This window comes from Cydia splendana, chromosome 1 (assembly GCF_910591565.1).
Source record: "Cydia splendana chromosome 1, ilCydSple1.2, whole genome shotgun sequence".
NCBI classification, from domain to species: Eukaryota; Metazoa; Arthropoda; class Insecta; order Lepidoptera; family Tortricidae; genus Cydia; species Cydia splendana.
The window spans coordinates 19,108,136-19,210,495 of NC_085960.1; the positions used below are offsets into that span (position 1 = coordinate 19,108,136).

At 37.3% G+C, this 102,360-nt stretch overlaps 4 protein-coding genes, 2 long non-coding RNA genes and 1 other non-coding gene across 8 annotated transcripts in view; all 7 read right to left on the reverse strand.

The window, feature by feature from the left end:
• The window catches only part of LOC134791862 (uncharacterized), a 16,176-nt gene extending 14,501 nt beyond the window's left edge, over positions 1–1,675 (reverse strand). The window contains exon 1 of the mRNA XM_063762992.1: positions 931–1,675. Coding sequence (XP_063619062.1) covers positions 931–1,464 — 534 coding nt within the window. The 5' untranslated portion in view covers positions 1,465–1,675. The remainder of the gene's footprint in view (positions 1–930) is intronic.
• LOC134806690 (uncharacterized) lies at positions 1,549–6,168 on the reverse strand. The gene is made up of 5 exons (XM_063780040.1): positions 6,000–6,168; positions 4,991–5,144; positions 4,310–4,504; positions 3,535–3,682; positions 1,549–1,653 (listed from the first exon to the last, which is right to left on the reverse strand). Exons 1-5 carry the CDS (start codon positions 6,166–6,168, stop codon positions 1,549–1,551), a joined length of 771 nt encoding a protein of 256 aa, XP_063636110.1.
• A 16,871-nt stretch (positions 6,169–23,039) lies between these two features.
• Positions 23,040–23,111, reverse strand: Trnas-cga (transfer RNA serine (anticodon CGA)). Its single transcript has one exon. It is a non-coding gene; the product is annotated as a tRNA-Ser (tRNA).
• A 202-nt stretch (positions 23,112–23,313) lies between these two features.
• LOC134799563 (uncharacterized) lies at positions 23,314–24,789 on the reverse strand. Its single transcript, XR_010145432.1, has 2 exons — positions 24,445–24,789; positions 23,314–24,404 (listed from the first exon to the last, which is right to left on the reverse strand). It is a non-coding gene; the product is annotated as an uncharacterized LOC134799563 (long non-coding RNA).
• Positions 24,790–29,053: 4,264 nt separating this feature from the next.
• Positions 29,054–76,158, reverse strand: LOC134799688 (START domain-containing protein 10-like). Of its 2 annotated transcripts, XM_063772151.1 has the most exons (6): positions 75,876–76,158; positions 70,046–70,193; positions 56,094–56,226; positions 42,395–42,514; positions 32,642–32,792; positions 29,054–29,688 (listed from the first exon to the last, which is right to left on the reverse strand). In XM_063772151.1, exons 1-6 carry the CDS (start codon positions 76,044–76,046, stop codon positions 29,332–29,334), a joined length of 1,080 nt encoding a protein of 359 aa, XP_063628221.1. In that variant the 5' UTR covers positions 76,047–76,158; the 3' UTR covers positions 29,054–29,331. The 2 variants fall into 2 exon arrangements, with proteins under 2 accessions (XP_063628221.1, XP_063628254.1); XM_063772184.1 differs by lacking the exons at positions 70,046–70,193; positions 75,876–76,158 and adding an exon at positions 69,165–69,281.
• LOC134799629 (uncharacterized) lies at positions 67,050–68,266 on the reverse strand. Its single transcript, XR_010145438.1, has 2 exons — positions 67,826–68,266; positions 67,050–67,672 (listed from the first exon to the last, which is right to left on the reverse strand). It is a non-coding gene; the product is annotated as an uncharacterized LOC134799629 (long non-coding RNA).
• A 3,544-nt stretch (positions 76,159–79,702) lies between the features above and the next one.
• Positions 79,703–81,063, reverse strand: LOC134791972 (lysozyme-like). Its single transcript, XM_063763070.1, has 3 exons — positions 80,897–81,063; positions 80,336–80,494; positions 79,703–79,891 (listed from the first exon to the last, which is right to left on the reverse strand). Exons 1-3 carry the CDS (start codon positions 81,024–81,026, stop codon positions 79,758–79,760), a joined length of 423 nt encoding a protein of 140 aa, XP_063619140.1. The 5' UTR covers positions 81,027–81,063; the 3' UTR covers positions 79,703–79,757.
• Between the last annotated feature and the right edge of the window lie 21,297 nt (positions 81,064–102,360).

Consider the following 102,360-nt stretch of genomic DNA (forward strand, 5'->3'; position numbering starts at 1 on the left):
ACAGACCTTGCAATAAATCCACGCGATTTTTGATCCAATGCCGCCTATAGTGCGACATAAAATAGTAGAAATTAAATAAAACGGAATTCAAAAATGTCTATACAAAATTGTTGCCATGTGTAAGCATTTTACGCCAAAAATGTGACAGTTACGTAGAAAGTGGCGCCCTCATTTATTAACCGACTTCCAAATCTCAAAAGGAGGAGGTTATCAATTCGATTGTGTGTTTTAGGGTTCCGTGCCTCAAAAGGAAAAAAACAGAACCCGTATAGGATCACACAATTTTAATCATGGAGGCCATAATTTTAAAATAAATAGTTTAGAAGTTATTTAAGAACATAGCCAAAAAATTACCATTCCCCCAATTTTTGCCAAACCGCGAGTTCTCAGTTCGGGGCGAATTACTAGTATATATGTAAAATAAATGTTTGATTTCTAATTGGCAATTTCAGGTCAACTGTGAAGGTAAGGAGGGAAAACTTATGTGTTACGTGTGAGTAAGGTCAACAGTGTAACACAATGACCTGACATCATAGCACCACTATAAAGTGCAATATTTACTTAGAAATTTCACAAATCCTCATTCAATATATATTGTATGTAAATTCTCATTTATGTTGTCGCTCCCAGACTTTGTCGTTTGCTAAATCGAAAAGTTAGCTTTAGATGGTCACTATCATGAATACTTTGACGTTACCTACGTTAAACCGCTGATCATAATACGAGTAAGTACTACAATTAAATCGATGTTACAGATCATACTGCCTGCATTGCAGACACGAAATTCTACGTATCATAACGAATATGTATTTTGTCCAACGATCATCACAGACCAATCTGCTTAATGTTACAATGTAGTCATTTATGAATTGAATAGAGATAGATAGAGTTATGGACAGTATCAGATGAGATTGTATTTGCGATACCAACCGTTCTAAACATGGTGGGAACATCAAAATAATCCTGTGGCGTGTCCACGGCCACCGCGAACGGCGCCGCGCAAATGTTGCGCAGCGAGCGCAGCGCCGCCAGCGACAGCGTCGCCGCTGCCGTCGTCGACAGCAGCGTCTTCGCGCTGTCTCCCGTGCACTCGTTCAGCAGGTTCCACGCCCCCCGCCACGCCCCGACACATGCCACCCCGGCCAGGCAAGTATACAGTCTCGACAACACATAATACGTCAACCTGCCCCGGTCCGGGCACAGGTACCTGCTCAACTGGTTCTGCGTCAAGCAAAACAACAAGTCACAGCAAAATCCGAAGGCGGTGCACACCGCCGCGGAGCCGACACTGTTCTCCGGTAAAACGTACAAGTCCATGAGCGTCCATGTCGCCTTCCAGTAGGCGACCACGGCGGGAGCGACGACGATGCTCGCGAAGAGCGCATCGGCGAGCTCTAGTAGGACGGCATGTGCGCGGGACCCACTGGCGAGAGTGTCCGCGAGGCCGGCGGTGCTGCCCCGCATGTCTGCGGCTCTCTAGGTTCTGAACGCGACTGTATTTCAACTAGTAATTCTATTATCACCGCGTCCCGCCGTGACGCACTACAACTAACTTGTTTGCTGCGACGCGCCGCGCGGTTCGACGCGATAACGACTCGATCCTAGTGAGCTGTCGGTACACCTCGGAGATAAAGGTTCGACGGCTGGTTGCAACTGCACAAGACGGGATATCGGCAATTAAATTGTTTTCTTCGAGTTTGTTTCAATTGGATGGCCTTTATCTCAGTCTTATGAATTACTTAATAAGATGACCGTCATGAACGGATTAGGGCGCGTTTTGTGCAGTCGTCTTACAAATCAGACGATGCAATGGGTAGGTACTTTTTTATTCCCAGCTTTTTGTTCAATACTTTCCAGCTGCTTGCAGTTCTGGCGTTTCCTATTCGGTAACATTCATGCGGTTTGCGTTAAATAATATTTAAGTTTTCCCGCCAGGAATTTAATACATACCGCAGCAAAGGAATTACAGTGAAACCTGGATAAGTGAGAGTTCAAGGGACGAGCAGATTTGTCTCACTTAAAGAGGTATTTCACTTACCCAGGCTCTCAGTTAGCCAGGTACAAATACATTTCTGTCTCATTTACAGAGGGTCCCATTAATAGAGGTGAGAATAGAGGATATATCTCAGTTATAGAGGTGGTTAATAAGGTATTTTGTAATTATCTTTAAATGTTTAGGTAAAATAATCCTTGTCCCTAAATATTTTTTAAGTCTGTTTAAATATTTCTTTGAATTTATTTTGAATGATTTTCCAAAGAATAGATTTTCCAATTAAATTTGATACGGAATTCATTGGGTCTTAGAAATTTATTAAATGAAAATTTGTTTATTCGTGTTGCTTATCAAGATTTCAGCTTTCGTTTCGATAGTTTTAACTACATAAAGTAACTAAATGAAACTTGAAGTCGTTTAAACACAATTAAGCAAATGCGGAATTTGTGGATAGACTAAGAGTTAGTAAGTATACGGAAATAGATCAATAAAGTCCAAGTTAGAGAGGTCATAGATTGACGTTATCTCAGATACAGAGGTAATTCGTATAAAATTCTAAAAAAACAATTAGGAAAATGTAATCTTATAAATATAGTCTCAGTAAAAGAGGTAAAATACACTCTCTGTCTCAATTATAGAGGTAAATGTAACTATAAAATCACAACAACTAATCCCAGTTATAGAGGTTCGTTTTATCTCACTAACAGAGGTAATTCAGTGCTAAAGTGTCGGGACCGCACCATGAGTTCCAGCTATAGAGGTTTCTCACTTATCCAGGTCCCACTTAACCAGGTTTCACTGTAATCGAATATAATTCTATACATAAATATATGCGGCATAACAATATAGTCGTTAGCGGAACGTTGATAGAGAGCGAGAGGTAGGTAAAGCTAGTGACCCTCAGACTAATCGAGGTAATAGCAAATCGGGACTAGGGAACGACAACTAACTGCTTCCTAACCGCTGGCTTCAAGTGGACATCATTAGGACCTTGACCTTACTGTCATGCCTAATATACAGCCAATTATATAGTTATCGTGATTAAGTGCACGTAAAGTGGATAATGTTGGATTACGTAGATATATTGCAAGGAAAGCACTGTATTACCTGTGTAGCAGTCATACTTGACATTGCTCGGCTCTGAATTCGTTAGGACAATAATTTAACCCCTGGAATAGATTCTTTACAACTATTCCTCTATGGAATTCAGCGTCGTAATCATTAAAGGTACATTGCCGTGTCAAAATGAAGACAGCACTTAAAAAACGTTCAATCAATATACATATCTATAGATGGCCCTCGGCTTCCTAGCCTAGTTAGTAGTGACCCTGCCTCCGAAGCAGTTCAAATCCTGGTAAGGGCATTTATTCAACCCGCATCTCATATAAACAATGACCCACTTTCAGAGCATGAGACATGAAAAAATGTTTATTATTTATTAGCTTTAGCCTCTAACTCGTTTCGCAGAGGAGTTAGGTACCTATAGCAGGTGTGTTTTCAAATTTTTCAGCCTAGAGTGGCGCATACCGTTATCAACTTACTGTGGTCTTGAAACGCGTGGTAAAGATGTATGTGGGTTCCTTGCCGTCCGTGACTAGAAAGTACGGGGACGCCAGTATATTCTTTGAGGCCCGCAATGCCAACGCGCATATGTAGAATAACAGCGTTAAAGCGGCGATCACGAAGGGCCTGAAACAATTTGTAGGTGCATTGAAAACTTTTTGTTAGTTCTCCATTACAATTTTACATTTTATTTTATTCTCATAAGGTAAACGTACTGGTGCTCGACGCGGTCCCAGTACATGTCATATTGAAACTTAAGTAATTGTCAATAGAGTGACAGCAAGGTGTCACCTCTTGGGCATTAGCATGTCGAGCACTAGTACTTATATTATTTTACAGTAGGTACATATGGGGCTAATTTACCGCCCTAGTATACGTGCGTTTGTCGAAAATTTAAAGGGCCATATGTACTGTAAAACGTTGTACAATACACGTGCGGAAAGGTAATTCGCAACGAGTGGCGATTAAAAACACTCCCTTCAGTCATTTTTTAATTTATCGCCACTCGTTTCCTACTTTTTGCACTTGTACCGTAATGTATAAACTACAAATTGTTAAAACAGTGACTTACTACGGACTACATTACGTACTATTGCAGTGCACTAATGTAAGGCCCAGTTACACCAACCACATTTAACAGACTGATTAACAACAAACAGCTGTGAATGATTTCCCATACGAATAAATTTAGCGAACGTTTTAACGGTGACAGACGGTTTGGTGCAACCGACCCTTAGACTGTCAATTAAGTACCTGGTTTTATCGTCTTCTGAAGGTACCATGAGCGCCACAGCGCCATCAAACAGCCCCCAGCCGCCGCGCCAGTGCATAACGTTGGCCAATATGAAGACGTAGGAGTACAGCCGAGATAGAGCGCGCTCTCTCAGCCACCGCCCCGCGCGTTTCTCTTCGCCCCAGGCTCCAACTGATCGGTCTAGCAGGTACGATCTAGTGACAGAATAGAATGTTTGTTAATTTCCTTAAATTCACATCGTGCAGGTCTGATTTTTTTCGGCCGACGCAGCGTCTGAAGCAAAATCTCAGCAGCGGATGTAGAAACAGTGAAGTCGTGATTTGACAACGAGAACTTTAAAGAGATAGGTGATAACGCTACCAGCCGGGCTAGCACATGATTGGCGCGAGAGTATCTCGCGGCGAGATAGACTACCGTCTTTTTCTAAGTATGTTAATTAAAGAGGGACGGGTAGTCTATCTCGCCGCTTGCCGCGAGATACTGTCGCGCCAATCATGTATACCCGGCTGAACAGACTCCTGACCTGAGTAACGCGAAGCACACGTGCACCGTGATGGCGACTACGTAGGTCAAAACGTAGCGCGTAGGGGAAGCAGTTTGGCGCTGGGTCCATCAAGCCCCACGTCCCGTGCCACACACCCACGACCAGCGAAACTACTACAAGAACACTGTTTCCTAACCTCAGTAACGCAAAGCACACGTGCACCATGATGGAGAGCACGTAGGTCTGCGCGTAGGGGAAGTAGTCCGGCGCCAGCTCCATCAGGCCCCACGTGCCACGCCACACACTCACAACCAGCGGCCCCACCACGAAACACGTAAACACCGCGTCTCCTGAAACACAAGAAGTTATACAGAGAATAATAATTCAGACACGCTCAGGGCTCATTCGGGGGTTCAGACACGCTTACGTTGGGCCTTCGGTACCGCCCCTATAACGGCAACCCTAGAGCCAGTAGGTCTGTCCACGGCGGATGGTAGGTAAAATGCCTGAGGGCCTAGCCAAGATGCTAATCGTTTGCGCCGTAGCGAACGAAACGGTAATCACTCTCTATATAGAATTATATTGTAGGAATAAAAACGGTTTTATAACGATTTATTGAGTTTTATAGGTACTTACTTGTATTGTTATTTACTTCAATATTCACAAAACGAGCATGACAGTTAAGTAAGTGAATGCAGAAATCATCTAAAATTGCTAAATTAATGAGTTCAGTTTAAATTTCAATGCTTTTTAATTCATCATACAAACAAAACGTCTGTAAAAAAAACTTTGTGTTGGACCTAAGTAACGGCATATACCTACCCCATGATTTAACATTCAGTTGATATCTTATAATCAGTTATATCACCCCATTACAAACAATTTACCTGCGTTCGTATCTAATAGATAAAATACATAACATTAAATACTTATTATAGGACGATTTTACACAGATCGACCTAGTCCCACACACAGTAAGCTCAGAGGTCTTTAATAATAATAAAAGTTAAGAAGTAAATAAAAAAATAAAAAATAATAATAATCAAATTTTATCTCAACATTAATTGTATAATTGTAAAATGTATAATTTAAATTTAATTGTATTGTATATATTATAATGTATTATTAAAGAAATAAAAGGCTTAAATAAATATAAATAAATAAAATAATACGATTTACAGTACAAGTGATGGATGGATGTTTACCTGCTCCCAATTCCATCTCTCTGCAGGTGCATTCTGTGACCCCAATGTCCTTGCAAGACTCTGTAGAGGCAGCCTTTTCTAAATCCGCGGCTGGTGGAGGACTCCTCGCCTGTTGCACTTGAGGAGGTTTCTGCTGTGGCAGCAAGGTGTCCGTAGCATTCGGAGACATCTGACAAGTAAATAAATGTTACTCCAAATTGCATCAACAATCCATGTACCTACTTATGTATAGTCGTGCATTATCGGTGAATGAAAAAAAAAACTAAATGTAAATACTTTCAAAATTGCTTCTTTGGGGTTAGATATGAGGATATTAGTTATATTTTGAGGTATATTATCTAAAAAAATTTGAACGGTATCGTATCTGGAGAAGTCCAAACTTGGTATGTTTTGAAAATTATTATTTTTCTAATAAATAAAAATAATGAAATGTAATGTTGTTCCTAATATATTTTTAGAATCGGCTCAAAAAGTCCTTTCATTTAATACCACACACGATAGGTTACTCAAAAAAATCCACAGATCTCGTGCCTCTCACGACCTTCGGGTACATTGAAAATGAATTAAAATAAATCAGTTTTTCACATTTATATTTCTTAATAATTTTTAAAAATTAAAATTATACGATACTCGAAAAGAGAAATAGTAAAGAAGTAACTACCACGCATGCGCTCCTAAATGACACAAGAAAAATAGTAAAGAAATATACTTTGCATTATAAGTGTACAAATTATTTTAGATAGTAGATTGTATAGATATAATTAAAAAATTACAAAAAAAACAGAGCCACACAGATGAAACAAAACTACCACATGACACACTTAAACTTAGTTATATTTTTATTCGAAATCATTTTTTTATATAAGTGAAAATACTTTAACAATTAAAATTATACGATACTCAAAAAAAGGAAAGAAATATACCATGCACTATAAGTGTACAAATTATTTGAGTTTAAACAATACATAGTTATTTGTACAACAAGAGATCTGTGAGTCTGATATTTCTTCGAGTGCTTATTTTGAGTCCCGCGCAAGTGATAGATTCTATAGTGCAATTTAGAATCTTGAGCGTAGGAAGGGACTCAAAAGCACACGATAACTAACTAAACGATGTAAATGACTTTGATCTCGTGTTGTACACACAAATTTTCACTTCAGAAGGGAGAACGTAAATATTAGACATTTAGGTAATCCTTCTTCATCACACAGTAGAACACGAGATCAAAGTTATTTACATCTCGTGCGCTTTTGAGTGCCTTACTACGCTCAAGATTCTGTAATAGATTCACGAGCGTAGCGAGTATTTTGCTTGCACGAGACTCAAAATAAGCACTCGAAGAAATATTTATTTATTTATTTAAACTTTATTGCACAAAAAAAAACTTATGTTACAAAGGGCGGACTTAATGCCAAAAGCATTCTCTACCAGTCCATATCAAACTTTGCTCTCTTGTTCTACAAATAACTATTTCACATTTTTATTGTGAGTGCAAAATTAATTACGGACCACGTACTGGTCCCTAGGACGCCACACGGGTTAAATCGAATAGGTATCGGTTTTTTTCATTAATGAAAGAAAAGATAGTTGTATTAGAAAGGCATATCTTTCAATTATACAATGATCTTTTCTTTCATTAATCCTGTAAAAATTAAATCTGCAGGAATTGTTTATACTGAGTTTCACAGAGTAAAGTAACGCAAGTCTTACCGTTTGTTTACATTTGGGAATATTTTGTTGTTATAGTCGGGCAAGAATTCTTATCACTGGGGTTTCAAATTGCAGCTATCAATGACTGTTGTTGTATTTCGAGGTAACTTTAAGTGCTTCATTCGTCCACTTATAAGGGTATGGGCGGTGTGAATATGAAAAGTAATAACGCGAGTAATTTTTGATTTTGGCTGAATAAGGTTGAATGTTGAATGACTTTAGATTTGAAACAAATTTTACCGGATTATATCGCGTATAGTATTTAGGTTGTCCACGTATGAATTCTGAGCTGTTGCAATTATTATTAAATTTAGCGCATTACCGATGCTCGTTTTATGTTGACGCAAATTGCAATGCACACCACTAACGCATTTTGAGAGTGCATTGGAATCTAAGAATTTGTGACGGTCCTTTTTTTGAGCGATCTTTCGAAGTGATTCAACGTAGTATGGTCAAGTGGTTATTGCTTGCACGTGTAGGGGCGCTCGGTCTGCGCTTTAATTTTTCTCTTGCCTGCCCGACAACAAAAAATCAGTGTTCCTGTGTGTTGTACTTACAAACAATGCTGAGTCAAATAAACTTACAACTTAATTACAAAAGCTATCGTAGATTCGTAGATAATTGTTGTTAGTTATCTTTGATTTCGAACATCACTACATTTTACTACTTCCATCAATTGCGAACGTGAATGTTCCTTCCTTCTTTTCCAAGGCGAACCCTCTTGACGTCTGACGTCTATCCGAATTTTCTCGACGTATGTACTATGTACCTATAAACTAAATTGTTCTAGATTGTTCCACTAAACAGATCTCACACAGAATCGAATCACTCTCCAACACCACTAATCACTGATCACCAACACAGTAAACAAATGTTGAAATCACACTTACCTATAACAAACAATGTCAGTAATTATCTGCACTCACGAGCACACTTAGATATTAAATCATCTAAATAATTTTGGAAAGAAATAAAAATTTTGGAAATTAAAAAAAAAACAAATTTATCTTCTTCTTCTTCTTCTTCTTCCTCGCATTATCCCGGCATTTTACCACGGCTCATGGGAGCCTGGGGTCCGCTTCACAACTAATCCCATGATTTGACGTAGGCACTAGCTTTTACGAAAGCGACTGCCATCTGACCTTCCAACCCAGAGGGTATATAAACTAGGCCTTATTGGGATTAGTCCGGTTTCCTCACGATGTTTTCCTTCACCGAAAAGCGACAGATAAATATGAAATGATATTTCGTACATAAGTTCCGAAAAACTCATTGGTACGAGCCAGGGTTTGAACCCGTGACCTCCAGATTGCAAGTCGCACGCTCTTACCGCTAGTCCACCAGCGCTTCACAAAAAAAAACACCACTTATATTTATTTCAATAACATATCAAGCTTTAACTATACAATAATCTACAAAATTTAATCATACTACTTGTATAGGTATCCCGCGCCGCGCACGCCTCCTGCGGTGTCCTGACATTTCGCTACATAAAGGAGAAGCCACAGCCTAGGCCGTAAGAGATAGAGAGGTCCGGTTTATTTTCAAAATGTAGCCTAACTCAATATACCTAGGGCTTTTTTTCATTTTTTCGATATCGCTTTTCTTTTTCGATAAATTGTCGATTTAGTGCGACAAGACACCGAACAAATGCGTCATTTTTCTACATTTTTGAGATTTCCGAAAGGAGTTTTTGACTTTTTCAAAATATTTTCACCATAATGTAGCCCTTGTTAAGACGAATCTTTTGAGATCTGGACCATTCACGTAGCCCTAAAACTCACGAGACAAGGGCGATGTCTCATCTCTGGCTGAAATTGGAGGGCTATACTAATGCGATCGAAAAAACATTTTCAATGTTAAAAAAAAATCCCAACCAAAAAATAGATGACATCATAACTCCTCTCATTTTTTTTTGTTTTACGGGTCAAATTGATTCAAATAGCCTAAAGATCAATAGTACTGATTTTAATACTTTTAACACCATTTTCAGCATTTTTTCTGAATTTCGGGCCTACCGCTATCGCTAGGCCTAGTACCTACAACTGTTATAGTTACATCATTATCGGGTACTTCCACTATAACATTCGATTAGGCTTTTAGAACCACTTAGCAAGCTGCCCCACCGCCAATGATTCAGATTAGCGTCTAGCGGTGAGAGTCTTTTGTTAATAGCTTAAAAAAAATCTATCTATTATAGAATCTTGAGCGTAGTAAGGCACTCAAAAGCGCACGAGATGTAAATAACTTTGATCTCGTGTTCTACTGTGTGATGAAGAAGGATTACCTAAATTTTACAGGTTCAGGATGTCTAATATTTACGTTCTCCCTTCTGAAGTGAAAATTTGTGTGTACAACACGAGATCAAAGTCTTTACATCGTTTAGTTAGTTATCGTGTGATTTTGAGTCCCTTCCTACGCTCAAGATTCTAAATTGCACTATAGAATCTATCACTTGCGCGGGACTCAAAATAAGCACTCGAAGAAATATCAGACTCACAGATCTCTTGTTGTACAAATAACTATGTATTGTTTAAACTCAAATAATTTGTACACTTATAGTGCATGGTATATTTCTTTCCTTTTTTTGAGTATCGTATAATTTTAATTGTTAAAGATTTTTCACTTATATAAAAAAGTGATTTCGAATAAAAATATAACTAAGTTTAAGTGTGTCATGTGGTAGTTTTGTTTCATCTGTGTGGCTCTGTTTTTTTTTGTAATTTTTTAATTATATCTATACAATCTACTATCTAAAATAATTTGTACACTTATAATGCAAAGTATATTTCTTTACTATTTTTCTTGTGGCATTTAGGAGCGCATGCGTGGTAGTTACTTCTTTACTATTTCTCTTTTCGAGTATCGTATAAGTTTAATTTTTAAGAAATAGAAATGTGAAAAACTGATTTATTTTAATTCATTTTCAATGTACCCGAAGGTCGTGAGAGGCACGAGATCTGTGGATTTTTTTTTAGTAACCTATCGTGTGTGGTATTAAATGAAAGGACTTTTTGAGCCGATTCTAAAAATATATTAGGAACAACATTACATTTCATTATTCTTATTTATTAGAAAAATAATAATTTTCAAAACATACCAAGTTTGGACTTCTCCAGATACGATACCGTTCAAATTTTTTTAGATAATATATCTCAATAGGGTATTAGTTGACAAATTTTTATTAATGGTATCAGTCGATCAGGGTTTGTTTTAAGAGTCAAATGTCTGTATGGGACCCATTGTCTTAGCAATACAAAAGTCACAAATGAAAGTCAAAAGTCTGGCAATCGCACTTTACTAACGAAACGCTTTTAATAAAATGGCAATACATACAATCACAATAGTGACGTCACGATGTAACGTAAACGTCGCTAAAATTGCTTATAGTAGGGGAGCCCACGATTCTAAATCGGGATTTACTCGAGCGTCATACAGACCTATTGCAATCGAAATATTAGGTGATAAGAAGAAAAACAAGTTATATAAAGTTTTTTTTCCAGTGAGCCGGAAAGCGTCTACAATTTTTTTTTAAATTTCGGGTGGTTGGTGGAGGGTTAAAAAAATCGTTAAGTAGTTTGTGGGTTTGGTCGTTTTTGTCCACGTTAATGCTATATTTTTTTTATAACTTAATATAACACTTATTTTTAGGCATTTTCTTAATCTGACGAACACAAGTTTGACGCCTAATTTTTACATTGTAACCGTTAGATTAAGGAAATGCGTGCAAATAATTATCAGATTTAGTAATAGCACAATTATAGCGTTAATTTGGACTAATATGACCAAATCCACAATCTGCTTAGCAATTTCTTGAACCCCCCACCAACACCCCACCAACCAAGGGCTCAACATAGATGGCTAAAAGTGGTAAAGGTAGACTACACGGGGTAGCAACATATCATTCATAACTTAATCTGACGCGCTCGATTAAACACAAAAATCCCCTCTTGGGCTCCCCTAGCATTAGAAGCCGTTTCGATGTATGGAAAACAAGGAAATTGCAATTTTATCGGTGAAATATTGCGTTTATGTATATTGTTGCCACGCAATATTTTGTTTAATAAAATGTAAGGAAGCGAATGGTACCATTTTTTCCTTTTTGGAAGTTTAAATAAAACATACATTTTGAGAGGTCTTGTATTTTTTTAATATTCCCATATATGTATATTTTTTAATTTTTCAATTTCTTGTGTGCTCATTTTCTATCTATTCAGTTATAAATTTCAACATTGTCAACAACCCTATAAAAAAACTTAATTAAACAACCTAAGCGGTTTACTAAGTACCTACCTACCCTATAAATCCTAGAGAAAAATAAAATTGTTCCAATCTATCCTATGGACACACTTAAAGTTGAGGTCTGTAAAACCTAATTTTCTGCGTGAAGCCTTATTCGGTAAAAAGTTTTGTTTACATGAGTGTTTACTTTTTTTTACATATTATGGTCTAATCGAACAAGCGAGCGATGCGAACGAAGTTCTTGACATTCGACACGCGGCTGGCTAGGGGCACGTCCCGGCATTTCGATGTTTTTAAGCTGAACTATCAGAGGATAGTTTGATACTCAAGAACTTAAGTAAATTTGTTCTAATTTAAATGAAATTGATTAAACGTATAGTTGAGGGCATTAATTTTAGTCATTAAATTATGAGCAGGCTCAATCAAGGGGTTATTGAGCTTGAAGAGCTTAGAAGGCTAAAAAGCCATTTGTGAGGGGTCTTGCTATTCTGGTCATCTTTTAGCAAGAAAGTATGGTCGAGTTTGGTATCAAATGAAAGTGCTCGGCTTGCACTTTTATAATATCGTTTTTAAATTTACCATTTTGAAATAATTAGCAAGATAAAAATAAACATAATATAGGTATTTGACATTTGACAGGAAATATTTCGGCTTACCACAGATACAGTATCAGTTAAGGGCTCCACAGACCTTGTAATATATCCAAGCGATTTTTGATCCATTGCCGCCTTTAGTGGGACTTAAAATAGTAGAAATTAAATAAAATGGAACTCTAAAATTTCCATACTATCCGTCAACACGTCAAACAAGTTTTTCAGTAGAAAAAGGCGCGATATTCAAATTTTCTATGGGACGATAACCCTTCGCGCCTACATTTTTAGCCGCTTTTTTTCTACTGACGGAAATGGCTTGACAGACTATTAATTGTTGCCATGTGTAAGCATGTCACGTCAAAAACGTGACATAGTTGTCGTAGAAAGTGGCGCCCTCATTTATTAACCGACTTCCAAATCTCAAAAGGAGGAGATTCGTTTGTGATTTTTTTTTATGTTTGTTACTCCATATCTCCGTCATTACTGGGCCTATTTTGAAAATTATTTTTTTGATTGTATGCATACAGATTGGTCCCGTTTTTGTCAAAACCCAGTTCTGATGATGGGATCCATTAGGAATCGAGGGAACTCCACAAATCTTAAAGGCATACATATAGTGATTTATGTGTTTTATCAACAAATCAAGCATATACATTCAAAAAAGTGACATTTGATGAAGTGGAACTCTTCAACGAAGCATAGTTGACGTTTGGCGATTTGTCCTCTTCGTTTTGTTTGTTAAGCAAGTTAAGTTTTTAAGCCACATTTTTGTCAAGCTCGAGTTCTGATGATGGGATCCACGAGGAATCGAGGGAACTCCTCAAATCTTAAAGGCATGCGTATAGAGATTTTTGTATTTTCATCAGAAAATCAAGCATTTTCATTTTCATTAAAAACTGCCGCATTTGATGAAGTGGAACTGCTGATGATGATCAGAACGGAACTCTTCAACGACGCATAGTTCACGTTTGGCGATTTGTCCTCTTCGTTATGTTTGTTAAGCAAGTTAAGTTTTTAAGCCACATTTTTGTCAATCTCGAGGTCTGATGATGGTATCCACGAGGAATCGAGGGAACTCCTCAAATCTTAAAGGCATGCGTAGAGATTTGTGTATTTTCATCAGAAAATCAAGAATTTACATTAAAAACTGTCGCATTTGATGAAGTGGAACTGCTGATGATGATCAGAACAGAACTCTTCAATGACTACAAGTTTGGCGATTTCGAATTTCAATTTTGACGGAGCTGGCCCTGGAGCCAGACCTGATCCGGATCCGGGCTCTTATCTGGACCTGAACCCGGACCTGGACCCGGACTTGCACCTGGACTTGGACCTGAACCAAGGCCTAGACCTGGACCTCGACCTGGACCTGGTACTGGACCCGGAACTAGACCCGGACCCGGGCTCGGACCTTGACCCGGAAAACCAATGATACCAAAGCTAAATAAACCACTATGATTACCTACCATAAAATGTAGGTATAAAGTATAATGATGCCAAACTTACTAGCCCCTTCCGCTCAAACTCCCGTACACCGCACCGCACGCGCCGTTAAGTGGGTTAGGTTATAGTCCGGTGGCCGGCTGCATGAAACAAACCTCATCAAAAAATAGAATATACCTACCCTGTAGAGGTACCTGACATTTAGTAGCTTCCAACGCACTTGGTCGGCCGAGGCTTAACCTGGCAGATTTTGTACAAATGGCAAAAACGTTGGACAAAAATTCATCAAAAAAAACCTCATCGAAAAATAGAATGAAACTTGTATGGTAGGATACCTGACCTTGAGGACAGTAAAAAAAAATTGGTCGGCCTCACAGTAGCCTGGCAGTTTTTGCAGTCCGACCAGATTTATTGGGTCACGTGAGAGCTACAATTTACCTCATCGAAAAATAGAATGAAACAAACGGATTATAATAGCTAAAATAAGCCTGTTGACGTATGTCTTGGTCGGCCTCACCTTAACCTGGCAGTTTTTGCAGTCCGACCAAATTTATAAAAAAATCATCAAATTTTTTTTATCGAAAAATCGTATGAAACTGGTATGGTACGATGGCTGCCTTTGAGGACAGTAAAAAAAAAGTGGTCGGCCAAATCCTGTGTTGGCAGGTTCCGTGTCCGACCAATTTTGTGGTACCACGTGAGAGCTACAATTTTACCTCATCGAAAAATAGAATGAAACAAACGGATTATAATAGCTGAAATAAGCCTGTTGACGTATGTCTTGGTCGGCCTCACATTAACCTGGCAGTTTTTGCAGTCCGACCAAATTTATAAAAAAAACATCAAAAATTTTTTATCGAAAAATCGTATGAAACTTGTTTGGTACGATAGCTGCCTTTGAGGACAGTAAAAAAAAAGTGGTTGGCCAAATCCTGTGTTGGCAGGTTCCTGTGTCCGACCAATTTTGTGGTACCACGTGAGAGCTACAATTTACCTCATCGAAAAACAGAATGAAACAAACGGATTATAATAGCTAAAATAAGCCTGTTGAGGTATGTCTTGGTCGGCCTCACCTTAACCTGGCAGTTTTTGCAGTCCGACCAAATTTATACAAAAAACATCAATTTTTTTTTATCGCAAAATCGTATGAAACTTGTATGGTACAATAGCTGCCTTTGAGGACAGTAAAAAAAAAGTGGTCGGCCAAATCCTGTGTTGGCAGGTTCCTGTGTCCGACCAATTTTGTGGTACCACGTGAGAGCTACAATTTACCTCATCGAAAAATAGAATGAAACAAACGGATTATAATAGCTAAAATAAGCCTGTTGACGTATGTCTTGGTCGGCCTCACCTTAGCCAGGCAGTTTTTGCAGTCCAACCACATTTATAAAGAATAATAATTTCTATATTGAAAATATGGTTTCTTCGCAGCTTGAACGTAACTTAATAATGCTAACTGAAAGAAGTCATAAGTAAATGAGTCCATGGAGGTCTTAGAGGGCTTTAAAAAAAAAGAAAACATTCAGTTCAAATTTTATTCATAAATCTATCTAATATCTAAATAACGTTTTCTAACTACTGACGTGGTTTCAAAGTAACACTTACGTTGAGATGATGTCTCACAGATGTCAAAAATAAAAAGGTTTTCATCGATTTTTGACAAGTTTTGAATCGTATATCCTACTTTTCCACTACAGATAGAATGAGGAGGCATAACTGACATTTTATCACGCCAGGTGGCACCTCCATAGTGGAATTGCTGTCACTGTCAAATCACATACATTGTTTCCAATAAATTGTAAACATTCTCCTTTTTTAACCGACTTCCAAATCCCAAAGGAGGAGGTTATCAATTCGATTGTATGTTTTTTTTTCTCCACAATACTGCAATAGTGTGCGAGAAATTGTGGAAATATACCTATAGGATGTCCCTTTTTTCCCAAAGACCCGATATGCATAAATCGGTGAGAAAAAGCTTTGAGTACCAAAAACTAAGGCAAATGATAAAGACCGTTTGTGTAGGCTGCATTTTAAGGAAGATAAATATTTTGGAAAGAGTAAATACACAGGTAAGCTAAGTTTTAACGAAGTAGTACATAATTTAGGGCATAATGGCTTGGCCACACATGCTGTATTCCATACGCATCATGACTTTGTGTACCTATCTGATGGGCGGGCGTATATGAAACGCCTTCTTGTACATGCAGGTGATCCAGGTATACACCAAAGCTTAGTTTTCAATCGAACACTTGTAATATAAGAGGAAAAACTGCACGTGAGCCTTCCAAAATTTTAATAAACGGTAAAATACACAAGATAACCTCACATATATTAAGTGATTATCTTTGCATCAAATCAGCCTTTTTTCCATCAACTGTAGCATTTCTCCTTCGAAGCTCGGTTTGTAGAAAAGAAATTCCCACCTTTTACCAGTGGTAACTACTGGGAATAAAAATTCCCAGTAGGTACCACCAAACCGAGTTGGTGGTAACTACTAGGAATTTTTTTTCCCAGTAGTTACCAGTGGTAAAAGGTGGGAAAATAATTCCCAGTAGTTACCACTGATAAGAACTTGGTGGTAACTAGTGGGAATAACCCTTTTATTGTTAATAATTACTGTTAATCATAATCATCTTCGGAGTCGAAGTCTGACGAACTTTCCCCAGACTCCGACTTATCTATTGTTATTTCTTCGACTCGCAAAGGCGTTATGTGTCCTTCAAACCATTTGATCTTATACATTTCATCTCTTAATGTCCAGCCACAATGTGTTGCATCAAATTTGATGCAAGTGGATTCTGCCGCACACTGCCACATTGAATTTATGAAAGCCGTCCGTAACAAGCCATACGTCAACAGGTTTATTTTAGCTATTATAATCCGTTTTTTTTTCATCCTATTTTCGATGAGGTAAATTGTAGCTCTCACGTGGTACCACAAATTTGGTCGGACTGCCAAAACTGCCAGGCTACGGTGAGGCCGACCAAGCCATACGTCAACAGGTTTATTTTAGGTATTATAATCCGTTTGTTACATTCTATTTTTGATGAGGTAAATTGTAGCTCTCACGTGGTACCACAAAATTGGTCGGACACAGGAACCTGCCAACACAGGATTTGGCCAACCACTTTTTTTTTTACTGTCCTCAAAGGCAGCTATCGTACCATACAAGTTTCATACGATTTTTCCATAAAAAAATTTTTGATGATTTTTTTATAAATTTGGTCGGACTGCAAAAAGTGCCTGGCTAAGGTGAGGCCGACCAAGACATACGTCAACAGGCTTATTTTAGCTATTATAATCCGTTTGTTTCATTCTATTTTTCGATGAGGTAAATTGTAGCTCTCACGTGGTACCACAAAATTGGACGGACACAGGAACCTGCCAACACAGGATTTGGCCGACCACTTTTTTTTTACTGTCCTCAAAGGCAGCTATCGTACCATACAAGTTTCATACGATTTTTCTGTAAAAAATTTTGATGATTTTTTTATAAATTTGGTCGGACTGCAAAAACTGCCAGGTTAAGGTGAGGCCGAACAAGACATACGTCAACAGGCTTATTTTAGCTATTATAATCCGTTTGTTTCATTCTATTTTTCGATGAGGTAAATTGTAGCTCTCACGTGGTACCACAAAATTGGTCGGACACAGGAACCTGCCAACACAGGATTTGGCCAACCACTTTTTTTTTACTGTCCTCAAAGGCAGCTATCGTACCATACAAGTTTCATACGATTTTTCGATAAAAAAAATTTGATGTCTTTTTTATAAATGTGGTCGGACTGCAAAAACTGCCAGGTTAAGGTGAGGCCGACCAAGACATACGTCAACAGGCTTATTTTAGCTATTATAATCCGTTTGTTTCATTCTATTTTTCCATGAGGTAAAATTGTAGCTCTCACGTGGTACCACAAAATTGGTCGGACACAGGAACCTGCCAACACAGGATTTGGCCGACCACTTTTTTTTTACTGTCCTCAAAGGCAGCCATCGTACCATACCAGTTTCATACGATTTTTCGATAAAAAAATTTTGATGATTTGTTATAAATTTGGTCGGACTGCAAAAACTGCCAGGTTAAGGTGAGGCCGACCAAGACATACGTCAACAGGCTTATTTTAGCTATTATAATCCGTTTGTTTCATTCTATTTTTCGATGAGGTAAATTGTAGCTCTCACGTGACCCAATAAATCTGGTTGGACTGCAAAAACTGCCAGGCTAAGGTGAGGCCGACCAATTTTTTTTTACTGTCCTCAAGGTCAGGTATCCTACCATACAAGTTTCATTCTATTTTTCGATGAGGTTTTTTTTGATGAATTTTTGTCCAACGTTTTTGCCATTTGTACAAAATCTGCCAGGTTAAGCCTAGGCCGACCAAGTGCGTTGGAAGCTACTAAATGTCAGGTACCTCTACAGGGTAGGTATATTCTATTTTTTGATGAGGTTTGTTTCATGCAGCCGGCCACCGGACTATTAGGTTTGAACTGCGATCCTCACAGAACCGAAAAAAGTGAGTTAGGTTAGGTTAGAACTGCGAGCCTTACAGAAACGAAATCCCTACTAGAAAAGTGGTTTTGGTTAGGTTCGAACTGCAATCCTCACAGAACCGAACTGCTATCAGAGAAGTGGGTTCGTGAGGTAAAACTGCGACCCTTACAGAAACGAAATGCTACCTACTAGAAAAGTTTTACCTCCTTTTCTACATAGTGCACCATCTATGTACAATAATCTTTCACCGGCCCCCATAATAGTCGGTTTTTTTTTCTTAAAAAATATTTTCTACTATTTTATGTCGAACTATACGAGTAAGTAGGTGCAACAAAGTCAATCGCTCTATATAATTTTTGGCAAACCGCGAGTTCTCAGTTCGGGGCGAACTACTAGTATTTTTAAATTACACTATCCTCGTCTAGTTTTAGATTTACACTATTCTAAGTTTTCTGTATTTACGCCACCGTTACCACACTTACCACGAACACCTTTAGTTTGTCCTCTGTCAGCGTCGCCCAACGGCGCCCACCCCCACTGGTGAATCGAATTCAAATGAAAATCAATATGTCTAGGTACATAAGTACCTACCTTTATACCTCACGTTAAGCGAGTTATACGGTAGATAAGTACATTTTTTGTTCAAAGTGAAGGCCTTAATAATACTTTGGACAAATTAATGGATATTAAAAGGTATAGGTAATAGAAATATAAGTAAGTATTAAGGTATTTGATGATAAGGTTAGTGGAGTGGAGTAGACGATTAGTAGAGCCGTAATGCAATATATGCTTTCAGAACGTAACCAGGAAGTAATGTTATTCTCAAGGCCCCAACGTTGTTTGAATTAAATACTCAAGCCGCAGCTATTTTGGTGGTGGGCAAGTTGTGTATATGTGCGTATAAATGTGTATGCGTGGGTTTTCAGCATGTTTTTAGGGATGTGGACTTGTCGATTTTAATCACTACACCTTATAAAACAAAGTCCCCGCCGCGTCTGTCTGTTTGTGTGTTTGTATGTTCGCGATAAACTCAAAAACTACTGAACGGATTTTCATGCGTTTTTCACCTATCAATAGAGTGATTCTTGAGGAAGGATTAGGTGTATTATTTGTTTGTTTGTACCCGTGCGAAGCCGGAGCGGGTCGCTAGTCATGATATACATATATATCGATAATCTCTACACAACGGAATGGAATAGCGATTAATTGAAGTTTATTGAAGCTTCGATATCTTCACTAAAAATAAACATCATAGAAATGCGAATGGATAATGAATAGTCTATAATCTTCTTCCTCGCGTTATCCCGCATTTTGCCACGGCTTATGGGAGCCTGTTTTTACGAAAGCGACTGGCTTCTGACCTTCCAACCCAGAGAGCAAACTAGGCCTTATTGGGATTAGTCCGGTTGCCTCACGATGTTTTCCTTCACCGAAAAGCGACTGGTAAATATCAAATAATATTTCGTACATAAGTTCCGAAAAACTCATTGGTACGAGCCGGGGTTTGAACCCGCGACCTCCGGATTGCAAGTCGCACGCTCTTACCGCTAGGCCACCAGCGCTTCTAACTATTAATACTCGTACTTTATAATATAACTACTACTACTATCACTTTATGCTACTTTGCTTACTACTACTTTATGCTTCTGATACTTTATAATATAATAAAATAACTCAATGATTGCGGAAAACATATTTTAGTTGGTGTTAATGTAACTTTTATATATGTGGCGGTCCATGCCTCCTTTAGGCATATGCTCGATATTGATTTAAATATGGATCCCTAGTCTACGTTATATACCTACCTGATACACAAAAAAACATGACTTAAGTACCATACTTTCTTTAAAAAATCATTAAACATACACTTTTGACAAAAACTTAAAAGAAGTTTGAAACACATTTTAACTAAGTAGGTACCATGTTACCGTTACATAGATGATGATTGATTATGTATCTTGATCTTGAGGTATTTTTCTTTAAAATAATACACTAATTTACTTTCATTTTAGGTACCTACTTTAAATCCTTTCAAGTGAAATGAATATTGTAAAAAATGCCGATAGTTTATCGATATGACTCTATCGACATGGTCACAACGTCAGTTCTTCATGATTGTTAATCGTACATACCCGTAAAATATGGCTGTGTGTGTGAGTGAGGCTACGTTGACAGCTGGCTTTGACTTCATCTTTTGGAATCTCATGAAATTTGCCCACTTTGGCAGTCACTAACTACATATTTATTCTAACGATGGGGAATTGATAAAAGAGCTATTCTGTTTTACCAACCGTTGGCTACCGTTGGACAAACCGAGCACGGGATAGAGTCTGTTCGGAAAGAGTAGAGTCGTGGAATGTATGGGGCCCAATACATCGTCTTCGCTTTCCGCACAGACTGTACTAGGGGCAACACTGCCAGAAGAAATGATATTAAAAAAAAAAAATTGCTTTCCGTCACAATTGCTCGAAAAAGATCTTATTTCATGCAGGTGCACTAAAAGGACAAAGGCCTATATTGTTCCTGCGGGAGTTATGGAATGTGAAAATAAAAGCTATTTAGCTAACTCCCTGGGAGTTATAGTTTTTTTTTTAATTATGTCTCTAATTCATACGTACCAAGTAGGTATAAATGAGTTTTACTTTTAAATACTAACGTTTATAATTTAAAATGTTTACAAGTATTTAATTTGATTAATTTGATGGCCGGTAAAAATATTTTTACACAAGTTTCAATCGTGGCTAAATGCGGACGAATGTTTGAAATATCACCGTATTTAAGAATTATTTCGCTTAAATATTTAATTTTATTTTCGAAAGTGTGATAAAAACATTGTGTGTAAATCCAGGGGTAAGAAGCAAACTCGAGACTTTAATTATTATTTAATAATTATTATAATTAACACCCTCGTCTCCAATATTTCACATACCCCCCTCGTTGCACAATGTTCTCAAACAAAAAAAAACGCAAAGTGCGTGTCTGACCATAATCTAGCTAGGGTTCCATACCTTTGTAACATAACTAGAGACAAAAAAAACGTAACTTCACGGTATAAGTGTTGCATTTTATGGACTTCCGCAGCGATTATTGGTAAAATTTTAACCTATCCATTGCTGGTTTATCTTATCACAAATCTTTTCAGAAAAACGCAATTAAACTGGCCCAATTTAGAAACGCTAAAAAATTTGACTATAAAACGCTAAAAAGACTTACAAATAGTAGTCTACTCACCTCGTTTGAATTTAAACTATTTTTTTCTGTGTTTTCACACCAAAATATTCGTTGGAAGTAGTTGTTTATCACCCACACATTGTCACACTTGTCCAAATAGAAGAATGCCACACTAATTTTGCGTTAATTATGTCCGCATTGCCGTACAGTTATGAATTACTTAAGAATTTATAATAATGAGTTAATGCCGCAAAACAATGTTGAATGGAATAAAATTTTACATCACATTAACGTTATTCTAGCGCCTGCACGCCTGAGAACTGAAAAGGCTGCAAGCTCGCACATAGGCTTAAATACCTTACCTGCGGCAAGTCGAACTCAATCCTAATTTATCGCTTCAACGACCACCATTACGTATCTAAAATAAACAACCTACCATAATTTTATGAATTTTAAGAACACACGTCATGGGATGGTGGATGGTTTTTTAAACAAGGTCAAAGTTCAGTTGAAATATACACAATACTGCAAAATAATGAATAAACCCGCAATGTGCGGTGCAAATGTTACTTGAATGATCGTTTCGTTTCGACTTATTTCAGAATGTCGTTTTAAAATCACATTAAACTTCGCTCGAAACCACAAATTTAGCTTTACTAAATGCAGATTGAATATTAAATATATAGTTTTAGTCCGACGGCAAGGTCAGTAAGGCTTATGTTGTGGCCGTTGTGGGTACTAGACGAGGATATATATCTATAGTTATATACAGGGTGACCTTAGCCATTGGACAAACCCTGAAATCCGACGTAGGGTTACTTCTCAGAAATGCTCTAACGGTAATATTTTTTTAATTAGAACAAAAGATAAAAAATATAATTATCAAACAAAAGTTATTTCCAATAATTGACAACAAAAAGAAACATACTGTATTAATCATTGGCAGTGCATTTGACAATTTGTTTGAAAATGTGCGGCAATGATGACATTTGTCATTTGTCACAGTCAGAATCTTATTAATGTCATAAATAAAAAAGATAATCAAATCGGTCGAATAAGGTTTTATACTATTTATTACCTCAGGAGCTACTAACACATACAGGTTGCTCCAAAGTAAAAAAATCGTAATTTGTTAATTTCTTCGTAACCGCTACAATACTGATTCTAAATACCCTAATGCATATGTACATTTCGGCTTTGTCCAATGGCTAGGGACACCCTGTATAAATACTTATAAGTATACATAGAAAACATCCATAACTCACAGGAACAAAAATTTATGATAAACAAATGAATGCCCTTACCAGGATTCGAACTCGGGACCTCCTAGAATAAAAATAAGACCGAAATAAATGTCATATACTAAGAAAAAGTGACCAAGGCCTCTAGTGCCCCAGGCTGGAATCGAACCAGCGTCCTCTGCTATCGCGGCAGATGCCTAAACCACTCGGCCACCGGGTCACAGTTTGAACAAATTAAATTATCACTTGGCCTTGGTCACTTTATCTTAGTATATGACATTTATTTCAGTTTATAATTTATATAGTAGTGTTTCTACTTGATAAAAAACAAAATAAAATATTTTTCAGAAATAATTTAATTTGTTCAAATACTTTAGTAAAAATACGACCTCCTAGAATAGGGATTAAATGAAATTCACAAATCTCAATATAACAGCATATAATATATTTACAATACAAATTTAGCATTACAACTAGTGTCAACAAAGCCTGTAAATAAACCTTATTAACCAGGTCAAGTGTTGTCACACCTAATTTCTTCAACAAACAGAGCATATAGATATAAACATTTATGATTATGTTGATAATTGTTGCACATAAGTAACATGATTTACCTCTTTATTAATAAGGCATGGAAGAAATTTTACAATATTAGAGTACTTACTATATCACAAAGACGACACATAGGCGGTTTACAAAAAAAATCAACAGTATGCAATGTTTCCACCGGCGATATCTCATTCGCCCATAACCGCTATAATTTTTTAAGTTGGAATCATAATATAATCTGGTACCTTAACTACAGGGCACCCATCTATACTAAAAATAAATTCTGACGAATTAAAATCCTCCCCTTTTTTGAAGTCGGTTACAAATAAATTCTGCTAAGTAAGTATATTATGCAAACAGCAGTCCGTTTCGTCTTGTGAATTAAACTGTTGGCACATACATATTCTATAAATTATAAGATGTATATTATATGATCTCGGAAAATCAATAGAAAATATCACTCAAGTAAGTTATGTAGGTAATCATTTACGAATAAACCGAAATAGTAGTGTGTCTACTTGAAATAACACAAATTAAAATATTTTCATAGAAAGTAATTTAAATTGTTCTTAGGGTAGATACTTACGGATTTAAAAAACGGTCCGCTCAGGTAGAAATTATATTATCAATTTTTCAAATGCTGACTAAGTTTCTAATAGACATTTATATGTATGGTTTTCAAAAATTCTTTGAGGAGGTTATACAAAAATCGACGCCAACAAAATTTATCTAGAGTGCTGGACGCGTATTCAGCTTTTAAAAATATGTCCATCTCGCTGGCACCAAATTTAATATCATGTCAATATCATATTTAAATAAATCTAAATACGCCTCCAGTAGGTATTTCTTATCAGTGCATATAATACACAACGCGTGATATTTTACATAAATCCCTCCAGAATACTACTGAAAATTGAGCCTTTACAATAATAGAACTTAGGTGCATGACGCATTTAGTACTTTTCTGTAGGTATGCGAAGTAAGCAAATATATTTTGTATGTACTGTACTCGTATATACCTAATTTAAAGTAATATAAAACTATTTAAAATAGGATATAGCATAAGTAGGTACCTACATCAAAACGTGTAGGTACTATGTAGTTGTCAATAAGACTAACACTAACTAACAAAGAATAGAGTTTGTCTTTTCAGGATTACACACTTCACTCTTCTCTCAGGTTACGCTTTTATTCTTAAAACTGGTTAGTTTGCTCAAACTAGTTATTAGTAAAATAGAAACAAAAATACAAACACCGTGGGCCATTTAAACCAGACAGATTTTACCTACGCATTCCTGAAGTCATAAAAGTAGCTGAAAATGTTATAAGTATAGAGTTCTGGCCATACTTTTTTTTTGTTTTTACACGTTATTTTTTTAAATCTTGACGAAAAAAAATTTACAACGAATAAGTTTTTTTTATTTAGAAATAAAATTTAAAACTTTAATGTCTCTCAGCAGGTATATAGGTATGTCTAAACACTCTAAAAGTCTAAACCATCAAGTCACATAGTGGCAGCGTCACAGCTAAAAAGGCGTTTTTCAGTAAGTTATTGCAGAAACAAATTCTCACAAAAAAGTACAGTAAGTATCTCTAAAACAAGATCGATTTCAGGAAACTTTGTATGACATTTTAGTTTCAAAATGCAGTCAAGAATAAGCCTTTAAAATCTGTCAGGTTTAATAGGCCCACGGTGTAGGTATAGTCGGTTAGTCGCAGTAGACAAACTTTAATTTTCAATGTTGATTACGTAGAAAAAATCGATTAGGTTCATTTTGATCGATTTTCTCAATGAGTTAGTAGTGTAACGAAATGTTAACTCAAGAAGAAAGAAAAGTGATTTCTTTAAGATTTTCTGTTTAACCAACTTTTATCGGTTTAATTCAATAAAAGCGAATTATATTATATCTTGATAATTACCTACTATAGTAATGTATGATTAAAGTGAATACTACAACATGGAACAATCTATTAGATACTTAAACGTTAAGACAGTAAATAGAGAAAGGCACACATTTGATAAAATACAGACGTATAACAAAACGGAAAATGGGACTTTAATTCTGTACCACTGATTTTGAGGCTGTCAATAAAGCACGCAACATTTTAACTTTTATTTATGTATTCAGAAGGGCTTTGCGTGGTTTTACCTGACTGCGTGACACAAAGATGGATAATAATGACGATTTTTTAATAACCTCTCAACGTCTTATCAATATTTGTTTAGGTATAAAAAATAAAAATCCCACATTTCGTACGAAATAGCTTCACTGATTGGCAATAAAATTGTTTATAGTAAGTATGTATTTTAAAAACAATATATAGGTATATAAGTAAGATTCAGTGAAAAGGTGCGAATAGCCTAAGTTATTATTAACGCTAAATTTTCTCCGGCCAAATAAAATAATGATCTTGTGAACGATTCAAATAGTCTGTCACGTCTCAATGGCATAGTTGGAATAATGATTGACCTTGAACTTGGATTTATAACGACAAACCACAATACTATCACAGATAAAAACGGTTATTGCTATCATTACAGCGTGAGCCACTGGAATGCAGAGCCGCTCTGTTACTGGTGACTGATGATTACAACATGAACTCTTAATCATGATATTTTAATAATAAAAAAAATTGAAATAACGCAGTTTACTTAATAAGTGAAGAAAAAATTCTTAGTATTTACCTCTACCAGGACTTGTTGTTAGCTTATGTATTTCGGCCGCATTGCTCTCCAGTGGACCGTCTGTTTTATGTAGGTAAGTTTCACAGAATTCTCTCGACGACATAGGAAAAAAATCTATTGTTAACACACAAACCTACTTAAACCTTTTTACATGAGCACGATTATTTTTTTGTACTTACCAGTTTATCCAGCAAATAAACCTTTTTGTACGATATATACTCGAATTGTACACGTTCTTTTGTTAAAAAATTTGGTAATTTCACCAAATAAATGTTGTTTATATGCCAGAAAAGACATAAAGGGACCCATCTATAATATAATAGTATTTTAACTAACTTATTTTTTTGAATTCCAATCATAAATAGAAATTAGTGATTGTATAAAATTTAGAAATGTTATTACAATGATAAATTAGTAATAATGTAGATTGGAGACTTCTACTACTAAAACGTAAAATCATCGAATTTAAACTGTTGTGAGACATACTATTAACATTGAATAATTTTACGGTTTAGACTCAGTTGTTTTTAGTCACTCGCGCAACAAGTGAGTCTAAACCGTAAAATTATTCAATGCAAAATCATGTCATGACTCGGGAGGTCATATTTCCTTGGGCTCCCTCAATATCTCCTTGTAATAACTATCATTTTGTTTACAATGATAGTACCTACAAGGCGGCTTTTTAGAACGCTTCTCCATCCCGGGAACAATACATTAATCCTAAATCAATAAAACCAATATCAGTAGATTTTCTTTACAAATGGGTCCCTTGTACATATACACAGTATGTATGCCTTAACAACATTCTTAATCTTTTTAATGTTAATAGTACCTACGTTGAAATCTAAGAAACCTAACGTTCTACATATAAGGAAGACCGTCCAAGTTATTTTTTTACCTGCGTAGAATTAATGGAATAAAACGTAAAAATGTAAACATCAATCCTGTTTGTAAATCATTGTTTAATAATTTACATTTGCCTAACCTAAGTGTCCTATTTTCTGTAAATATTCTCTTTAGGGTATTGATATTTTTATTTGACTAATATTTAACGTCCTACAAAAATGATATTTAATCATGGCGATATGGCTCTTGCCCTCAATTTTAGGTTTAAAAAAGTTATTGTTTTAGTTAATTATTAGTTTAAAAAAGTTATTGTTTTTGTTATGATTAGTTTAAGCGAAGACAATTGTAAAACATGGAATGTGGGAAACAACAGGTATAACTATTTATCCCATAAATATAGTTCTGATTTCGGTACACCTACTTATTATAAAACGCGGACTTACTTACTTAGAAAGTAGTAAAATTATCTATTTATTTAGAACATCACTAGCTATCTCAACATGTAATCAACAAAGTCGCTTTAACATCGACAGACATAAAAACTGGCATCTTATCAAAATTACTGAATAAGCTCTGAATCTTAAATTTTTGCATTGTGTACATATCCAAAACGTAGGTACATTTCCGACATATTAACATTGATGATAGCGTACACACGTGAAATTAAACCAAGAACAATACAATCAAAAGAAACGACGGATTTTAATTTTATTTTGTTAATATAATATGATTTTATAATAAGCAACATTGTTAACTTTTTACAGTTTACATTTCATGGAGTATGTCATGTATTCTGTTTATCATGAATAATTTATCTACAATAAAATAAATTCATAAAATAAATTAGCAACAAACCAGAAAACGTTGTCACGATAGTAACAACCTGATTTTAATACAAATATTTTAAAAATGCACTGGATCATAGTTCCCATTTAGCTGAATATTTATTAAACACTAACCTGGCTTGAGCCTTGAGGAGAACAGTTCCATCAACCCGCCGCTAAAAAGCCGCTCGAAGTTTTACGCTCTTATTTCAAGGACAAGCTCAAATTTCTTGAAACTTGGCTTGAACATAGAGAAATAGAGCTAGTAGAAGTTATGTATGTAAAACTTCTACTAGCTCTAAATTACTTTGTATTACAATTTGTAGCATCGAAAACTGGTACCGGTCATAGATACCTATACAAGTATGCTACCTGTGTGGCCATCACCAGCTTGGCACTGACATAAACGCTATCGAGAACGTAACTTATTTTCTATGCATCTCGCTCATACTCGCATATTACTCGTAGTGCGGAGGAGATGTATAGAATAACGTAGACGTTAGCGTATATGTCAGTTTTGACACTGCCAGGGACTCATGGTACGGGTACTGAATGTTCATGTCAAATTTCATGTTATTTCAGAATGTCGTTTTAAAATGAGAGCGTATTAACCTCGATATTATTTATTATTTATGACTCTTAAATCTTGAAATGTGCTCTATATACACGTTTCGTCTCGGTGATTTTAGAAACATGTAAAAGGCATCATATCAATACTTTAAGTTTATAAAATCAGGCCTAAATTAAAAACCTAAGTCTAATACGGTAATATTTTTTTGTAAGGAGAACAACTTTAGTTAAAAATAAGTGTTCCGTGAACAACGTTTTGTATGGAACTAGTGATCCAAAAGGCTCGAACCCTGTGAGCCTTTTTTTAGGGCTCGCCTCATCTCTTGACGCCTAAAAGGCTAAAAGCCTTTTTTATTTCATTAGTAAAATAGGCTTTTAGCCTTTTAGGCGTCAAGAGATGAGGCGAGCCCTAAAAAAGGCTCACAGGGCTCGAGTCTTTTGGATCACTATATGGAACACTAACTAGACGATACCAGTATTTATCGTCATTTTTAGTAAATGTACCTATGAAATACTTAAGTGCAAAACTATTTGAGCATTGAAGATATCTGATAAGGTCAAACTGAATTGTTTCTTTTATGACGTGTACATTGTATGCTAGAAATAGGTGAGTAGGTACCTAATCATATATTTAACCAGATCTCCTGATTACAATTACTATAAGTACAAAAGAATTGAAGGTCATGAAACCCGTGAGTAAAACGTTGATTATGTTATTTAAGTATTTATTAATATCGGTATAGCGATAGGTAATTATTTATAGTACCATATTCATTTCCAGTAACGTTGGCGACACTTGTACTTACCTTTATAATTATACATACGTATAATCGTATTTAACCGTATTTTTATTAACGGCTACATCTAGCCTTTTGACTGAAATTTAAAACGTTGTTCTGTTTAAAATCTAGTCGTACCTACACTGCCGTTCTGTAACCAGAATTCACAACACAACTCGAATAAGCTCAATCCTCCCGTCCTCTGCTAATACTAAACCTACGATGGAACTTGAACCCTTTTTTCTTTTCCTTTTCTTCGGGTTTACCTTCCAGAATATTATCAGCACTTTTAGCGACTTGGACACTCTTTCTTCTATTTTTCATAGACTTCACGAGTTTGTAAAACTTCCCTTTCTTTTTAGTCGGGTCTTGGTTCAAGTCTGCCGGCTCTTCTTCCACCTCGACGCTGAATTCTGATGATATGTCTCCCAAGTCTTCGATACTCTGACTTTCTATCTGTTTCTGTGGCACCTCTAGTTTGGCTTTTGAAGTCTCTGGTTTAGGCTCCTGAGCAGGTGGCACCGGTGCGTCAGGATCGACACACTGAAATATAAACAATAATACTTACTTTATGTATGGATCTTCGCAATTACAGTTATGGAAAGTGAGAAAATAATACAAATAAATCTCATTAGGTCACAATGGTAACATTTAGAATGTTTTTATCAAAAACTATAGTACATTGTAGGAGAGGACGGAAAACCGCTAAAAGATGGACGAGTGCGTTTGAGGGCCGACACGTTAGTGGAGGCCATCAAATAATACGAGTCCATCTTTAGCGTTTCCGGCCGAGGCATAACATAGTGCTTTTCACGCCTACTGCGAGGAAATAAGAAAACATTTGCAGAACTATAAGTACTAGCCCGCGATTTCTCTGGTAGCAAATTACTAGCCACACTGCCAGTGCTATCTCTTGAATTTCGGTAGGCGTCATCGAAAGAATATCATTTTCTTCACTAGAAGAACTCATTTTTATAGCGAGCGTAGATACGTGTTTCTTGTATTTTTTAGTCAAACACAATTTACACCTATGATCTTTTATATGAAGATGTGTTATACACGTTCCAAAATTGAAGCACTCACCTCGTGTCATGTGTACGAGTTTGTCTCAGTCTGCCTGACGCAAGCGCGAAGTGTACACCGGTTAATACTTTTCCACAAATAACGTGTATTAAGCAACAAAATGCCGACCTGCGTTATGTTGAAATGCTCAAATTATCCACGGAAGCGCAAAAAAATTTACGGCGTCACATATCATTCGTAAGTAAAAGCTGAAATAATTCGTTTTTCTTCGGTTTAATCTTGAAAGAAATAAAGCTGGCCGCCATTTTCGCCGGCTGACAGAAAGAGATAAGTTTATCTTCTTATCAGCGAGAATGACAAGGACGCGCCAACTGCGTACATAGATTATCATAGCAGAGGCGTCATGGTAAGTTGCATTCATTGTTTGGTGCTTGTCGTACAAATAAGAGAAATAAATTTCAACTTTAATATTAAAGTTTTTAACTTGCACGTATTTTTTCTTGTAATTAATTACAACAATTGAAAAATTAAAGATTACTATTGTCCGGGTCGCGTCAATTAAGTAAATAGGTATATTGCTGTTTATACAAAGATTACTACAAAATTAGTATTTTTTTTAGGCATTTCATTTTCTCACACAATAACAATTAAGTATTATAACATAAAATTGTTAGTAAAATAAAAGGTTTTGTTGTTATTGAATTTGCTTTTTTTTAACTCGGTTTCGTGGAAAGGAATATAGTTTATTTACATAGTTATATATTTTTACCGCTTTATTTACATTTGCGTATGAACTGTGCTAGTACCAGTATATATCACTTGATCAAAGGGAAGGTGAATGTTATTAATAGTATTCACGAAATAGGTAGAATCCAGTACATATAAAATATAAAAATACGGGGTGAAATTTTAACCACCATACATACATACTCTGCGTACTGAACCAGCCAAATTTTTTTTGTTACAAAAGTAACAATGATAAGTAAAATATAATATCTTTTATTTGCATAACTAAATGTAAAAACTTTTTACTTCGGTAGCGAGTACATTACTGCATAGAACTGCACTAAAATGATTTGCACCCTCTGTCAAACATCTTATTCTTTGATATTTTTTTTCTTAATAAGTTTTACGGTTCGCGCCATCTCCACTATTTGCCGTCGTGTTATGGTGGTATCACTGATTTACCAAATTCACGCGCAAGTGACAAACACTAGCCGTCTCTTTTTTACTTAGGTATTCTTTTAATTGTGCCGTCTCTTTTACGCATTTGCGTATGAAGTTGTAAACAAATTGTAACTGATGCTGCCGTGACGTTGGCAGCATTGATTGGCATCATTTTTTTCGCTTGATATGTTAGTGTATGGCATATCTACATATAAAAGATCATAGATTTACACTATCTAATTCAGTAAGTATTTTTAGATCCCGCCTTTTTTATCACTTTTAAAAGGCGTTTTTCTGTTATTTGCTTCAAACCGACTCTTAAACTTCTTATAAAAGCGTTATTGCTAAAAAAAACACAAACAGCTACAAAAGTAAGAAACGCGTTAAGCGTGAACTGAATGGATAATTGTTAAAAAAAAAATAACTGAATGGTTTTGACATTTCTTTTTTTTAAACAAGAAATTGCATGGTCCTATAAATAACCTAATTTTATTTTTGAAGGAAAAAGTTGCGCCAATAAAGACCTTTTATTGATTTTTATGTTTTAAATGATACTCATTGCTGTAGCGAACCGTCACCAATGACAGATGATGATAACAATGAAACATTGTTGTAGTGGTGGTTCAGGTGCTACAGCTATTGCCTACTTTCCAGCTTGGTTTTAGACCATCTATTGCCACATTTCCGAACAGTGGCGTGAAAAAGAAGTTAGGGGTCATCCATTAATTACGTCACACGTTTAGGGGGAGGGAGGGGGTCAAGAAAATGTGACATATTGTGACATGGGGGAGGGGGGAGACACAAACTTTGTGACGTCACTTTAACTTCATCAGTAACCGAAGTTTTTTTTAAATTATTTTATTCGCTGTACATTTAAATAACAAGTTTTTAAAACGATAATCGTTTTTATTCTTTTAATTTTCTTTCCTAAGCAGTTTTGGGTTATAAAATTACTTAATATTTATATCGTCAAAAATATTTTGATAAAATATTAATAATACTTAGGTACTTACTTAATTCGATTTGGCGATTTCGTAGAAAAAATGTGACGTCACACTAGGGGGGAGGGGTTTGCCAAATGTGACCAAATGTGACAAGGGGGGGGAGGGGTCAAAAAACCTAGAAATTCGTGTGACGTAATTAATGGATGACCCCTTAGTTGCAACTAAAGCTAGCCTGTAGGCGGGTACCTAGTCGATGATCGCCTTCCAGCTATGGTACCTACCGCTTGCGTTGACTAAACCAACCGATGCGCCAACTCTGTAGTATGTACTCTGTAGGTATGTAGTCTATTGTGGACACTCACGTCTTCCAGCTTAATCCTGTAGGCAGGGACCTGCTCCGGGTGGCGCCAGGGCTTGTGGTGAGGGTAGTCGGTGAGTGCCTTCCAGCCGGGGTAGCGCCGTGCCGCCGCGTGCAACTGCTGTACCAACCGAGGCGCGAGCTGAGCCGTCACCCTGTACGACCACAATTTACGATAAAATAGGCGGTCCCATAGGTGATACAAACAACGTGCACTGTATGCACATCTCAATGGGTCTATATTAATTCGCATAACTTAATACTCCTAATTCAAATTGGCATAACGTATATTACGCATAACTTCTAAATCGCATAACATTATTCCGCATAACTGCGTACGCATAATGTTAATGCGCATAACGTAAATTGTCATAACGATGACTTGGGATAAATATAATAAGCATAAAGTTACTTTGCATAGGTAATTATTAAATTGTATAAATATAAAAGGCAAATTAATAAAAATGTAGACAGAGCGGCTCGAATTAAAGTTCAGTAGGTTCAGAGAACGAAGTTTTAAGTAAAAGTAGCGCTTTTTTAGATCACAAATATCACAATACGGTTGCCAAAAAATTAATTACCATTTGGCCTTTCTCTAGGGACTTCAGCCATTTGAATCCTGAGTTTTTGACATTTGCTCGATAAAAAAAAACAATAAAATAGGTCTAAAATGCACATAAACAAAATTTGCACAAAAAAATCAAAATATGAAAATGATTTCTAAAACCTAAAATTATTAAAAAAAAATAAGAACACGAACTTACTACGCCTTAATAATGTTTTACAGCAAAAAGATTATTATTTGTTACAAAAAGCTTCCCTTCGTTTCGCTCGATCCTGCTTTAGCCTTGTGAACCTGACCTAACCGAGTTGGTTCTGCCCTGATCCATCTAATTCTCTTGGTTTATTAAATTATGCTAATTCATTGAGTGCCAAATAAAGTTATAGTTAATAATGTTATGCATATTTAAATTATACGGATTCATTATTATGCGCAATAAGTGTTATGCTTTTTTAATATTATGCCTGTTCAATGTTATGCACAATTATGTTATGCCAAATCTGTTATGCGAATTCATATTATGACAATAAATGTTAGGCGTATTAAGTGGCACCCCATCTCAATAGTGTAACCGAAGGGCAGGGTACCTACGTATGAATTTACTAGTAAGTGCAATTTTAACATCACCAATATTTACAAAAATATATTACTTATGTCATCACATCTGCGAGGAAGTATAGTTAGTATAAAAAAAATTACCCTCCCATAGAACATGGACCAGCCAAAATTTATGAAACAGCCAAATTTTTTATCGCGTTTCGGGGTTGGTCCCATACTAAAAGTCCCTGGCAACGGGAATGCTGTTATTTTTAGCCACCCTGTATTGGTTATATCGTTATATGTTATAGATTAGGTACCTTACCTACCTATCTTATACTTATTATACGTGTAGATTTAAATGTACCTAGTAACAAATGTAATGGTTGCTTTATACTATAAGACACATGTTAAGGCTCCTCACTTACGACCGTAACTCACTCTAAAATTTTAATTCATAACGGGATTTTTTACGATTTAGATTTATTACTGTAACAACTATAATTTAACAATACCAGACTGGCTAGCATGAGTTGCGTTCTCGTGCGCGACTCTATACATCTAGCCCGACTTCAAGTATGAACTCGCGCGCGAGAACGCAACTCATGCTAGACCGCCAGGGGGCTGTCACTGCGCAGTTTAGGTACATTTGGCCGGCGCGCCCCCGGGCCGGCGTATGGCAGTGGGCTGCCGCTCGGCTCGCACGATAGTCTTGTCACGTGGCGCTCGCGCAAAATTGAAAATACACAATGGGGTCGAAATTTAAATCTCGATCTAATCCGTATAAAAGATATTGTTCTGTTTACGGATGTCTGAATAAACGGAAGAGCAAGGAATCAGAAATAACATTTTTTAATATTCCGCACGATATTGAAAGGTGAATTTAAACTTTAAAACATAACATAAATACTAAAGACTGTATCGTTAATTCTAGGGACAACTTTACTTAACCGTTTTTTTTTTGTATTATATTTTTATTTCAAAATTACACATGTGTTTAATTAGTGCTTTAAAAAGGAACACATTTCGTCCTGGGACCTCGACGTAAAGCATATGGTTTGGACAAAATTTACCCAATCCTCTCGAGTAACAATTACGACTGCTGACAAATACTACCAGAAAATTTGCGGTTTGCGAACAAGACAATATCACACAAAAAAAATCGTACTATGTAAACAGCAATTACACATGATTCGTATAGCGAAACATCTGGACATAGACTAAGCATTTCTTTTAGTAAAAAAAAAGTTTAGGATCTGTGCATGGTGGCCTTTTAGAGAATATGGCATGCTACTTACGACAACTATGACTTTGACATCTAATATAACTATCATGGAGTGTTTCTATCGACCCGCTCTAGCGATGGATCAACGCCATGAATGTCCGTTAGGCTTTGGTTTTAAGCTTATTCTTCTAGCTGTCTCCGTCATTACGCTTGCATCAGAAATTGAAGGGATTCCAAAACGTGGGGTGAAAAATCGTTTTTATGTAAAAATAAAAATTCACCACATTCATTCCGCAGCTGCTCAATTGAACAGTCAATAGAACAGTTTTGGCAGCCTATTAACCTGTTGTTACTTTAAATCGTACCAAAGAGTCGGTGAAATAGTCTCAAATTCAGCTCAATAGGCTTGTCCGGACTGTATTTGCTATACGGTACCTATTAAAAGCATCATAAAGTCCCTAAAATAAAAAAAAATGTCAAACCTTCTTAAATCAGATATAGCTTAAAAATACCCTCAGATCAAACTCTTAGAACATAGTAATACAAAATAATACACATGCCAACAGTTAGACCAGGTTTAATCTGTCCCTATACTTAACAATACGGTCTTTAAGTACTTAATCAAATTCGATGACTTATTGATCCGTTTTGTTTGCATAAAACTAAAGCGCTTTAGACCAATTTAATATGATTACTGGTTGCCCAGAAACAATATTAGGAACTGACCGACATATTTTCAAATGAATACGGCTGTGGCATACCTACTGCCGTGAGAATCAGACATACTATCTCTGGATAAAAAAAATATGTTTACAGAATCAACGTTTGTAATTCCTCCATATTTATTCTTATGAGAATAAATGTCTTAAACCATATTAGTAGTGTGTTTATGCCGCTCCGGGGCCAGAACTTTTCCGCCAGAGGGCGCCACTGTGTATGCGCAACGTTAGTTCACCCTACTCCCCGCTAGATGGCGCCACTGTGTATGCGCAACGTTAGTTCCAAAGGTCTCCGCTAGACGGCGCCACTGGTTAGTTCACTCTACTCCCCGCTAGAGGCGCCACTGTGTATGCGTAACGTTAGTTCCAAAAATATCCGCCAGCCCCGCCGGAGGGCGACAGTATGTATGCGCAACGTTAGTTCCAAAAATCCCCCGCCAGAGGGCGACAGTATGTATGCGCAACGTTAGTTCCAAAAATATCCGCCAGCCCGGCCAGAGGGCGACAGTATGTATGCGTAACGTTAGTTCCAAAAATACCCGCCAGCCCCGCCTGAGGGCGACAGTATGTATGCGCAACGTTAGTTCCAAAACCATCCGCTATGAAATGTTTAGATGTCTCCACTTTGTATGTGAGTTGTTGAATCGCTTAAATGAATAGATATCGCTAGTGGCGCCTTCGTCGGTGGACACCGCTAGTTAGTTCCAAAACCATCCGCCAGCCCCGCCAGAGGGCGACAGTATGTATGCGCAACGTTAGTTCTAAAAATCCCCCGCCAGAGGGCGACAGTATGTATGCGCAGTGTTAGTTCCAAAAATCCCCGCCAGTGAGCGACAGTATGTATGCGCAACGTTAGTTCTAAAAATCCCCGCTAGAGGGCAACAGTATGTATGCGCAACGTTAGTTCCAAAAATCCCCGCTAGTTGGCGACACTTTGTAAGTTGTTGATTCCCTGAAATGTATAGATGTCTCTGGTGCAGTCGCCTCGTCAGTGGACACCGCTAGTTAGTTCCTAAAACATCCGCTCCCCGCCAGAGGGCGACAGTATGTATGCGCAACGTTAGTTCCAAAAATCCCCGCTAGTGGACACCGCTAGTTAGTTCCAAAACCATCCGCTATGAAATGAATAGATGTCTCCACTTTGTATGTGAGTTGTTGATTTGCTTAAATGAATAGATGTAGCTAGTGGCGCCTTCGTCGGTGGACACCGCTAGTTAGTTCCAAAACCATCCGCTATGAAATGAATAGATGTCTCCACTTTGTATGTGAGTTGTTGATTCGCTTAAAGGTATAGATGTCGCTAGTGGCGCCTCGTCAGTGTACGTCGCTATTAAGTTCCAAAATCATCCGCTCCTCGCTAGATGACGACACTTTGTATGTGAGTTGTTGATTCCCTGAAATGAATAGATGTCGCTAGTGGCGTCTCGTCAGTGGACACCGCTAGTTAGTTCCAAAACCATCCGCTATGAAATGAATAGATGTCGCTACTAGGGGCCTTTGATAAAGGCAAAAGGAAAATAAGAGGTTTTGAGTAGAAACGATGTTAGACTAATAATGGACTGATGGATTTAGGCTGTTAGTAGTAGTCCTTTTTCCCTGCTTTTGGTATGAAGTTTACTTTGACCCGAGTCCATTTATCTGGTACGATTCCCCACGCAAAACTTGCTCTGAATATTATGGCCAGATGCAGATTGCTGTAAAAGCGCCGCCGTTTTAAATTGGTTTACATTTTTCCAATACCCATTTGATTTTGTTTGGTCTACAGATGTTTGTTGCTATATTCCAATCGATATTGCGTGCCCTGCGGATTCGAGGATTCCTATGGACGCAAAGCTGTGTGTATTACTGGTTGAGTACGAACCGGGGAAGTGGGTGTCTCTGAGCAAGTTCCTCTTCCGTGTTCATAAATGTGCCATCTGGTATTTAAGGAGACCGAGATAGTTGGTTGGTGTCTTGGAGAGTATTATGTAAGTTCTCGCTCCTTTATGAGTTTGGGCAATATCTTCACAGAACCACAGTGTAAAAAGTAACAGTGAACCGACGCCTTTGATGTTTGCGTAAATGCAGACACCGCACAAGAACGCAGTAGGGTTGTCACAGACTTTTACACAACTGCCCGTAATACAAATAACATTTCAAATAAGACCCGCTAGCCCTGTAAGTAGTACCGAGCTACTAACAATGGCGACATCTATTCATTTCATAGCGGATGGTTTTGGAACTAACTAGCGGTGTCCACTGACGAGACGCCACTAGCGACATCTATTCATTTCAGGGAATCAACAACTCACATACAAAGTGTCGTCATCTAGCGAGGAGCGGATGATTTTGGAACTTAATAGCGACGTACACTGACGAGGCGCCACTAGCGACATGTATACCTTTAAGCGAATCAACAACTCACATACAAAGTGGAGACATCTATTCATTTCATAGCGGATGGTTTTGGAACTAACTAGCGGTGTCCACCGACGAAGGCGCCACTAGCTACATCTATTCATTTAAGCAAATCAACAACTCACATACAAAGTGGAGACATCTATTCATTTCATAGCGGATGGTTTTAGAACTAACTAGCGGTGTCCACTGACGAAGGCGCCACTAGCGGGGATTTTTGGAACTAACGTTGCGCATACATACTGTCGCCCTCTGGCGGGGAGCGGATGTTTTAGGAACTAACTAGCGGTGTCCACTGACGAGGCGACTGCACCAGAGACATCTATACATTTCAGGGAATCAACAACTCACATACAAAGTGTCGCCAACTAGCGGGGATTTTTGGAACTAACGTTGCGCATACATACTGTCGCCCTCTAGCGGGGATTTTTAGAACTAACGTTGCGCATACATACTGTCGCCCACTGGTGGGGATTTTTGGAACTAACATTGCGCATACATACTGTCGCCCTCTGGCGGGGGATTTTTAGAACTAACGTTGCGCATACATACTGTCGCCCTCCGGCGGGGCTGGCGGATATTTTTGGAACTAACGTTACGCATACATACTGTCGCCCTCTGGCCGGGCTGGCGGATATTTTTGGAACTAACGTTGCGCATACATACTGTCGCCCTCTGGCGGGGAGTAGGGTGAACTAAATTGTCCCTGCCTTGCGCATACACAGTGGCGCCCTCTGGCGGAAAAGTTCTGGCCCCGGAGCGGCATAAACACACTACTCATATTTATCTTAAAAATAATAAATCGGTAGGTATAGGTACAAAAACTTGTCAAGTGATAACCCCGTGCCGACACTCACAGCTCGGTCATAAAACTGCGGCGCGAAAAGAAGATTCACGGTTCGTGCGCGGTTACGTATATAAGTTTCAATTTTGCGTGCAGGCGGCGAGTAGGTATAGGTATAATTTTATACCTAAATGTGACTTTTGTGAAGGAGTGAATTTTCTGTACGGTAGTACTATTAGTTATTCTGTGACAATACGACATGCGGACATGGCTCGGCACCTAGCTATAAACTTTGAGCAATGAGTTTTTGTTCAAACAAGTGGTGGCTGTGGGTGTAGAACAAACTTCAGGCGCGAAACATTTACGTTCGAGGTTCTGGTTTTGCTTGCGCAAACACAATATCTCTTTGTCGCACGGTTTATATTATCTCAGTTCCATTCTGAATAAATCGGGAAAACGGTTTAGCTGTCTTCATCTCCGTTAGCCTTATGTACATAACTAGGTACTTACCCATGTACCTACCAATTAGATTTTTTTTGTACCGCGGTGTATTTACATACTTATTGCTAGATAATAATTATGTAAGGCTACAAATATAATGACCACCAAAAAATACTTTGGTACCCTAAAAATAAATAAAACATGCTTACCAAAAAAAATTACTGAACACCAAAAAAATAAGGCCAAAAAATACAAAAGTACCACCGTTTTAATTACGACTGCCCTTCAAATTGTATTCAAATACCAAATATATTGAATGACCACCAAAAATCATTAATGATCACCAAATCTTGAAGACCAAATTAATGCGATATTTTCACCTAAATAAACCACTATGATTACCAAAAAATGTATACATATTACCAAATAAAGTAAACTGATGCCAAAATTACTAGCCCCTCCCGCTCAACCCCCCGTACCCCGCACCGCATTTCGTTATGCTACTAGAAAAGTAAGTTAAACTGCTATCAGTTAAGTGGGTTAGGTTAGGTTAGCACTGCGACCCTTACAGAAACGAAATGGTACTATGAAAGTAGGTTAGGTTAGGTTTGAACTGCGACCTTTACAGAAACGAAATGCTACTATAAAAGTGGGTTAGGTTAGGTTAGAACTGCGATCCTCACAGAACCGAAATGCTACTAGAAAAGTGGGTTAGGTTAGGTTTCAACTGCGACCCATACAGAAACGAAATGCTACTAGAAAAGTGCGTTAGGTTAGGTTTAGAAAAGTGGGTTAGGTTAGGTTTGAACTGCGACCCTTACAGAACCAAACTGCTATCAGAAAAGTGGGTTAGGTTAGGTTTGAATTGCGACCCTTACAGAAACGAAATGCTACTAGAAAAGTGGGTTAGGTTAGGTTTGAACTGCGACCCTTGCAGAAAAGAAATGCTACTAGAAAAGTGGGTTAGATTAGGTTTGAACTGCGACCCTTACAGAAACGGAATGCTACTAGAAAAGTGGGTTAGGTTAGGTTAGAACTGCGACTGTTACAGAAATAAAATGCTACTAGAATAAGGTGACGAAGTGGATTAATTAATTTAATAGTATTATAGCAAATATTTGCACATTTTTAATAAAGATGTGGTTACAATTTTGTGGTCATAAACTATTTTTGGGTTTACAATGATTATTTTGGAGTAATTTGCTTTAATAGGATAGCAAGATTTAAAAATTTGGTTATAATTTTACATTAAAATGGAGTTCTAATTTTGGTGGTCATTTACTATTTTTGGGTTTACAATGATTATTTTTGTGTCATTTTCTTTAATAGGATAGCAAGATGTAAAAATTTGGTTATCATTTCACATTAAAATGGGGTTTGAAATTTGGTAATCATTTACAATTTCTGGGTTAATAATGATTAGTTTGGTGTCATTTCCTTTAAAAGGATAGTAAAATGTAATAAAATTGGTAATCATTTCACATTTAAATGGTGTTATAATTTTGGTGATCATTCATTATTTTAGGGTGGTAAAATATATTTTTTTGGTATTAAATTTTACTAAATCTGGTGATCGGTTAAATAGCAGCCATTATGTAATATCTTAATACGAAAGTTTAGACGCTTAAAGTTAAAGCGCGTTTTCAACTAAATCAAGTTTTAACCAAAGTATTCAGGAAAACTATGTTTGACTAAGTAACGCACATTTAATTTAAAATGAGGTTTTACGATATCATAAACATTCTAAATGAGTAAATCAGAGAAAATATTTTTCCATGTGCCTACCGCGGATACCTTTTTTCTCGCGTCTTTGATTCGTTAGCTGAAGGATGGCTGTAGATATCTCACTTTTATTTATTGACAAATTATTATTATCTATTTATTTTATGCTGAAAATCATATTTTGCAAGTGTAAATATGCGTAATAAATTAATTAAAAATAATCAAAAGTATTTAAAATAATGCCCAGTATCACGTGACTGTAAACGCCAATCGGAGCGCGTGACGTCATGACATGAGAAACACCACAGACAAGTCGTCAAACTTGACCGTAATCCATACGACACCACCAAAGAGTTTGGATGTTCAAAAACTGTAATGTATTTATTATTTCGACAATAGACATTTATTACGTACAAAAAATATTATTACATGATATAAAGTATATATTTATTTGTTAGTAAATAAATAAAATGTTATATAATACGATATTTCACCAAAATCTTTTTAATAATTTGGCTGAATGGAACTATCATTGCCACGTTGGCTGTCGGAAACAAAAAAAAAAATTAAAAAGTTATGTCGTCGCCCGCTATATTTCCACTCAAAATTTTAGTTGTATCATAATAATTCATCTTAAATTGTAACTGTAAGTGTTTTTGTCTGAAATCAATTATTGTCATTCATTTTTGAAATGTTTTTATCATGTTTTTATCATCGCTGAACGTAATGTGTATACATATAGTGCGCAATTAACAATACCATTCAAGTAAAAATTCGTAACTGCAACGTAAGTATCATGTAACAAATATTTGTTTTATACTCTAGGGTCTTGATTGTTGTTCTTTTACACATAGGCACTGCATAAGACATGTAAAACTTGTTATTCATTATTTTAGCTTATATATTTACGTAATACTTATCTTTTAGAAAGAGAGATAAATTAAATACTACAGCTTTTGATCTACGCTAGGACTGAAATTTTGGCAGCAGTTTGTATATTTATCTGTTCGTGACGTCACGTGACAGCTTGGAGCGTTTAGGCTCAAACTTTAAACACTAAACTAATTAAGCTCTATTTTGTTTGTGTTTAAAATTAATGAATAAAAATTATAAATATTTTTTTTTTGTAATAATTACGTGTCTATCTATAAAATGAATACAGTTCTAAAAAATTGTCAACATGCCTATTATATAACCACAGATCTGATGTGAAGAGACAAGGCCTTTAGGCCAATTCGAACCAACATTTTAACACCAAAATGACTAAATGACATGATATCATTAAGATATCAAAATGTACGTTCAAATTGGCCTCCTTGGTAATAATTTACTGACCCTCCAATAGCCATGTTTGGCCAAACTTTACTTGCCTGTTGACAAGCCAGGCGGGCAGCGCTCCGCGTGGGTCGGAGCGCGACACGTAGCCCAGCCAGCTGCCGCCGGTGCCGGGCCGACTTCGCACCACGAACCCGGTGAGGAGAGACAGGGCCCTGGAAACAAAAACAACCTAGTATTGGCCTACTATTGCAAAAGCGAGATAGACGAACATCCAAATTTTCATATATGTTTCATAGCGCGATAAATAAGCGCAAGCGAAATGCAAGGGGAGTACAAGTAGGTAAGGTACATATTATCATAGCTATATCAAATCACATACCTACATAATAGAATGACATTGTCCGAGTTTGTCTATAGGTAACTGATGCGAAAAAGATATACCTACCTACATACCTTTCTATACGACTAAATGTACGTTAGTATTGTACCTAATTATGAAGATATTTAAGACAATAATTAACTAATAGTTCGCCCCGAACTGAGAACTCGCAGTTAACCAAAAATTATTATAGAGCGATTGACTTTGTTGCACCTACTTAGGTATCGTATAGTGCGTCATGAAATAGTAGAAAATAAATGAGAGCACCACTTTCTACGTAACTGTCACATTTTTGACGTAAAATGCTTACACATGGCAACAATTTAGTATGGACATTTTTGAGTTCCATTTTATTCAATTTCTACTATTTCATGTCGCACTATAGGCTGCAATGGATCAAAAATCGCCTGGATTTACTGCAAGATCTGTGGAGCCCTTGACTGATAGATTTAAGCAAAGAGTAGTATGTATAATATATAGGACAAAGAGAGCTCTCTCGTGGAACTTTGCATCCATTTTGAAGTGCCATCTGTAATTCTTAACCAGAAATATCAACGTCAATATCAGGGGGGAGAGGCATAAATAGCGTCTAAGTATGTTGCGAACGTAAAAAACTTTGACTTTGAAGAAAGGCTTCAGGATATTTATGAATACACGAAAACAGATTAGATACTTTTAACTTGACTGTTGATGTAAATAAATTACTATCATACACGGCTGGAGTAACACACAATTGACCACGAAACACAATTACACGCAGCAGGTTGTGAATCTACCCGCCATAATTTTTCTAAATTTTTTGGTAATAAAGTTCTCAGCAACTGTGATGGCGTAACTTTGTTTCTTTTAACATTTTAAAACTGAAAGTATTTTTATTTATCTGAATTATGTCGTAGTACAGACAATAAATGGGGTGTTTTAATAACAAAACTTCCGTGAGTGACCCGTATTAATATATTTAATAAATGGGGTGTTATAATATTTTGAGTTTTATTTGACAAAGTTGTTTTTTGTGACAATCGCCTCCATGGCAATGAGGTCCATAAAATCTGTTCTAACAGATGTTTTTTCGTTTGATCCATTCCTTAGATACAAGACTTTTAAGACGCGTTCTGACGAATTAAGTGAAGCCATATTAAAAAAAAGTTGAGCGTTAAGTAATATAGATGTCGCTATTTTTTCGAATAAAGTGCTTTATATACGACTGTCCCTCCCCTGGATTTAAGTCATCATAGAAATCATAGAGATTAAAATAAACTGTATCTGTGCTAAGCCGAAAAATTTCCTGTAAAATGTCAAATACCTATATTATGTTTATATTATTTTATTTTTATCTTGCTAATTATTTCAAAAAGGACAATTTAAAAACGATATTATAAAAGTGCAAACCGAGCACTTTCATTTGATACTAAATTCGACCACGTTTTTTGCAAATAAAATTACCAGAATAGCTAGGCCTCTCACAAACAGCTTTTTGGCCTTCTAAGCTCTTCAACCTCAATAATCCCTTGATCGAGCCTGCTCTTAATTTAATCACTAAAATATAATGCCCTCAACTACACGTTTACCCAATTTCATTTGAATTAGAACAAATTTACTTAAGTTCTTGAGTATCAAACTATCTTCTGACAGTTCAGCTTAAAAACATCGAAATGCCGGGACGTGCCGCTAGCCAGCCGCGTGATCCAAGTCGAATGTAAGAACTTCGCTTCGCTTCGCTTCGCTTCGCTTCGCTCGCTCGTTCGATTATACACCACAATTAATTATTGTCTTCAATTGTTACGGTCAAAGTTTAAGTGACGGTGATGGTACCTACAAGTATGTAGGTATAATATCAATGTACACTCACCATGAAAACCAATATTGAGTTTGTATAGAGATCTCTATATGTAACCCATTTTCATTGCTCTTGAGTATAAATTTTAAACATTTTTCACGTCAAAACCTACGCAGTCTCAGAAGCCTTTGAGATTTAGCAGCCTCAATTCAATCAAGTCGGTAGCAACAGTACCTACCTAGCAAGACTCACTTAACGTAGATGAAATCCTTCAAAGGCACACCCGTGGGACTGGCATGTAATATTCGCATAATACATCGATCTAGGCACAAGTTTGTTTTTTTTCACCACACCAGCTCGGAGGATCTTAAAAAACAGCGAGAATTTTTTTTATCCTCATGAGTGCAAATTATGGTTAAAATTCTGACATGACTGACATTGGTTTACAGAGATCGGATTCTTGGCATCAACTCGCAGTAGGTAATATGTACGGTCGATGCCCCAACTTAAGAACTCTCGTCGCTATACTAATTGTACAGAAAAGTGGGTAGGTACTTATCTTAAGGGCATGACATGACTCCAAAATTAACAATCAATTAATTTCATACTACTAAGCACGCGTACATAAATAAATAACACATATTGACGTTACCTACGTACCTGAGCTAAAAGCATAATAGTAATATTTCTAAATAGAAATATAAAAACAAGTATTTTTTAAGTCAGAACTGAAGTTTGAATCTAAAGTATCTTATGTCTGAAATTGTGCTATTTCATCTCGAGCTTTCCAGATGCGGAATTACTTATCGCACGACGTAGGCGTCCAATCAACGCGCCAAAAGCCTTGGATACGTCTAAATTGCAAGTTACATTTTGTTCAAGAAGGGCACATTCTACGTATCCTTACATCGTATCTATAAAAACTGAGATTGAACGTTATAAATGCTAAAAACACTTTAAACTATCTGAACACTATTTAATACCTTTGTGGATATCGAAAGAATATCTAAAACTATTACTCTCCCATATAAACAGGCTAATATTAGAATGAAAAGATTGTCTAAAACGTGAACGAGTTTCTTTTATATTAAATTAATTAAAAACACAGCGAGCTGGCAACAACAAAGGATATCTGATTGTTTTCAGTATATATGTTCCTACAAATCTAATTAAATCTTATTCGAAAACGAAAATTCACTCGTTTTAGGGTTCCGTACCTCAAAAGGAAAAAACGGAACCCTTATAGGATCACTCGTGCGTCTGTCTGTCTGTCTGTCCGTCTGTCACAGCCGATTTTCTCCGGAACTACTGGACCAATCAAGTTGAAATTTGGTACACATATGTAAGTTTGTGACCCGAATACGGACATGTAACGTAAACAAATGAATTTTAAACATGGGGGCCACTTTTGGGGGGTAAATGAAAAAATGAAAAAAAAATTTTTTCAAACTATATCATGTTACATATCAAATGAAAGAGCTTATTGTAAGGATTTCAAATATATTTTTTTTATAATTTTCGAATCAACAGTTTAGAAGTTATTCAAGAAAATAGGCAAAAAATGACCATTCCCCCCTCCCCCCCCCCCCTTATCTCCGAAACTACTACGTCTAAAATTTTGAAAAAAATACATAAAATAGGTCTATACCTATAGATGACAGGAAAACCTATTAGAAATGTACAGTCAAGCGTGAGTCGGACTTAATTACAGTTTTTAATCCGACCCCTACGGATTTTTTAAAGAGATTTCACTCACGTTTCACATAAAAAATACATTGTTAACAGTGCCGGATTACTTAGAGTAGTAGTTTTCTTAGAGTAATTGGTGATCATTTTCTGATAAGATAATCATTTTAAATATTTAACGGTCTTACCTACTTACGAGTAATTGTAAGGTCAAATTAAAAATAATGTTTAAAAAAAATGTTAAATTGAGAGCTAGCTTAAAGTTTTTTGTACTCGTCGACTTTAATGGTTGAATTAATAAAGACTTTGTAACCAATAAGCAAAACAAGCACGTGCTTACGGCACCACGTTCAGGGAGGGCACCAAAATGCCAGGTTGAAAAAGGTGAACAAATTTTAAAATTAGGGACAGACACATCGTTTTTACCACACGATTTTTTTAGCTGTCCAAAAGCTAATTTGCAAAAATAATGGCGCGTAATTCTTTGGGAAACAATCGGTAGCAGTAGAAGAGTCGTGATTACATGCATAGATTCGATTTCAACCCACTCTTTTGCGGTTCGGCGTTAGGTCTTATGCGAGGCCTTCTGCCTTACGGCAAAGTTGATCTTCTGCCTTAATTACACTTGGGCGTGGATCCAAATCCAAGCTTTCCTCTTTCGCAGCTGGGCCTACTGCCTTTCTCACACTTCGCCAATTCAATTCCAAGCTCTCTGCTTTCTTGCATATTTTATGCATGAAAAGAACCTCGCTGAGACCCTTAAATATCGAGCCCTATGCGAAGCTAGGCTGATAGAAAACTGTCCCATCCCTTCTCTGTATGAAATCCTGGATTCGCGCCTGGTTGGGACTAAAACTAAAATTGCGTTTTTATATCGAAAAATTTTCGCGCTCGCTTCGCTCGCGTTTTCAATTACTTTATAAGGTATGATAAAGGTGACATTCGGGTGGCGACTGCAGCAACATTACTCTGTTGCAACGTTACTGCTGCAGTACTGTCAACTTCCGTGATAAAATGATGTGACTGATTTCCATACTAAAAGTAAAAATTTACAACTGTCTATCATATTGCGTTTTTATATCGAAAAATTTCCGCGCTCGCTTCGCTCGCATTTCTATTACTTTCTACGCTATGATAAAGGTGACATTCGGGTGGCGACTGCAACAGCATTAGGTACTCTGTTGCAACATTACTGCTGCGGCACTGTCAATTTTCGTGATAAAATGATGTGACTGATTTCCATTCTCAGCTGTAATGCGGCAATGAACTTCTCTCAATTTACCAAATAATCAATGTAATCTTGATGACCCTAGGGAGACGGGGGCCCCTAGAAATGCTTAGGGCATCAAAATATCTTAATCCGGCACTGATTGTTAAAAATTGTGTAATATACGGAACCCTTGGAACGCGAGTCCGACTCGCACTTGGCCGGTTTAATTTACATAGGTACGCGTGAGAAATCTCAAGCTCATTCATGCAGAGTGGTTAGAGACATTACGCCAGCTATTTTGACTTGGCGTTCTAAATGACACACTTGGCACTCCTCTTTTGGTTTTTCAATTGAGTCGTTTCTACTCCCGGTACGCGGTATTAGCAGCCAATGAAGGACGAGAAGCAGAATAGGGGGCGATAAGAGCGTTGGAATTTGTTATTATGAGGAATCTGCTCTTCAATTTTTTAAATTATAAACTGAAATAAATGTCATATACTTACCAAAGAAAATTTGACCAAGCTCTCCAGTGCAGTGACAGAGGCCAGCAGATTTTTTAAATTACTCATTAAATAAATATTTTATTGACCGAGATGTGTCGATCGTTTGTTTTCTGCAAGTTTGTGAAAAATCGATTAAACTAATTTTTCTTGCAATAGAACATCTTACACTTAAATCATCGTGAGTCCTCGTATTATAAATTCCGTTAAATTTGTTAAAACCCCGTTTAAGAGTTTACTATACGTTACGAGTGTAGGACTTAAGATGACATAAACACATATAAATCGATAGGTAAGTACTTAATCAACTTCAAAACATGTTTCGCTTATTTTTCTCGTAGATCAGATATAAGCCATTATTTATCTACCATTCAAACAAACATCGATGAAATAAGAGTGGCATACCTACTGCTAAAATATGAAATTAAACTAGCAATATAGGTATCCTTTTAGTGTTTGCGAGGTCGCTGCGGATTGACGCACACGGTATCTTATCAGCGGACAAATATACTAATGACCGGGCAGGCGTCGAGTGGAATAAATCAGAGATTACCCCGGACCGGACCCGTTAACTGCAGGAGGCGCTGCTATCTATGTTATGTACCTATCCTTTGAAACGAGTACGCGTTCGGACACTTAAGTAAGAATTCATTGTTCATTATCTGTAGTAAATAAATAATCCCATCAAAAACATTACATGTAAAAAGGTGCAAGTCTCGCAACGCTTCTACTACAAAAAAGTTTTGAGATGTAATGCTAATGTGAAACCAAGTCGGTTATGTTAATCAGTGCCGGGTGTTAAAACCATATCAATAAGATATCTTTAATTTGTAATACGTATAATGACTTGGCCATCACACGGCTGCATAATGACATAAGGATCATCGTCACCTATTAAAAATAATTCTAATTGAACATAACACTAATATAGCGCTAATTGCAGTTTGAGCATTACACATATTTACGAGTACGGTACGAGTAAAGCATTATGTGCGATTGCGAAGTCATTATATGTATTACAAATCAAAGATATCTTATTGATACGGTTTTAACACCCCCTGGCACTGATTAAAATAACCGACTTGGTTTCACATTAGCATTACACCTCAAAACTTTTTTGTAGTGGTAGCGTTGCGAGACTTGCACTTTTTTTTTATGTAATAGTCAGCAAACGAGCAGACGAGCCGCCTGATGGGAAGCGGTCATCGTCGCCCATGCAGTCCTTCTTTTTAGGTACTCATACCCATACTATGTATACACATATCATAACTAAACACATCTTTATTCATACTCACATCGTACATAAATCGTAGTGTACCTTTACTTTACTTACTATTTGTAGGAACTGTACAACAGTAACTTTGTAATAGCATATATTTATATGGAATTACAAACTTACTTATGCAGTTCTTAGATCTTTAAAACGTGACTGATATTGCAATATTTTTCGGTCAAACAGATCACTGTGTTATGTCTTTCCTGTAGACATACACAAGAGTTAAGGGCTATAAAGGTTAATTTTCTTATTTAACCCTTATCCACGTGAAAAGGTCCTCCTTTTATTTAAAGAACTATGATAAAATCATTACTTACATGCCCACAAGCTGTTAACTATTGCCCACAGGAGAGAAAACTAGTGTGTTATCGCGAACAGCACATTTTTCTCTCCTGTGGGCAATAGTTAACAGCTTGTGGGCATTTAAGCAATGATTTAATCATAGTTCTCTAAATAAAAGGAGGACCTTTTCACGTGGATAAGGGTTAAATAAGAAAATTAACCTTTATAGCCCTTAACTCTTGTGTATGTCTACAGGAAAGACATAACACAGACATCTGTTTGACCCTTTTAGGTTATGGCTTGATAAGCTGAAAACTATTGAAGCTTGTGGGTATGCTAGAAGTGCCTTAGAATTATGATGATCGTAGGTGAGTGAATGAGTGAATGAGTGAGTGAGTGTGTCAGTGTCGAAACTAAGGAACTTTGACGTACAATAATCCTTAAACTACAAGTTCAGATTTAATGTTTTTGAGAATATATCTAAAACATGTTAAGCCCTATATGTCACTGAAAATTTAGGGTTCTAGCTTCAGCCAGCACAAAATTACAGGACGTCGAAAATGGCCTGAATCGCCCCAACTAGCAAATCTATGTGCTATAAAAGTTGAGAGCACGTTTTTATTTTCGCTTTTTGGTGCTATAAAAGGTGTAAAAACAGTCGAATAAAAGTCCTGTAAGCGTTTACTCAACGCGAAAAGGCGCACTTATACAGACTAAAAGTGTTATAAAAATCGAGTAAGCGCTGTATAAGAAGCAAATCGATGCTGCAAGAGTTGAGTAAAAGTGGATAAAAGCGCTTCTAGTGTTTTAATAGCAACGATAGTGCTTTTATTCGACTATTTGTTCTATAAACATTAGCAATTTACTATTACTCAGTGAAAGTGTTCTATAAAAGCAGCCGCACTGCTTTTTCTCAGCAAAAATGTTTCGTAAAAGTAGCCGAATTGCTTTTACTCGGCATTTTAAATGTGTAAGAGTGCAGTAAATGCTTTTATTCGACTAATATGTGCTAAAAACGATCTCAGGTAAGCGATTATATTACAATTATTTTATTATGTTTGAGGCCTAATCGTCTTCACGTGTCTAATAAAACAAAAAGGTACTTAAGTATTTTTTTACTGCTGTCATCCATGACATTTATTTTTACCGTGATTGTGTACATAAGTTTTTACTGTCTGTAAGTACACGTAATACAGTAAAACCTAGCGCGAAAAATACTTTATTGATAAAACCAAAGGCACTGGTTCATATATAATCATGGGCCGTCTATTTTCTTAAATTTCAATAAAAAAATATTAATTAAAATAAGTAAAAATTTGCTTACACGATCTAGTTTCTCTTATATCTCATTAATTCGACTATAAGTCGAGTAACTGCGTTTACTGCTACACTTATAGCACATGATGTCGCCATGTTTATGGATTTATAGTCCGGTGGCCGACTGCATGAAACCCTACCTGATAAAAAAATAGAAAAATCCTACTCTGTAGGGGTAGCTGACTTTTAGCAGCTTCAACTGCTCTTGGACGGCCGTGGCTTAACTTGGCAAATTTTGCGCAAGTGGCAAAAAAGTGGTACAAATATTCATCAAAAAACAAAAGTGGTCAGCTACATCCTGTGTTGGCTGGTTCCTGTGTCCGACCGAATTTGTGGTACCAAGTGAGCTACAATTTACCTCATCGAAAAATAGAATGTCACTTGTATGGTAGGATAGCTGCCATTGACATTTTTTTTAATGCGGACGGACTGCAAAAGCTGCCAGGCTAAGGTGAGACCGACCAAGACATACGTCAACAAATTTAATGTAGGTATTACAATCAGTTTTTTTCATTCTATTTTTCGATGAGGTAAATTGTAGCTGTCACGTTGTACCACAAATTCGGTAGGACACAGGAACCTGCCAACACAGGATGTAGCTGACCACTTTTGTTTTGCTGTCCTCAATTCTATTATACGATGGGGTTTTTTTTGATGAATTTTTGTGCCACTATTTTGCCATTTGCGCAAAATTTGCCAAATTAAGCCGCGGCCGACCAAGAGCAGTTGATGCTACTAAAAGTCAGCTACCCCTACAGAGTAGGATTTTTCTATTTTTTTATCAGGTAGGGTTTGATGCAGTTGGCCACCGGACTATATTGAAACGACAACATGGCTGACTTGTGCTGTTAATGTAGTTCAAAACTCTTTAAAAGTACTCTAAGCTGAATACATTTTGAATAAAACCTGTAAATACACTTCAGCTCCTATAACAGCGGTTTGAACCCCATTACCCGAATTATGATATAAGCGCGCTGTTACAGCAGCATTGTTGCCAAATGGTTATTGGATTGCTTTTAATAAGCTTTTATAGCAACAGAGAAGAGAATTGAGTAACAGTTGTATTAAAGCGCCTTATTCAGACAATTAGCTATTCTATAGCTGTTATATGATTTTAATAGAACAATTATGCTGAATAAAAGTGATTTAGTAGCGCTAACTCAGCATTTATTAAAAGGTGGAATAAAAGTGCTAAAAGATAGTGCTATAAACGTTTATACGACATGATTATAGCACTAATTAGCGAAAATTGCTAAATAGTCGAGTTAACCGCTATTATACGATATATTGGTGTTTCAACAACCGTAACTCGGCTGTTATACGATTACAGGCTGAGTAAATCAATTCTTATACGACTATTTTGCTAGTTGGGGCTTCGAGAAAAGGATGGTACGGCCGTGTCTCTTTGTTTTGCTCGACTTAGCGGGGGCACTGCCGTGCCCCCAGATTCACATAAACTCTTGAATATAACGAACTCTACAACAACGCGGAGTCACGGACAGGCTGTAACCGACTGATTTAAAAATAAATTTACTTTAGCATGTTTAGATATGACGTACGCATCAAGCACGTAAGAAACGGGTGACGGGTGTAACTTCAGCATCACGACGCAGCCAGCACTTAGCGTAGCGAGTCCGGAACGGAACGGAAATTGGTGCAAGTTCCGGAGCCCGGACGCTCGTTGCGATGCATCTGATGCATGTAACGTGTCGTTACAAGCTGTTGAGTATGTTCAGTCAAGCGTAGCATAGATACGGGGGCGTAGTGACACTTTAACGGCCTGATTCGAAATTTAAGATACGTCCAATATTTGCTAAGGATACGACATAGATCAGATATGTCAGTGTCAAAAGTGACGTTTCTTCAAACAAAAACGTCTTTTGTAAAGGCGCTTATTACCGTGGTATTTAGAAAGTTTTCGAGTGGAGTCTTCGACTCCATAAAATTCGTTTGTGTAAAATGGGCGCCAAATTTGACACCCCCGGTAATAGGCGCCTTTACATTATTTAACTTAAAATTTTTGTTGGTATGTAGAGGGTATGTATCCAATCGACACTGGCTTGACACATTTAATTTGAATATAGAAGCTCAAGTTTGAAGTATGTTTAAAGTCAAACTTGAGAATGTCAAATTACTCTACTTCCATCAGCCGTAATGATAAGTCATATGTTGTGAATATAATTAAATAAATAAACAAGATGTTGACAAACTAAAGGGCCTTCCAGTATTTTTACATAAACCTCCAAAGACCTCCTGTAACGATTTACAGGTTATGGGTCCCTAAAAATAAACTAAAAGTTAGTGTTTATAGTGTTTTCAGGGAAACGATTCAGCTTTCGTACAAAAATATTTGAGAAGATAAGCCTAGCAACGGAGTTGTTTACTAAATAAGGCTAGCAACCAGACTGACGTTGAAACAAACCGTACGTAATTTTAAAACATGGACAACATGGACAGTTTAAATAAATTGAAATCTACTTCACCCTACTCGACCTGGCACAACACAAAATAAAGAAGTTAATAGACAGGAAGAAAATCAAGGTGGTAGAGTCAACAATAATGAAGTTCGAGAAGGTGAAATGTTAAGAAAAAGAGTGAGAAGTAGAAATATGGAGAGTGTTCGAGAAGGCGATATTCATTTGAGAAGATTGAGTAGTGAAACAAGTGAAGACGAAACAAATGAAGATGAAACAAATGAAGGTGAAACAAATGAAGGTGAAACAAATGAAGTTGAAACAAATGAAGATGAAACAAATGAAGTTGAAAGAAATGAATTTGAAAAATGTCAACGAAGATTAGTGTTTTAGTGATAATGTGAGGTATTGAGTGTAGACAATGTAGTATAAGTGCGGGCAAAAGTGAACGTTAATAATTATTTCGAATAAATGTCGGGGTTTTTCTTTTATAGTATATCGTAGCATGTAAGTTTTTTTTTAAAGGGTGTGAAAACTTTTATATTATAATACATAAATATGTACTTACTAAAAGAAAACTTGAGGATCGCGGATCCTAGAAACAAAGTGTATTCAAAATTGAGGGGGTGCTTAATAATGATTCATTTAAGGGGGTGTAAGTGTAGTAAGTGTAACTGAATCATTATTTAACCTCATCCATCATCGAAGAAGAGTTATATTCACTTTAATAGGTACATTTTACATGGTTTCTGAAAAATATCCTTGAGTTTTTGTTTCTAAGTCTGTATTTTAATATTTTATAATTTATATTAGAATTGTTAAAAGATTTATTTTATTAGTGATGTTGAAGAGTTGAGTCGGTGAATAAAAGATTTATTATATTTAGTGATGTTGAAGAGTTGAGTCAGTGAATAAAAGATTTATTATATATATGTTTAATGTTGAAGAGTCGAGTGGAAGGATAGAGCATTTATTATATATACGATTAGTGTTGAAGAGTCGAGTAGAAGAATAGAGCTTTTAATATATGATTAATGTTGATGAGTCGAGTGGGAGAATAAAACGTTTATTATAGATGATTAGTGGTGACGTATCTAGTGGAGGAATTCTTGAGTACTTATTGAATGGGAATTTACTTGAATTCATTTGTTGAATGGGGATTAAATGTATGTAAAATGAGGGAAATATACAGGATGGGTTATGTTTTTTCTGGTTTTTGTATTTGAAATTATTTGTTGGAATATTGTCTTGACTAAAGAATAACGCTGTAAAGTAATGCTTCAAGCAGAGTCGATTGAGGGGGTGTGTTGGTATGTAGAGGGTGTATATCCCAATCGACACTGGCTTGACACATTTAATTTGAATATAGAAGCTCAAGTTTGAAGTATGTTTAAAGTCAAACTCGAGAATGTCAAATTACTCTACTTCCACCAGCCGTAATGATAAGTCATATGTTGTGAATATAATTAAATAAATAAACAAGATGTTGACAAACTAAAGTGCCTTCCAGTATTTATACTAAACCTCCAAAGACCTCCTGTAACGATTTACAATTTTAAATACATGAAGTCGATACAAATCTTCTCCTTAATTGTCTGTCATCAATTCTGAACGCTTTTGCCTTATATTTATCACACACACACAGTCCTTCCATCTGGTCTGCCAAAACCCATAAAATATATGTAGATATGTATTTAAAAAATCGAAGTTTCATTTAGATAGGATACATACTCTTTTATCCATTTTTACTAACTTAATTAACGGAAACACAATAGCTCTTTTATAACAAAAACAAATAGGTATTTTATAATTTCAGTCCCATAAACAATTCAAATGATCTCAATGCTCGCAAAACATTTTTAAAGGCAATACGTACACAAAGTTATTACTCGTAATTCGATTTAATTCATGACTTCCCACTCCTCAAATGCCTAATAACTCATCCGAAAGTCCTCTGGAACTTTCATATTCGTCGACGAAAGTCAGTCAGTTAATAAGTAGGTAATAACAAATTTATTCAAACAGGGCGGCATCACGCCTCGTCTCTTCATATATATTTAAGTACGCACAAAGAAATGTTAAAATACCGTACTTTCAAACTAAACAGGCCCAAAATTAAAACGAAATTAAACATAATATGATGCTAAGGAAAGTTATTTTTATTATTAATAGGTACAATTTATCCATTCAGCTTGATTATAGAATATAAGTCACGTAGGTATGCTAACTTTCAGCTTTCAGAAATAGGTAAGTAGGTCAAACTTAATTTTCTGGACTGAAACTAAAAAGCTTATAATAGGTAACAGAAAAAGGAAAAATGTGTGCATTTGTGTATAATACCGACTGTGAAAGTGTGTGCGTATTTGGTTAACAGATAGTCACTAGGGAAATAATATAAAAAGTTACACCATAACTACTACGCTTATGTTGGTCACGCCAATCTACGAAGGGCAAAAGGCATTTTTTTAATCCGCGCAGTCATTCTTCTAACCAATATGGATTACAGATTACATTTTAGATTTCCCGACTCTAGGCCTCGTTTCCCTCATACCTACCAACAAGCGACATGGCTGATGTATATGTATATCTGAACCTTGACCGGCGGATGGGAACATATATTGGGGGCCTAGCCAAGATGACAATCGTTGATAAGAAACGCCAATTGAAACTTAAATTTAATAATGTAAGTATGCAAATAGTCACGTGACCTGTACATTTTATTTGTTTACTTACTTGTTTTGTTTGTTGATGTACTATTGTCCTCTTGAGTAGGCCCCCAGGTCCTATAGTTCCATCGCAAAACTAGATAGTTACAAGAAGCGTCAAACAACCGGTCTTACGGTATATTACTTACTTACTGAGATCATTCGTTTCATTCGCATTCCCTCAGCAAGCATCGAGCTTAAAAAATCAAGAGACTGTGTATAGAATAGAATTTCCAATAGCTCACCTGACATATCCTTTCCTGGGTGGGTAGTCCTTGTGGAAGACCGAGTGATTGAGAATCAGCTTCTCCTCGCCCGTGTCCAGCCAGGACCGCTGCAGCACGAAGTCGCGGTTCTTGAGCGGCGCCGGGCATGACACTATAACAATTAAGTACTATTTATTATAGTACTGAATTTGAAAAATATGATATCATTTATAGAGTTAGACCAAGATAAGTCTGCAACACAAAAATACTATCCGCTCCACTGCTCCACTACCTATAACAGTCGTAAGTTTAGTGTCATTCGAATAAAACATTGTTAACTGATTTTCTAATCAACTTCCGGTTGTCGTCAGCGACGAGGCTGTATGTGTCAGGGGTTTACTCTAGGACTAATCCTGCCGGCCAATAAATGAGTCTTCATTTTATTAATTTTGAAAGCTTGGCACTTATATTCAATTTAAATACACATAGGAAGAGGTTAGAGTCCTAATTAAATAAGTCAGTCTACTTATTCAAATGCACAACCCAAATAAAATAAATGTGAAAATGTAAGGAGGTAACGAACGAAGTAAGTAACATTAATTTTATTTTATTATACTGTATTTAAAATAAATTATTTTACACCATGCATGAAATAAAGCACCAGATAATTATTAGAAAAACACTAAGTTATTTTTAAACACAAGTTCTATTTAATAAATCGGATATAGTATAAAAAGTAGGCGAGTTGACCGTGACGTCACGATGTAATGTTTCATATAAATTCCATATTAGCAAATCGTTTTGACAGTTCTAAAAAAGAAACTGATTTGACTAGTAGGAAAATACCCTATTATAATGGAATTTGAGTTCTGTTTTACCGTAACAACTAAAACGTAGGTACATACTTAATAAAACAGACAGCGCGTTTGTGTGAAGAGTTTGATTAATTAAGCCGATGAACACAGCCGAACAATTTGATTCAGTCTCCGAGATATTTCGCCAGCCAGTTGCGATAGGCCTACTTTATTTTGTAAGTATAATTAGATAAACCTAAAGCGGTGGTGGCCGAGTGGATATGACGTCCGACTTTCAATCCGGAGGTCGCGGGTTCAAATCCTGGCTCGTACCAATGAGTTTTTCGGAACTTATGTACGAAATATCATTTGATATTTACCACTAGCTTTTCGGTGAAGGAAAACATCGTGAGGAAACCTGCATACATCTGCGAAGAAATTCAAAGGTGTATGTGAAGTCCCCAATCCGCATTGGGCTAGCGTGGGGACTTATAGCCCAAGCCCTCTCGCGCATGAGAGGAGGCCTGTGCCCAGCAGTGGGACGTATATAGGCTGAAATGATGAAAAATGATGAATTAGATAAACCTAACCGACAATAGAATCAAATGTACTTAACTATTAGATTGATTAGTTTAGATTGATCATACATTTCTCGTCGTTGAATGGAATCAATATATCGCATCTAATGAGATTAGAATAAGAGAAAAATACTCAACATTATTTAATAAAAACTTATGATGATGGTAATCAATTAATCATTGTAGCCCGCGTAACTGTAAAACTTATTTCGTAGCGCTACATCGTAGCCGTAGCGTAACGAATAGATGACCGTTTGAGTTGAAACCTCGTACGAGTCTCCTTCTTCCTCGCGTTATCCCGGCATTTTGCCACGGCTCATGGGAGCCTGGGGTCCGCTTGACAACTAATCCCAAGAATTGACGTAGGCACTAGTTTTTACGGAAGTAACTGCCATCTGACCTTCCAACCCAGAGGGGAAACTAGGCCTTATTGAGTTTAGCCCGGTTTCCTCACGATGTTTTCCTTCACCGAAAAGCCGGAGCCGGAGGAGGGGAGTTAAAACCTCGTACGAGTAGTAACGATATTATCGGAATATAACTTCATAACACGGTTAAATAGCTAAAAAAAATAAAAAAGTTGTTTATGGATCTACATGAACATATCCTTAAGCTAGATTATAGGATCTGTGGCAACACAGACTAGCACTTGACATGGCGTCGATTAAAGACTGTGTTAACTTTTACTCAGTGTTTTAATTAAATAAATAATTACCAAAATGAACATGGTGTCAGGCGTAGTGCCGCCCATGAACTATGAAGGAAATCTGGCCGAAAATTTCAAAATATGGAGCCAGAGGCTGAAAATTCATATGGAAGCTAACGAATTAGACAAGGCCAAGGAGAAAAGAAAAATTGCAATACTGCTAAATTTAATAGGAACAAAAGGAATTGAGATCTACAACACGTTTTCAATAGAAGAAAGTGATACGTTTGACCAAGTACTTGAGAAATTCAAAAACCATTTCTCTCCAAGAAAAAATTTGACAATTTTGCGTCATGAATTCTTTGCTATAAAACAAAATGGCGGGGAGAGGTTGGAAGACTATTTTACAAAAGTAATTAATCTTGGAAAACAATGTGAGCTGAGCGACTTGGAAGATAAACTGATTCCGAGTAAAATCATTTCCGGGCTTGACAGGCAATACGACATGCTAAAAACAAAATTAATTTCGGAAGAGGACACCAAACTGACATTGGAATACGTGACTAAGTACCTGAAAAATGCTGAAGCTTCGAGGTTACATGTACAACAACAAAATTTAAATAAGGAACCGGAGGCGGAGGTTCTGTTTGTTCGTAAGCCTACCAACAATCAAAATTCTTTAAAAACAATAAAAAATTGTAGAAACTGCGGTAAATCTCACGGTATCAACAAGTGTCCTGCTTATGGGAAGACATGCTATAATTGTAACAAAGTCAATCACTTCACAACTATGTGCATGAAAAAGAAAGTGCATATTGTACAAGAGGAGTCGGATCAAGTAGAAGAGGTTGAGGACATGAGCGACCACTTCTTCATCGGAGTGGCTGACATAGACATAGATTTATCGGGAGATGAAATTACCCAAACATTTTTTGTTAATGGACAACCAACTCTTATGAAGTTGGACACAGGTGCGGGATGCAACATTATGGGTACAGAGGTATGTAAAAAGTTATCAATTCCCAAAGAACTAATTAAAATGAGCAAAAAGAAAATAGTACAGTTGGACAAGAAACGTGTGAGTGTTCATGGTGAGTGTAAATTAATGATTAGACATCCTAACAAAAACACTTACATGGTGGAATTTGTAATTCTTGAAGGTGACGTCCCTACTTTGTTAGGCTGTAAAACATGCTTAAAATATGGTTTCATCATGGTTAATAAGCAACTGGTCAATGTTCATAGTATTGAAATTGATAATAAAATTCCTAATCTAATAAAAAACTTAAAAAATAATTTCAGTGAGCTGTTTGATGGTGGTCTTGGATGCCTTCCCGACACAGTAGAACTGAAACTTTGTGAGGACGCAGTGCCTGTGGTGCAGGCTGCACGGAGAGTTCCATTCTCATTACTGTCTGAACTAAAAGAAGAACTGGCAAGAATGGAGCAGATGGGAGTAATACAGAAGGTAACCAAGCCAACTAAATGGGTCAATAGCTTAGTTGTAGTCAGAAAACCAAATAATAAATTGCGCATTTGCCTCGATCCAAGAGCATTAAATAAATTTATTATTCAGCCTAAATTTCAATTGCATACATTGGATGAAATTAAAAGCAAAATGCAAGGCGCTAAAGTATTTGCGGTGTTAGATGCATCAAATGGTTTTTGGATGCAAAAATTGGATGAGGCAAGTTCAGATTTATGCACATTCCAAACTCCATTTGGCCGGTACAAATATTTAAGAATGCCATTTGGAATTTCTGCTGCGCCTGAGGAGTTTGGTAGAACAATTGCCCAAATGTTTGAAAATATAGAGGGAGTTAGCACATACATTGATGATATTTGTGTATGGGCTTCTGGTATTAAAGAATTAAATGAGAGATTAAATAAAGTTCTTAAAATAGCATCGGATAATGGTATCAAATTCAATGAAAGTAAATGCAATTTTTTTGTTGAAGAACTGTTGTATATAGGGCATAAATTTACCCCGCAAGGTGTGACCCCAGACCCATCTAAAGTGGAGGCAGTTATGAGAATGGAAACTCCAAAATGCAAGAAAGATCTTGAAAGGTTTCTCGGTATGTGTAATTACCTATCAAGATTCATACCCAGGTACTCTGACATTAATCAACCTCTAAGGGAACTAATGAAAGAGGGCAATGTGTTCCGTTGGGAAAGCAACCAAGAAGATTCTTTTAATAAGTTGAAACATGCTATATGTAACAGTCCATGTTTAACCTACTTTAATACAAACCAAAACATTACTTTGTCAGTTGACAGCTCGTCTACAGCCCTTGGAGCTGTCATTTTGCAAAATGAAAAACCTGTAGCATTTGGGTCTCGTAGCCTAACTTCAACAGAACAAAATTACTGTCAACTGGAAAAGGAGATGTTAGCTGTGGTCTATGGGTGTGTTAAAATGCATCAGTATGTATATGGCCGTAAAGTGTTTGTTGAAACTGACCACAAACCTCTTGAATCACTCTTTAAGAAACCTTTGTACAAAGTTCCTGCCAGGTTACAGCGTATGATGCTAGCAGTTCAAGGTTATAATTTGGATGTAAAATACAAACCAGGTCGTGAAATGTATATTGCTGACACACTTTCTCGAAGTTGTAATAAAAAAGAAACTGAGAGTAAATTCCAGGAACTTAATAACAATATTGTAATGCATGTAAAATTACTTAGAGAAAGTTTGCCAATCTCAAATGTCTGGCTAAAGAAAATACAAGAGGAAACAAAAAATGATAGTGTGTTATGTATTGTAAAATCGTTTATTGAGAATGGATGGCCAAAAAATTGTCATGATCTAAATGCAAATGTAAAACAGTACTGGACCTTTCGGGATGAACTAGCCATTTTAGATGGTATAATCTTAAAAAGCAATCTTGTAGTTATTCCGAGCACATTACAGCAATACATGATGCAAAAAATACATGAAGGACATGTAGGTTTAAGTACGTGTAAAACTAGGGCACGTTCTTGTGTTTTTTGGCCAGATATTAACAAAGACTTAGACTGTTATGTAACCAGCTGTATACCATGTGCAAAGTTTATGCCTAACAATCAGAAAGAACCGTTGATAAACCATAACATTGAGTTTTTACCATGGTATAAAATAGGTATGGACATTTGTCAATTTAATGAAAATAATTACTTAGTAATGATAGATTATTACATTTATTACTCTAAATTCATTGAGGTGTGTAAATTAGATAAATTGACTAGTGATTGTGTAATTACTCACTGTAAATCAATATTTGCAAGGCATGGTATCCCATCATACATTGTAACAGATTGTGGAACTCAATTTACATCTGATAAATTTAAGCAATTTGCTTTAGATTATAAATTTACGCACATTGAGACAAGTCCCAAGCACTCACAATCAAACGGAATGAGTGAAAGTGGAGTTAAAATATTTAAATCTATTTTAAAAAAATGTAAGGAAGATGGCTCAGACCCTTACCTTGGTCTGTTAAATTATAGAAATACAGAAAAGCCATATCAGCCCTCACCTGCTCAGTTAATGTACTCAAGAAATTTAAACTCACTTATACCTGTATCTCTGAACTGTCTTAAACCTAAAGTAGTAACTATTGATAAACAAAAATATGAGCAATATCATGACTCTGTAAAACAATATTATAATAAGAATACTAAGTCTCTGTCAAACCTTAACCCTAACCAAAATGTGATGTTTAAAAAAAGTATTGATTCTCCATGGGTTCCAGGCAGGGTCCTTAAGCGTTGTGATGAGCCCCGCTCATATTTGTTGGCAGATGATAGTGGCAGACTCTTTCGTAGAAATAGAAAATATGTAAATGATAAGCCTAAAATTAGAAATTACGGGAATATGGTTGATGATTTCGGTATTACAACAGGTACCCTTGCACCAGCTGTTAGTTGTAGTAGTGGTAGGAATATACATAATAATAACAATGTAACAACAGGCACTTCCCCTAATGTCGAAACTTTGAGTGATACTCCTAATAATGTTGAAGATTTGTTAAATAACGCTAATTTGGCTGGCATTTCTGCTTCTGGTAATGTTCCTGTTATAAATGCTCCTCAAGCATTAAAAACCAGAAGTGGCAGGATAGTCAAGGTGCCTGAGAAATTAGATCTGTAAGTTAATTATAGGATTAAACTTTTAAATTGTTATTTTTTTATATTAATAAAAGAGGGGGGATGTTTATGGATCTACATGAACATATCCTTAAGCTAGATTATAGGATCTGTGGCAACACAGACTAGCACTTGACATGGCGTCGATTAAAGACTGTGTTAACTTTTACTCAGTGTTTTAATTAAATAAATAATTACCAAAATGAACAAAAGTCGATTAGCGTAGATATAAACATGTCTCATAGTTTAAGTAACCCGTGTATCTACTTAAATATTTAGGTATAAGTACAGTATGACGACCCGTGCGGTCAGTGCGGAGCGATAATTAATCAACATCGCCGGTAAGTCCCTCGCCACGAGCTTGTGGTTGCCCTAATCTACGCTGAACCGAATAAACACTATCGACAACCGGGTATTTTATCTAACGCTCAAATTGAATGAGGATTGAGCGGGTAACGTTTCTCACTCCGCCTCACGCGTGACCAATTTAGTAGAATGTGTTGGAGGATATTGCGAATCCAGTAAGTGTCTGATTTTGGCGCAAGTAGAGTTTTTGGATTCCTGTGAACTCCATTTTTGCCCTTTCACTCCACTCCGCTCCAGATCATGATTTGAGCGCAAGCTGAGTGCCTATTATTTAAACCATTGACGTATATATCTAAGGACTGGCCTTACGGGCGCTAAAAATGGTACTAGTTCAGCGGTGTCACTCACGAATTCCAGCCAATCGTGCAGTCTAACGCAACTAGTTGCGACCAATAGCTCGCGTGATGCGAACTCGTCAACCAATCGCGCGCGTGATGCGAACTCATCAACCAATCGCATTATAGCGGTATCACACCGCTGTACTGCCTGTCATGCCTCATTATTATTGCCCGGTAAGGCTAGTCGCTAGATAACTATGTCAATGATTTAAACACATTCGCTGCTAGCGACCCGCTAGATGGGGTTCTCTGTTCGTAGCCGCTTCTCGTGTTATCGGCTACGCTCGTAGCGCGTAGCTCGCGCTGGCACTGGATGTGTTAAGTTTTAATTCTAATAGCAGTTTGATTAAGATCTATGATTATTCATTAACACAAGAGCTATATGTATGAAGAGGGGGCTAATCTAAAATTGAACTTTAACGCAGAATTTTATATTGAACTTTAACCCGTTTAAGGTTAAATGCCATTAAAAAATTACACGGCAACTAGATAATATTTGCAAGGGCAGACTCCAACCGAAACCTTAAATAAAAGGTTAAAATTGGCTAGATGTCTAATTTTCATTTATTTATTAATGTTCATTTATTATTATCATTAGATCATTACCCTGTATTCCATAGCTGTATAAAATAGTAGCATAAAATAGCTAGTGATAAACAATAATTAATTTTCAAAGTTATTGAAATAAAGGTCAAAACCCTCTTCGTGGTCATATCTTCCGTCTCATGTTTCGCGCATGTTTTGTATCCTTCTAATTTCCTGGCTTTACGCCCCCTCTTAAGCTTGTGGTTTTACTATGAAGAGCCTAAGAGCCCTCTAATCGACCCCGCCACGCGATGAATTAGTACGTGAGATCATCCTATCTCGGAAAATTATGATTGAAATATCTGGCCGAGAGCTGCTGCTGCTGAGAGACTGCCGGGAGCGTTTCTCGGATAGAACAATCGATTTTCCGTAAGTATGATAAAAGATCGGCATTTAGATAACGCAAATACCAGTATCAATGCCAAGTGTTATACTAGACGTAAATAATAAATTAATTAAATAATAAAGAAGTTATGTATATAAATATATGAAAAACAGAAGAATTTAATTTCGACTGTTTTTGATTCTGAGTGGCCAAGGGTCTCACGACCATCTGGATACGCCTCGTATCAAAGCATTAACCTTTCATATATATACTTGGTCAAGCAAATCTTGTCAGTAGTAATAGGCGGCAAATTTGAAAAATGTAGGCGCAAAGGGATATCGTCCCATAGAAAATTTGAATTTCGCGCCTTTTTTTACTGACAAGATTTGCTTGACCGTCTATATATACCGGGTGTGGCCTGTAATATGAGCAAAAAATTAAACTGTAGGCTGTGCTCCTCATACTGACCAACATTTGTTCAGCAACTTTTAAAAATAACTTGTGGTTTGATTTTTAATACACTTTAAAGTTTATTCTAAGACGCAATGTATTGCGAATTTTGTTATGTTTCAGGCGTGACAAGCAACGTCAATCACAATGATATGGCGTGGCGATGGCGTCCATTGAAGATAATATTTATTTTGTATGAAAAATAGGGATTCTAAATACTTCATAATTTTTAAAAGTTGTTGAACTAAAGTGTCACCGTTTGAGGAGTACAATCTATGCTTTAATTCTTTGCTCGTGTTACAGGCCACACCCGGTATAAGCACCGATCAGTGCAAACGAATTAAACCTATTGTATTAAACAATGGATTTAATTTATTATTATTTGTATGTCTTTCCCATCACGGAACAATGGTGTTCCGGACCTTTGGGAGGCGTGCGCGGAGCCGAAGCCAACACGTAGAGGCCCTTTTGACACTTTAATGAAATGTAAGGGGTACACCGAGCGGAGGCTGCCCTTGCCCGTGTCATGGGACGCACGCAGAGGCAGCACCCGCCAGGGTGTAAGGACTATTGAGAGTTGATGGAATCTAAAATGAACTAGGTTATTGGGTGAAAGCGATGGACTAAGAACTGAGCTATGGGGTAAAAAACCGGACGCCTGCCTAATAAAACGGTATGCAATTTTATTTCCGGCAGACGGTGACTCGCCCTCACAAGATGGGCCCCCACAAAAAGCGACATCTAGGATGGCTCAAGGGCAACACCGGTGTGAGCGGCTCAGGGGTGTCGAGAGGTGTGCGCCGCTTTCTACCCAGTGGCTGTTAACAGCCACTGTGCCAACTCGCGTCTTATGCATATTTCACTTCCACCCCTGGAGCTTATAGCTCTAACGACTCCACTCTGGCCGGCCGGCTAAGGCAAGCCAGAGGCAGAGAATCCTGTCCCACCCACCCTCCTTGCGGGTAACAGAACTCCCCAGGAGCACTCGGGTACGTGAGGTCGCTAATCCCCAACAGCTCGCCACAAGCTGCCCTGCGTTGACTGATTGCACTGGTAAAACCAGCGGGCGATGGGGTCGTCACATCCCTACGCCTTTATTATTATTATTATTATTCAGTGGTTATTAGTTATATTACGATACCGGCATATGATACCATTGACGTAGATATCTAAGGACTGGCCTTACGGACAATAATAATGAGGCATGACAGGAGCCAGCACAGCAGTGTGCAACGCGATTGGTTGATGAGTTCGCATCACGCGCGCGATTGGTTGATGAGTTCACATCACGCGCGCGATTGGTCGCAACTAGTTGCGTTAGACTGCACGTATGGTTCGAATTCGTGAGTGACACCGCTGAACTAGTACCACTTTTAGTGCCCGCAAGGCAAGTCCTTAGATATATTACGTCAATGTATGCCACATATTTCCCTTTGGCCCGATTGACGCAAACATTGGTCTGATACGGGTATTCATCCCAATAGCGAATGCAAATGCTGGCCGAGAATCTTGCCGAATCAAATATTTGATGAAATCAACGTTCAGTAACGCGGCATAGTTTCACGGGCTCTTGTTATTCATGGCGCGATCCGACGTTATCCGACGGTTTCATGACGCATATAGGGGAGAACGGGGTAACAAGTTCACTTTTTTCAGTCCCACTGTTTCTAAAGAAATCGCCCATGTATGATCAAAGATTTTACATATCGCCAGACTGACCACTCCCCCTCCCCCCAACAAAATACAACCCTGGCAATAAAAGCTGGTCCATCGACCACAATAGGTCCCTGTTATACATAAGTAGTTATATTTATTTATGTTGATTATATGCTGCCATTACCACTATTTTCGCTAGATAGAAATAAAGACCAGTGACTATAACATAGTCAACAGTAGTCACTATTAGCAGAACCGGCTATCTAGTTATTGTTGTGTTCTAAACTTGTACTGGTAACACAAACCCCGCTTTCCCCTGCCATTTTGATTCTCCACACGTTGCGGAGTGTCTGGTTTGCTTTATGCTCACGGAATTCTATTATCACCCTGTATTGTGGTATGTGGTTATGAAGATGAATAATATAATCGTTTTGCTTTGCGATATATTATGGTAGATATTTATTAAATTGGTGTAGATTAAGCAGTAACAGTAATCCGTTAACGTAAAATAATCAGGCTTATATATCAGTAGGTGAATGGATACATAAATTAGAGTCTTAACTCTAGAGTCTGAAACGACGAGAGCGTTAATCGCTCTTATTGTTTAGGAATGTATGTTTCAATTCAGATAAGTTAGGTAAATTATGTATAATATTAATATCGTTATCTTGTTGCTACTCGTTGGAAAAAGGCATAAACACATTCAAAACCGCTTAGCAAAGCTTACTTACAAATAACAACATTTAAAACAAATACTAGCAATACCGCAATCTAACACCATTAACAAAAACAATAACCTTCAAAGGACTTCCAAAGAAACTTGTCAATCCACCTCAAATTTCAAGGCATAAATAATAAATATTTCTCTGGCTCTATTGACTTACCTTTTGCCCTTTCACGGTCATCTGCCGAGTGTATTTTATCTAACTTTTAGAAAGTCACGGTAATGTGCAGAGGTCTTAGTACAGTCATTATAGATTTTGACCCGTGAATAATTAGTTCTTGGATTTTTTTTTCGTAGGTCCCTCGGGGGGGTCACTGGGAGTGTAAATTCAAAAAGTAGGCTGAATCAGGCTCCTGCGTATATTCGAAAAACGGTTTTTTTTTTTTTAAAAGCGGTTTTTCTTCAACAACTCGGCCATTTTTGATTTTACAGTAAAACCGTAAGGACAAAAATTGTAGGAAATTTGATTCTCTACAAGTTAGTCCAGTCATTATATCCAAAAAACCGACCCTTCCCGTGAATAATCAGTTCTTGGATTTTTTTTTCGTACGTCCCTCGGGGGAATCACTGGGAGTGTAAATTCAAAAAGTAGACTGAATCAGGGTCCTGTGTATATTCGAAAAACGGTTTTTTTTTAATAACTCGGTCATTTTTGATTTTACAGTAAAACCGTGAGGACAAAAATTTTAGAAAATTTGATTCTCTACAAGTTTGTTCCTCACAATTTTTCTTCTAGGATCGATAGTTTGGAAATAAAATTTGAAAAAAGCGACAAATTCAAAATATTTTCAACATCTCGTTTATTTTCAACTTTACGACATAAATGAAGAGGACTAAACTTGTAGAGAATCAAATTCTGAACAATTTTGGTTCCCACCTTCTTTCCCCCAAAATCGATATTTTAGAAATTAAACCTGAAAAACGCGACAAATTCAAAATATTATCATTATCTCCTATGTTCTACGCTTTAAGGCATAAATGAAGGGAAACAAAGTTGTAGAGAATCAAATTCTGAACAATTTTTGTTCGAACTTTTTTTCCACCAAAACGATATTTTTTGAATTGGACCTAAAAAAATGCGACAAATTCGAAATATCATTATCTCGTTTATTTTCAACTTTACGGCATAAATGAAGGGAAAAAAACTTGTAGAGAATCAAATTTTCTAAAATTTTTGTCCTCACGGTTTTACTGTAAAATCAAAAATGACCGAGTTATTCAAGAAAAACCGTTTTTCGAATATACACAGGACTCTGATTCAGTCTACTTTTTGAATTTACACTCCCAGTGATTCCCCCTAGAGACGTACGAAAAAAAAATCCAAGAACTGATTATTCACGGGAAGGGTCGGTTTTTTTGGATATAATGACTGGACTAACTTGTAGAGAATCAAATTTCCTACAATTTTTGTCCTTACGGTTTTACTGTAAAATCAAAAATAGCCGAGTTATTGAAGAAAACCCGTTTTTTTGGAAAAAAATCATTTTTCGAATATACGCAGGAGCCTGATAAAGCCTACTTTTTGAATTTACACTCCCAGTGACCCCCCCGAGGGACCTACGAAAAAAAAATCCAAGAACTAATTATTCACGGGTAGGGTCGGTTTTTTGGATATAATGACTGTACTATCTCCGTGGACAGTAAATTACATTATAAAGGGATGGGGTTCTAAAATAGTTCCTCTCGCTCGCTCGGCTCGCTTTGCTTTGTGAAGACTAATTTATAAAACGCAAAAGCCGCCTACGCCTGCGTGCGTATTTTGCAAGTCAGCTTCACCATTCAGCACCATCAAACATTTATAAATTTAATTAACCTTTGCCTGCGACTTAGCCTGCCCTGCGTCCGCGTATCGTAATCGTGAAACTTAATTATCGATTAATTCCATGATAAAAAAATGTTTTAAAACCTTTTCCAAGTTATAAACTGCCCATGTATCCATATTAACATCTAATAAAGTTCAAGAGTTTTTGCATGTAGGTTTAGGTAGGTAAGGTAGACTGATGGATACGATTGTAATGTAACAGGGTACGGTTGAAACAGCTCGAATATTTACTAAACTATCTACTGGAAAATTCTGTAGAAAACAATGTAAATGATTAACAAATAATTACAACCGTCTAAAACCATTCGATCTGTTTTTTAACTGAGAAACTCAGATCTTATCATAAAACCCCTCCTAGGAACACTCCGAACACTACAAAACAAGAGGTCGCATAAATAAGAGGAAAAAATATAGATTTTAATTTGAACTTATAGTACCTACACAAAAGAAGTACCTACTACTATTCTTCAGTATATAATGTTTTTTTTCTTAAAGCTTTTATTGTAATATTAATATGAACGATCAAAGTCAGATTGTTACAACCGTACTCAGTCTACCCTACTTAACACATTCACTGCCGGCGCGAGCTACGCGCTACGAGCATAGCCGATAACACTGGCAAACCCATATGTTAAATCAGGGTCTTGTGGTGCATCACCGCCTGACCGGCTTCCCTCAGACAGTGTACTCACTGGTTTCACTGGCGTAGTAGCCGACGTCGTTGTTGACGTTGATGTAGCCCGCGTCCTCGGCGGCCAGCATGTGCGTGTCCCACACGGAACGGTACTCCGGGTCGTGCACGTGTCTGGTATCCATCGGACTGTGTACTCACTGGCGTAGTAGCCGACGTTGATGTGGCCCGCGTCCTCGGCGGCCAGCATGTGCGTGTTCCACACGGAGCGGTACTCCGGGTCGTGCACGTGTCTGGTATCCATCGGACTGTGTACTCACTGGCGTAGTAGCCGACGTTGATGTGGCCCGCGTCCTCGGCGGCCAGCATGTGCGTGTTCCACACGGAGCGGTACTCCGGGTCGTGCACGTGTCTGGTATTCATCGGACTGTGTACTCACTAGTGTAGTAGCCGACGTCGTTGTTGACGTTGATGTGGCCCGCGTCCTCGGCGGCCAGCATGTGCGTGTCCCACACGGAGCGGTACTCCGGGTCGTGCACGTGTCTGGTATCCATCGGACTGTGTACTCACTGGCGTAGTAGCCGACGTCGTTGTTGACGTTGGTGTGGCCCGCGTCCTCGGCGGCCAGCATGTGCATGTCCCACACGGAGCGGTACTCCGGGTCGTGCACGTGTCTGGTATCCATCGGACAGTGTACTCACTGGCGTAGTAGCCGACGTCGTTGTTGACGTTGATGTAGCCCGCGTCCTCGGCGGCCAGCATGTGCGTGTCCCACACGGAACGGTACTCCGGGTCGTGCACGTGTCTAGTATCCATCGGACTGTGTACTCACTGGCATAGTAGTCGACGTTGATGTGGCCCGCGTCCTCGGCGGCCAGCATGTACGTGTCCCACACGGAGCGGTACTCCGGGTCGTGCACGTATCTCGTATCCATCGGACAGTGTACTCACTGGCGTAGTAGCCGACGTCGTTGTTGACGTTGATGTGGCCCGCGTCCTCGGCGGCCAGCATGTGCGTGTCCCACACGGAGCGGTACTCCGGGTCGTGCAGCACGTCGTACAGGGCGTCCGGCTCCACATCATCGAATTCGGCTACCACCTGCCACAATCGAAATGTTATTACAATTTAATTAAGAGCAAAGTACCTACAGTAAACACATGAGTAATGTAGTTTTTAATGAGGTAGGTTGTACAAGTACTTAATTGTGTTGGACGTCAAACTATAGAATTCTATGTTTATTTATATATTTGCATGAGAAAAGGTCACATTTACTTAAGAGACCAAGATAAATATATGAGTAAAATTATTTCTAATCAGCTTAGTCCTAACAAAACATGAATTTTCATTCCTTCCCGTGTTTCAGTCCAACTTTGTATCGTCCGCTCCGTAGCCGACCTTCACAAAAGGAATTCGGTCCGGGAACTGGGACTGAGAACGTCATGCTCCGGTATTTCCGTCGACGCTTAAGTATTTGATAACACTAATTTACATACTTAACACATCATAAAAATCATAGTTTAACTTTTGTAAGAATAATTAAAGAGAATTTAACTAACACGGAGAATGTTACTGAAATGATAACTGTTAAACTGTAGAGAGTATACCTAAAACGTATGCACCGTAAAATGGGGTGAGTAGGATTCGCGGGGAGAGTTGGGTTATAAACGGGGGGAGAAGGTTTGAAAGGGGGGTGAGATGGGTTTTTAAGGCTACTGCTACAAAAATAATGTATTCCAATTTAAAATGGAGCTATAGTAATACTCATAATAAAAAAAATCGATCCAACAATCTTCCAAAATCACCTTTGTATGAAAACCCAACTGACCCCAAATACGAGGGACTACGGGGTGAGGTGGGTTTTCCTGTTTATCGTCAAAGTTATGAAATGGAACTACCCAAAATAAAATAAAAACTAAAATACAAACGTCCGGAACACTTATTATATGTATACACCATTCAGTTTGCATATGTAAAAATAAAATTTTATCGCGGTTTGAATGTCTGTTTTCCGCCTACTCACCCCATTTTACGGTACTTGTCGCTATTACAAAAAAGTTTTTTTGACGACCGGTCTGGCCTAATAGTGGGTAGTGACCCTGCCTGTAAAGCCGATGGTCCTGGGTTCGAAACCCAGTAAGAGCATTTATTTGTGTGATGATTTGTTCCTGAGTCATGGTTGTTTTCTATTTATTTTATATATATCGTTGTCTAAGTACCCACAACACAAGCCTTCTTGAGCTTACAGAGGGACTTAGTCAATATGTGTAAGACTGTCCTGTCCTATAATAATATTTATTTATTTATTATTTATAAAATAGGCACATTAATCGCACTTAGGCACCTACTATTATATATCTAATCTGTGCCTTTGAATTGTTGAAATGTTAATAGGTAAGTAAGTACCATAAAACGTAGGCTAGGTACGTATTCGCTTTACTATCAAGAAAGAAAAATAGCGTGTATATACTTATAGCCCGCGACCGCTGCTTGTAACGTCAAACGTAACCTACCTAATGCATATAGAAGCTTATTAAAGATCTCATCTCCAGGCGCAATTTCACGGTGGCGAAATGAGATATGTCACTTAGCTTAGTCTAGTCTGGTTTTATGCATGCATAAGAGCGATGTGGCGACACGACTATTCACTCCGAAATTCTAAATCTGTGGCGCAGCGTGAATCTTTTAACCCGTCTTCCGTTTGCCGGAACGAAGCGTGATTGACTGGGCCCCTTTCTGTTACCTTATCGTGCCTCAAATACCCTCTTAAATATTTTAAGGTAAGGTGAATTATTACATATTTCATTTATATGTACCTATTAAATATGGGTTCAAATAAATAATAGCCTCTCTTTATAACAACTATACTTCATACAGCAAGGAATATAGGTCACAGATTAGGTCAAGTCTTTATAAACCGGTAAACGGTATTACCTACCGACTTCAAAGCTTTAAAACTTGGTTAATATTCTTTTTTAATATTAAGTAGGTACTACAAAAGCTTCAGATAACTCATTTACTTGAATCATGGCTGAAAATTATTTCAATATTGCCCGCAAACCCTCGATACATAAACTCTATTAAAGTCGGGAACAAGCTCCCTGAGTGCGCCCGATGCTCCATTTAAAAAGTTAGGCCACGCGTCAAGATTGAACCTTGTTTAACTACTTGAGCTCGGTAAGGGAATGAGACTTCTTAACTGCCGATGCCCTAAAAAAATAAAATTGCGCATTTTTAGAAGCAATTTTCATATATTAAGGTTCTGTGCATAAATTATTACAATTTTTGAAGTGCGTTTTAGACCTTAATGCGTGATTTTTTTTTCTCTTGAGTGCACGTCAAAGAAATTCGATTATAATAAATAGTCACTAAAAAAAACCACAAAATTGCTAATTAAATTTTTGGCAACTATATTGTGATCTAAAAAAACGGTACGATTTTTTCGATGTTTTTCTGAACCTACGGCGTCTTAATCGTTCAAATGACACCCTCCAGAGAGTTTTACTTTTCTCTGTATATTCCTACTCGAATTGAGATATCATTGAGCTGCTCCACTTAAAACTAGTCCCGTGTTCCAGTAGGTATTTTTCAATGTTACGGTTGCTGTCGGGTACGGCCACTTCCTGCAAATTGTTTTAAACTTTTGACAGCGGGATAGATACGTCGCCGTTTTTATGCGACTGTGTAAGAAATATATATATTGATATAAATAGATTGCTACGTAACTCCGTGTCATATTTCTCTATTCTTCCATATAATATATATATGTATGTGTATTATATAACAAATATTATATATATGTATATATATATATCATAACACATATATATTATATGTGTATTATATAACAAATATTATATATATACTTACATAATTATATAACCCAATATAGGTATGTACTATGTTATATACGTACCTACAAAAAAAAATAGCCAGTAATGCACGTTTAATTAAGCTTTTTTAGTTGACTAGTAAATTTTATATTAGGTATAGGAAAATTGTTTATCCAAAATCCGATCGCTCTCTAAACTTGTGTCACATATATTGTAACTAGCCCTAGCACAGGCCCCGGTCTTTTTGGGCTGTTACTGCACACTATGTCTTTAAACGCTGGTTCCAATTAAAATGTACAAGTAGATATAGTGAAATGTTTGCTGTACATATTTAATGAATAAATAAATCTAAAAAAAAATATATATATAATGTCTCAACCATGGCCTGACCTGAACCCCTAGTGTAAATTTCATTCCATAGCGTGACGGACGTACGCGTTTGCGTTAAGTCTCATTTTGTATGGGATTTTTAACAACGCACTAAGCGGGACGTAGACAGGACACTACAGAACTATTCACTCGGAACACTTTGCAATATCAAAATCATGTAATATGAAGTGCTGCTCGAAGCAAAGTAATTTGAGCTTGAGCAAGATTTAAGTAGTGTGAGCCTATTGGATAAAAATCACATAATCTTCTTTCACACATACATACATAATTTAACGATTTATTTTAACATTATCGATTGAACCGTCTTTGAGTTTTAGCCAATAAACTTCCCTTTTTAATAAAAGGACCTAAATGCCGCGACGATATGCCCTTTTACACGTACGGATTTTTGTTAGTCACTTTGAAGAATAAGGTCACTTTACCCTCCCTCTACTCGTAATGAATCTAACAATGCGCCTAACGCTTGTATTACTTAGGCAATAGTGCTAACTTTACCTTCAGACGCTCGGAGCGAAAACTCTCAGTAGAGCAAATTCCGGAGTGGGTACCTACTACCTAGAGATATACGCCTAGCTATTAAAATACACTGAGGTTTCATTTCGTTATATTTAGAATCTAAAAATAGCTCCTACATTTTCTTATATGGAACTCAGTTCAGCTATCATAAAGTAAATTCGAACACCTGTCGTAATAAAGCAATAAATCACAAAAGGCAAGAGAGAAAGGCGTAAAAAGCTGCTAAACATAATAAATAAAATTACGGCACGTTCCGTTGCCAATATTTCGATATCCGTCCAATGACTTAGCTTCCGACAATTTCCGAGAAATTCCAAATATCTCATCTTTATGTAAAAGAATCACGAGAGCGCCGCTATTGAAATAAATTGAGCTTTTAAATACAACTTGAAAGACCTGAAACGTTCGAGGGCGTACATACTTGATAATTTTAATAATACTTATTTGCGTAATGTGTACATCATGTATCTACTGGTACCCATAGTTCTTAACTAAAATCACTTGTAATATGAAAATCGCTTTAGGTGAAATTTGGCAAGAAGGTAAATTCCTTGAATTGTTTTATATTTTGAAATGTATAAGGGACGGGAAATAACTCAGTCCCAATCCCACACTTACGTGCTATAGACTGTCCAAGCATTAGTAAGAAATGCTGTTTAAAAAATACGACGGCAAAAAAATGCATTGGATTTACACTAATGTGCCGACAAATATGGTATACGGACTGCGGTAAGAAGGTTTGATCGCATGTTCTTAGGTACAGTCAACGTCAATGATATGTTTACACTTTTGCACATTACACCTTTGTAATAAGGCGCAAAGTGTAAACATATTTTTAACGTCGACTGTACCTACAGAAAGTACGTTCATCATTGTCCTCGTGTAAGGCAATCCAACGTAGGTACATCCTTATCGAATCGCACCAAAATCATGGTATGCTTCAGAATTTGGCTAGGCACCGACTTCAAACATATCAGTTGGCAACGCATAGACTTAAAAAAGGATAATATTTTATTTCATCCTTTTAGAAGTCGGTATTCTTTTTTTTGTAAAAAGTTTTTATATAATATGTATAACCATATGTGATAGGCTATAAATAAGCTCCGAAAAACACATTGGTACCTATGTGTACGAGCCGCTTACGATCTTTTTTGATGGTCGTACCCAAAACCACGCAGCCAAAACTTCAACCACGAAGTTCAGAACGTACTTTGTGAGACAACATTATTCTGAATAGTCCTCCGATTGTTCCAGACGTCAACAGTTGTATAAATTACAAGTGTACCCTCTTACGCATCCTCGCTTCGAGATAATCACCACCCAATTGCTGCGGCCCCGCAGAACGACTTGCAAAATATTCATTAAATCGTTAAAATAAGCTTTTGAAAGTTTTAAGTACAAAATAACCAGTCTCGTAAACTTTTGTTGTTGCCTGCTATTTCTTTAGGCATCATTAAGGCAGAAGAAGCGTTCTAAATCGCTCGGGGTAATCGTTTTTAGAATTCCGTACCCAAAGGGTAAAAACGGGACCCTATTACTAAGACTCCACTGTCCGTCTGTCTGTCGGTCACCAGGCTGAACCTCATGAACCGTGATAGCTAGACAGTTGCAATTTTCACAGATGATGTATTTCTAGTTGCCGTTATAACAACAAATACTAAAAAGTACTGAGCCCTCGGTGGGCGAGTCCAACTCGCACTTGTCCGGCTTTAATTACCTCGGATTTGAATCCGGATCATAAAACATCCGCCGCCGGCTACACTCCTTTCCTCGCTTCCCACATTAACCATCCCAAATATCCCTTTACAAATTTCAGCTTTTATTCAAAAAACAAATGACCAACTGCTTTCAGTGCGTACCTATTAAGCCTAAACAAACCTCCGCATAACAAACTCTGATGGTCCGAAAACAAATGTTTACTGTCTTTGTTTATAATAATCAATACAGCCCAGTGTTGTAAGCAAACAAGTGGTTGTGGTGAATACTCGAATAAGGGTAGAAGAGCGTCAATTTCAGGAATGAATGTTTTTACTTTTTAACCTACCTTGACGGTTCTTAGCGCGCCGTGAGCGGCGTCCTCGGCCCAGACCTTGACGCCGTCCTTTTCGTACTCCAAGGTCCAGCCTTTTTCGGAAGCGAGAAAGCCTTTGAGGGTTTCAAAGTCGGAGTCGTCCGCTACGCGCGCCTCGCCGCGCGCCCATCCGGCTGAGCCCATCCGACCGCGGACATCACAGCTCGACTGCCCGACTGGCCTGTCTCTGCAGCATGGCCTGATGGCTCGATACCGCGCATGCGCGCCCTCGTCTGTACTTTTTGCACACGTGTTGGTGAAAGCTGGCGCGAATGTGTGGGTGACTCGACTGAAACGTGAATCGTAAAGTACCTATTCCCTTGTATTGCAGCAAAGTGGGTATGTAAATAATACCGAAATACTTCGTTTATATCATTGCGTTCGCTAGCGGTGTTATAGTATTAGTTAGTTTATTTAATTGTCGTATGTGCTTGAGGTACTGTGTGAGGTGATGGATGGAAGTTGTATATTTTTCTTTGTTAGGGTTCCGTACCTCAAAAGGAAAAAACGGAACCCTTATAGGATCACTCGTGCGTCTGTCTGTCCGTCCGTCTGTCCGTCTGTCACAGCCTATTTGCGCCGTAACTACTGGACCAATTAAGTTGAAATTTGGTACACATATGTGTAAGTCTGTGACCCAAAGACGAACATGTAACGTCAACAAATAAAAAGAGTTAGACTCTTGTCGGTGGAGCGTTTTCCATGCATGTCGGTCCTCTGCCTTCTCCTTGACAGCCTGATACGACACGACGTTGAGCTTTTCCTTTACTTGATCTATGTACGTTCTCCTTGGTCTCCCCCTCCGCCTCGTTGCCTCAACTCTCCCTTCAATGATATTTCTGATAAATTCGTCGTGGCGTAGCAGGTGTCCAAGCATCTTTCCTCTTCTGTTTTCAATGGTTCTCAACAAACTCCTCTTCTCTCCTACCATGCGTAAGACCTCTTCGTTTGTTTTCTTCTCCGTCCAACTGACCTGACCTGACTGAGTGTAAATGGAAAATAATGAGTTTTGGGGGGTAAATGAGAAAATTAAAAAACAAAGTTTTGCAAACTATATCGTGGTATATATCAAACGAAAGGGCTCATTGTGAGAATTTCAAATATATATTTTTTTTATAATTTTAGGATAAACAGTTTAGAAGTTATTCAAGATAATAGACAAAAAATGACCATTCCCCCCCCCCTCCATCTCCGAAACTACTGGGTCTAAAATTTTGAAAAAAATACACAACATAGTTCTTTACCTAAAGATTACAGGAAAACCTAATAGAAATCTACAGTCAAACGTGAGTCGGATTTAAGAACAAAAATGCGGTTAGGCTTTTTTCGGGACATAGCCGCAATAGTTTAAGTGAAACGTGGTGTAGACAGCTATTGCGAAGGCCCTAGGCCGATATCCGCATAAAGTCGAAGGCCCGAAGCGTCCTGAAGAGGCGGGCCTTTAGGTTCAAGCGTGAGTCGGACTGAAGACAAATAATGCGACTAGGCTGTACCTATCTGGCACACAGCCGCAATGGTACTTGTACTATTGATTGATTAGGTACTTGTACTATTGTTACGTCTTTAAGCACTATAGGTATTATCTCTCTTCGGCCTTCGCTTTTAAAACATTTGCGGAAGTTGTGGGAAGCGCGAACCCGTCGGACGCTCCGAGCTTTCAGCTCTACGCGGAGCTCGGTCTTCAGTCTTCGCATTTGGACATGGACACTTGTACTATCATCATCCGCTTGCCCTTATCCCATTCATTTGGGGTCGGAGCAGCATGTATTTTTCTTCTATACTCTCTCTCGCCTGTCATCTCATCATTCACTTGCGTTCGTTTTATATCAGCTCTCACACAATCCATCTACCTTTTCCTCGGTTTTCCTCTTCCATTACGTCCGTCCACATTCATTCATAATACCTTTCTCGTCACATGACTTTCATCCCTCCGCATCACATGCCCGTACCACGCGCTTCGCTCCTACTTTTTCTACTATGGGTGCAACTTTCAGGCTTCCTCTTGTATACTCATTCCTTATCTTATCCATTCTTGTCACACCACACATCCATCTTAATATTCTCATTTCAGCTACATGCAATCTCTTTTCAAGCTACTTTGCATAGTAAGTAAACACTTTATTGTACGAAAAGGAAGGAATATTGGTTACATCAGGCAAAACATAAATGTGTAGTACAAAGGCGAACTTATCCCTGAGAGGGATCCGTTGCAGAGATATAAGCCACAGCGCCATAACACTTCTTGTTACATCGGTTACATCTGGTTTTTGATCTGACCCATTCTGGTTTTTCAAGACGTCTCACGTACAAAAACAAACATTGTTAAAAATTGTGGGATGTACGGAACCCTGGAAATGCGAGTTCGACTCGCACTTGACCAGTTTTATTTTTTCTTTAATTATATTTTGAATTGTAAAGTGCTTTAGTTTATAACTGTCATGCTGTATAACTTTTTGGTAATAATAAATAATAATAATTCTACATGACATTAAAGCTCTCCAAAGGGCCTCTACGTATTGGATCTATATCCCCACGCAAGCCTATCAAAAGGCCGGGATTTATAGGCCCGTGAAATCAAAGGAGACACAAATAATTATAATTAATATTATTATTTGGAAACATTAAAATGCGAAGCATGCAAAAAGTATTAGAAGTGTCACATGTTACAAGTTGTAACTTACAACTTAGTTAGCTCTTTAAAGTTTGCAATTTACTTTTGATAATATAAATAATATGAATGTCGCACCAGAACAATAAATTTAATTTATTAGGTAGTTATAGTTTGGTATGTACATACATAGTAGTAAAGGTAGCTTCAAAATAGTTTCTGTTCGCTAAGAAGTACAATCGCTAACTCGTACAATTTCTGGAACTAAGTACTTGAAACTTGTACGAGTAGACTTGCCTAATAGGGCCAAGTTTAAGTGAAGCAGATCTGGAAGTAGATAGCAGTTTTAGATACTACTTAGTCACTAGTCAAAAAGTTTAGTGCCAAAAAATAGTAAGTATACATAGATAGGTACTCGTACTTACATACTTAGTCGGACCTAATATTTCATTACCATTAGGTACAGTTAATTAACAAAGCCATATTTAATAGCTACCTCCCTACTTACATACATATACATATTATATAATCTACCTACCATTACCTAATTTAGTCAGTAGTACGTAGGTATACCTACAACTCTTCAATTTTGAACACATGAAAAGGAGAGGATTTTAATCAACAACATTCTATTGTTCGTTTGCGTGTTGTTTTAGTCGTTACCGCTATAAAAAAACAATTTAATCTTTTCTGCTAAAAGTCAAATTCCATTAGTATTCGTAGTCCGATATACTATATATAAACAGAGATAGATGGGCAACATCTATTCCACCGCCTCCCTCTCGTTAACATCTCCCCGGGTTCGATGTGGCCAATTAAAGCCATAACTCGATCCCAGCTTTATTGGGTTGCTACGTCATATTGCAACAATCCCGCGAGGTTTGACACCATTAAAGAAATCAATCCAGATTGGTATCTGCAAACTTTTCTTGGTCTAACTCTATGGTTAGGGTTAGACCAAGAAAAGTCTGCAGCGATTTTGATAGCCCACGGTATATTTATACGTCATAATTTCAATAACACTTGAACTGCGTGGGCTATCAAAATCTCTGCAGACTTTTCTTGGTCTAACTCTACCATACGTGCACATTTATAGGTAAATGATTACAGAGTAGGTACAAATCGATGGATTGGTAGGGGCGGGACAATTACCTATGTGGGTATAAGTAATTATATGAATTACACGACCTGATTTATTAGAAATCTTTTTAATTTGTATATAATACATGCAATGCGTCCTATATCAGTTAGCAGGAGCTGATGTCAGGAAGAGGCTTGCCGTCGCAATGGTTTCGCCAGCCGTACCAGGCTCGGAATCCGTGGCGTTTGAAAATCTTCTTCGCGCACGTTGAGGCTTTCGTGATGTCGTCCGTCATAACGTCTGCAATAAGGTGTTCATTTTTAATTATCGATTTTATTAATCTAATTTTAATACTATTTTAAGCAAGTCTGATGCTTTCGCTGGGCAAAACCTTGTGAACTTTGCTACTAAACTTCTAGTCTAGAGGCACATTATTAAAAACACAGAATCAATATACGGTATGTAACAAAAATAGTGGGGATCCCTTTAATTAAGGTATCGCTTCGGTATTGTGTTCTGGATTAAGTAGGAAAACGTAGAAAAAAAAATGTTGTCGGAAACGTAGAAAAAAAAAGTTTTTATGGAGCAGGTCGTTTAATTCGGACAACCCTCTATATATACAAAGTGCAAATAACTTCGAGTCCAATTTTTTTTTCTACTTTTTCATAAGAACACGATAAACGGATGCCCACTTTTTTTCTTACATTCTGTATATTCGACTCAATTATCCTCATAAGCCCTTACCAGCACACGTGACGTGGCAGTCCTTGCCAGGAGTGGAGGTGTTGCTGCACCAGTACTTGTCGTTGATCTGGAACAGCCCGTAGTCGCGGGAGCCGTTCTTGTTCACCGTGCCCTTGGCGTCGGTGCGCCCGTGGCTTTCGTTTTCCACCAAGCACACCCCTGGAACACGCCAAAACTAATATAACATACCTACTACTGCATAGGTAGGTACTAATGACGCAGTTCATGGTCCGATTCCGATGATAATTATAATACTGCTGTATGATTTCGGAGAACCGAAATTTGTAAAATAAAATTTTTATTTACTTACAACTAAGTAGGTATTGTAATAAGATCGAGATCCACACGAGTCTAAACTCAAACACTTACATGGTTTTATTGCAAAATTTAATCAAATATCAGCTTGATTGACCGCTTACCTACGTAAGTTAAAGTCAGTTTTGTAACAATCTAAAAGTCGTGCCGTATTTTTATTTAGGTAGGTAATTGTGGATATTTAATTGTAATTATTAAATAAATGTGTTACTTGCCAAAATAATAAAGGAACTTTTAAAACCTTACAATCTCTCAACTTGTTCTCAGAGAAACCCTGGGCCCGTAGCTCTCTAACCAGCGGGCACCTCTTCAGCTCCCTAGCTTGGCACTCCTGGCAGACCACCACCATCAGAGCGAACACAACAAACTTATACATTGTGTATGAAAATAGTACCTACAACGCAAACTGCTAGTACTCGTAGTTACCGCGGTTGATCACAGTATGCTTCGGGAGCGAAGCTAGCGAGTTTATATACGCGCTGAAAAGACGGTTATGGAATAGGGGAATCCTGTCGGTAGTGTCCCTTATCAAGCAACACACGATATACCGGTGTGCTCCAAACATACATAGAAACCCGTTACAAAATAATAAAATATAAGTTTGCGTGACAAATGTTTTGTTTGGTTCACTTACAGATAAAGACGATGTAAGCTACCTTTAGATGTTTTCATAGTATAGTCTGGGTGTAAGTAGTTGGTATAACATTTCCCTGAGGGCTAGATAAAATGTGAAAATCGCGATGGTGATGGCCTAAATTCAATTTAGATTTCAGATTATCGGCTGAGCAAACTTCAGCACTAGAATAGTAGAATGCTATTTAATAATTGTTTTTTACCTTATACAACAAAAACAAAAAATATGCGCAATCAAATTTTCAGTGCCACTATTGTAACTTTTAAAGTTACAAATTATCACATGCGATTTAAGACTTAAGGCCCTACCAAGGCCGCGAATAGCGTTTCGTAAGCCACACCCGCTAGCTTCGTCCCCCCCGCTAGCACGCACACATGCAAGCGCTTCGCGGTGCACTTGAACTCCATCTAACTTCAAAACAGTTAACTACCATAACGCGTAACGCGGTCCGCCAGGAACTTAAATTCGGACAGAAAAGAAATAGATGGCGTTGTTACTAATGGCAAATAATAAAATAATTACATATATTGTTGTAATAAACTTAAGACTACGTAGCCAGTTTTTATTGTTGATTTTTGGAAGATGCTAACAGCATAGTTAATTGTAAGTATTACAGTGAAACCTGGATAAGTGAGAATTCAAGGGACGAGCAGATTGGTCTCACTTAAAGAGGTATTCCACTTACCCAGGCTCTCAGTTAGCCAGGTACAAAAAAAATTCTGTCCCATTTACAGAGGGTCCCATTAATAGAGGTGAGACTAGAGGATATTTCAGTTATAGAGGTGGTTAATAAGGTATTTTGTAATTATCTTTAAAAATAAATAAGGTAAAATAATCCTTGTCCCTAAATATTTTTTAAGTCTGTTAATTATTTCTTTAAATTTAATTTGAATGATAATATTTTCAAATGATAGTTTTTTTTGTTCAATTAAATTTGATATGGACTTCATTGCCTCTTAGAAAATTATTAAATGAAAATGTGTTCATTCGTGTTACTTATCAAGATTTCAGCTTTCGTTTCGATAGTTTTAACTACATAAAGTAACTAAATTAAACTTGAAGTTGTTTAGACACAATTAAGCAAATGCGGAATTTGTGGATAGACTAAGAGTTAGTAAGAATACGGAAATTGATCAATAAAGTCCAAGTTAGAGAGGTCATAGACTGACTTTATCTCAGATACAGAGGTCAATTCCTATACAATTCTAAAAAAACAACTAGGAAAATGTAATCTTATAAATATAGTCTCAGTAAAGGAGGTGAAATACACTCTCTGTCTCAATTATAGAGGTAAATCTGACTATAAAATCACAACAACTAATCCCAGTTATAGAGGTTCGTTTTATCTCACTAACAGAGGTCATTCCGTGCTAAAGTGTCGGGACCGCACCATGAGTCCCAGCTATAGAGGTTTCTCACTTATCCAGGTCCCACTTAACCAGGTTTCACTGTATATTGATAATAAGAAAATAACACACGAAAAGAGAGAAGATTATTTTTGGTAAAATATTAAAATATGATGAAAATAGATTTACTTGGGATTTACGGTCACTAAATGCAAATTACAACCTTATTGATATGGAATTACATTTTATTCATGTACCTAGTATAAATATATCGTATCTCCATATGTGTGTTCTACCGCTTGTACAATGATGGGCTGTGCTTTGAAAAATTGTTTGACATGATGCCAACAGCCGCTTTCTATCACCGTACCGCTCGCCGTCGGTAGGGTGTTCATCCTCACATTATCGCGCAGTGTGAGGCCCCTCCCGCGGACGCTCCCTGCCGAGGTTTTCTCCTGGAGCTCCATCAGTGTGGGTGTGGGGTTCTTCAAGAAAGGTATGTCGGTAACGCGATTGCTACAACCCTGGGGTTGCGGGCGTCCATAGGCTACGGCGAAAGCTTACCATCAGGAGGTCCGTATGCTTATTTGCCACCAACTCATTATTATTATTATTATAAACGATATTTAAGACTTCTAAGTACATAGGTATATACACCGATAGATAGTTAAATACTTTGGTCTATGAGACGATATCCTTCTATTCGCGCCTACATTTTTCAAAGGATCACGCCGAATTTAGCCTACCATTCGATAAGCATATATATGTCGTAGGCCGATCGTAAGATCAGGCAGATCGTAATGTTCCTGTGTAATGTTTTGACGATAGTCACATTAAACCAATACATAGGTAGGATAGGTTCGTTAGGTTGCTTCAGATGCCCGAAGGGCAAACTGCCCAGAAATAGGAGCCCGCGGGGCTCTGTCGACTCAGGGAACGAGTCAAAGATTTTCACGTTTCACGATATGCCTAGGAATTTCACGATATGCCTGATCTTACGATCGGCCGCCGACATATATATGATAAATTTAATCATATTTCTTACAATCTCATACATATATTAGATTCCAACGGACACTTCTTAGTAACAAAAATAAGTAAAAGAGTAATTAAACCAAATCAACACATCCTGCGCCATTACATAGAATCAATGACAGTTTATAAATGGACGTCTAGAGCTAAACAAAAATGTATGGCAGCAGAATACATTTCTACGATGTTCCTGATGGTTGATGCTAATAACGCTTACTTATAATGTTCTTCAAAGAAAAACATTCATACCACTAACGACATACTGTTTTAAGCACTAAGTATCAAAATTGCAAACAGAACTGCGATACAGTAAAAACTTTTTTCCAATGACTTTAATTGTAACATGCCCAAATGACTTACGTCAAAAGTGAATAGCGTGTGAATAGCGAACGAATATAGAACGAATAGAGTCGCTATGGATTGTGTTTTCATATTAATTATTACATATTTATTTGATGGTATTGTATGAAATCTAGATGAGCACCAATTTACAATTAACTTTCACCGGCTTTCCCTATTGGAGTCGTTTATTTCTTCTTTAAAATTGATTATTGTTTTTTTTATAAAACGTTATTTGATATCAGGGTATGAATAACACAAAAATAGGTTTAAAGTAACTAAACTAAAACACGAATATTTATACTATGTAGCCTTAAAAATACATTAAAATACTTAAACTAAAAGTAAAGGGAAAATGTATATCTAACTTGTTTATAAATTGCGTATATATGATAAAAACCTACAACTTAAGAATCCTAATTTATTTGAAATTATTTAAGTTTATTATTAACTGCCTTTTAGGCAAACATAAACAAACTTTCTTTTTTGGAAAAGTTATTGAATTTATTATAACAATCCTGTGATGGTTACTATATTCCCTTCTCTCTCTGGAACTGAAGTAAATATGTTTTCACCACACCAGCTCGGAAAGGCTTACTTTGCACTTCAAAAACTGATAGCAAAGTTGCATTTTATTCACATGTGAGGCAAAGTAATCAAATGCAAATTTTGAGTTGTTTTCTTATGTTTGCTGGTAGAATAGACTTTTAAATGATGATTTTGGATGATAAATATTTAAAAACATTTATTTGGATTTGATTTGGTTTGATTTTGTTTGATATTTTACATTAAATATTTGCTTCGGGTTGGTGTGATGAAAAATGTTGTGATTCACTCGGAGGCAAATTTTGTTTAACCCTCGTGCTTTGAAACCCTCGCAACGCTCAAGATTCCATTTTCGAACCACTCGCTACGCTCGTGGTTCAACTTTGGGATCTTTCGTTTGCTCGGGTATCAATATTAGCACGAGCGGTTAAACAACAACTTTGCCCCCTTGTAAAACAAATAACTATTACTTAAGTGATTGGTTTTACATTTGATGCTATAACAATTTTTACTATAAAATAGCTCTAACTGTTATACTCTATTCCGGTTCGCATGTTATGGCTTATTAATTTATGGAACGCGTATTAAATGTATGTATTATCATAGGTATTTAAAAAAAATCTATTAACCTAATATCAACTCATTCGATTTTTGTTCCTTGACAGCCTTTAAATGCCTAATATCATGGATATGTTTACACTATTTACGGCACCTTATTTCCTTGTAATAAGGCATAATAATATTTAACATATCCGTACGATGATACCTTATTGATACCCATTACGGCAGAATTTCTAAGCTCAAAATCGTAGAGAAATCCCGCTTTTATAATGTTCTGTGAAGTGTCCGTGAATTTCTAATTACTGTCGGGACTTCCATTTCATGTTTAGCGAGTGTTGGGCCAAACTTGTATGGGAGCGAAACATCATCCTTTGCCGCCTTTTTCTACTGACAAGATCTGCTTGACCAACTATAGATGTTTCTTAAAAAAAAATAAAAGAATGTTTAATTTAAGTAAAATGAGCCACCTTAAGGTTTTTAGGCACTTTCCCTCCAGAGCTTATTATTTTTTTCCACCCAGTATAGTAGACAACCATTTCTTTCGACTCAATAAAGTTTTATTAGAAAAATCGCTGGTAACCCAGGCGACACGTTTTGAGTCCTCGCAACATACTAAAAAGCAAAATTTGTCAAAGTAATTAAATGTATGCCAAAAATACCGACAAATTATGTTGAAACAATGAATATCAAAACAAATGTCATAAACCAATCATCATTTCTTTAATTGGCAACTTTAAGAAAGGGATAGATAGATTTAAGCCTCTCGCTCGGCACGTTTTTCTCATTCCTCCTAGTCAAGCTAAAACAAACTGTATAATGATAGTAACAGAGTACAGTGTATTACATATTTCACTTTTTCCACAGTATCCTGTCATTATTCATTATAAATTAGAAATTAGGTATGTGAAATTGTACTGGCGTGCGGCTTTCAAACCTAAGGTCGCGGGTTCGAACCCCGAACCGTGTGAGTTTTTGTAAGTAGGGATCTTTTTTTAGTGGTACTTAAATAAGTATAATGTGACCTAGAGTCCTAGAAGATACAACAAATAGGTATGAATAAATACTTACGAATAAAACTTTTCGTAATATTAAAATAACATAAGTAATTATTTTATTAATACACACATTTCAATAATTTTAATTTATTTGCGTATGAAACAGACAAGATTTATTTTAAAATTTTAATTATTTTATTTTACGATTTAAGTTTATATTACAATAAGATAAGCAAAAATAATATTTTTATAGATATTTTCGAAAAAAAAATACAAAAAGTTGAGGATGGTTCAGGTTAGAACCGAAGATCGGTCACTCATAGGCGACGCAATTTTCACTGATGCCAAATATCACACAGCCACCAATACATTACAACAACTGTCGAAATTTCCTAACCCGTTGTAATTGTTCAAAGAGTATATATTTTGACTTAGCTAAGCAAACACGCACACATGCGTAACGTATAGGCCTGTAAAGATGTCACCACTTGTAGTAGACCTCCGATTCCGTTACTACTCAATGGAGTTACGACTCATCGTTTATTGGATATGTAAATTTTACGTAATCCAGAGCGCTGCGCGATTTGACATAGGTCTTACTAGACATGTGCGCCGCGCCGCCGCGCCGCCGCCGCCGACGATTTTTCCACGCCGCCGCCGCCGATAAATTTGACCGGCGTATAATCGGCGTGGGAAATTTTGATACCTAACATATCTTATTGCCTTTTGCGTAGTGAGTAGATAGTATCAGACATATAATTTGAAGATCCTTATGCTTTTTCGCTTATTATTTGCCAGTGAACCAAATTAGCATCATTTTTGTCGTTGCGGTGTTAGCTGTGATAACGATTTAGCGTTAATTTAAACAAGTTCTAGTTTCTGGATCACAGGTTATTATTTGATATTTTATCGCACAGCTTTTTTTGTAGAACGCATTTTATTTTAGTCTCTTGATTGTCAATTTAATCAGTGAACAGTGAATATCCTAGGACATAAAAATGCTATTTTCTTCTTAGAATCTCCAGCCAGCATTCACTACGATTATAATTGCGTATTTTATGATATCTCGTGTGATGCTGGTGACACGCATAAGGGTCATCATATGATAGATATGGTTTGATTTATTTATCATATAATATACAATTTCATTTAATTTTAAAACAATCAACACGCAATCAATTCTTAGTCATTTTATCGTGATTATCGGCTTCTTTACTTAACAATATATATTTCAATCAAAATTATAAAAGTCAGGTTAAGCAATTACACTTATAGGAACTTAAATTACCAAGGGTCATCACTAAGCTACCAGTAAAGAAAACAAAGTAGACCTTAATATTCCATAAAACTCTTTTATGAAATACAATGTATTATCTCATAAAAAGTTTTTCAAGCGATTTTACGTTAGATGGCTCGTCTATCAAATCTTTGGGTAGTCGCTCGCAGTATGTAGGTCTGAAGACACGCGGGTTTTCACCTGCAAGTGCCATGCGACACGGGACACTTCAAAGACATTCTGTTGAGCGAATCAACCTGGCGTTTACTTTCGAAAACGATGACATCTTTATTCTAAGGTTAGTAAGAAATGGTTGCGAAATGCCAAGTGACGTGATGGGATATAATTTTCGACAATAATTTAGAAAACACTCATATTATGTTTTGGATAGCCTAGTAAATACTCAGAAAGCTTTAATGTAGAGTTTCTACAGCCACATTCTCATGCAATATCAAATATTATGCCACGCCGATTTCACGCCGATCACGCCGCCGCCGCCGATCAAAAAATCATCGGACGCCGCCGCCGATGATTTTGCCATCGGCGCACATCTCTAGGTCTTACCTCTTTGAGGCCCGACGGCCATCTAACATTACTGGCATAAAGGATGCACTTATGACTTTGACGCATGACAGAATGAGAAGCCGAATTGCGTAAAATGGGCGTTTTCAGTTGAATTCATAAAATCAAAAACGATGATAAATCCGTCGGTATAATGATAATAAGTAAATATTCTTTGCTATGACAATTAAGACGAGATGAAAACCTTTACTTTAAAGTGGATTATCCTGGATATGGATGTGTTTTCTAGTTGCACTGAGGTACTTAAGGAAAATGAACAGGTAACTTTGGATTTATTTTCTATCGAGAAAATTTTAAGCATTCGTGTTTCGACTAGCATGAAATCTCTTATCATATAGTCAAAAAACATATATCCGAAAATCACATCTGTTTATTTCCGGGGCTAGCCACTGCCACCTTTCTAAGATCCTGTTATTTTGCGATGCACAGCCTTAACAGAGCAATTTTCCGAGCATCATAACAATAATTAATTATAAGTTAATTTTGAAAAAGCATCCCTTTATAAAAAATACCAAGGTATATTTCAGCTATAATAATAGAGTTTTGGGTACCTGGGCCCGATTCGGATTTTGAAATAGACATCTATTAGATATCTTTTAGACATCACCAAGATACGATAACGATATGTTTAAGATCTAACCTGTCAAATTTGACATTTGCGCGATTCTGGAGATACTGTTGAACGATTTCCACAGGATATGACTTAGAGATCCAATTCACATCTAATAGATATCTTACGTGTACATAATTCTTGATATTACATGCCTACATAATAGGTACCTAAAGTCATAGAGAATTGAGTTGACCTATGCAAAAGCTTACAAATACAAATGTACTCGTACCTACTAAGATCCAATCTAAGATCGAGATTTTTTACTAATTTGATGACGCTATTATCAGTAAGAATCGAAACTTTTTATAACCTAAAAAAACATGAACAATAACGCAATAAATATGCAAAATTATTTTTATAATGTATATTTTTTAAATAATCGGTTCACTTAGTTATGCAGACTAAACTCGGAATAAAACCTAAAGAATAAAATTTTAAAGTTCATGTAGCTAATGTTTTCATAAGTGGAAATTTTACCTAGCTCTACCATATCTATTGTCAAAAAATAATATTTCTTTTTTGTGAAATAAGTTATAGTGAATATAATAACCACATAATAACGCAGTTCGAACCTACTGATAAGGATTGAACTTGCAAACTTTGTTTCGTGATATGGGGGACTTTACCGAAACATACCAATCCGATCAACTATGCTAATTTTGTTAACAGATACACCTACATACACGAACAATCAGGTGCAAAAAATATATAAGTACCTACGAGTATGTACTGAAGTTACACAAATGATTTAAGCCAGCTCTAATACTAGTGTGGTGGAATCAGTAGCATCAGTCATATTTTTGTATGCAGAAAGAAGCAAAATGGGCTTATATATTTTAGAAATCCTATAAATATCTATCTTCAATACGGAGAAGAAAGAAGATAAGTAGTCAAGTCATGGATATTATTTTAATGTAGGTACCATTTAAAATATCAAATTATTGAGTGTTTCCTGGTGATATAGACTTTCCAAAAGTGGCCAAACAACAGTTATATGTAAAAAAAAGTCAAATATCTGTCCCGGGGACTTCCCCGCGCCTCATAGTAAGTAACCGGCGAGACGGCGCTGCGGTCAGCGCTCTTAAACTTATCTCGCAGGTCACGTCTACGTTCCTTGTTCGCTCAGTATAAAGAGGGGTTACTACGAATATCGAAATTCAAATATCAATATCGTCTACCACCATCGGCTATTCGGTTTGTATTATTGAAGATTGGTTAATATGTAGTAAATTCTGGTCTCCCCACCATTATATTGTAAGGGCATATGCGTCTTACCTACAATTATATTTATTGGAATAATCAACTTAAGGCGAGGTATGCCCGAGGAAAATTTTCAGATTCTGTCAAATTACCCCATTTCACACACAAGTACACTTCACGCACACTACCTCAGTTTACTGGGACAGGTCAGTGACCCATCCTGTTTTTTTAAAGATGCACATGAGAGTATTTTGAGTTTCGTGTTAACCACTAGCCTCCTTTGAGGAAGAGAAACTCTAAAAAAGTTCCATTGAAAGAAGGAAGAGAAACAATATATTTTATCTTACTCTTCTTGTCTGTTCAAGTCACATGTGATGTATTTACATGTAAATTAACTAAAATCGAATTCATTAGATACGCGTACTAAATAAACCGAATAAATACAGAAGTCGTCAGATGAAAAACGTTATTTAGGTACTACTCTATTCAATAGGGCTTTCGATAAGGCGTAAAATTAATTCAATGACAATTTAATTGAAATCATATGTGTATTCCGATGATGTTATTATTATATAACTTACTTACGTTAGCTTAGCTTTAATCTGTATATATTTAGTTGTAGTACCTAGCTAATAAGAAAATTTTGCATGCCTTTTCAAGTGAAATGTAGGGGAGAGCGGGGACAAACGTAACGGCGGGTAGAAAGGAAAGTTACTATTGCTCTGTAAGTTTATCTAATAGTCAAAACACCACTCCGCTGCTATTAGGTGATAGACAGTGGCGCCCCCTTCACTTGCATTCAGTCGAAACGGGCGCCACGTGCTATTAGGTTGTGTGAGAAAACACAACGTTATTTTTCTAATCAAAAGTACGTTTTTCGACTTTTAGTTATTTGATGTTTACGTTGTATTAAAATACTTAATTTTCTGAAAAATTGCATATCCCCTAGAGTGGCATTGTCCGGCTCCCGGTCTCTATGGTGGCGGGGAGCCGGGAGACGGACAGACATAACAAGCCGTTGAATGGCGGCGCCTCAGATTTAACGGTGGGTTGAAGTTGGGTGGCGCGGCCATTTTGGAAAAATATACGTCAAGTGGCGGGGCCTCCAGGGTGGTCATCGCGAATTTGGCGCGTGTTAGAAATATGACCATTTCTCAAAAAATATGTATGAATGATATATATTAACTATGTATTATTGAATTCAGCATAAAATGGTTTATTTGATTGTATACCAATGAATTACATTCTATTTTATGTGAATTATGCTGGACTTGATCAAATCTCATATTATTACCAAATTTTTTCTACTTTCATGTATAAAAATACGTATAATTAGGAAATAAAACAATTGATTGTAGAAAAAGCAGTTTTTATGACAAAACAATACATTTAATATGATTCACACAGTTCTAACAAACTTTATTTTACGCGGGAATTCGACCGTTAAGGAATACCATCCTTAATTGTTTATTGACGAATGCATCTTGCAAGAGTGAGCAAGCAAGGCATAGGGTTAACGGTTTTATTTTAGGTGCGAAATACGATGTCGCACAGAGGCCGGGAGACGGTCTCTGCCACTCACGGGCTTGTTATGACGGAACCGTCTCCCGGTTCGCCGCCAATTAGGGAAGTGTCCGGCTCCCGGCCTCTGCCAAGCAGGGGCATATTTAAAAAAATGGCCGCGTCATTTTTCCTACCCTTCAACCGGAGGCCCTGCCACCCGAAGGGATATTGATTATTGATTAGATTGATTGCAATTTATTTTCTCGAACACGTTCCGTTTCAAAGATATCTTTCATGTTTTCAGAAAAATGCGGTCGGGTACAAAAGTAACAAAGCCGTATAGGTACAAAAGTAACATTTACATCCCATACAATATATACCTATTGAATCTAATATGGGGTCACACGCTTAATGCGTCAATGATGATTTAAACGATGTATGCCATATTTATGAGTGAAGAAACTCTGAGCCTAAATTATCTGAGTAGGAAACATGTTTATAACAGAATAATTGATCTCATCACTTGAAATAAAAACAATTTCTAACGAGGACTTAATATTGATTTGTTTTCTTAAAATGCTAATGTTTATGTAGTTAAAATGCAAATATTAAAGTGCGTGATCAATAATAATTTACATAGTTATATAGTACTTTTTTGATTTGATATGTCATATTATATTAATTACAGCCCACTGTGTCTTGTTACTTTTGACCCACATGTGTTACTTTCTGCACGCCAACGGGGTCATAAGTAACAACAGACGATTTTTTAGTCACTCTAGTACTTACATACAAAATACACAATTATAAGGTTCATCAAGATGTTAATGTACAGAACATGCAATGAAGTTATATATGACTACATTAATTTCATCAAAATAATAACGGTTAGCCAGAAACTAAGGTCAAAGTACAAAGTGTTGCGTTTCTCCCCTACGCATCCAAAATTACTGTCCACCTATGTTCATCACTACATTTTTGCAAACATATCGTTATCTTCGTCAATAAATAAAGTCCTGGCAGGGTGGAAATTTAATTTTGGCGGATTGTTTTTCTCTGCATCTGACTGTACAGCTACGCCAAATTTTTGGTAAACTTACGGTTATATGTTCAGAATCTGAATCTGTGTAGTTATATAGTACGAAAATACTTAAGATATATGGACATTCCTCTGGTCCTAGAACTACGTCCAAAAGAGAGGTATGGCCACTGTGAATTACATCTCGCTTTGTGTGGTAGGACACAGCACAGCAGATGTCATTCCAGATCTAAAGCAGAGCTAAACCTTACAGAAATCTGCAGCCAAATAACACTAGATCCTACTCATAGTATTGTTCCTGCCGGTGAGTATGGTTGCCAGTTATCAACGAGGGTGCCGAGGGTTAGGCACGGCAACGCGCATGTACCTAACACCTCTGGAGTTGCAGGCTATATCAATAGGCTACGGAGACTGCTTACCATCAGACGGGTCGTATGCATGTTTGTCATCGACGAGGTATAATAAATAAAATTATATATGCACAGAATATAATTGAACTAAAAACTTTGTTTTATTTTATAGTAAATTTGGATAACAATCGATACATAGACAATCCCAGTAAACCAGTCTGCAGCCTGTAAGCCTCGTAGGCAAGTATATCTCACGCCTCACGAGCCGCAAAAACTCGCTAGGACTGAGGCTAGACCATAGTCGTTTATTTATTCTTGATTTCATGAAGGTTTGCAGAACAGCACGTAACCGCATTATACATCTAGGCGGACCTCACAGCAACAAAATAGGTGTACCGCTTCAAGATTTTCAAGTAGTATAAATATTTACATATCGTTCCGTATTAATAGGTAATATTTGAAGATCAAATCTATCTAGATCTAACATAAATACAAGATCAAAAAATTGTCATCACAATCAGTTCATTGACGTTGACGTACAGAAGTCACATGGGTACGTTTTTAAAATGACGCAATATTAGGTAATACCAGCATAATGAAAATTAACTCCAATCAGTAAGTATGAGTTTTCAAACTTTTTTAATTTTAAGCGGGGTTTCAAGGACCAAATTACTTAAATGATTTTGGAACCGTATTGTTTTAAGATAGTTTACTGCGTTTTTTAATAAGTATGCCCCGTAAACAACAACAAATCAAATTTAAGATGAGACTCGAGCTCTATGTGATGATAATTTAATTACCCTATTTTTTTAAATACAATTTGTCTACTGGTATACTTTTTCATATACGTATATGATTTAATGTCAAAATAATTGCAAAAACCAACTGTCAGTTTAGTGCGCCCTGCGATAGGACCGCCTTCGTTCAAGCCCAGCGGGCATCTGATCAAAGAAGTTGCGTGCACGGGACCGCTGATATCATGTTTTTGAACTTATTTATTTAATGTTAAATTAAAAAAAAAAGTAATCGCGGAATTCGCTCAAGCATAAAATTACGCGTTATTAGAAGCAGTTTTCATATTTTTATCTTTTGTGCACAAATTGTTACGAATCTTTAAAGTCCGTTTTAGACCTATGTTCGTGATCGTTTTCTATCGAGCAAAAGTCAAAAACTTAGGATTCGGATCGCGGAAGTCACTAGAAAAAGCCCTCAAGATTGCTAATTGAATGTATGGCAGCCGTATTATGATCCAAAAAAGAGCTACGGCTTTTTAAAAACTTCGTTTTCTGAACCCACTGCACCTTAATCAAGTTACCTACAAATGTTAGGTTAGCGCGATTCAGCCAGAACACAAAATCAATCAATTATTTAATAGCTTCAAGCCATTCATTTTCGCTAAACGTATAGTAGCCACGTCAAATTAAGCCGAATTTGGGCAATCTGCGGAAATAATTCGTGTAGTTTTGAAAATTGGTACAGATATACCTTGTGGTGTCCAGATAAACATACTAAAAGTCCTCGAGGCTAGGGGGTGTGCTGAGGGTGTAGGGGGAGGGGTTGAAGGTACCCTTTTTCATATTTTTGCTCATATCTCGAATATCTGTACGAATAGCATTATAATTACTTCGGACAAAAGTTTAAACATAAAATTTCCTACAAATTTGGTTACGTTTATTTTTACTCTGCGATCAATACTTTAGGAGCTACAGGCTGTTAAAGTTAAATAAGAGATAAAAAATAGACGGTTTAAGAAAACGTCGTTTTTTCGTAATTGTTCATCATAAATAAACATTTTAGTTTAGAAAAAGTAAGCTAAGCGACCTGCTGATATAATGTAAAAAAACCGGCCAAGAGCATGTCGGGCCATGCTCAGTGTAGGGTTCCGTAGCTACCCGTCCGTCAAAATAAACTATTTGCAAAAACTCAAAAACTGATAAACCGATTAGGTTCGCTATATTTTTTCCTTGAAGTCTTTACTAAGTTTTACTTTCACGATTTTTTTTTGTTTTTTTTTGGACCCATGGTTCATATGTTAGGGGAACTAAAGTGGAAAACACAACTGTTTTTCTTTCAGATCGATTATTTCTAAAAATATTAAGTTGATCAAAAAATGGTCCTTAAAGACCCTCATTCATTTTAAAAGACCTATCCAACGACACCCCACACTATAGGGTGGAAGCGAAAAAAAATTTCATCCCCACTTTAATGTAGGGCAGCCACCATAAAAAAATATTTTTTCTAGTTTCTATTATTAAAATTGGCACGAATATATAAATCAGTTACGCTGACAAAGTAGTAAAATATAAACTAGAAAAAATATTTTTTTTATGGTGGCTGCCCTATATTAAAGTGGGGATGAAATTTTTTTTCGCTTCCACCCTATAGTGTGGGGTGTCGTTGGATAGTCCTCTTAAAACAAATAAGGGTCTTTAAGAACAATTTTTTGATCAACTTAATATTTTCGGAAATAATCGATCTGAAAGAAAAAAAGTTGTGTTTTCCCCTTCAGTTCCCCTAACTTTTGAACCATGGGTCCAAAAAATATGGAAAAAATCGTGAAAACATAACTTAGTAAAGACTTTCAAGGAAAAGTATAGCGAACCTAATCGGTATAGCTGTTTTTGAGTTTTTCAAATAGTGTACTTTGACAGACGGGTAACTACGGAACCCTACACTGAGCATGGCCCGACATGCTCTTGACCAGTTTTTTTTATATTATATCAGCAGGTCGCTTAGCTTTCGTATTCAAAACTGAAATTTTTATTTATTAAACGTTTTATTAAACCGTCTATTTTTTATCTCTTATTTAACTTTAACAGCCTGTAGCTCCTAAAGTATTGATCGTAGAGTAAAATAAACATAACCAAATTTGTAGTAAATTTTATGTTAAAGCTTTTGTCCAAAGTAATTATAATGCTATTCGTACAGATATTCGAGATTTGAGCAAAAATATGAAAAAAGGTACCTACAACCCTCCCGTACACCCCCAGCACACCCCCTACCCTCGAGGACTTTTAGTATGTTTATCTGGACACCACAAGGTATACCTGTACCAATTTTCAAAACTACACGAATTATTTCCGCAGATTTTTCTAATTTGCTTAGGCTATAGGTGGGTTCAAATCGGCAGTTTTTAATTTAGTTCCTCTATCATTGGTTGGTCTTCATTTGATCCGTAGGTACTGCATGCGGCGCTGTGCGTATATGAATATTTACCTCATGTTGATTGATTAATTGCTTGAGTATATTTTATGTATACGATTTTGCTTCTTCCTATTCAAGATGTGTAGGTAGGTCTAGGTATAAATCAAAATACTTCAACGAGGCACCCATATTGTCGCCTAGCATTGACAACCCTGTTGTGTTTACTAACTTTTGTTCTAGTCCTAGTCGAGTTTGTATTACTTAGGTCGGTCGGTGTTGTTTCAAGATTGAGCCTTTTGTTAGAGTTGCGCGCATGACCTGTCGCCGACAAAGCCCGCTCTCATCTTCCTTTGAAAATATCAACATTGACTCATTCGATATGCACATCATCAATTTAATAAGGGGATATTGTCGTCAGCTCAGTTGTGTATTCTCAACTAGCGGCATTATGTTGTTCCACGTAAGAACGCCTCACAAATATTTGCAGGGTATGCTCGTAGTTCATTTGTTATAAAAGTAGCGATTGCGACAGTAGGCGTTTCGAACTACTCGTACATATTGTGACTCAATTTAGTTTAAATGAAACATCAAATCTAAGTTATCATTATCAATCACTCGGGTACCTCGCCAATGTCTACTTGAGTTATGAAGACACAGTACCTACACTTTGCAATATTCTTTGATTCTTAAGGGACCCACTGATTAACAGTCCGCCGGACGGAATCGGCCTGTCAGTTAGAACAAAAAGTTGACAGTTCCGAACAACTGACAGGCAGATACCATCCGGCGGACTGTTAATCAGTGGGCCCCTTAAATGTACTTAATGAAGTATGTATATAGGCCTGCCTATATAATAGTAATGCTTTCTTAGCGACCCTAAAAAGGCCCAAAACTTTGGCCTTTTACTCCAGGCGGCTTAGCACGGTCGCGTTTTTATCCCTTGTCACCATGCCTGTCACGTTCTAACAAGTATGTAAGTGCGAAAGGGACGCGTATAGTGATAGTCGATAAAAATGGAACCGTGCTGAACCCGCTGGATACCACATCGAATATCATGTCGACAAATTTAGTGCGAAGCGTTATTTTACTGACTGCGATTTGACGTGGACTTCATCATACAAGATAATATTATGTCGGCTCGGAAGTCACTCTAAGGGCTCATTTAGACGGCGCGCGAACTCGCATGCGATTTTAGTTACATTGCGGACCATTGAGGTTACAACAATTCAGCCGACCGATCCAATGACGCAATGTAATGAAACTCGCATACGAGTTCTCGCACCGTCTAAATGAGCCCTAAGAATCATTAGGTAAAACGTGTTTTTTATTTCCTAGATACTAAAATGACAATTCGACTTCATTAACTAAAATCAAAATTGCTAGTCACTTTTTAGTAGGCGCATTCGTTCTATCAAAACCGCAAGGAATGTGATGTACTACGATACGTTTATTCACGGTACAGTATTTACTCGTAATGTTTTTAGTTTGTCCATTCGAGAATCCCTAAAGATCATTACTTTTAGATTAGGTATATTTCTACCAGTTCCAGAAAGATCAAGGCGGGAACAGTGACTCAGCACGAATAGTGGGGCTCAATCGCATAAATATCGTTCTATACTACAGCACCCTCGTCGTGTGTTACAATAATCATCGCTCGCCCATTTGTATTTATTCAATGATTGAATATTTCTGCTGTATAGCAGGAAAGCAAATAGCCTCTCTCGTGTTGAAATGGGGTTGGCCGGTGGAAGTTTTTAGCAGATGGCGCCATCATAGCTTGCCCTGTCAATCCCTATAATTGTGTCAATTTTTTGTTTTTTTAATACACTGGATGCCAGCCTTTTAAGCCAAATCTCATAGAAAAAGGGGCAAGCTATGATGGCGCCATCTATGCAAACCTTTGACAGTTGCCAACCCCATTAGGTTGAGTGAGGCACTGTTCGAGGTGAGCCACTGTTCCCGCCTTGACCCTATCAATTATTTTTATGTAATTAAATTAATGTATGACACGAAACACACGAAATATCATGAAAAGTTAAATCAAAATCACAACTAAGTAACATTCCTTGGGTTTTCGTGGCTGCACCCGTTGTCTAATTACGTATACCTATCCTCCAATATACGTTTAGGTCAAAGTAACTTTAATTTAGATAAAATAAAATAAATAAAAAAATTAAAAATAAATAAAAAGAAAACTAAAACAAAATAACTTAATACTAAATTACACTAAAACTAAATGGAGAGCCTAATAAACTAGTATTTTTGCCCAAAACCTAAAATAAATGAAGTACCTATCACTAAAAAGTAAAAAAAAAAAGAAAAAAAAATAAACAAAAAGAAAACCAAAATAAAATAATTTAATATAATTTCTTTAAAAAAAAAAGGGAACCGCCTTCAAAAAACCAACCCACTACAAAGCACAAAATAATTTTTATATGGCACCCCTATACGTGTCCAGTCCCTATCCCGTCCTAAAGCAAATTTCTGCCAAAAAGTAATTAATACCTAATAATAAGAAAATTAACAGTCCTTAACAGTCTTTTGTCAGGAGGCAATAAAGTGCGCGCCTTCAACGCCTGGGTACTGCCCCTACTCACATACTCCTTTGGCATACTAAGGTGGACTCAGACCGAGCTGGACTCCCTGGATCGGAGGGTCCGGTCACTGCTCACCGCATATCGCATGCTACACCCACGCTCGTCAGTTATGAGATTGTACATCCCACGGAACTGTGGAGGCCGAGGCTTCCTAAACGCCAAGGATCTCCATAACCGCGAGGTGTACAATCTCAGGAATTATTTCCTTAACAACGAGTGTGGGATGCATCGTGATGTGGTGGCAGTAGACAGGAACCTCACGCCGCTCTCCTTGGCAAACGAGAACTGGCGCAAACCTGTGGTACTAAGTACTGCGGATCGCAAGGCGGCATGGGAGAGTAAGGTGCTACACGGGCGGTTCTACAAGGCCCTCACGGGACCCGATGTGGACCTGCTCGCGTCGGTGTACTGGTTACGATTCGGGGACCTCTTCGGAGAAACCGAGGGTTTTGCCTGTGCAATTGCGGACGAAGTGATGATGACGAACAACTATCGGAAATATATCCTGAAGGACGGTACGGTCGACATTTGTCGGGCATGCCGCCGTCCCGGAGAGTCACTCAGGCATATCATTTCCGGGTGTTCTCATCTTGCTAACGGCGAGTACTTGCACAGACATAATCTCGTAGCCAGGATTATTCACCAGCAACTTGCTCTTCTAGGCAAGGCCATTTGTGGACCGCGAAGTACCGTACTACAAGTACTTACCTGCGCCTGTTCTCGAGAATGGTCGTGCCACGCTCTATTGGGATCGATCTATCATCACTGACAGGACTATTGTAGCCAATAAGCCTGACATAGTGATAATAGATCGATCGCAACGTCGGGCTGTGCTCGTTGACATCACCATCCCCCATGATGAGAATCTCGTGAAGGCCGAGAAGGACAAGTCCAGTAAGTACCTAGACTTGGCTCACGAGATAACCGCCATGTGGGATGTTGATTCGACGATCATTGTCCCGATAGTCGTTTCAGTGAACGGTCTAATAGCGAAGAGTCTCGACCAACATCTTGAGAGACTCTCGCTAGGTGGTTGGATCAAGGGTCAGATGCAGAAGGCGGTGATCTTGGACACGGCGTGGATAGTCCGCCGGTTCCTCTCTCTGCGGCCCTAACCACCGGTAGCTTGGGCCTTGCCCCGCTGCTGGCGGCACCCTAGGTTAGGTTTTTTATAATGTGTTTATATGTATTTTTTATCGTTTTGTAAGTGTTTTTATATTTTACTTTTATATTCATATTATAAATAACCTAACTTGAGATGAAAAATAAATAAAGAGAAAAAAATTAATAATAATCCGGGTAATTACTTACTTTTTGAAGTCGGTGCCAAACCAAAACGAAGAACGCTGCACTTACTTGCATTATTATAAAGACATACTTAGTTTACTCATTAATTTAGTTCTTGTAGGTATATACTACATACTCGTATTTTTTTCTGATTGGCAGCAAAGAATGTTTTTGTTGGTTTGGCACCGCCTTCAAAAACTAAATAATTACCCGGATTATTATTAATTTTCTTATTATTAGGTATTAATTACTTTTTGGCAAAATTTGCTTTACGACGGGATAGGGACTGGACACTTATAGGGGTTCCATATAAAAATTATTTTGTGCTTTTTAGTGGGTTGGTTTTTTGAAGGCAGTTCCCTCTTTTTTTAAAAGAAATTATATTAAATTATTTTATTTTGGTTTTCTTTTTGTTTATTTTTATTTTTTTTATTCTTTTTTTTTTACTTTTTAGTGATAGGTACTTCATTTATTTTAGGTTTTGGGCTAAAATACTAGTTTGTTAGGCTCTCCATTTAGTTTTAGTGTAATTTAGTATTAAGTTATTTTGTTTTAGTTTTCTTTTTATTTATTTTTAATTTTTTTATTTATTTTATTTTATTAATTACTTTTTAGTGATAGGTAAGTAAGTACTTCATTTATTTTAGGTTTTGGGCTAAAATACTAGTTTGCTATCTTCTCCGTTTTGGGCTAATAACTATCTACTAATGTTGGTGATGGTCTAACTCGATGATAATCGCGACAAAACATAATATGACGTTTCGGTGCTAAACGATTTGTATGCATATTGCTCCCACTCCCACTTCCAGCGCCAGTCCGATTCCGACTCCCACTCCCACTATTTTATCCAAATCGGTTTCAGCAACTTAAATTTGTTGGTAGGTATACCGATAGCATCGCCACCTACCGGGTACAATTAGTTTTTCAAACCATCCATGTACTGTACACTAAAACCTTTTCCAGAATGTAACACTTTTCTGAAAACCGCATCAAAATCGGTTCAGCCAAACGCGAGATAATCACGAACAAACATACATCCATACAAACATACGGATCAAACTGAGAACCTTCTTTTTTTAAAGGCGGTTAGAAAAAAGTTGATTAACCCACCTAGTGGAACTCTGCAACATAGGCACACGACGACAAGTCGGTTAACCAAAACAAAGTGTGCCTATATTGCACCAAACCTGAATTCCACTAGGTACAGCCAAGGTTCAGCATCAACTCTATCTTGGGTACTGCTCTCCCAAGTGCTCATCAAAGCGTGTCGGATGAGAAACCAGAGTGTGTCTATGTTGCACCAAACCTGAGTTCCACTAGATGCAACCAGGGTTCAGCATCAGCTCTATCTTGGGTACTGCTCTCCTAGGTGCTCATCAAGATGTGACGGATGATCAAAATAGCGTGGGCCTATGTTGCACCAAACCTGAGTTCCACTAGGTACAGCCTGGGTTCAGCATCAGCTCTATCTTGGATACTGCTCTCCCAAGTGCGCATCCAGATGTGACAGATGACCAAAATAGCGTGGGCCTATGTTGCACCAAACCTGAGTTCCACTAGGTACAGCCAGGGTTCAGTATCAGCTCTATCTTGGGTACTGCTCTTCCAAGTGCTCATCAAGATGTGACAGATGACCAAAGTAGCGTGGGCCTATGTTGCACCAAACCTGAGTTCCACTAGGTACAGCCAGGGTTCAGCATCAGCTCTGTCTTGGGTACTGCTCTCCCAAGTGCTCATCAAGATGTGACAGATGACCAAAGTAGCGTGGGCCTATGTTGCACCAAACCTGAGTTCCACTAGGTACAGCCAGGGTTCAGCATCAGCTCTATCTTGGGTACTGCTCTCCCAAGTGCTCATCAAGGCGTGTCGGATGACCAAAACTGCGTGGGCCTATGTTGCACCAAACCTGAGTTCCACTAGGTACATCCAGGGTTCAGCATCAGCTCTATCTTGGGTATTGCTCTCCCAAGTGCTCATCAAGGCGTGTCGGATGACCAAAACAGCGTGGGCCTATGTTGCACCAAACCTGAGTTCGACTAGGTACAGCCAGGGTTCAGCATTAGCTCTATCTTGGGTACTGCTCTTCCAAGTGCTCATCAAGACGCGTCGGATGACCAAAAACAGCGTGGACCTATGTTGCACCAAACCTGAGTTCTACTAGGTACAACCAGGGTTCAGCATCAGCTCTATCTTGGGTACTGCTCTTCCAAGTGCTCATCAACATGCGTCTGATGACCAAAAGAGCGTGGGCCTATGTTGCATCAAACCTGAGTTCCACTAGGTACATCCAGGGTTCAGCATCAGCTCTATCTTGGGTACTGCTCTTCCAAGTGCTCACCAAGGCGCGTCGGATGACCAAAACAGCGTGGGCCTATGTTGCACCAAACCTGAGTTCCAATAGGTACAGCCAGGGTTCAGCATCAGCTCTATCTTGGGTACTGCTCTTCCAAGTGCTCATCAAGATGCGTCGGATGACCAAAACAGCGTGGGCCTATGTTGCACCAAACCTGAGTTCCACTAGGTACAGCCAGGGTTCAGCATCAGCTCTATCTTGGGTACTGCTCTCCCAAGTGCTCATCAAGACGCGTCGGATGACCAAAGAGCGTGGGCCTATGTTGCACCAAACCTGAGTTCCACTAGGTACAGCCAGGGTTCAGCATCAGCTC

Coding starts and splice junctions, on each gene's coding strand:
- LOC134806690 (XM_063780040.1), bottom strand. CDS start 6,168: ATGTCTCCGAATGCTACGGACACCTTGCTGCCACAGCAGAAACCTCCT. Junction 3,683..4,309: donor TCAGAAGACGATAAAACCAG/GTACTTAATTGA, acceptor AAATTGTTTCAG/GCCCTTCGTGATCGCCGCTT. Junction 1,654..3,534: donor CCACGCGTTTCAAGACCACA/GTAAGTTGATAA, acceptor CGTCTTGTGCAG/TTGCAACCAGCCGTCGAACC.
- LOC134799688 (XM_063772151.1), bottom strand. CDS start 76,046: ATGGGCTCAGCCGGATGGGCGCGCGGCGAGGCGCGCGTAGCGGACGAC. Junction 42,515..56,093: donor CCCAGGAAAGGATATGTCAG/GTGAGCTATTGG, acceptor TTTTGTTTCCAG/GGCCCTGTCTCTCCTCACCG. Junction 32,793..42,394: donor CCCGCCTGGCTTGTCAACAG/GCAAGTAAAGTT, acceptor GTGGTCGTACAG/GGTGACGGCTCAGCTCGCGC.
- LOC134791972 (XM_063763070.1), bottom strand. CDS start 81,026: ATGTATAAGTTTGTTGTGTTCGCTCTGATGGTGGTGGTCTGCCAGGAG. Junction 80,495..80,896: donor TGAGAACAAGTTGAGAGATT/GTAAGGTTTTAA, acceptor GGCGTGTTCCAG/GGGTGTGCTTGGTGGAAAAC. Junction 79,892..80,335: donor CTGCCACGTCACGTGTGCTG/GTAAGGGCTTAT, acceptor ACCTTATTGCAG/ACGTTATGACGGACGACATC.